The sequence below is a fragment of the Hippoglossus stenolepis genome, chromosome 3, assembly GCF_022539355.2.
Source record: "Hippoglossus stenolepis isolate QCI-W04-F060 chromosome 3, HSTE1.2, whole genome shotgun sequence".
In the NCBI taxonomy this organism is placed as follows: Eukaryota; Metazoa; Chordata; class Actinopteri; order Pleuronectiformes; family Pleuronectidae; genus Hippoglossus; species Hippoglossus stenolepis.
The window spans coordinates 18,767,973-18,894,453 of NC_061485.1; the positions used below are offsets into that span (position 1 = coordinate 18,767,973).

The 126,481-nt window shown below is 40.4% G+C and overlaps 7 protein-coding genes and 2 non-coding genes across 16 annotated transcripts; 4 read left to right on the plus strand and 5 right to left on the minus strand.

Annotated features, from left to right (window-relative positions):
- Nucleotides 1-7,014: 7,014 nt before the first annotated feature.
- Nucleotides 7,015-44,895, minus strand: camk1b (calcium/calmodulin-dependent protein kinase Ib). Of its 2 annotated transcripts, XM_035152275.2 has the most exons (13): nucleotides 44,731-44,871; nucleotides 42,929-42,941; nucleotides 37,292-37,405; nucleotides 18,323-18,454; nucleotides 13,902-13,976; nucleotides 12,442-12,580; nucleotides 12,193-12,319; nucleotides 11,557-11,632; nucleotides 11,289-11,401; nucleotides 10,783-10,861; nucleotides 10,537-10,624; nucleotides 10,303-10,399; nucleotides 7,015-10,152 (listed from the first exon to the last, which is right to left on the minus strand). In XM_035152275.2, the coding sequence occupies exons 2-13, from the start codon at nucleotides 42,937-42,939 to the stop codon at nucleotides 10,055-10,057; spliced, it is 1,149 nt and encodes a 382-aa protein (XP_035008166.1). In that variant the 5' UTR covers nucleotides 42,940-42,941; nucleotides 44,731-44,871; the 3' UTR covers nucleotides 7,015-10,054. The 2 variants fall into 2 exon arrangements, with proteins under 2 accessions (XP_035008166.1, XP_035008167.1); XM_035152276.2 differs by lacking the exon at nucleotides 42,929-42,941 and having other exon boundaries at nucleotides 44,731-44,895.
- Nucleotides 44,896-46,701: 1,806 nt separating this feature from the next.
- On the plus strand, nucleotides 46,702-54,275 carry nek4 (NIMA-related kinase 4). 3 transcript variants are annotated; one of them, XM_035152575.2, is made up of 16 exons: nucleotides 46,702-47,043; nucleotides 48,044-48,310; nucleotides 48,398-48,595; nucleotides 48,679-48,786; nucleotides 48,933-49,087; nucleotides 49,274-49,418; nucleotides 49,823-50,476; nucleotides 50,553-50,603; nucleotides 50,718-50,804; nucleotides 50,996-51,160; nucleotides 51,954-52,020; nucleotides 52,265-52,380; nucleotides 52,547-52,638; nucleotides 52,724-52,941; nucleotides 53,012-53,139; nucleotides 53,624-54,275. In XM_035152575.2, exons 1-16 carry the CDS (start codon nucleotides 46,954-46,956, stop codon nucleotides 53,720-53,722), a joined length of 2,640 nt encoding a protein of 879 aa, XP_035008466.1. In that variant the 5' UTR covers nucleotides 46,702-46,953; the 3' UTR covers nucleotides 53,723-54,275. The 3 variants fall into 3 exon arrangements, with proteins under 3 accessions (XP_035008466.1, XP_035008465.1, XP_035008468.1); XM_035152574.2 differs by having other exon boundaries at nucleotides 46,704-47,043; nucleotides 53,012-53,148; XM_035152577.2 differs by having other exon boundaries at nucleotides 46,704-47,043; nucleotides 50,996-51,121; nucleotides 53,012-53,148.
- A 1,035-nt stretch (nucleotides 54,276-55,310) lies between these two features.
- spcs1 (signal peptidase complex subunit 1) lies at nucleotides 55,311-56,815 on the minus strand. The gene is made up of 4 exons (XM_035152580.2): nucleotides 56,660-56,815; nucleotides 56,145-56,204; nucleotides 55,972-56,058; nucleotides 55,311-55,581 (listed from the first exon to the last, which is right to left on the minus strand). Exons 1-4 carry the CDS (start codon nucleotides 56,693-56,695, stop codon nucleotides 55,456-55,458), a joined length of 309 nt encoding a protein of 102 aa, XP_035008471.1. The 5' UTR covers nucleotides 56,696-56,815; the 3' UTR covers nucleotides 55,311-55,455.
- Nucleotides 56,816-56,873: 58 nt separating this feature from the next.
- glt8d1 (glycosyltransferase 8 domain containing 1) lies at nucleotides 56,874-62,794 on the plus strand. 2 transcript variants are annotated; one of them, XM_035152578.2, is made up of 9 exons: nucleotides 56,874-56,957; nucleotides 57,223-57,474; nucleotides 59,674-59,772; nucleotides 59,918-60,128; nucleotides 60,214-60,425; nucleotides 60,959-61,071; nucleotides 61,155-61,321; nucleotides 61,436-61,548; nucleotides 61,754-62,794. In XM_035152578.2, exons 2-9 carry the CDS (start codon nucleotides 57,459-57,461, stop codon nucleotides 61,936-61,938), a joined length of 1,116 nt encoding a protein of 371 aa, XP_035008469.1. In that variant the 5' UTR covers nucleotides 56,874-56,957; nucleotides 57,223-57,458; the 3' UTR covers nucleotides 61,939-62,794. The 2 variants fall into 2 exon arrangements, with proteins under 2 accessions (XP_035008469.1, XP_035008470.1); XM_035152579.2 differs by lacking the exon at nucleotides 56,874-56,957 and having other exon boundaries at nucleotides 57,134-57,474.
- Nucleotides 62,795-63,618: 824 nt separating this feature from the next.
- Nucleotides 63,619-68,516, minus strand: gnl3 (guanine nucleotide binding protein-like 3 (nucleolar)). Its single transcript, XM_035152368.2, has 15 exons — nucleotides 68,385-68,516; nucleotides 68,151-68,209; nucleotides 67,863-68,003; nucleotides 67,655-67,771; nucleotides 67,503-67,574; nucleotides 67,274-67,409; nucleotides 67,023-67,126; nucleotides 66,373-66,523; nucleotides 66,051-66,138; nucleotides 65,764-65,941; nucleotides 65,512-65,654; nucleotides 65,163-65,299; nucleotides 64,417-64,556; nucleotides 64,130-64,199; nucleotides 63,619-64,045 (listed from the first exon to the last, which is right to left on the minus strand). Exons 1-15 carry the CDS (start codon nucleotides 68,395-68,397, stop codon nucleotides 63,963-63,965), a joined length of 1,632 nt encoding a protein of 543 aa, XP_035008259.1. The 5' UTR covers nucleotides 68,398-68,516; the 3' UTR covers nucleotides 63,619-63,962.
- Nucleotides 65,379-65,453, minus strand: LOC118105539. Its single transcript, XR_004695136.1, has one exon. It is a non-coding gene; the product is annotated as a small nucleolar RNA SNORD19 (small nucleolar RNA).
- LOC118105541 lies at nucleotides 66,646-66,729 on the minus strand. Its single transcript, XR_004695138.1, has one exon. It is a non-coding gene; the product is annotated as a small nucleolar RNA SNORA47 (small nucleolar RNA).
- Nucleotides 68,517-70,355: 1,839 nt separating the features above from the next.
- On the plus strand, nucleotides 70,356-74,611 carry LOC118105004 (zinc finger protein with KRAB and SCAN domains 1-like). Of its 2 annotated transcripts, XM_035152370.2 has the most exons (3): nucleotides 70,504-70,637; nucleotides 71,453-71,534; nucleotides 72,155-74,611. In XM_035152370.2, exon 3 carries the CDS (start codon nucleotides 72,166-72,168, stop codon nucleotides 73,072-73,074), a length of 909 nt encoding a protein of 302 aa, XP_035008261.1. In that variant the 5' UTR covers nucleotides 70,504-70,637; nucleotides 71,453-71,534; nucleotides 72,155-72,165; the 3' UTR covers nucleotides 73,075-74,611. The 2 variants fall into 2 exon arrangements, with proteins under 2 accessions (XP_035008260.1, XP_035008261.1); XM_035152369.2 differs by lacking the exon at nucleotides 71,453-71,534 and having other exon boundaries at nucleotides 70,356-70,637.
- Nucleotides 74,612-97,504: 22,893 nt separating this feature from the next.
- LOC118105472 (adenosine receptor A1-like) lies at nucleotides 97,505-106,166 on the plus strand. Of its 3 annotated transcripts, none has more exons than XM_035153307.2 (3): nucleotides 97,536-98,363; nucleotides 103,527-103,821; nucleotides 103,958-106,166. In XM_035153307.2, the coding sequence occupies exons 1-3, from the start codon at nucleotides 98,023-98,025 to the stop codon at nucleotides 104,339-104,341; spliced, it is 1,020 nt and encodes a 339-aa protein (XP_035009198.1). In that variant the 5' UTR covers nucleotides 97,536-98,022; the 3' UTR covers nucleotides 104,342-106,166. The 3 variants fall into 3 exon arrangements, with proteins under 3 accessions (XP_035009200.1, XP_035009198.1, XP_035009199.1); XM_035153308.2 differs by lacking the exon at nucleotides 97,536-98,363 and adding an exon at nucleotides 98,408-100,679; XM_035153309.1 differs by lacking the exon at nucleotides 103,958-106,166 and having other exon boundaries at nucleotides 97,505-98,375; nucleotides 103,527-103,655.
- The last annotated feature ends 20,315 nt before the right edge of the window (nucleotides 106,167-126,481 follow it).

The following is a 126,481-nucleotide window of genomic DNA, read 5'->3' on the forward strand; positions in this document are numbered from 1 at the left end:
TCTTGCCACACTGCCGTCTCTGTGAAGGGCAGATATCGGCAAACCCCTAAGAGAATTAGAACAGCTGACAGAAAAGGGTCAAACTCCCTGATGATGTAATTGTGTGTGCAAAGGCCAATTAGAAAAGTCCAAAACCAACCAATGAGGTAACTCACTCATTCACTCACTCACTCACTCGTGCCACTTATATAATATATAATTCTAATGAATTATATACACAGTTTGAAGAGTTTCTAGAGGTCGAACACCTTCAAATTTGTCAACAACTATTAAAGCCAACCCTTAAGTTCTACCTTACCTTAGCATTTGTAAGTCAGGTTTGCTGGAGGCTGTCTCAGTATGGTCAGAGGCAGGGTACATCCCAAGATTATCACAGAGCTGATGTGTATATACACACAACCATTCACACTTACAGACAATTAACTCATAAATTAGCCTAAATCACTTTGTATAGCGCCAGGAAAGCAGAGAATCCATGAGGTATGAACTTGAAACCTTCTTACTGGGAGGCAACAGTACTAATCACTGCACCATTACGCCACCACTCCAGATGTTTTGTATAGTGTAATGGATATATATGCAGCTGTAGACTATTGTGTGATCCATGTGAAACTAAATTAACATTTTCATAGCATTTCCATTTGTGAAATGCCAAAAATAAATACTGAATTGATCACATAAAATGGGATTAATGTACAAATACTGCTCAAAAAATGAAGGGAACACTTAAATCACCAACAGATCTTGACGAACGAATTATTCAAGTTGAAAAGCTTTACTGATTACTGTAATACAGACTGACTACATTCTATAATTTGTTGAGAACAAAATGGTGTAACAACGGTCAATGGAAACCAGAATCATCAATCAATTGAGGGCTGGATTCAAAATCATACCGAAAGTCAAAGAAAAAAACTGAAATCACAGGGTGATCCAACTTGCGGGACTTTTATCACAGCAACTCATAATGTGACTCAGTAGTGTGTATGGCCCCCACGTGCCTGTATGCACAGCCGACAACATCTGGGCATGCAGCTGATGAGTTGGCGGATGGTGTCCTGGTGGATCTCCTCCTAGACCTGGATCAGGGCATCAGTGAGCTCCTGCGCAGTCTGGGGGGGGTACTTGGCGGCGTCGGATGCATCAATACATAATGTCCCATAGGTGCTCAATTGGATTTAGGTCAGGGGAACGAGAGGGCCAGTCGATGGCATCAATGCCTTCATCAACAAGGAACTGCCTCCACACTCTGGCCACATGAGGCCGGGCATTGTCCTGCAGCAGGAGGAACCCAGGGCCCACTGCACCAGCATAAGGTCGGACAGTCTTTCTGAGGATTGCATCCCGGTACAGCAGTCAAGGTACCGTTGGCTATGACATGGAGGTCTGTGCAACCCTCCAAGGATATGCCTCCCCAGACCATCACTGACCTACCGCCAAACCTGTCAAGCTGTGTGATGTTGTAGGCAGCATAACGCTCACCACAGCTTCTCCAGACTCTTTCATACCTGTCACATGTTCTTAGTGTCAACCTGCTTTCATCTGTAAAGAGAATGGGGCGCCAGTGGCTAACAATTCTGGCGTTCTCTGGCGAATGCCAATGGAGCTGCACGTTGCTGGACTGTGAGCACAGTTCGAGGACGCCGGGCCCTCATGCCACCCTCATGGAGTCTGTTTCGGACAGCTTGGTCAGAAACATGCACACGTGTAGCCTGCTGGAGGTCATTTGTAGGGCTCTGGCAGTGCTCCTCCTGTTCCTCCTCATACAAAGGAGCAGACACCGGTCCTGCTGCAGGGTTGACTTCTACTACCCAGTCCAGCTCTCCTTGTGTAATGGCCAGTCTCCTGGTATCTTCTCCAATGCTCTAGACACTGTGCTGGGAGACACAGCAAACCTTCTTGCGACCGCACGTATGGATGAGCCATCCTGTAGGAGCCGGACTACCTGTGCAACCTGATTGGGCTGTAGGTACAGCCTCATGCTACCAGTAGTGACAAGGACACTAGCAGAACACAAATCTATAGAATAATCAGCGAGGAAGGATAAGGAGAGAGCAGCTGTCTGTGGCCACCACATGGAAAACCATTTCCTTTTTGTGGGTTGTCTAGATTTTGCTTCTCCATTGCACCTGTTGTCACTTTAATTTGCACCAAATCAGGTTAATCTCTATAATTTATGCTTCCCAAAATGAGAGATTGATTTCCCTGAAATTTAACTGACTTGGTGTTTTACTGTGACGATTAAGTGTTCCCTTCATTTTTTTGAGCAGTAGAAACAGCAATGACTCATTTGTTGCATGTACAGGACTAAGCAGAAAAATGCTTTGAGCGATATTTGTTGGAATGAAAAGGTGTTTTGAAATTGATATTGGTTAAGTTCCATTCGACATGAGTCACTGGGCAAGTTAGAGCAGATTTAATTTGAAGTTTTCTCCATCAACAGCACATCCCTGCACCTCAGTACAATTTTGTATATTAAGCCAGAGCATGCTATGCAGTATGGAGCATATTGGATGTGTTATGAATGCAGGTAAATTGGCTATAAAAAGGCTGTTACCTGATCTTAAGAGAATTCAAGGGCTTTTATTGTGACTAAGCTGCTACAACTCCAAGTTGAGAGAACCATCTGGGTTCATTTCAGGCTTTTATGTAAACAAGACCCGAAATCAGCGAAAGCATGAAAGGAAGAATACTGACTGGTGAGCGTGTCATGGAGCATGAAAGAATGAAACTGATTTACAGGACGTCATTCACAGAGACACACACATTTCTGTTGGCAACTTCGACCCCCAGACTGACCCCAGAATTCCTCTCTGTGTCCTGCAAAAGCAGTTAAATCCCATTATAGACGTTCAAGGTGTGAAAAAACACACTGTCCTGCCTCGTTTCATGTTTTCCTCCTCACAGTGTGTTTTCCCTCCCAGCTGTCGTCGGGGTTAATGTCAAGCACAGGCCTGTATTCCCACAGCAAGTAACATGGATGTCAAGTCCCTGGTGATGTTCGATCCTAATTGCAGGCTGAAATTACCCAAAAGTGGAAAAATAGTGGGTCTCGTCTCTGTGCCAGATACCCCATCCCCCCCCTTTTTTTTCATCCTACTCTTCATCCTATTTATTATTACCAATTGTGGTTGGCACAGTCATGCAGGACTTTGAGGGTCTGCAACATTTCGTAAAATGCAGTGCTTTGGCTTCAGTTTACTCTGTGCTGAGCATTCAGTGCACACGCTGAGATCTCTGAACAGTTTTTCTTTGGTTTAAGACCCAGCCATTGAATCTATGTTTAAAAAACACTTTCACATCTCCTCTCCGACTAACCTCTAGCTGAAATGAGTCATTCACGGTGAGTGAACGTCACTCATCTCCAGGGTACAAAGAGGGGGGTGATCTCACTGTAAAGTTTCAGTTTCCTACCCGCCGCAGTGCTCCAGCACCTCAAGGACTTTGACTTTCTCAAACTCAATCAACCTGGTTGAACTCCTCAAACAATGTGAGACCAAGAGGCCGCGGAGAAGTGGGACTGGAAAATCCTCGTGAATTAATGGTTTCTGTCTGTTTTCCTGTGCTTTGGTCCAAAGAAAATATTTGGCCAAGATGCCCTGAGCTATCTGACGCTGCACAACTAAGATACAAGGAAAAATCTCAGTCGTTAGCTGCAGAGGCGAATATGAGTGTGTGTTTATTTTGTATTATGTCTATAAATCCACTCTTAATCTGTCCATACAACTGTTTGTTACTCAAGCTCCAAGGCTGCATGTCTTGTCTAAAGAGGGAGAGGGAGAGAGAGAGGGAGAGAGAGAGAGAGAGAGAGAGAGAGAGAGAGAGAGAGAGAGAGAGAGAGAGAGAGAGAGAGAGAGAGAGAGAGAGTTTGTTAAAAAGAAACTCATAGTCTTTACACATAATTTAAACCTTGTGCAAAATGCAGCTGCAGCATATACATGTCATGTGGCATCATGAGATGCTGGTTGGGATTAAATGCTGAACATCCTCCTGAATATAAACAAGATATCTGACTAGACATAGCATGTCATTGAATTTGTTGGAACCTCAACCAGAGAGGTTATGTTTCCATCTTTAGATCTGTTTGATTTTGGTGGCGATGCTGCGTATTTAAATACTGATGTAATTCCTTCGAACCATTTACATCATAAAGAACATTTGGCTCATTATTCTGAGCTCTGAAGTGTAAAAGCTATTTTTTTCCTTTACCAAACTGCACATAACAAAGACATTGCTTTGTTTTTACATTCCACATTTACTGTGCACCATTTAACATCAAATGCCACAGTTATTTAAAGCATTGTGCAATTTTTAACATTTCCCACTGAAACATTAAGTTATTGGAGATAGGGTTGACATGTCACAGATCTGACATAATTATCACTTTTACAGCAGTATAGGTACAACAGAACATTGATATTTTTTCTATGATTCACTGACCTTGTAGTAATCCTAATTGATTCAGGCTTTAAGTAATAATTAGGAAAATTATTTTCTAAATGGCCACTTTTCTCCTATTTTCGAAAGTTTCCCTTTGCTAAATGTCCTCACTGACCCGTCTACAATATTTACCACATATTTACGTCTTGTGTGTTTGACAGGTCATGATGAAGGAAAAGAGTGACAAGCTCAAACAACTTGTAGAAACTATCTTTAAATGGACATGTTGAAGGACGATGTGGACATAATGGGCACGTAAACCTCCTGCGAGCACTGACAGATATTAGCCCAATAATATCCCTGCTGACGGACAGGAAGGCAGCGTGTGTGTGTGTGTCTGTGTGTGTCTGTGTGTGTGTCTGTCTGTGTGTGTATGTGTGTGTGTGTGTGTCTGTGTGCTTGGTATGCACACAACAAGTTTCACTTCTGCACCGTGTACTCCTTTTCGGACAGAAAATGAAATGCTAAACGATGTTGATTCATGTTACTGAATATTTAACTTGTTATGTTAAAATTTTGTAAAACGCCTTCGAAATAAACTAAACTAAAAAAAGTCTAAAAACTAAAACGGAAAAAACAGATACAATAGGTCACCTTGGATCTGTGGGTTAGCAGGACAGAAACTAATTGAGACCAAGACTACTTTTGGTTCTTGATCCACAAATTTGGTCCACACTTAACTCATGTTATTGGGCGGAGTGACGTGAAATTCTATACATACACTCATGATCCCAAGAGCTTGACTCCATCTTTCCCCTTGAGCCGCTGTGAGATTGAAATGTGCGGTTTCGAGTGAAATGGCTCAACAACTGTTGGATGTGTTGCCACGATATTGTTACACAAATTTGAAAACTGTCTCCGCACCAGAAGACTGAAAGCAGCTGTTGTTTGCGTTCACAGCAGTTGTGCTACAGATGATTTGTTCCTCCCTCATGTGACAAATCTGTGCAGACTTCATCATCAGCAATTTGCTTTCAGTGCCGATAAAAGTTTGACATTAGTGACACCGCTCAGATAAATCAACTTGCAAGCAGTGGAGTTGAGTCAGCCATAGCAGTGGTTCACATTCCATTCAAGCATGGGCAGCAGCACCCCAGACTCACACAGAGAGGAAGATGTGGACGAGGCACGATCTTCATCAGCTGCTTTTGTTTAGTGGAGAAACTAAACCCATTCATACCGATATTCAAAATGCAGACCCACTCTCCTCCTGCCCCATCCTCAGTTTAGTCGTACTGTTCCACTCGATGCTAAGTTTCACCCTTGGCCCTGTTTCAATTAGTTTTTTTCCCCTCTTCCACGTCTAAACGCTGCCTGCATCTTACAGCACTCTCCACCTTTTGATTCATGCAATTTCTCTCCCATTATTTTGAATCAGTCCCATGTTTCTGGTTTGACCGCATCGTTTTTTACTCAGTCCGCTGTCTCCTGAATGAGGTCGACCGCCAGACTGCTGCTCGCGCTCCCTCTCGCCGCTCTCTTCCAATGCAGCCAGACCACAAGCCTCAATTACCCAGCATTCCTCCGAGAGGACCAGAGAGGCCTCAAGTAGCAGAGTATGAAATTAACATTCATGACAAACCTCGTAAGCCACAAAGATATTTCATGAGATCAACACTCGCAGAATTTCAGCATTGAGAAACGTATCAGTGCAAATGTTTTACGATAATTGTAGTAAGAATTAGAGAAGAACTGTTATGAGATAAAGATATAAGAGTGACTCCATTCTGGTGAGACCAGAATGTAACCAGAACATTTATTTCACCATGTTCAGGAAGGTTCCATTTCCTGTTTTTCCAATGTGTTCATGTGCTTTGAAGTCAGGATATGGAACAAACATGGATGCCGTAAAAAAAAAGTTTCTTGTATTTTTATGATTAGAGCTAATAGACAACACCATGACACCTTTTCCCAATATCTATGCAGTTTATTGACAACAAGTTCATATTAAAAGCTCCTATTTTGATTATGGAAATCGGTTTATAAATGATGACGTCAGCAACTCTTTGATGACTTTCCGAGTATTGGATGCACAACAAGTCTGCAGTTACAACAAAACAGCTAAAACCAAACGGCCAATTCATTTAAAGTTGGACGGAGAAAAGCACTTTGACTGATGCTAAACTGTTTTGCCTCTCGGTGTTTCCTGTCTTCGAAATAGCCAGAAATGTGACGGAAATCTTAAAAAGAAGAAAAACAGCCTTCTTAACTAGTCCCTACTGATTTAACAAGCCTATCTGAGCTAAGTAGCCGCATTTTACTGCGGTTTAGCCTCCTATTAAACTCTCCATTTAAATTTATTGAAGTGCAAGTTAAGTTATATTCATTTACAGGTTGTTTCCTTGAGTTTGTTTCTAAACAGCTTTGTTTTGTGTTGTAAAATAATATATATAAAAAACATGTTAGGGAATAAAGATATAAAAAATCAATAACATCATCCTAGCTATCAGTTGTTTCACTGTTTCTGTTTGGGCATAAGGCATTTGTTCAATATTTCTTTCATCATGTATTGCATAATATGTACACATTATTAAGTACATGACGTAAATGGAAGGTAAGGACTCTGGTCGGTTCCATGATGCATAGACAGGGATTTTATTGTATGTCTCACTTACAAATATGATCCAAGCACAAATCACTGGCTTTCACACTGAGCAATATTCACTTTTCAAAAACCCCTGATGCATTGCATTGGTGTATACAGGAGGTACTGTAGCCCCAAACAGCATTTATTTCAAAGGCAACATATTTATGGTAGAAATACTCATTTATACAACAAATCTCACCAGACACTGGTAATTCTATGAGCGATTAAAGGAGAAGCCTTCACACAAAGAATCTCTTTGCTCTCTCTGCAAAACCCATGAACACAATGCTGTAAAAATGATCACTTTTTAATGCAAAAGCTGTGGCGGTTGATCATAATATACCCTGTAGTTATCCAACTCTGAGGGCAAGGTTAGTGTAACTTCTCCTCAACTATAATTCTATTTCACCGCTGCTATTTCCATACCGAGGTGGTTGAGAGGTGAGGTCATGGGATATGGTTATATATTTCATAATCACTTGTTTCATCACACTGGAATGTAAAAACCTTTACTTTTCCGTTTCCTGGTTCTTCACCTCAGAATCGAATATCTTTAAATATCACTCTTCCTTTTACCTTGAAATAGTTTTGTCGGACATATTTCTAATCTGGTCTATGGGGGATATAGTGCATTCCTGTGTATATAGTAGGTAAAGACTTTCTGTTTTTATTGCAATAAATAAGTTTATCATCTCCAGAAGGTACGGGAGCTAAATGATAGTGCAGGAGACTCAGCCAATGATCAGTGTTTGTGGCAACAAATCAAGTTGTCTTCATTACTCATATTATATAATTAACCATATATATTATCAGTCTTTCAACATTCATAGGACTGTGGATGACAGATGCCCCTATGCAGGAGCTTTCCTGTGCTGGACTGGGTGTCTCATCGTCACAGTTAGGACGTACAAACAGTTCACACTGACGACCACTCTTTTGACTATATGCTTTACAGTTTGTAGTCACCAGTCAAATACACTACAACGCCGACCTGATGCTGAATAAAGCTGGAAAGTACTTTTTGAAGCAGCAACACTGAGAATTACTTTGTCATGTTGGAATAATATTACCACTTGTGCTGCTCTACTCATCTGCAGGATGTTTTGAAGACAATCTGACAAACATGTCTCCTGTTGCCATCACCTTCAGCATCTCACGGCCACTGTAACATCATCACAAGGAGCACTATTCATTATTAATCATGGGATTTACGAAATTTCAAGCTACATCATGCAAATATACCCAGAACACACCAATGCTTTAAATCCATCAATGTATAAAAACAAACGGTTATCCTTACAAAGTTTAGGATGGAGTGATCAGATGATGGAGGGTCCTCATGCAGGATGTCTGTAAAAGGCCCAGAGGACTACAACAAATGTGCATAAAGCTCCTCTGCATTTGTTACTCCATGCCTTTCTGCACTACAACAATTCAAAGCATAGGATTCTTTATAAAAACCAATACAATAACCCACACTGCGCCACCTTTAAGAAGAGTGAATGAAAAAAAAAAGAATGCTCTCTGTATTCACCATTGTAAAGACGGAGTGGTTCAATCAGATGCATATTAACATTTTTTTCATAATCCTGAAAGCAGATGCATATCAAATTTTGGCTGCTTTTCTTTTTTGGGATTCCCACAATCCCACAGTCAGACTAGTTTTGAGGATAAGGAGGATCACTAAGCTCACTATTCAGGTTTGTTTGTTTTTTGCAAAAACTGTATTTAGATACATGAACACATTTTGTTTCTAAATAAATGCTGCTCTCGGTAAAGCTCACGAGCCTTGAAAACATAATTTCAAATGCTTTTTTGTCTTTATTTGAATGTTATTTAAATTTAAAGTAGATGCTGTGAAAACAATATGTGGTTGATTGTAATGACAACCGGCACTGTACGTGCACGGGCCTCCTGTCTGAGATTACAGTACATAACTTTGAGACAAAAAAAGCATATAAACTGCATTTTAAAGCTGAATATGTGACACATACAAAATCTGAAGTTACAGAAAAATGCCTGTTCTGCAAGAACTCTGCAGAAAAAGACAACACTTTTCAGAAGCTACCTGGAAATTAACCCATTGTACTATATATTAATCCTAAAGGCACCTTAGACAAAGGTATATATCCCTGTGCTGGAGTGTTCGAAGAGGTTCGAGGTTAAAAATGTCAGAAATTGGGGGAAACTTTGAAAAAAGCACAACCACTGCGTGGGAACACCATATCACCAGAAGAAAGGCTACATAGTAGATGGATGGAGTTTTCATTGCATAAACTATGATGTCACTGATTGTCTAAAAGCGTGACTTGAAGACATACTGTAGTTCTGTATACTAAACCCAGTTTAATTTCAGTATACTACAACATCTGCCCTTATCAACCCTTGATAAACTCTGCACACAACACTCCATCACTTGCATTTTACTGCTGTGCTGCATTTCTGCAATAGATAACAAAACATGCATGTGGGGAATCTATGTCTCTAATCATGCAGATGCTGTTTCTGGATTTACACTACAAAGTCTAACAGCTAGAGGTTAAAAAGACAACACAAAAATATATAACAATATATAACAAGGAACAATAAAACAAACAAAGAGACAGGTTGAATAAAAAAAAAAGATGAGTAAAAACCGTGTCCAACAAGCTCTGTCCTGCTGCAGCAAAAACATGTCACCTGACAAGCTGGTTGAGGAGGAGCTTCTTCACCTCCTCAGCTTTGTCTCCCCATCTCAACTCATCCCAAACTATCAGCCCAGTCTGTAAAAACGATTCACTGTGGTGCTTCATCATCATCATTGTCATCAAGTCTCCCTCCTCCTCCTCCTCCTCCTCCTTTTCTTTCACCTTCTATGTCTTCCTTCACAGGCTGGACAGGCTTGCTCCCCCTGCAGGCGACAGGTTGGAATGACACTGTATTCCTAACCAGATAATGGGGCAGATGGTGCCTCTGGTTCCACCGTGGGGGTTAAAATTGGAAAGTCAGTGGGACTGATTAGATAGGTGAGCAGAGCAGGGGCAGGGATCACACCCTGCTGGTCGAGTGGCAGCGGTATGTGCAGTTGGACAGGGGGTCGGCACCACCGTCGACGTTCGGGGAGCAGCCTCCCTCACAGCAAGCCCCTGAGAGAGAGAGAGAGAGAAAGAGACCAGGCACGTTATCAGTGCTGCTGACACTGCACATGACACCGCTATATTTACCACTCTCACAACTACGTGTGGGTGAGATAAGCAAAACAATGCAGAGGACGGAAAGTGAGACATGGCGGATACCTTCTTCCGCTGGTAGGGTGGGGTTGGGTCCCTCGTGACTGGTGCCTAGCTGGAGACGCCGCATGTGACGAACCACCGCTGTGGCATTGAACGCTTGCTGCAGAGGAAAGGCCGCACAAACAACCGAACATTAATTACAGTAGAATCTCATCGTAATTACGAATGGGATCTTCACAAAGCAGTATATACTTCAACAACAAATTGTGTCAACAATAAACCGGAGGTCTGACTCACCTTCCACTTGCTTTTAGCAAAGTTCTTTTTGATCTGAGCACTGACGGACTCGTGGATGTTCTTATCCAGAGCAGTGTCTCCAGCAATCCTGACAAAGAGAGGAAACAATGAGTGTCATGAGTGTAGTACAGTACAATACACAGGGCACTAGATTTGTTAAATGGGAAAATCCCCAAAGTTAAGGAGTGATGATTTTAATAAGAGCTCTTTGTAATGTGAATGTGTGATTGAGTACAGGAGCAGTACCAAGGGTGCTGCAGCGCCTGGTCACAAGTGTTACGTGTGCCCGGGTCTTTCTGCATCAGGTGGACTATAAAGTCTTTAGCTGTAATGAAGGACAAAGGTTATAACACTCATGAGTCAGCGGCTGCTCAGATCTGGTACAGTCTATTTATCTATGAAGGAGTTACAATGTGACATCAGTCAAAGAATGGATACAGTTTATTAATTTAAAAATAATTCAGTGTCTAACTGCTGAAAAATAAGACAAAACATATATTGAGTTAATTCCCATATGCCTCCATTAACTGTATCTTTTGTCCTAAAATCTGGACGGATCCTCGTCCAGAGCAATGACACAAGGATCGAGTCACAGATGATCAATTTCAGATAGCATCATTCTTCTGATTAGCTTAATAAGAGAGTTACACATATAAATAAAGAGCTCAGTAACAATAAGAGTCATCCAAAAAAAAGAGTAATAAAGAGAGTTACATTATTAACTAAACACCTATGGAAAACTGGATTGATACCTGAGTCAGAGATGTCGTCCCAGTAAGGAGAATCAAACTCGTACTCTGCCTTCAGGATCTGCTCAAACAGTTTGGCATCATTCTCATCGTAGAAGGGAGGGTAACCACACAACCTGAGACACAGGACACAGGACAGGTGTCATGTTTCATATTACACATTAAGGTTAAGCATCTTGATTGATTGGGAACATAAATAAAGATTTTAGAACTATTCAAATCTTGTGTCAGTGCAGAATTGTTCAGGTCTGTGTCTTAAATGTGTACTCACAGAATATAGGCTATGACACCAATAGACCAGCAGTCCACTGCTTTACTGTAGGGTTTCTGAGCCAACACTTCAGGGGCTGAGAGAACAAAGACAAGGTAATGCGGTTAAGATAAAATAAAAACCAATATGCACGATTTTCCATATGTGCATCTAGACCGTACCTATTTAAATCAACTACTACCAGCTACAGAAGTCCACAGAAACCAAAACCAACATCCATGTATCCTCTAGAACAAAATTAGCCATAACTAACTTGTTGAATCTGTTGAATGTCTATGAGATACTGAATTACCTTATGTACATAACAATATTTCAGTTTTGCCGTTCACCCATTCACACATACAGTGAATCTATCTGCAGCACTTTATCACACACTGTTGGCAGGGGCAATCTGGGGTGCAGAGCCTGGCCCAAGAACACTTTGGCACGCAAAGTGAAGGAGCCGGGGATGGAACCACCAACTCTCTGATTAGAGGACAGCTCGCTCTATGTCCTGCCCCGGGCCACCAGAGTGAAAACCAGGAATCCTAACCGCTATATCAACAAAACCCATGATCAACAAATTCGTGCTTCTATCTAATACTGCATGGAACACGGGTTGATTGTTTACAAACGGATTGTTTTGATTTTCGTTACCGACGTATCCAGGTGTTCCACAGGCAGTCGACATCACACTGCCAGATCCCTCAATTTTAGACAGACCAAAGTCACTGATCATGATTTTAGAGTCTTCATCCATGCTGTAGTACAACAGGTTCTCCGGCTGCAAATACAACATCTGAGTTTACTTTCAGCAAATACTATAGTATAGTAAAAAAAATTACAGATACTAAAAAAACATTTCTGTTTGGGTGTAAAAATATATATCTCTGACTCCTGACTGACCTTGAGGTCCCGGTGCACAATTCCCATATCGTGGAGATATTTGACTGCATCCAAAATCTGCTGAATGAGTTTGCTGGCATCTTTCTCTGTGTAAAAGCCCTTCTCTATGATGCGATCGAAGAGTTCCCCGCCAGACACCCTGCACAGAGAGGGAGACATCTGTGTATCAATGTGAAGGACCAAACACAGATTTGAAGATGTATTTAAGGAGGCCAGAGAGGAGATATTAACTCAAAACTTTTCCCGAATGGCAGGATAAACTGCAGGAGTAATAAACTAATGTATTAAGAAAGTGGAAGAAGGAATGAAACCACAGACAACCAGACACACATTGTGATCAAGCTTGAAGCCACTAGAGGGAGCCTTCGCTCTGCGCATCTACTAAACTAAAAGGGTGTGTTTCCTCTAATCTCACACTCACACACACACACACACACACACACACACACACACACACACACACACACACACACACACACACACACACACACACACACCTCTTCACCTTAGAGTTTAATGATTTACATTATGGGGACTAATGAAAAAAACATTTATAGAAGACAGATGGACAGTTACAGAGAAAAGGAAAGGATAAAAGCAAAAGAAAGAAGAAGAAGAGGGAAGGTGAGGAATCTTGCAGAGTAACTGAGTATCACTGAACATTTAGGTGTTTTCAAAAAGTGACTGAACCTCTGTCACGGCTCAGTCAGGACAAAAATATCCTTTACGTCACCTCGACCACATATTTTCTATTCCCTCATGACGCAGCGTTGTTCCCCTCATTAGTTTTACATCTCACTGAAACGTGTTTTTGAATTTATGATGTTGACATAAAACTGAAGAGGCACCGGGTGTTTAATGAAACCTTAAATAAGGGAAGTATTGCAAGGTCACACAAATGCTTTTATGACAGAACACATTTTATTGAAAGGGTCTGAACAGTCATTAAAAATAAACACAAATATAAAAGAAGAGAATTTCCCCACTAATCCTTCTCTCTCATGAATGCACACCCCTTCCGCTTTTATTTCTCTGATTTCCCACTAACTGTGATTCATTTGTGAATGATTGATGTTGTCAGGAGCCTCTGGGTGAATAATGCTGCTGATCCTGATCTCTTCTTTCTCTCATGCTCTCTCTCTGACATTTCAGGAGCTGAGGTGGGTGGGAGGCTGTCAGGCTGCAGGTGTGAGGGCAAACTCCCCACTGGTGTTCATGAGTAGGCATAGTACACGGTTTGCGTGTGTGTGTGTGTGTGTGTGTGTGTGTGTGTGTGTGTGTGTGTGTGTGTGTGTGTGTGTGTGTGTGTGTGTGTGTGTGTGTGTGTGTGTGTGTGTGTGTGTGTGTTTGTGTTCATGCACACGCTAGTGAGCTACAGAGTGCAATTAATGGCGTGTGACATGCAGTGTGTGGGAGATGAAACACACATCACACAAACCCTCACATATGTGAATACTCACAGTTGCATGACAAGGTAGAGGTGAGATTTACTCTCGAATATTTCCTCCAGAGACACGATGTTGGCGTGCTTAATCCTGCGAGGAGGGGGAGAAGAGGAAGACAATGAGTTGTTCATTTTATTCTTCTTCTAATGTTTTACATTTTGACTTGTCATTTCCATTATACAAAGTAGATACATGGTTGTGCATGCACCCACCATGCAGCTTCCTCCACCAGTCACGTGTACTGTTTAAAGGCTGTAGGCGAGGCTACACTGTGTGGTGGCATGCAGCTCCCTAATTGGCTGAACTCTGTGAGCTGCTGCCCCCCTGAGACCCGTGGGTGCATTGACAGGGGTGAGAAGGTGACTCCCCAGATTTAGATCGGAACTCCACAGGCTGCCTTTAACTCTTAAGACTTTTTTACTCTTTTATGATTTCCTCTTTTTGCCCTCATCATGCACGCCGCGTTGCGGTGTGTTTAATTTACCCCACGATGCATGTGACAGTTGCTGAGCTGCAAGGCAACAAAAAGCCACGTGTCTGAGCCGTACCTCAGGTACAGTATGTGTCGGACTCAGCTCATGCTGGATTACAGCAATGAGTCTGATCCAGATTGTAACAATGCACGGACACCTTCATTCATCTGCTTAGAGATGGACCCAGTGGAGGATGAATGATGGATTAAACCTGCCCAGTGAGCAGACGCATGTGAAACCAGCTCGAGCGTGCACTTTTCACACACAATGAGATAAGGTCAGATGCATGATGCAGCCGAGTCGCTGTGTTTGATATGGATTTCTGAGCATATGTGTTTGTGTGGGTGATGACCACAGAGATGGTGGACAGTGGCCGTAGTGATTGTCAGAGAGCGGAAATGTCTGTTGAGGGCTGGTGAGTCATTTGCTAACCTCTGTCAGCACCCATGAGTCTGACAAGGCATCAGAGCCCAGATGTCAGCAAATTAGAGAACAGCAGTGTCGACCCTGTAACATCTGTAACTGACACGTGGGTGAAACCAGCAAATCTACTGATTCTTAAATCTATAGTCTGTTGAGGTTCTCACATAATGACACACACATTAAATTAACCTTTTGGATAAGCCTGGCTTTGTCTCAGATATTATATTTTTTTAACCAGCCTTTAGGTCAACTAGCATCACTCTTATTTTCCTTTGTTTGCACCTTTGAAAATTTGTATTTTTAAGATTTATCATGCACAATTTTGTTATCCCCAGATCAGTTAGTGGGCTTTATGAATGAACGAATGAATGCATCATACCCTGGGATCTTAAACCTCCTGTGGAGGGAGAAGTGTTTTCTAAAATCTGGTTTCTGTAAAATGTTTCTTCAAACAAAAGAGATCATGCACATTTCAGGAGATATAACCATAAACGTCCAAGAGAAATCTCCATTTAAAAAACTCAACCTCCATAACCATATTAGAATGATGATTTACATTACATGTTGTTTAAGTTCAGCTTCATTCAGGTAGTAGTACTATTACTTACTGCTTGTACAGAATGACATAATGTTACCATTCTAAGGATAGTGAGTAAGAAGTTCCACAACTTCCTTCCTTAGAAGACTTTAGACGACTTTTTAACAACTGAGTCAATAACTTGACGAGAAACGTGTGGTGAGAAAAACCAAAATTCTAAATGAGATAAGAAATGAAAGGGTTACTGGTTTTAAGGTAGTTATATGAATAGTTATACCTTTTCAATCCTGATTAACTGTAAGTACCTTGGTTAATTGGTTGATAGTTAAAAAGTTAGCAAGTCAAATAATATAATAAACAAATAATATAATATCCAGTAAAAATCTGGTGTATATTATTCAACTTACATTTAAGCACACTTTAACATACCCTGATAATTGTGATAATTTTGGTCACAATAATTATGATACAAACCTTTCCCAGTTTCATCTTTACTGAGATAGAACAACTTGACATTTTTCAGGTTCTCAAAGGCTAGTCCTCTAATTGGACATGGCTACACATGACTACAGCAGAGTGAGCTTAGTCACTGGATTTGCACATCAGCGTTTGAGTAAATGTTTGGTCTAGATTCATTGGAGGAAGACGAGCAGCCAGCGCATCAACGTGATGATCTCACTTGGCTATTTGTGCTTTATCAAACCACCACTAGGCTGGGCAGCCATCTGACAGTAATCAGAACAGTCAGGAGACTGAGGATCATCTGGCTTTCCATCTGTCCCAACACAAACGGAACCATCAGGTACTATATTTCAATCTTCTTATAGAGTTTGAATAAAAGAACATGCAATTTGGAAACATCAAATAAACACAAGTCGATGTACAGTGACACACACAAGTCATTTAAAATAACATGAAGATGACAAGTTCTTGCCTCACAGGATGGAACAGTGTAATGTAACTAGAATGACAGGGCATTTACCTCCACCAATGCCCAACAGCCCCTCATGAAACCACATTTAAACTCATTAGATTCAGATTTTATTTGGATCCTCACCAAATTCCACACACTCATAAATATCAGTCACCTAAACATATCAGATTTTTTTTCCATCAAGAATCATGAAGAATCATGAGTCTGTACGAACTTCACACAGATGAAGAGGGGGCCACGTTTTTCAGGCCAACTTTTCCTCAGTTTTACTCCATTCGTCAAAACGGTATCCAAACTGCAAACTAACCCCCCCCTTCATTCCACCACGCTCACCTCAGGAGGGATCATAGCTGTATATTGGCTTGAGTTGTGTGTGTGTCTCCTGTAACCCAGGCAACAAGAGCTCTAAAAATAACTTTGGACCCAATGTAGATCAGCCCTTTTCACTGTGGCCTGTAATTCCACCACATCTAAAGAGAAATAAGTTCGAATTGCTCCACAATCACCAGCTGTGTTATCCTCACTTGCCTTTGTCTTAATATAATAAACATTAAATGCCTTGTGCAGGTGGAGAGAGAGAGAGGGTGTGCAGTAGTTCTTATCAGTGTGATATGACTGCATATTATAGAAACAAGGGCTAAAGGTGCAAACCTTCAGGTTTTAGGTCAGATTATACAACACCATGATCTCAGAAAGAGAATATAAGTGTATAAGAGAGCTCCTTTTCCACAGGTCAAAAAACCCACTTAACATCTGGCTTTTTTCTGCAATGAGAATAATCAACATTCACTCCCAGGTCACATGACTCTGCAGTAGACAGACAGTGTGCGAATGCGCACATTTATTCTTCTTCTTTATTTTGGAGTGTTTGTGTACTTATTGTTTTTAGAACAAAATGCAATTTTCTTTCATCGTACTGTGCAAAATGCAACTCTGGCAAGACAGCGAGGTGATAGCACATCTCACTTTCTAAGATGGGGCGGGGGGTTTAACCCCTTCACTGGCAATGGTCAAGGAGTAAATCGCCTTTTAATTGCAGGTTACCTGTGTTTAAAACACTTGAATATACCCGTTCATTTTGGTATAAAAGACCAAGGCCAGTTCTCCCACATTTTGCCGCCTATAGTTTCTACGGGAACAATACAGCTATAATAATGATAATTAAAAACATCAGTTTTGTGTCTTTGTCTCAAGGCTGTTAGTCAGGAAACAAACTATTTCTTCAAAAGAAAGTAGTTCCAGTGAAAACTATTCACCGTGACTTCTGAAGATTTTCCAGATTAACCAGGACAGAGGAAAATAAAACCAGCACGGACGAGACACTGGCAGCGGCGTCCTGGCTCTTAAACTCTACCAAGTCCTTAATGCTGGAGTATAAAGATCGAAACATGCAAATTTTACAGAGTTCAGGTGACAAGTTAGATAAAGTTCAATATGATGCATATTACATGTATCAAAATAGATTGTGTTACAACAGTCATATACGACATGTATCATATCCAGTAATGTGATACAACATACTTGATGCAGTAACAGCGATACAGTGATGAAAAATTTACCATCTTGAACCTTGTAGATAGTATTTCAGATGCAGGCTAATGCTGAACATTGTTATTGTTATTACCTCTGCCAAGGAAGGTTATGTTTTCACCCGCATTTGCTTTGTCAGCAGGAGTACGAAAAAAGTACCTGAACAGATTTCCATGTAACTTGATGGAAGGATGGGACATGGGCCAAGCAAGAACTCATGACATTTTGGTGAAGATCCAGACAATGGAGCAGATAGAGGAATGTTTAATCACTCTCTTCAACATGTTTGGACATTTTCACACATTTTCCAGGGAATGAGAAATGGATCTTGGTGAAAATATTTAGGGGATTTTTATCTATGAGTGTGTGAAATTTGATGTGAATCCAAATAAAAAAGTGGATCAAGTCGAGTTAAATGTGGGACTGTTGGGCCTTGGCAGAGATTTGCTCTCTACTGAGTACCATTCTAGTTTTACATGTTACCATCATGTTACATTACAAAGAAATACAGCGTCATTTGTTTCTGAAGTCCACTTACTTGTGCAGGACGGCTATCTCGTTCTCAATGCTGTTTTCCTTGCCCTCTAACGCCTTCTTAGGGATGCACTTGATAGCCACCAACCTCTGAGTCCTCTTCTCCTCGGCCAGGACCACCTCAGAGAACGCTCCCCTGAGACACAAACACACGGGTCAGCCTCTTGTCATTTATCACTGCGTGTGTGTAGCCACAGCTTTTCATGTGCATGTGTGACATAGAGAAAAAATAACTCCTGCTTTCATGATATCTTGGCTACGTACATGTAAGTGCTGGAAGAATTTTGGTCTTTTGATGCCAGATAATGTTTATTTTTAACTTCAGCCTCCACCTGAAGTCTTTTGAGTTGCTGCTGCTGCTTTTGGAGAAGCTACAACGTGGTGGAACGATTTGGAAACACAGATATGATGTTTATCTGAGGGACAAATTTTGATGCTAGCCAAAGAGTGATTTAAATTTAAATTTAAAAGTCTCAACCATGCATCAATCAACTGTATGACCACAGTTGACATTCTGGCATGGTAATGTAGTAAAAGGTATTTTTTTCTGTGTCACGTTAGCTTTCAACATGATTATGGAGTTAAGGTTAGTGATGATAATACTGCAACACCTTAAGCTTACAATAAGTGATGTTTCATAAATGTGTCCGAGTGTGTGTCTAGGACAGTAGTTTATATATGAATGTATGTGTATGAATGTACAAATTGTAGGTTCAGACATTTATCACAACTCCTATTAACATAACAGAGCAACTCCATGCTTTAGTCCTTTTTTGCACATTGGTGGGGTTGAAGTGATATTATCTTTTCATCGGCCAGGTAGAGGAGGAGGAGGTGGAGCAGGTCGTCCACTAACCATAAGGTTGATAGCTGTGCCGACAGTGTGTGAGTGATGTGTAATAGAGACACATAGATGCACTGTATGAATGTGTGGAGGAATGGCAACACTGTACTGTTAAGAACTTTGACTTGTCATCAAGACTAGAAAAGCTCTATATAAATAAACAGCATTTACCATTTATCTAAAGACACTTAAGACATTTAAATGTTATTTAAAATGTATATTTAACCATATAGCACTGTCGTCAAATGTGTACCGATACCACAGCTACTGGATCTGATGGCCTCTGGCATAAACCACTAAACTTCTTTCTGTTTTCTCTGCATGTGTCTCCCTACCAAATAAATAATTCAAGAAAAGTACAACAGCAGAACTCAAAGTAGTTGAATCATTTTTCCTGCGAACAATTCAACAGAGGCAGACACTTCTAAGCTTCTGGTGTTTTAGCCATTTGTCAAGAGATTTTTGACTCAGAGCCAAAGCTGTACAAAGACTAGAATCATAGATTTTAAAATCAATATTATGTTAGTGATTAATAATACAACAGCAGTGACAGACTGTATGGAAAGTAACGAACATCCGTAAGACGGAACACTGTTTGTTGAAGGTAAAGCAGAATAAGCATTGATGTGATGGTAATACAAGATTCTCAGGTGCACTATACGTGTGCACGTCCCTGGAGGATTACACAAAAAACACACACACACACACACACACACACACACACACACACACACACACACACACACACACACAATTTATATTGTTATTCTTATACCATATGGTTGACAATATTTTGCTGTTACAATAAACAAGAGGGAGAGCTCTATTCTTACTCTATTCTCATACATACACCTTTGGTAATAGACCCTTGAGGCGTACACAGCAAACAGAGTGAAGAACCACTCAACTGTGTGTATATATATATAGATAAAGATATATATAGAGAGAGATGTTCCAGTAATTAGAACCAATGTATAATGTGTATCAAACAAACAACACTCAAAGCTGCGTTCACGTCATCACAGATGGATTTTGATGGAAGAAGATTCCCATGAATTGCAAGCTTTCAAGTCACCAGTTCACTCAAGATGAAAAAAATACTGAGAAGTAGTAGTGGTATATTTGTTTGCTTTTCAGACACTTTGATATTATTAAGCGCTAAACTGTTTTAATTGCACCTAAGACGTTGGAGTAAAAGCTATTTACAAGTTAGACATTTGTAAATAAAATAACTGAGATACAACATTACTTGTGCTCTTTCTGGATCAAGCAAGTGGTCTGGAAAAGCAGGAAGTATTATTCTTCAGTCTGAACTTGTACTCAGGGAGTTCTCTGTAAACCCCTCAGGGCAGAGATAAAATGCGGCCCTACAGGAAACAAACCGAAACTTAAATTCCTTCATTCCTCCCACTTTCCGGCTATTGAATGCTGAGTCGTCACAGAAATGTAAGACACTTCTTTATTATCATGCAGACATGTTAAACTTGCTGATGTCTGATGTTGATGTTTGGATGCTGCTACTAGTTTGTGTTCTTAATTCTGTATTTTTGAGTTTCATTTATATGAATGGGCAAGGCAGTGGAAAGGATTTGTCCTCCTGGGATTAACAAAGTTGTCTGAATTTGAATCTGAATCAATGCAACATCACACTTAAGTAAGTTTCCAACATAGATGGATAAAGTTTACAGAACTAAGTCTGAGGCAGTGAACATAAGATAAGTAACAAACTGCAATGTGCAATAAACTAATAAAACAAATGCTACTACAACTGCCTGATAATTGTGCAATAAATATGATCAACATATCAGAAAATGTTCACAAGTTCATCAAAATAAAGTTACCACTTCATACTATAATCTTTGTTTTTCAGATGTACTACACTGGATTGATAGACAACACGCTCATATACTGAAATCAGATTAAAGCTACAGTAACTTTTCTATATTTTTTTGTTGAACTGTGGCTGTTTTAGTTGAACAGCCACAGCCTGGGGTGGGTGCTATAGGAGATTCTAAGTAGAACAACAGTTGAATAAATGCACTTTCTCAGGTTCTGCATCCTTCGCAGACTCTACCTCAATGCACGGTGAACAAATGCATGTTTATTTTGGAACAGGCCTTTATCTAATCAGTATACGTGACAAGACAGTCAGTATGTTGGCAGAGACAGACTGAGGTAAGTGTAAACATGTTGACGGGCAACAGCTGACAGTTTGTACAGTTTCTCTGCAGCGAGCGGACACAGAGGAACCACAACCATGACTGCAGAGTCATTATAATTATAACAAGGAAGGACTACAGATGTTAGTGGAGACTGATGGTCTAGGAGGTGTGATGATTACAAACCACAGTAAGATCCTGTCACCTGCAGCTCTGTTCTGTTTGTTATTCCTCCCTTCATTATTTAAAACTAACCTGACCATGTCAAACAGTCAAACATATGTCAAATAGTCAAACATATGTCCATGTCTAGTTGATTAGATTTGTTTTATTTAAGAATTGCACTAATGAATTTCCACTAATCTGCTAAATAACTAAGTTAGAAAACGTTTATGATTGCATTGGCAGGCACACAGCTCTACAACACCTAAAAGTGACGTTTTACAGTTAACTGTAAAATACGGCTGATCTCTAAAAACAACACATCACAGCATTATAACTAAACTCCAAACCACTGTGATCCAGGTGGGAGTTAAAAACGCACTTTAATCTGAACACAAAGCTTTTTCTCTGCAGTCTCCAGCAAAGACACAACTGACTTATCTGCTGAAGACATCGGTGACATCGGTGTGAAGACACTTGCTACCAATCAGGACCGCTCCTTGAGTGACACGTAACTCACGTAACCACGGCTCAACACAGTTTGCCAATAGCAGACCAAACCGAAATACATCAAACATGTTGTCTTGTTTTTTTCTGATTGCCGACAATCCTGTAACACATTTTTATCAAATCATTGTGGGTGTCTCAAAATGTTGTGTTACTGTATCAGTTTGTATTCTATCCTTCAGTGCAGCCGGTTTTGTTTAAAATATACAGAATAAGGACCTATTGTCTTTACAAATGTCTCATGATCAGCTACACAGGAATCCTACAAGTCAACATTGATCAGCTCAATCCAGATGTGAAAGGTGTCATAGAACGGTACTTAGAATGGTGCTGATAAAGACAAAATTGGAAATTACGTCTAACTTTGAAGTATTCCAAAAGCATATTTAATCTCTGATTCCATAACGCACTTCATCCAAAGTGACCTACATTCTGCTTCTTTTGTCGTTAACCTCAAAGCTTAGGGAACACTGATCAAACTCGCAATTATCCTGGGAGTGAGGCCTTGTGGTCACATTTCAACAAGAAAGAAAAACTGCCACAGAAAGACCATTAGTTATGGCAGGAATCCAGCGGTGTGGAGGAGGGTGTCAGTGCTGCAAATTCCTCTGTCGCATCTGGGGGATTTAGTTGACATTCTCCATGCACCCAGTGACAGACCAAGGGGCTCTGGGGAAGTGTCAACAGTGGTTCACACAAACCCTGAGAAAATCTGAGAACACTAATGTGTCTTCGATTATGCATAGTCTGCTTATCTGTTCGGGATTTTGTGCGCGGACCAGTTACTGTCGCATTAACAAAAAAAGAGGTTATGACATGCTGTGTTTGCAGCTTGTTTTTAGCCATGTCTGCAAACTTAGCGGGAGTAAAGAACTTGTAGAAACATCAGTGTCTACCTAAAATGACAGAAACCATCTTTGACAAAAATGTATTCAATTTTTTAATGTGGTCCTTATCTCATACACTAACATGTAGGAGGCAGGATTTAGCAACCAACCACCAGGGGGCAATGAAAATGCTCTGGCTTCACTTTTGGTTGAGCTGTCATGTCCATCTTTATATAAAGTCTATGGTCAGAGCAGACCAAATAACACAGTTGTAAGATCTCTGAGTGTATCAAATTTAAAGGGTACATTTTATTGCTGCCATTTATAGAAATACAAATATTTTTAAATTATTAATATAAAGCTTGCTTCAAACCAGACAAATGTCACAAATTGTTGACAATGCAAAACTGGTTTGCTTAGTTCTTCTGTCAATGAATTTTACAATAACAAGTCACTGTTTATCCAAGTGAGATATTGTGAGATTAGAAAGATACTAAAAAGCTGAAAGGAGGCAGAGGAGAATAAAGCAAATTGTTCATGTTTGATAGAAATGCTGACACACTGCAGGGAGAAACAGTCCTGATGAACATGATTAAACCCTGTCCTCTGTCTCCTATTGACAGCAAAGGCTCACTCATCCATTTTCCTGTCCTGTAGAAAAGAATAATACTTATATCGTGAGTTATGCAAGAGGCATTAAGAAGATGGATGTTACAATAAACTTAGTGCTGCAAACTGCTCAATATGTCTTGTCCAAATGGCTTAGTCAAAAGGAAAATCTCTAGTAGAAAGCAAGGGCAAAACATACCTTAAGTCAATGTTCTGCCTGTCACTGACACAGCACAGGCTCAGAATATGAAGAGTATGATTGTGATAACTATTTGATGGATGCAGAGTCATGTGGTTAGTTGGCTGATAGCTTAATGACAGAAATGGTTTCGGTTGGATTCTTAGGTAAACAACTGTGTTTACTGAGCAGTTCCTGTTCCTAACAGGACGTTCTTGTCACCAGTGGTGGGGCCATGTCCAGGAAGAGGATACAAACACACAGACACACACACACACACTACTGCACAGTTATTAGCAACTTAACACAATAGAGACACGCTCACTGCTACTATCCAAACAGTAGGGCGTGTTCAGAGAAGAGACACTGTGCAAATACTTTACACAAGTGTTTAAACACGGAGCAGCAACAAAATTTAAATGTGGGGAGCCTCTAGCAGAGTAAATATTTACATGAAATTGTAGACAGCATGAACTTTATTACCCAACATTGTGCCTTTGTGTATAAAATCTGTATTCAGACCTTTCAGACCAGTTTCTGTCTCTGAACATACAGACTTTCAGACTTTGTGTTGCTTAGTTTCTGTCGCTACAAACAACCTTTTGGGCTGTGAGTGAGTTCGGAACTGCTCTCACCACTCAAATTTGTGCAAACAGCTTCTGAAGCATCAGGCGAGCATTTACAGGCAGTGTTGTCAACTTAGCGCCTTTGTCACTCAACATTTCAGGCCCCTTTACTAACTCATTTAAAAAGCACTTAGAGACCAATCCAGCAACGTTTTAAACAAACCTGAGCTTCTTTCTGTGGAGGAGAGTCATCAGTCTTTCCCCTGAGCAAGGACAGTCTTTCCTTCTGCAGGCAAACCTCTTCACGCGTTAAATTCACTTAACCTCATGGCAGATAACGTAGACTTGAATGAGTTCTAACTTTCTCTCTGAACGAGAAAATACATTTTGCTTGTAAAAACATCCAAGATTATAGTGCCATCATCTTTAATTTATGCATTTATGTAATTGTAAAGTTGCTGCTGTAGTCTTGATGGGTTGCGTGTCCGTCGCTATTTCGCACTCGCTCTGTTGTCTCACGCGAAATAGAAAGAAATGCAAATGAGAACAGCTTTATATGGAGCGTGGCTATGTTAAAAACAAATAAACCAGCTGACACCAGGCAAAATGTGAATATGACCCAATAATGTCAGTTCTTAACTGCTCTTACAAAACAGTTTTCAACTACATCCTCGATTTCACACAGACCACACTCCTGCCAAATACTAGATTGTGGTCTGGTCTTAATTTTTAGATGTTTATCCCACAATGTTTCACATGGTGCATCCAAGGAAATGAAAACCAAGGAATAAGGATTTCACATGTCATCATGCATATTTTTGTGCTAACCCCAGAGGCACATAAAACCAAGATAAAAGAGCTTAACAGACAATCATAAAATAATGACATGCACAGAGTTAAAACCAGGCCACCTAATGAGTTCCAATGACTTTTATTTCTTATAACAGCCTCATTAAGAAACGCTATTAATGGGAGTTCGGTCTCAGTCCCCACTCTTAACGTCTGCTCTCACCATCTGCTGTGTTACATAGGTGCCTGTGCCAATGCAAATATGTACAGTACATATGCCGTGTTTAGGTATGTACCCATTTTTTAAAAAGAAGCAAGGAAACATGCCTCATATATTGTGGTCTTTCCAGAATTGAAACCTCCCTTCACTTTGTATTTTGTGTTCCTATAAATCCCACATTTCTCAAGCTACAACCAACCGCGCCATCTGTCCTGCTGGGAAATTGGTCAAGAAGTTATGTAAACAGATGACAAAATGGTAACTGTGGAAAGGGCAGAGAGACATAGGGAAGCACCATCTGGTCCAATAAGAGCTGAGAGACGCCCAACTGGGATACTGGCCCTGAAACATAAAAGACCATCTTTGCCCAGTGGGCCCTCCAAACATAAAGAGCTGCGCAACCAAATCCTTTCCATTATCCGAGATCAGCTTTGTATAAGTAAGCAAGATACTGGTTTTATTAAGAAATAGAATTGTAAGAGAATGAGATCTTAAGTAAAAGACCTTAAAGCTGCTTATCAATATTTTTATGTTTAAAATAGATGAAATGGCCATGTGTAAAATGACAGAGGTTTCTATGTGAACACAGAGATATTCATCAACCTAACTCAACCATTATCCTCAGAAGCTGACTGTTTTTGTCTTTCAGTCTAGTCACTGCTTCGATTCACTCTCTCGGCTCTTATCAGCAGTTTCCAGAAGCCGCAAGCTTCTTGTTTTCTACCAACAAGACTCACTGTATGCTACCTGCCCCGCAAAGTGACATACAGACAGTTAGCTACTGTCTGGTGAATATAGTGGAATATTTAGTAGCCAAAAATGATTTCGAAACAAAAACAGAGCAAAACAAAAAGTGAGATTTAGACTAAGATTTGTCAGGAGGCCAGAGGCAAGACTTCAAATGAATGCTAATGTCCCCCCACCCACCCCCCCTGTCTGTTGAATATGTAAAACAGCGAATGTTTACTGACACGTTTGCTACATCAGTTGATATCTCAATGTTGTTTAAAGTCTGTTGCATCGCCCCAAGTGCCAAAAGAAAATCCAGCAAAGCAGGTTTAAGGAAACACTTACGAAAAACACTTATTTTAAAGCATTTACATAGTTTGATTCTAAATATAACTCCTGTCATTTTGTGGTACAGTAAAATGAAAGCAAGAGATATTCTTTAATATGATTTAATTTGTTTATGATAATACAATATGTAATTGCGGTATGTGGCCTACTGAACTGGTTCAGGATGAATACATGTATAATGACATTTTAAAAATCACAACCGTAATAAAAAAAGGATTTATTTAATTTACTGATAACAAATATCATCTCCTGATACCATCATGTTTCGTTCACTTTCATCTTAATAATTGTTGAATATGAGTGTTGCCATGGTGCTGGTGTATTTGACTCACTGCCAGTGACTTTTGGTTGGAGACCTCAGTGAACTCCACACTTGGCTCACCAAGAGGAAATTGCGTAACCATATCTAGACAGCTGAACAGCTGCACTAAGAACAAAATAGGGGATGCATTAGCAGATATAAAGTGATTTAATTATTTTTACAAAAAACACAAATATTACCCTTAAAAATGGCAGCTATGATCAGTTCTAAAGAGAATATGGAAAAGTAGACGGTGAATGTGGCAAGTTTACATCTGGACATCTGGTGTGTGAGATACTGTGAGCACATTTTCACATTTTATACTGTGATTTCGGTTAGTGTGAGACGCCGGTTTTCATTATAACGATGTTTACCAGTCTGATTTCTACCAGCAGCAGGCAGCTGTTGTCACTATGCAGCTAAAGAACAGTGATAGAGGAAGTACTCACACATTTTATTGAGTAAAAGTACAAATATACATATTTTCTTAAATAAAAAGTACCATATTAACTTTTCTACTTGTGTAAAAGTAAGCAAGTACTTGCTTATGAATATACTTAAAGTGGACCAGTTCCCCTCTCGTTATAGATTACTTTAAAGAATGCAGAAACCAATGCGAACATGTAATGCAGTGGAGTAGAAAGCACAGATATTTGCTGATATAGTGGGGTAAAAGTAAAAAGTACCTGAAAATAAATCAGATACATGAAGAATTTACTTAAGTACAGTAATTAAGTAAATGTACTTCATTACCTCCCACTACTGCAACTGAAGTATAAATATCAAGCATAACAAAAATGTTGTGCTCAGGGATTGGTGGAGACATTTGACTTGAATTTGTCAGCAGACACAACAAATGGAAGGAGAATGTTGCTCCTTGGTAAATGTTCAGTAAATTGTCTGCTAACGAAGATTAGCTAATAAAACTTCAAGCACTGTATTCTAAGAAAATAATAAATCCAACTTTCCTCAGTTTTGAATCTAGTTGAAAAAAGTCCCTATCAAATTGTGTATTGGTGTGATTAAGCTGCAAAGTGAAGAGGATGCTTCCCTGAGGATCTCTGTGAGTGGAGATTAAAAAAACAAAACAGGGAATGTCTTTTCCAGACAGTTAGCTGATATGTGGAAACCTTTTCCAGTACGGGATATGGATGATAAGGGATTATGACAATGGATAAAGACTGTGGGAAGATGGACATGATAAGCCTGCAAGTTGACTTAAAAATTTTAGGGGAGGGGTATATTGCTGTGTGCAGATGGAGTTGCATAAGTGGGCCAGACAGTGGGCATATATACGTGTGTGTGTGTGTGTGTGTGTGAGTGTGTGTATTCCAGGAACTGCAGGCTATGCCATGCTGAGCTGAGCTGTGCTGAGAATTAGGTCAGGGCAGAGCTGAAGGGCTGAGGGTACCGTAAGCAGGGGTGGATTTTCAGGATTGGGTCAGACTTGGTAACGGTTCCAACTTGTCATTTTTCCAAAGAATGGTTTAACTCTGTCGACCGCTGCAGCCTCAGAGTGTATAATGTGTAGTCATTCTCAGAATCTGTCAGCGGTTCTCTTGATTGTTATTTCTGGAACGTGTCTTATTATGGTTATGAGTATAAGAATGTTTGTGCACTGAATCAAAAAGAAGAGGAGGAAGAGAAAGAGTAGCCTGTCACAAGTCTTAGTCATAACCTGTATGGTCTTATCTGTGTCTGGGACAGAATTACGAGGGCAGACACAGTAACATGTTGTCCTGTGCTTTGAGCTCCCGCACAGGAGTGTGTGCCTCCTCCGCTCTAATGTAGGGAGGTATTATCTCTCTCTCTCTCTCCCTCTCATCCAACAGCTCAGTCACAATAAAACCTTAAAGGTTCAGTGTGTAGAATTTAGTGAGATCGAGAGGTGAAGTTTCATGTTGCAGCTGAACACCCCTCACCTCACCCCCCCACCCCTTCCAAACATGAAGGAGAACCTGGGGTAGACTTCAGTTGTCATAAAAACTCAAAAGTGTTTAGTTCGTCCTGTTTGGGCTACTGTAAAAAACATGGCGGCCTCCTTAGAGAGGACCCGCTCACGATGTAAGTATAAAGTATTTAAATATAAAGGGCCAATTCTCAGGTAAAGAAAACAACAATCTGTACAATTTGATTACACACTAGTGAAAACATCACTAGGATTATTGTATATTCAATTTCTGCCAGTAGATCCCTTTCACCTAAATCTTACACACTGGACCTTTAAGACAACGAAAAAAATTAAGAAAAGTAAAACAAGGAAAAAGTATTTATTTTTAGATTTCTAGACAGGCCGTTGCCATTCGAGGGAGGATGAAGACAACTGAGACTGTGATAAGACATGTCACTAATACAACTGTATAAATATGACAGTGTTAAATGATAGATAAAGAGGGAGAGTTAAGGAAGAGACAGATGAAAAATAGATGAAGTGGGACAGCTCTCATGCTGAGAGACTCATCTGCTCCAGAAAGGTGGCTGTTTCCTTTTGTTTGAACTATATTCATCATCATTTTGAATTCATTTGATTCTGGTTCACCCAGACAAGCACTGAATAATGAAGAAGAAATAAAAATACCACCCAGAAAAGCATTGAATTCCTTAGTGGCTACACCTCAACTACATTTTTGAATCGCGTGCTGAAATGAAAGCATGTTGACAGCGGGACGCTCACTATCTGGGAAGCAGGAAGCAAAGCAACCAAGCATTCAGAGGTATAGTGCAGAGTAATGTGGTTTTCTTATTGGTATGGGATAAAGATGTTGCTTAAAACATAACATATCATGCAAATCCATCCATCCATTATCTATATTCCATGATCCTCTATCCTGTAATGGTCATGGGGGGGACAGAAGCCAATCCCAGCTGACATTGGGCAGAAGGCATTTTAAACCCTATATCACAGGGTTGATAGAGAAAAACAACCATTCACACATATTATGAGTCTCTTTACTTCATCAACCTAACCCCAACCTGCATGTCTTCAGACTGTGGGAGGAGACCTGAGTACCCAGAGAACATCCATGTGAACATGGGAACAACATGCACACTCTAACAGAAAAGCTGTGTTGCCCCATATATCATGCATTTATTGTGCTTGTATGTTTTGGGATGATTTGGGATGTTGGTCCACAACAAATGCAGGAGTAATAAAACACCAGGTTCATATAGTGTACAACCTTCAGCACATTCCTAAATACTTCTTTCACTTGATGTGACACTCAGAAACTTGCAACTAAAAATCAAAAATTTTGGAAACTCTGGCAGGAGAAACATTACTTCTACTTTGAGATGAAGGATAATTTGTGCTGATCCCCTCCAGTGACTCCAGACATTTGTAGATGGTGGTTTTAATGAAGTGAAATGTAAAATGAGAAAAGGTCAGATCATCCCCAAGCTGCTGCACTGAATTACAATTTTCCTTTAAATGCCTGATTATTGTAGATGACTCACAGCAAACGCTGCTCCGTCTTGTGCCTCCGTTTACTGACTGTAACATCGGACTGTTTTCATGCATTTCACGTATTCCCAACACATACAATTCATTAACACACTACTGAGACATGTATAAATGAACTGTGTGTTTTGTTTGTTGAATAGCTGCAACATATAGAGAAGTCAGACAGGATTATAAAGCCCTGATAGTAAAAGTTTGTCCTGATGTAGCCTGATATGAGAGTTTGCTTTAACCGATTCGACCACAAAAAAACAGAGAGTTTACTAAATTCGGAAACAGGCCAATTTTTGTGGTTAAAACACTTTCAATGATGCAGTATCTTTGGTCAGAGGATCTGTATTTGAGCAAGTTCCACTAATTGTACACACACATCTTTGTAATTAAGATAATACAGTTCATACAGTATATAACACCTTCGACAAACTGTCACAGCAACGGGACATTTTATAACATCTTTCAGTGCAGTCTATAAATAACTGTTTATGTCATCATTGTAATTCAATGCATTTGACACTAAGGCAGACACAGCATCACACAACCTATATATAGTGTTCCCTATAGTCTTGTGCACACTGACAGACACGCACGCACGCACGCACACAAACACACACACACGCACACACACACACACACACACCAGTGAGAGTTATCGAACCTTCCACTCAGAAACAGAGAGCCCTCAGACAAAGTGGCGAATCAGTGTTAAATCCTTTATAATGTAGCCGAGAGGCACGGGCGTGAGGGAACAAGTGGAGCAAAAGGTTCCTCTTCTGACGACCAGATTGTGCTCCAGCCCAGACGACCATTTCCGTGTCATAAACAAACAAAAAAACCTTGCTGGATTCTCGCACGCAAGATTTGAACCATCAGCGAGGAAACACCTATACTCAAACACAGCTTGTCTAATGAAAATATCAAGGTCTAAAACCATTTCTATTTCATTTCTTTCCTGAATAGAGGCAATGAATTTTGAATATAGGCATGAGGATGATAAGCTCACTCGTGATGTCTGAGAAAGTTTAGAATGAGAGATGTTCAGTGTGTGCGAGCAAAAATAACACAGAGATTCATTCAGAGAGACGGGGAGAGAGATGACAGACAACAATCAGTTACAAATTTACTATACCAAAAACATATCTTTTTTATTTGCTCTTTCATTTGGTCCGTCTCTCCCTCAATCACACACATGCACGTACGCACACACTATTCTCCCCAAATCAATAGCTGGTCATACGAGAGTGCTTGGGCTACCAGGGTCAACATAAGTTACAGAGACAGGCAGGGGACAATCCATCAGCCCTAATGATTTTAAATGATTCCGCACTCTTTCCCATGTTGTCCCGTCCCCAATGGGTTTTAAAATGCATTCTGGGTTAAAACTGTAGAGAGTTTCCCACTTTACTGCTCGCGGCATGAGAACATGTGCAGCCATTTAAAAGTCCGGAAAGGCAACATGGCCCATGTCATGGGTCGAGAAATCTTGACGTCTGCTACTAAGTGTGGGAACAGTGAAAGGAAAACTCAAGAGCTGTTTACAGACCTGATGTAAAAAAATCGATACAGCTGTGACAAAGTAATGAGGGCAAAGGGATTGAAAAGGGATTTGCAAATAAGCAGTATACATTAATCTCATTTATTAGAAAACATTTCCAAATTAAACGATTAGACGATTTACATTCTTTTGAATCACTCTTAAAATATATTTTTTATAAATGCGCTACCATTTTTATACAATGGCATTCTTGTAACCCCCCATTTTATCAGATTCGTTTAATTATTTTCGATTAGTAATTTTTTATTTCTCACTTATATGTGGCTTATTTTGATATATTATTGATTGACATTATTTTGTAGTCGCTTTTATCATTTCATCTTGTCTTGTTAGAAAAGTGTTATATAAATTAGTTTTTATATTATAATCATTACATTAATATTAAAGGACAGACATTCTATGTATCCACAGTGGCTACATTGATCACAGACCTGTGAGCTGGTTGTTCACAGATGGAAACACAGCATGAATTTGTGCAGTGGATATGGGACAGAGTGGACACTAATAACTGTTTGTGGTGACATATAACAGAGCTACAGCATTTACACAGGAAATATCAGTTTTCCGATCATGTGACCAGTGGCGCTACAACCAGCCATGATGACACACTAAACATCATACACTGGAGAGAGCATGGTAAATCAATATTTGAAAAAAAGCCAAGGAAAGTTCAGAGAAGCCGTATGAAAATTAAAGTAGTTATAGAATAGGTTCATTTCGATCCTTTCTTTAAAGTTGATGAGAAAAAGCTGGTTTCGCTGTTGCAGATAAAAGTCACATAACTATTTTATCGAGACCAACAATTTCACTGGAAGAGTAGATTAAGTTTGACAGTACAGACTGTGTTATATCTGCTACAGTGTAGCTGGTGCACAACACACTGCTTCACACACACACACACACACACACACACACACACACACACACACACACACACACACACACACACACACACACACACACACACACACACACACACACACACACACACACACACACAAATGATCTGCTCGTATACATAGTGAAAATGTTTCTTCTGCAGAGAAGCTTTCTCACTTACTACCTGGCTTTATAATAGCAAATCTGCAAAGGTGCAAATACACCTGGTTTTCTAAGGGAATGGGAGTTGTATTGCATGTCATGTGCAAAACACACCCAGGGTAAATGTACAAATCTATAGCGTGTAGTGCAGAACAAAAACAAATTTCAAGTAGATAAGGACACACCCTAAACGCACCATGTCCTTTAGATCATGTGCTTAGGTTCGTAAAATAAACCCACTTGTCTTATTTACAATAGCCCAGAGGAGGATCAGTGGTTCAGTCTTAAAGTTGTGTGTCCTCGGTTGTGTACCCGTACGGTAGGAAAGCTTTAATTTGAGCTGAAAATCAAAGGGCGGCAGGACAGACCGGGATGTCTGTTCCACAGTGAACACAGCATGAAGCCAGGAAACAGAGCAGGTGACAGGGATGGGGAGCCAGAATGGAGCTGGATTTCTGGCTGTAGGGACGTGGTTTTGACAGAGATGGGTTGGACGGAGACAGAAACAAACACAGAGAGAAAAAGAGAGGTGTGGGGGCGGATAGACAGATTAACGTAAGTAAGAGAAATGAGGAAAGAAGGACGGCAAGAGAGGATTTGAGTTGATTGCAGTGAAAGTGCTGTCGCCTGTTTGTGCATTATTAATCCCCATCTGGTTTAATTACAAAGACATGTGGCAGCAGCTGGAGATTCACCGTACAAACCCGGACATGTCAGTGGTATGCAAGTTAAAATGCCAACATCTATGATGGACAGTATAGATGGACATCTATACTGGAGACATTTGAAAGAAGTAATGAAACGTGAGAAGTAATTGTTACAGATGGTGTATTTTTCACATGGTAATATGCACTGACAATATTGTCATTGCATATTATTGTAGAAAAAAATACAAATCTTATAGCATACTTTAGTACGTGATGAGTCATAAGAATGTGAGTATGCTGTTTTTTTTAATGTGCATTAATCTTAATTAAACATAACATAAATACCCTATGGGTTATTCATACCTGAATTTGTTGTGTTATTTCAGGACAGGAGTTTTATGGAGTTCTATGTTTAAGACAAAATTAAAATTGTCCTTATGAGATGATTTGTAGCAGTTATAGTCCTTCATGGTCTGTGAGGGAGGTCTGACACATGAACGCATATCTAGAGAAACATGTGTCCGTTTCTTTTTACAGTATTTTCCTGTAAAAGAGAGCAAGTTTATCTCTTGCACAATTTACCCGATGCTGGATTATTAATAGCAAATCAAAAACTTTGTTTCCATAGTGACTGTTTGAGTCCATTATGGAAAGTGTCTCCTGTTGTTACCAAGACAACAATCCAGCAATGGCAAAAAGGAATGAGGCACACAGCTGAGTGATGCGGTGAGCTGGTGATCTCTCTATAAACAAGCTCTGCACCGAGGTGGAGAACAGGAGGAATGATAGTTTTCATGTGTGCACTTATCAGATCAATTTGATGTGATATTCCTATTCCACGTTTTGTCATTGTGCACATAGGAAGCTAGAAACATTTAAGGGATCAGATTTGAATTTGGAAATATTTTTTTCATTTTTAAAAAAAATATATAGCATGATCGCTGTCCATTTGTTTATCTATTACTTTTACTATAATGATGTTTGTCTGTGTTAGGTTTCCCTTCAATCTAAAATAATCATGCACTTTTGAACAAGGCTCCTGTAATTTTTCCACAGATTATTTGGCCTCTGCAGCTCTTTCTTGAGAGGGATTAAGCCTTTATAAAAAATCTTAACAGTAAAGAAATGGTCATTAAAAGATGGTAAGTGGCCATACATCTGTGTCATCTGTGTCTAAGAGGCTACCGGTTTTACAACCTCACAAAACAAGCATGGGTTTAATCTTGGATTCTGTTATTGTTCACAAAGCTTAATCCTACACCAACCAGGATGTGGGTGTGTGTAAAAGGTGCTTGGTGTCAGACACCTTTGATAAACATCCTGCCTAATAGCCCTCTTCATCCATGATTTAGGATCAATAAACCAAAGAGTAGTGGGATTAAAAGTGACATTTGAATGTGCGTTGTGTTCGTAGAGAACAAACTAGGATCCAAATTGCTTCTGCCAGCCATGGTAAAACTGGGCCGACGTTTCCCTTTGGGATAGAACCATTTGGACATGAGGACCAAGTTAACCCCAGCAGGAAGTCACGAGGACAGACATGTATTGGTGGTGGAATGTGCTCTATTGTTGTTAGTGCCAAATTAGTCTTGGATTTAGACAAGTGAACTGTATAGCTCCGAGAATGGTTTTCCTACTCACTTGCACACAGCATAAACTGCCATATACAGTGTGTCAGGCTTGGGAGATGTAAGGAATGAGTTAAGGTGATATCTTGCATTCCAAAAACTAAGCATGACCATTTTGAGACATAGCTACTATTGACCTAACCCCCTATCTTAAAATGTATTGATTTACATTATGGAGACTTGCTTTTTGTCCCCATCGTGAGACAGAGTAAACAGATTTAGAAAGAGCAACAACTAAGGAGACACAACAGAAAGACACAGAAGTCAGGGCAAAATACCTCAGCAGCATTCAGCAATAACATTCTCCTCAGAAATACTGCTGATGTGGGAGTTAACCTGCTAAATGTCCTGCATGAGGCAAACACTGTCTTACATGGTCTCACACGGGTTATTCATTTTCCTTTTATGACTCATTCCATGTTGAAACCCTTTAATCAAAATGGAAAAACTCAACAACTCAACAAGTGAACCCAAGTAGAAAATCATGAAGAAAGTATTAATCTGTGGCTCTAATGTAGAAGAGAAGAGCATCTGAAAACCTAAACAGGAGCGTTTTGATCAGCACTTGTCCGAGCATACACCCAAGATTGGAAACAACTAAAGATGAACCCAAATGCGTCATTATATTGAACTACCACCTCATACGAGCCCATTAATCGAAAAACACGAATGCAAAAGCCACAACCCAGTTAAAAAGCCACAGAACGGAAAGAGGTCAACAGAGCTGTCCTATGTGAAAACCCAGTCAAGCCTTTTGCAGTTGTGTGAAACAACATACCAAACCACATTCTCAATATTTTATGGCGAAAATTCAACTCGTGCTCACAATAACAAAGCAGCCATTCCCCCCCACTTACCAGCACCACTCAGGGATTAGAATCATAAAACTTCACATTGATAACTATCACAGTGACACTGCTCTTTTGATCTGCTTCATATTGTTGATTTCTTAGGTCTAATAAAATGTGTCATTGCCCTTTAAAGATCCTGTGATACTGGTTTATGAAATGTTGTCCTTAATAATAACGTAGTAGAGTCTAATATAATCACTGCAGCAGCCCAGCAATAACTCTTCTTTATCTACTGTTTCATGTTCAGTTTTGGTTGATGCTGTGTCAGAGGTGTTGACTCGACTCTGTGGTAAATTTATGAGGTTGTATATTTAGGCGTGCTGCTTCACTGTGAACCGCATTTCCTTAAGAGGAATTTTGAAAGTTCAAACAAAAAGTGGAGCATTACAAGCTTCATGAAGATATACTGCAGTGCTATTTTACTACTGGAAATTTACTACAGAGCTATAATATTTAATTGCATTAGGCTGCACAAACTGAACACTACTAAATAATCCTGTTAACTTGATTCTAAAAAAAATTTGTTTGAGGATTAGGGCCGAGCGTAAGAAAAAAATAACCAGAGGAATTTTTACAGTCAGATTGTAAAATTAAAGTTAAACTACTAATGTTACTGTGTATGACTTCCTTTACAAAATGTATTGTGTAAATGAATGAATGAAATTGTTTCAGTTTTAGTAACAAGAATATTCTTTCTTTTTAGCAAATAAACACAGGGTCTTTGAAGAGATTGTGCCACAAGCAAATCACACAAACTTGGAGGGATGGAACTCTGGCAGCTGGATTTCATCATGGACCAGGAGTGGGCTTTATTCACAACCACTTTATTTTGGAAATGCAAAACAAATCTTCCTCTGATTTTGTTTGATTTTGCATTTTAACTTTGTTCTCAAAATACAAAATGAAAGAAAAACATCTTCATCTTCCCATTTTTCTTGTGCCTGGCCCTGACACTCTGACAAATGTCATAAGATCTGTTATGATGTTCCAGACACATCCCTGCAGACAACTCCTGTACTCAAAAGCATTGTGCTAGATAAACGTAGAATGTAAAAGGAAAGTTTACCAGTATTGAAAAGACCATCTAAATGGGTTTAATGATTGTTTTAATGTGCTGATAATAAGAATAATGATTCTTTGAGTTTCAACTAAAGCACAAAACTAGCTGTGACCTTATAGCCGACCAGTTCTTCCATGAAGAATTGGTCTGAGAAAAACAAACAGAGTCAGGGGTAGCCCAGCTTAAATAAACTTCCAACACATTTAAAAAAATAACCTTGTCAGGAGTAAATATGCACAGTATCAAATTCATGGCCAGTCAACTACCGGCCATAACCATCCACACGAATACTTTCATAATGATTTGATAAATTCTATTCACTGGGATCAGAAACAAAAACAAGATAATATTTAAGAAATATGCACGATATACATTATCAAATATCTAAAAACCACACACCCATTATTTAAACCACGGTGATGTTTCCCAGAGTGTGAAAACGCTGTAATGTGAAGCAGAAACACAGGAGATTTTTGCCACTGGCAGTGACACACTTACGTTCCCAGGATCTCTTTGAAGTCATAGTTCTCCTTCACATCTGTGGTCTTCTTTTTCCACGCATGGCATTCGTCACCCAGCGGCATCTTCTTGTTGTTACGGTCAGATACAATACTGGTGAGGAAGAAGAGGATAAGGAGGAGGTGCTCATTAATACCAACACATTAATAAAACCGCCCCCTACCTGCAGTAAATAAAATCCAGCAAATATAGCACTCACTTTTTGTTTAATTGAGATTTATTTGTAAATGACACCGCTGGATTCCTTGGCGTTAGTCACTTGTGTTGACATAGCAATAGTACGTAATATGTGATGCCAGCTGCAGTGCAAAAAACATCCACATAACCCTTCATTGTAAAACAAGGCAGGTTTATTTGTGAAGCAAATCTTTCACATACATAGGCAAATGAAAGTACTTTGGACTTAACCATGTGTAATAAATGCAAATAGTGTTGTATTGTGACTATTTATACATGTGTGGCTCAGCTACGGTTTGCATCAGCCTTGTGAGTATAAATTTGAGCTGGAGCGGCACCTCCTGCAGTCAGCTACAGTTTATAAAACTGCTGGAATAAATGTTCGGCCCAATCAAATCTCATGATGAAAAGAATTATATCTATTTAATTTGATTCTATTTCACACTTTCAGGAAAGGAATCATCCCAAACTGTTACTACATCAGCATTTGGATTGCAACAATCTGTTTCACAATCAGTTGCATGTCCCTCAAAGGACCCAAGATTGTGGTAAACCCTGCTTCCTCTTAAATAATATTTTGCCATACAACCACGTTGTGGTTACTTGAACACGACAGACGTTTCTTTACTTAGACTCGTAATGAAGTTATGTCCTGAAGTCTTGATCAAATATCTTTATAGTCAACAAGAGAATGTCAGGGAGGATAAAAGTCATGGTCAACATCTGATTATTTTAGGTTAATAAGTAAACTACTCTTCTGTCACACCACTGTCCAGGTATGAGTTCAGTGTCTGAGCTGCATAAAGCAAAGGGCTAAGGGTCCAGATAACATAACTCAGGATCATAAATTCCTAAGAACAGCAGATAAGTGTTGTTCTGTCATGTTTGCTGCACAAATGGCGTAGATGACTCAACGGTTCAGACGAGCTTCTACACTGTTGAAAATAACCTAAACAAAGCTCCTCACCTCCAGCAAGGAGCATTTTGTTAACTTACACTGAGGAGGTTATGTTGCCATTGCTGTTTGTCTGTTGGCAAGATTACACAATTTTCAACTACTAATGAAATTCTTGTGTGCTAATATTCGGTTAATAATTATTTAGATTCCAAAGATTTTGTGAATGTATTGAAAATCTTATAATGGTGATCTTTATTCAGTTAATACACGATAGCAAATAGAGCCAAGAGCCATTGAAATATTTGTGTGTGTCTATATGTTCAAATCTTTAGGTTTGTTCCATTTAACTATATCAGACTATATCAGATATTTTTGCCTGCTGCATTTTATGTAAGCACTTTGAAGAAAAAAGTACAAGTACATGGTAATAAATGTATCTGATCTCAATACATATACAATGTGGTGATAAAGTGGCCAATCAGCCATGGTGGAGTTCACTCTCTCTGAGTGCCCTTCTAGTTTCATCTGTGTCTGGTTGTTGATGTATTTGTTGGCAGGATTGAGTAAAACTTTTTGATGAGATTGATGGGACCTAGGAAGATTTTATAAAAATTTGGTGCCGATCCGGATTAAGGAGCAGAACCAGGAATTTGTCTCTCTTTCTTTTTATGGCAAATAAACAATTCAGGTTAACAGCTCACGTTTTCTTTGTATATTTCTACTATAGGAATTAGACAATAATGTGTAGGATTGTTGGGCCCATGGTGGAGGTACTGCACTGAGTGTCATTCTAGCTATGACATGTCCGTTTATCTGTTTATAACTAACCCTAACCCTAACCCACAACCCTAACACCTTGTTAGTTTGTAACTTCCCTGAGCTTCTATAATGCTTGAGTTTAAGCAAGGTGCGAGAGCTTCATCATCAAATATGTACAGGAATCAGGTATAAATACATTGCTGTGTTTAACCCAATGTTAATTCTTTGGTTGCTTCCCATTCTCACATTTTTGTCTCAGTTGCTCATATCTCTAAGTAACATCAGATGTTTGTCCTCAACATGCTCTGAGGAGTGGGAGTGATCACAGAGGACCCTGCTGTCACAGCTATCATCATCTAAACCCAGAAAGTGCCTATAACTCAAGACCTCAGAGACTAAAATAGCCCTGTTCATATCAGCATGCCTCACTCCTCCTCTGTTCCTGCTGCTTGCCTGGCAACTTCACAGTCTGTCTATGAGATGATGTAACACATTGTTCTGGATGGCACAAGTGCTGTTGTGTTAAAGACAAAATAATCGCACAAGTTAATCAGTTAATCTTCTCCCAGTTAGTTCACAGTCTGCTCGTTTGGATGCTGAGCTGTGTATATGAGAGGCATCAAGTGATAGACAGGGGTTGGCTCAACACTGCAGTTATCTCCCAGTAAATGTTAATAGGACAAATAGGACATGGCCTCTTGTAGCTGCTTTGAGGCATATACACTCACACGCACAAACACATACACACACACATGCACACACGGTGGCTGCCTTCACTAATGTCAGGAGTCGGGCTTCATAAGTGTCGTCATGGAAACCCAAAGGAGCTGCTATGGTATCTGAGTCTAAATTGCTTCAGTTTCTAATGGCAGGTGGCAGCTAAGGTGGGTATCATTTTGGTCACTTCGATGGCTGGCTGCAGTATTTTATGTTTGGTTAGAAAAGGTTGTCACAAAAGGATTTTCAGATGGGATTATAGAGCACATCACACACAAGAACAGGTGAAAAAAATCATCTACACTTCCAGATGACCATGGAGGCAGTGCTATCTGATTTTAAATTGATTAATTGATTGTTTTGTCCATTTTGTCTTTGGCTTATCCCAAATTACGGTAAAATATGCACATGACCACACACAAGTAAACACATATAACATATAAAATACACAATAGAGTAACAACAGGTAGCAGCAAACGTGTTAACAAATCATACTAAATAACAAGTAGTTCCCTGATGCCGTCATTCAGTGTTCAATGTCAGTGTGGAATAGGGCAGTGGTTTGCAAAGGGGGTCCATGGACACCCGGGATATTTTGTTTTTGACGTGGTATAGAGTAGAAGTGTGAAAATGATTTCAAGGGACATACATGAGAGGGTCTCCGGAATATTTTCTATCTTTAGTGGGTTTTGGCTGAGAAGAAATTATAGGGAAGTATAGGGAATAAAAGTCCTCTGGTATATTCTCTGTCTGCAAACAGGAGCAGCTCAGACTCTACATGTATGGGTGTGAAGTATGTGGAGTTATAACTTATGTGTTCAACCTTCCTCTGTACAGAACCTTCAAATATACTGTGAAATTGTTTTTGTGACTTGCCATCACCTTGCCTGTAAAATTAACAATTTGGGAGATCTTGTTTTAGCTCTTAACACTCAAGCTGTTGTGTTGGATGAGAGGAGCAGCTTTCAACAAGGCTGCTTTGAGCTATTTCAAGTACAGTATGTGTTGACTTGTGCCGAAGCTCTTCTATCCTTCCTGGATAAAAACAGTTGCTGGTTCGCTCCCTGAAATACGCTCTACTGCGATCTCATTAAAAGTTCGGCTCTGATCTGTGTGTGGGTACATAAAACGTTCTCATGTGCCAGGTCCATCCACAGACAGTGTGTTTTGTTAAGTACTTCGAGCTTTGTGCAATCAGAGGAACAACTTTGTGTGTATCTGATTTAAATGTACTGAACCGTGGAAACAAAAAGCACCCGGAACAATGTTAGGCACACCGTTCAAATTTAAATGCTTATCTAGTCCAGTACATCATCTCCTCTGCTGTGTTTTGCCATTTAAAGCACCTAACGTACAAGGAAGTAATTCTTTGTGCTGAGGGGAAGCAGAAAGAGGAAGTCCAGTCAAATGAGTGAAAAGCTTTGCTGATAAATCGGCCGTCCGGTGGCCTCTGCTCCTCCTGGAGTCTAATAACTACTGTAGGGGACAAACAAACAATACACAGTCGACTGTAACTCTATTCCCCAGTACATCTTCAACTTGACACCAGTCTCTCTCTGTGGAAATTGAGGATCCATTACCCGGCATGATTTTTTTTCCCTCCAATGTTTTCACTGAAAAATGATCTGGAGTACGAGTCATTGTGACAGCAGCAGTGGCTGCAAAAAAACAAAAGACAAAAAACAGGTTCTGTGATTTTTAAATGTTGAAGCATTTCTGGGATTCTTTAGTCTCTCTTGTGAGGGGACATTAACCAATCGATGAGATTACAGATTACACAGATGTGTCATAATATTTATTCAAACTATGAATGATTAATCAGTAAGTATTGGTGGAGGGGTGTGGTATGGGTCAGGAAAGAACTCATTCAATGTTGGGGTGGATCTGATTTCAGGGGCCGGATCCAGGATTGTTTTTCACTTTCTTTGACATGGTGAGATGGGCTGTTTTTCAACATTTGACTTGATTTCTCTTGATGAAAAAAACTGAGATGTTTAGGGGACTGATATTTATGTGTGTTTGCAATTTGGTGAAGATCCAAATAAAAATCCGGATTGAGTGGTGAATTTAAATGTGGTTTCGAGGGGAATGTTAGAGCTCGTTTGTTTGATAATTCACAGGATTATGCAAAAACTACTGGACTCATTACCACGGAATTTGGTTGAAGGAAACAAGCCATTCAGTTTTGATGCAGATCCAGATTAGGTGGCAAGTTTGGGAATTTCTTCACTTCTTCACAACAGATGTATCTACAAGGATAAATGAAGCTTATTTCCACTGTTTGACATGAATTATTTCAGCAGGATGTTACGGTTCTCGTGTTTAAAAAAGAAGCAACTTTGAGGTCAGACACAACTGCCACAGCACAGGTTTTGAGGAAACTTGGGCTGGAGTAAACACATCTGACATACTGCTTGTTTGTAGCATCTCACCTTGCTCGTATGGAGATTCATGGAGATTCATGTTAATTCATGCACTGAGAACGGGTGATAACGAACGTCAACGTAATTTAAAATGCATCAACCTCTGCTTGTTCATTTGAGAAAACTACAGGTAACTGCTGTACAAACATGTTATTCTCTGTCATAACAATTCAATGGCGCACACATCTGGATGTGGTTTATAAAGGGCAACTTCATATCACATTTGAAACAACACAATTCGAGCTACTGGAGCTTTCAGGACCTTGTCGAAGTCAAGCAAGGAAGTCAAACCAGCAAATGCTATAAACAGCAGTATAGGGGTTGAAGTTTAAAACACATAGGAGCAGATAGGGGTCGAGTTTGAAAAATGTGAGAAAGTATAGAGGAGAGACACATGCAGGTATCGGATGAGCATGTAGGAGGCCAAAAAAAAAACAGCCCCTCCATGTCCACTCATGACATGACCGTTGCCCGGCAGGTAAGGACAAGCTGCTAAAATTCAAGAAGCAACAGGACTGATAAGGTTGGAGATCAGGGGGAGAAGGGGGTGCACGATACCATGAACCACATTCCCGGTACTATGAGACATGCAGCATTCACCCTTGTTTAAGGTAAATACACAGAGAGAGTCGCTGTACTCACTGGTTTCCCATCCCTGTGATGTGCAGTGGACAGAAGAAACACACACACACACATACAAACACACCACCACAGTTAAATGTGACAAAATGGTGTGTAGCTGAGTGTGAAATTTAGTGCAAAGGCGTTAAAAAACATTTGGCAACAGGAAACACACAGAGACAAACAGACAGACTTCTGCTTCTGCTGAAAAGAAATATTTCATTAAAACCGGGGGTTCTCAGTAATCGGTAAGTAGAGATGATGTGAACCAGGTTGAATTGCACAACAAATTCCACATCTTTAACACACCGAATAGAAATGACTCATCAAACAATTGAACAGACAAAGATCAAAGGGCTGTAGCGTGTTATTAAAAGCCCGAACACACACAGTGAAGTGCAAAGCCCGTTTGTGAGTCACAGTTCACTTACATATTAAACCAACATGGACAATTATAAGTATGAGAAACGGTCCAACTAATTTGCATCAATGTTTCCTCAACTGATCCCATGATGGTGCCTGTGTGCACCCAGCGGCTGAGAGAGAGAGAGATTTACTAACAGGCTGTCTGATTGGGCCGCTGCTGCCGGTGACGCACAGCAAATCTCCTCTCAAAGTGAGCCTATTAATTGATCAGCCGAGTGATCCTCACAAGATCCCATGTAGTGTGTGTGTGTGTGTGTGTGTGTGTGTGTGTGTGTGTGAGAGAGAGAGAGAGAGAGATTTGAGAGGGAAGTGGCTAGAGCAAGAGAAATGAGAAACTAAAAATACTTAAGGCACTTGCGGTGGTTGAAAGCAGTGGAAAATTACATCATTTCGAGTTGACTGAGAAAACCTTCCCACCATTTCTGCTCTAAAGAATAACAACACTATAAAACCACCAGGGCTTTCACCAAGACATATAATAGAGATATGTAAAAATGATCTCTTTTAAATCTCTCTTAAATGCACATGTTTACAGGTGTGCTTGAGGTGTGAATTCACCTTTAATTTACTTTGAATCTGGCTCTGATCTGTTTTAATCATTTTATGTTTTTCTTCATTTTGTTTTTACTCTCTTTCTCATCTTGGACATTTGTATCCTCATGTTGGTGCTCCAGTGTTGTCTAATTGCTTTTTAATTGTTTTCTCATTTCCTCAGCTTTAACAAACTGTGTTTTGAAAAGTGCTATATAAATAACGTTTATTATTCATTATTGAGCTGTCACATTGGAGAAAAAACTAGAAAAATGTATTATTGCAAAGTAGTCCAATAGTTGCTAAAGTTTGACCAAATAATTTGCGTTATAACCCAGTCATAGAAGATAAAAAAATAAAAAAGGATGCAAAGCGACATACTGTGCCTCCTGTCATGTGACAACATTCCAAACAGCTCTGTATACATTAGGACTTGGAGTCTGCTGAGGCTCCGTTGTGTGCGATGTGAATTGTGAGTCTTTTGTGCAGTCATTGTGATTCCCTGGAAACAAAAATCAGCTTGGCACCGTTTGCATAATTTTGTGCAATAATAATGGAGGGTTTGGGGGTTTCAGGTTAGAACAACGGCCCCTTAAATGTCTGTGCACGTCCCTGACGCGAAGTATATATAGTAAGTGATGTCAGTATCACTCTCACTGAGCTGCTTCCTGTGTGAAATAAAGTGCAGCTGCAGAACACGACGAACGTTTAGTTTGAAAGTGACAGAAAGGTTTCTCCGTTTAACTCTAAACGACGGAACCCTGACGCGCCTGTGAACTGTCACTCCCTGTGATACCTGCTGCTGAAAGAGACTGTCAAACCACGGAAACCAGCGAACATCCCCGAGTGTGTGTCATGACACCTACCTGAAGAGAAGCAGAGAGCTGTCGGCGAGCTCCAGAGTCTAGTGTCGCTCCGCGTGTGTCTGTGAGCGTGTGTCTGTGAGTGAGTGAGTGTGTGTATGAGTGTGTGTGTGCAGCTCCTCTCCTCTCACACATGACTCTCCTCTGCAGCCTCACCACCAGCAGCCTGCGCTCCTCCCGACGTCACCGCAGCGCGGGGCCAATCAGCGCCCGAGCTGTGGCGCCCAGGTAAACGGCTCTGCCACGCCATTGGTCGCCGCCCCCCTCCCGCGTGACTCCCCGCGTGCTGCACTTGCAGATTGATGGAAGTTCTCTGAGGTGCGTGTCACTCCCCCTCTGGTGAGAACAGGCGCACCACCCGGGTAACAACCAGCAGCTGGGACTGGAGCTACGATCACATAACAGTTTATAATGGCTTTAGATTGTTATTGTTATATGACTCTTCCATTGACAGAAGAAAAGCTTGACGACAGATTTCTATAACTTCTATGACAAACTTTGTTTTGATTTTAACAAACTAATTTAAGTCCTAATTTCTACAAACATTATAACAGGTACTCCTTTAACAAACACTTTAAAGGGATGGTTCACCCAAAAATGAAAATGTACTCATTATATACTCACCACTATGCAGAGCATGGAGTATGGGCATGCAAAGAGAACAGAACAAGCACATAAATGGTCTTTAATGAAATAAATTCAGATCATTGTATAAAGTCAAGGTAAAGAAGAATCACGGAAAAGGTTTCAGGGGTAAACAGTGCTTCAGTCAAATCCAATGCAATTGAAGTAACTGGGGATAGATTCTTCAAACGTAAAAAATAAATAAAACAGAAAACAAACCATTTACTTCAATTGTATTGGATTTACCCCTTCAACTCATAAAAATGGTTTGTGGACTCAAACACTTCACCCACTCCTCCCATAGTGGTGAGTAAGTAATGAGTGGATTTTCATTTTTGGGTGAACTATCCCTTTAAGAAACACTTTAAGGCCCATATGTATTCATTTATAGTTTTTAACCTTTCCCGTGCTTCTTCTTTACTTGAATTTATACAATTATTTGAATTTATTTCATGAATTCCATTTATGTTCTTGTTTTGTTCTCTCTCTTCTCTGCCCATTAAATCTGTGTTGGTCATCGTTGTGCGTGTGTTGTAACTTGTGTATATTGTGTATATTTAAAGTGCACTGTGTGTATATCATTTTTGAACAGAGTAAAAACAGTATAATCAAAGCCCATGAGGCTCAAATTACTGCCAACACGACTTCTCCAAAGGTGAGAGCTTTTCAGCGATTAGTTACACTAGTTCGTTTGTGTAGCGTCAGCTTGTGGTGGTTTAGTGCGCCATCTAGTGGATTATGTGACGCCTAACACATTTCAAATATCCACCAGTTCAGATGCAACCACTAGACTGGGTACTTACTTAAATCGTTAAATAATTTGGCATTATATAGGCAGGCAGGTACGCAAAGATGTATTTCCCTGTTGTCACTTTTACATTTGTAAATACAAATGTAGTGCATTTCTAAAGAATTCAGTTCTGTTTTCAGAAAGTGATAAACCTAGCCTACAAGATTGATTGACTTAGTTTCAACTTTAGGCTTTAGTCAATGAAGTGAACTTCATTCAGACCATACAACACAAGAAGTGCACAGCAGAACGAAATTGTGTTTCTCCCAGCTCCATGTGCACATATAAAAAGTAACAAGTAACTTGACACAACAAAAATAGACACAATAGACAAGAGCTAAAGACAAACTAACCCATAACAATTTAAAATATGCACGTCACCCCACAGATCATAACCAGTTCTGCGAGTCCAACCAGTAGCTTGATGATTAACCACAGAAGAGTTCTTGTCTTTAAATGTATCACAGTTGCCCCTGTGTTGAAGCAGCTGCAGTGTGAGGGTGTGGACGCTGGGTGGTGCTGTGCTGTAACCGCTGCGGTGTTTTGGCCCAGACGGACCCTCTCGCCACCATCGTCGGCAGTAAGCGGACAGTTGCCTAGTGACGAAAAACTCCAGACGGCTGCTGGCTTCCTGCGTTTTCAAAAAATCTCGTCGCTGCCACTCAGCTTGCGCCAAGTTTCCCCAAACACATCTATCTGTTTGTTTGGTATTCACAGCGGGACCATGGTGCGGGGCAACACGTAGATCCCACCTCGGAGGGTCGTGTTGCGTGTTCAGCGTCTCGGGCCGCGTCATGAGGAGTTCCTGATGAATGATGAATAACTATATCTTCATCAGGGTCGTGGGGAAGGGCAGCTATGGAGAGGTGCACCTGGTGAAACACAGGTCCGACCGAAAGCAGGTGAGAAACGACGAGAGCGTGCGGAGCTAAATCACAGAAGTGAACATATGTCGTGTTGTTCACAAAGGCTTGTGTCGTCCTGCACATGTTAGAATGTACCCGACGCTACTAACAGCTAGCCTAAAGTTAGCCAAACTAAAACCTCACAGGTTTGTTTACGCTGTTTGACATGATGTTTTGCATAATAATGTATAGACATAATGTAACAAAATCACAGTTAGTTAAGTCAATATATGTTAACACTACCACTACTGTTACTACTACTACTGCTACTACTACCACTACTACTACTTATAATGATAATATATTGTATTTATGTAGCGCTTTTAACAGTACTCAAAGACACTAATTAAAACAGAGAAGCACACATAAGCTAATGAGCTAGTAATTGAAATATAAAATGCACATCATAAGCATACATGGAATAAGAAAAACATCATAATCACACAGTCAAATATACAAAAACAATAACACGTTCTTAGAAAAAATACACATCATAATCACAAATAAACATATAAAAAACACTTAATCGCACATTAACATATAAAATACCCATATCACACATTAAAAGCACTTCTTGATGGATGGGTTTTGAGCAGTTTTTGTTTACTGCAGGGCAGCAACTCTTTGACAGTAAACAAAAGCTGTTTCTTGTAGGGTTGGAGGAACTATGATTTCCCAGTAACCCTGAAACTGTAGCTGCAAAATGATTAATACTGATCGATACATTGACTGGTGTTCTGTCGTAAATGAAAAACGAAGACACGCTAACGTCAGCGTCTCATGGCTTTAGAAATGTGCTCATTCATGTGTGCATAACTAACACTGACAGGATTTTCAAATCCCAGATCTCTAACGGTCAATATAATGAGTTCAGTTCATTGCCATCTGGTTGTAGACCTTTGTCCATCTTTCTTGCGAATTTGTCATGTTCATACGCATACAGTAGGTTAATACAGACTGCAAGTTACAGTAAATATGTCCTTTCCTTCTGTTTCAGTATGTTATTAAGAAGCTGAATCTAACCACCTCCTCCAAGCGGGAGCGGCGTGCTGCAGAGCAAGAGGCGCAGCTTCTGTCCCAGCTGCGACATCCAAACATTGTGACCTACAGGGAGTCGTGGGAAGGAGACGACTGTCAGCTCTACATTGCGATGGGTTTCTGTGAAGGTGGTGACCTCTATCACCGACTTAAACAGCAGAAGGGGGAGCTGCTCCCCGAGAAGCAGGTGGTGGAGTGGTTCGTCCAGATAGCGATGGCACTCCAGGTACAGTATATTGTCATAATGACAGTGAGGTCCATGTTAGGTTAATATACACAAGTTCAAAATGTTTAAAGTCACTTTGCTTGACAGTACCTGCACGAGAGGAACATTCTCCACAGAGACCTCAAAACACAGAACATCTTCTTGACAAAGACCAACATCATCAAAGTCGGGGACCTTGGCATTGCACGAGTATTGGAGAACCAGAATGACATGGCCAGCACGCTCATAGGGACGCCATACTACATGAGCCCTGAGCTCTTCTCCAATAAACCCTATAACCACAAGGTATTTGGTTCATCTCCTCTTAATTTGTATACTTTATTTCTCAGTAAGAACTTCTTCACACTGGATGTTTTTTTTGTCTCTAGTCAGATGTGTGGGCCCTGGGCTGCTGTGTGTATGAAATGTCCACACTTAAACATGCCTTCAATGCCAAGGACATGAACTCACTGGTTTATCGCATAGTAGAAGGAAAGGTGGGTTTCTTCTTTTGTATTTTTTAAATAAAGTATGCAATGATGAAGACAGTATGTGGTGTTTTTGAACCCTCATTATCTAGAAATGATACAGAAAAGTACATTGACAATAATACATAACAATTTCCCTCTGGTTTTCTCATCAGCTGCCACAGATGCCCAGTAGATATGACCCCCAGCTGGGAGATTTGATCAAGAGCATGCTGTGTAAGAGACCTGAAGATCGGCCTGATGTCAAACTTATCCTCCGCCAGCCCTACATCAAAAGACAAATTGCCATGTTCCTTGAGGCCACCAAAGAGTAGGTGATTTCTATAAAGTTAACCATTTTGTACCAAACCTTTACTTAATGGTCATTTTTACTTACTCTTTTCATCTTCTCATTTTCTTTGGAATCGTTGTCCACTCATAGTCATCTCTATCCACCATATTTATTGGGTCTAGCATTACAAAACAGATTGAGTTGTTTTATTTCTTTCCACACCAGGAAAACTGCCATGTCAAGAAAGAAAGCTGTCAGCAGCCCTGGTGTTTGCAGAAACAACAGTGAATCGTCTGTGGTATCATCTCAGCCGAAATCTAAGAGACAGCCTCGGAGTCCTCAGCCGGATCCTCTTGTCAATGTGAAACGGGTGCGTGACTCAACAATAGCGAGGCTGAGCTCTTAAATTTGAACTTCTTAAATGTTTGACATCATCACTAATATTATTTTATAATGTGTCTTTTCTTAGTCATTCAAAATTAGAAATATGTATTCACTCACTGAAATATATAGTGTTCTTTTCTTTGTTATCTATGAATGAATATTAAGCCAATAGCAATATACCGTATACATATTTGTTGTTGTACTCAACAATGACTTAAGTATTTAAGTAAGTAAGTTCCATTCATGTGTATTCATTCTCAATGTAGTAAGATGTCAGAAACAGCCTTGTGGATTGCAATGATCACTAAACAGCTGAAGTTGTTTACTTCAAGCCAAGCAGGGAATCGTCAGTGTTTTATTATGGTCTCTGTTGTTACTCTGCATCCACAGAAAGAAGAGAAATCACAGCAGTCTGAACTTTATAATGGCGTCACCGACTCGACTCCAGGCCAAATAACTCCCCAATCCAAACCTCCTTCACCTGATGCATCTCTGGCAACTATCAGCAACATCAATATTGATTTCCAAGGGCAGGAGGATGAGGACCAGTCGAACAGGCAGGTGCACAGGCCCCAGTCGGCAGGTGATGAACATGTGACTCGCAGCGTGCACAAAGACAGCAAGAGAAGAGGGAAACCCGATCCTTCTCCCCCTGTCTCCCCCGTTAAGCTCCCTCTGAAGTCTGTATCAGGTGTTGTCAGCAGGGGAGGAGACGAGAGACGGGCACCCAACGGATTGTTAGACATTCAGCCACGGGCCACGCCAAAGCCCGGGGATACATTTTCTGTTTTGGGGGAGAAGCAGATGTCAGATGTGGATGATAAGGATGATACCATGGAGTTACTTCAAGAGGCTCACATGCAGAAGCCAAAGCTAGAAGTCGAGAAAGAGGCTGCTCCTTCTATCACTGAGAGCAGATCTGCGCACAGATCTAAAACAGAAACTGTCGGAGTGGGTGTGGAAGTGAATATGGACAATAAAGGTGATACCATTAATCTTCTCAAGGGGGATCCAACTCAACACCTACATGCCTCAGACACCCAAGTAAGTGCTGATAACAACTGAGCTTTATTTTTGCTGTTATCATGAGTCTTAATTAATTTCTTTTTATTTCACGTAGGAAAACTTAGAATCTACTGAAAAGCTGTTAGAGCCGTTCACTCCAACACTGGTAAGAATTCTATTTCTTGCACTGTCTTGCTGACTGTGTATAAATGCAACAACAAAGTTGTGGGGAGATTTCTTTCAACGTTGGAGGGAAAAAAGATGATTTGTGTTTATTTAGGAGCCTGAGATTGAGCAAACTCCCTTACCAGTGAAAAAGCCAGGACCGATCAAGGACACGAGAGGGACACATGGGGATCAGGACAAGGTAAAGTTCAGTACAGGAGTTAATATTATAACTAATTATATTGGCTGAAATTATTATTTTTACATATTATTGTGATTATTTAACAACACAAATGAGAAAACCTCTTTTATTTTCCTGATTTATTTTCATCGATTTGTGTACTAGATTTATGTAGATAAATTCAGTAGTTAATTAGTAATCTTGTTTTTTAGTCCAAGGTGGCTGCTTCTAGACCTTTACCTCCACCTCCTGTTGAGAGCAGAGCTGTGGAGGAGAGGAAGAGGAGCAAGAGGAGCACAGAGGGCAAGAAACCTGACGTGGCTGCGACGTCCACACCAGTGAGTTCCTTTAAGAAGGGATTGTTACCACTGCCACAGGTGAGGGTAGTGCTCCTCCCCTTACAAATAAATACTGCTTAAAATGTATCCATGGCTGAATAACCATTCTAAGACACTTAAATTAGCAAACTTTATCAACATTCCTGAAATCTTAAACAACGAAATAGCTCTCTGCAGTTTTCTCTGGAAGCTTAAAAGAGCAAGAGAACTAGCAGCGACTGGTGTGTGCTGCCTCTTTGAGAGCATCCTGACCAGCTGCGTCATTGTGTGGTTTGGGGGCTGAACTGCCTTGAAACGTAATACCCTGCAGCGCATGTTGAACATGGCTGGGAATGTCACTGCTACCTCATTCCCCTCCCTCCTGGACATTTACTGCACCTGCTTATCCTGCAAAACAACCAGCAATGGTTGATTCCACCCCTTCCTCTTCAGTCTCCTGCCACCTGTAACTGTAACTCACCCATTCCATCCACTATTTTGTCTATTATCATTAGAGTTTTGTTCTTGATCGGTGCTTTGTTATTGTTTCACCTCACATTTTTTCAATGTGGTATTTTCAGCCTTTTTTCTGTTTTTTTTAACCTCTTTTACCTTTTTTTTAAACCCTGTTTTGTTTTGTACATGTATGTGTCTGCACTGGGGTCTGGGACAAGCAGAATTTCAATCTTCTGTCCTGTACATAAGACAGATTCAAGTTTACTTTTAGAATTTATTTTTTATCCAATTAAAAGATTTTATCACATTACAAGAAACCCCCCTTAAAATAAGTTCCTCCCAGAAGTCAACAGATGTAGCTTATGAGTTGAATAACATGAACTGGATATTATTTCAGGATCGTCCTTTGTCCGCCAGAGAGAGAAGGAGACTGAGACAGTCCCATGAATGTTCCATTCAACCAGGTACTAACTGTCTTTTCCCAACTGATGCCAGAACCTTTAACAAAAAAAACTAGGTTACAGGAAAAAAAGCAATGAATGAAAATTTAGTGGCTTACATACATATGTTTACCCTTAATCACACTAAGAATAAGGATGAATGTGCAGATTTTAAAGGAAATATTCACATTTTTTTATCTCAGCTCCATAAAAACAAAGAGATTAGTTATTAAATTTCTTCCCCGGTTACTTTAATGCTTGTTCCCAGGTGTTGATCCTGTAAGAAGAGCTTCTTATGATGTCACCTCTACTAAGGCTGAGCGCTACAATGCCCCAGTCACCAGTAGATCTGTGTCAGACACTATGCCTGGGACCATCAGTAAGGTACTGACACCACCAGCACTGTCACATTTAACTGTGCTTCATACAGCCATGAAACAAAACTGTAATTTCTGAACGTTAACCAAATACGAATGCACCTCATGAGGCTGGTCTGTTACTATGTCACAGGGAACTTAATCATAAGTGTGTCGTCCATGCTTCATTACAGCAAGATAAGTTGCAGGAGCAAAGGTCAGATGATGATGAATGCAGCTCATCCACGAGTTCCACAGAGCGTTCGGAGGGAGACTGCAGGGAGAGGTGAGTCAATAACATCAATTACAACTCACCTCAACTCAATTAAAGTCACCTGATGTGTAATCCATGATGTGTGGATCATCTACAGGAAGACTGAGTCCAGCGACATGCAGGATTTAGTCCTTATGATGACACAAACATTGAGAATGGATGTCGGAGATGGTGTGAGCGAGGTGGACAAAAGCAGATTTGGTTCTACTACACTGCCAGAATTTAAACTGAACAGGCGGTATCGGGACACCCTGATGCTTCATGGGAAGGCTCGAGAGGAAGCAGAGAACTTGTCAGTCGGTGAAATACGAATGGGTAAGACACTCTAATCAAACTCATTTGTCATCAGTCAGTCTGTGAGCCACTAACTTCCTTGTGTTTGCAGAGGGCTCCCCATCTGGCCCAGCCAAGATAAGGAGAGCCATAGAACAACTGAGGACAGATGTGGTGAAGGGCCTGGGGGTCAAGCTGCTGGACAAAGTGCTGGAAATCATAGAGGAGGAGGATGACGCCGTACGAGAAGTAAAAACACTTCATACCAGATCACATACAGTGTGACTGTGCTACAGCTTGAAACATCCAGTACTATTATTAAGTGGTCAGGAGGAGTTACTATTAATAGGAGCTGGGGCAGTGTGTTTGTTGGTTTGTTAAGTACATTAGAAGCCATTAAGATAGAGGCCAGGTGTACAAGTTACACACACATAAAGTATGCCTCACAGATTTTTTTATTATTAATTTGTTAAGAAAGTGGATGAACATATTATTATTTTATAGTCTGTAAGTTAAGTTAGACTGACTCCTTAGTTCATGATAAGTTAAGATCAACTTGTATAATATTCCCTGCTCATCATAGACTTGCTTGACCGTGCAGTGTTAATACATTTTTCTGTAAAGAGCAAAACTCAGTTTACCTAAAACTGAAGCACTTACTTCTCATGTAATCTGTTTCCCAAGTAACGTCAGTTGGTTCTTCCTTCCTTTATTTGTACTGCAGCTTTGCCTTCGTGACCAGATGGGGGACGAGAAATACCAAGCGTACGCTGTGATGGTGAGGCAGCTGAAATTCTTTGAGGACATTGCCTTCAAGTTTTAAAGAATATAGGAGCACAGAGGCTATGGGAACAAAGACCTTTGCATTTTGACCATTCTTACATAGCATTGAAAGTTGTTCTCAACTGTAAATAGATCAACAACATTCTCAAAGATGAATTAAGTTCCTACCAAACGATCTTGGTTTTGTGGCATAAAGCCACTTCCCTCCTTCTGCTAGCATCTAACATGACAGCAGGTTTAATCATGAGATTGCAACCTTAGCAATTAGTCATATGAAATGGCATGTCAAATTAATTGTATATATTTTTTTAACTCCAGTATAAACACACACTTTGAATCCTGCATTCTTCAGGATGCCTATGCAAAGATTTTGGTCAAGTTCTAACACTTTGATTCTCCACTTGCTGTGGTTGGATACTCACTTGTTTATTTATAATGCAAACCAGAATTTTGATATTGTTTCACCTACACTGCATCTTTGAAGACATGAGATCTCACTTCTGCTTCTCTATTGTATTTTCTTACACACAAGAAACTGTAATGTAGATGTTTTGTAGATATTAATGTTTAAATAAATTCCTACAAATCTTAAATATTGTTTTGTCAACACCAGCATTTCTGTGACAGAAAATACATTTCCAATGCAAATAACACAGTGAAAGACAATATTAAGTCCTGTTGAATAAAAATATAAATACCAGACTGATATAGGGCAATCAGTTGCATCATTATTACAATACATGTCCTGTATGCACTGATCATTCAAACTTTTTTATAGAATGCATTGAAGGAAAAGAGGCTCGGTGGAATTTAGGAATGGTGTCTTCACATAGTTTGTCCAGCAGAGCTCGCTCTGACTCCTTGTTTACAATAACCTCAGCACATAAAGCAGAGAACACGTCACAGCTGAGCTAACTAGATTGTGTAATACATTACTGAAAAGCTAAGAAGGAACAACATCAACGTTTTCCCTCTTTCAATATTACATGTACTGGGTCAAGAAAGTGAACTCTCAGAAATGACCTGGTTTTCAGTGTTAATTAAAGTATAGATAAACAGAGTGATTAAGCTGATAGAACATGAACAGGTTTATCATGTTTTAATTGAACTAACTCATGCACAGTGCTGGTGCCAAATGTTTTAAAACTGGTGGAACCTCCTTTGGCAGCAACAACCTCAAACGTTTTGAGGTTTTCCAGAAGCTGTGGATCAGATGTGCACAACGTTCAAGAGGAAGTTCGGACCATTCTTCAAACAGACCAGCTCAGCCATATTCTTAGTTAATCTGGAGTGAACAGATCTGAGCTCAGTCCACAGCATCTCTTCCAGATTGAAGTCTGGACTCTGACTGGACCATTCTTTGTTTCAAATAATTCTGTAGTAGCTTTACGTCAGTCTTTAGGGTCATTGTCCTGTTGCAGAACCCAACTGCTACTGAGCTTCAGCTAGTGGAGAAACACTGACATTATACTGGGCTTTTTAAAATTTTGTACCTCCACTGGACGTGTGTGTTTATACAAATATATGAAAAATGTTGGTCAATATCAATGTCGGATTTTTTACTCTCTAAAATCCAGTCTCTGTAAGATTCTACTAAATACAAATGAAAACATTGCATTTATAAAATATTGACTGTATCAGATGTTTATTATTTGGACACAAGGATTTCATGACTGACTAATAAACACTGTAACAAAGTTTTCATCCTAAATGCGTCAAATCATATCCATTATAAAAAGATGTATTAACAACTGGGCCCTGGACAGTTTTGTGCTACTTGTGCTTCTTCTTCTTGAGGCTTTCCTGAGGTTTCTGGCTGGACTCCCCGCAGATCTCTGGTAATGCTGGCTGCCAGGACAGAGGATTCTGTCTGTACATGGGCCACGGAGGCAGGGTCAACTGCAGTCAAGGACAGATACAGAAAAATAAATTATATAATGTTGCCTGTTGGTCTTGACAGAAACATTTTGTTATCTTATCATTTTAGGCTTAAAACACATCAATGTCCTCACAAATTATTATTTCTTGTAAGTTTAAATACAGATTTTTGCTCCTGAGTGAAGGTTGAGGTTTTTAACTGTTCTTTATGGGCAGAGAAAGAAAAACTTCATAAACAAATCTGAAGTACAATAATTAAATGTTATTTAATAATAGCATATCAATGTACATTTAATCGTATTATTAAATATAATAAGATTACTATTGCTAATAATGAAAATTATATTACGATAATTATTGCTATTATTGTTTTATTACCCAGACCTACAACAACATAAAGCAACAACTTACCACACAGGACACAGCAAAGCCGCCTAAGACAATGTACACTGTCCAGCCAAACTGTTCAATGATCAGACCGTACACGAAGCCAATCACCTGGGGAGAAGGAACAAAGGATAACAGTTAACTCTCTAAGACTATTCTATTCCAGCAGCTGGTTAGCATGGGTCACGGTTAGTTACCGCTGAGATGAGTATGATTCCTTGGAAAATCTGTTCAGCCAACTTCTGGCCTTTGTAATCCTGCAACACAACAAGAAAACAAACACATGGCAGCAAGTCAGTACAGTCAACATGGTGGGTCAGTTTGAGCAAATGGTTAGCTGTTGACATTTAATGGGTTTATTTAAATAGCTACACTAACCTCAGCTGCCCAGTAAATAACAACTGGGTGATATTCACCCATAATATCGAGGTTGCACTACAAGTACCGTTATGTTTACTGAAGAACTTCCGGTGTTTCACGCTAAATATCACCCAACAGCTAACAGCCAGTTCAACTGTGTGTTTAATACGTGACTTAGCTGAGTTAGAAGACTGCGCTGGCTGGTTTCTGATGATGAAACATAACTTGATCTAACATCTGTTCCCAGTGTAACCACAGCATCCACCAGCTAACGTTAGCTCGACGGAGAAGCATGGATGAAACACGGCTAGCATAACGCCGCTCCACGGCACATGAGCCACTGAGATCTTACCATGTGCGAGGGGATGGACTTGAATATAGACAACATCTTCGCACTTAGAGTGAAGAAGATAGATGTGAGGAGACTTCGGTCCGAGCGCCTGCAAAATGATGCACTTCAACTTCCGGTCTCAGAAAAGAGACGTCACGTTATGAAGGACCCATCCGGGTACTCGCAGGGGTTATAAATTGCGTTAGCTGCGCAGGCGCACAGATCTATAACGTACCAGGATGAGGCTGAAGTGCTGCGCTTTGTTGAGAAAATGTATTTGTTGTCAGTGAAAAGCTAAGTCCGCTTAAATAACTTGCCTGTAAGTATGTTTAGCACTTATATTTCAAGAATACAGTATTATTACTCTGTGCTGCGTTATGAATATATATTAATCACCAAATGCAACTCGTAATATATTTTTCAGGCTTAAAACAGCAAACTATGGCGATTTTTAAAATCAGGCAAACGCCAGGGCAGCTATGACTCCGTGCAGCCGTGCTGGAGGATGAACTTATTGATGTTGAGTTGGCACTTTGGCTTCAGCGTAATTTACTTTTAGCCGCCGGGTTTGGTTTTTTTCATAGAGCTGACTCCAACTGCGCTGCGGACGTTTCGGACCTAAGCGTCCGAACACACATCTAGCGTCACCTCTCGTGCGGGGAGCGTGTGGTTGTTGTGCTGCTGCTGCTGGAGCCACACAGCGGTGCAGCTGCAGCAGCCTGGGTTCACCTCAGTCCTCAGAGGGAGCTCGTCCCGTCAGGCTGCGATCCCGAAGCACCTCCACAGCTTCATCAGAGGAGCTGGAGACACGGCGGTCGTCATGACGCTGAGGAGAGGTGAGTCTGTGGATCTGCATCCCTGAGACATGTCTATACTGTTGGTGAGACAGTGTGGACTAATCACGGTTCTTTGATCATATAATACTAGAAAACTAACATTGCTTTTCAGGAAACAGATGTTCAGTCTCGGGTTTTGTTGCTCTGTTGTTATTAAAGGGATAGTTCACCCTAAAATGGAAAATTCAGTCATTATCTACCCAGCTCTATGCCGATGGAGGGGGGGGAGTGTTTGTGTCCACAAAACACTCAAACACTGGAGTTTCAGGGGTAAACAGCGTTGCAGCCAATACAAATGAAGTAACTGGTGACCACTTCTTCAAACGTAAAAAAAACAACAACAAAAAAAACACTAGGGCTACGTTGTATCACTAACGGGCCCGAGCACAGGCATTTTCAAGCCTGTTGCGGTTAGTGGAGAGAGCAATCAATGACCAAGCGCACGTCTCCGCGTTACATGCGTTTTGCGCACTGTGGCAAGGACAAACGCTTCACTTCCTGCGTCCGTCACGTGTTGTCAATCCTTGCCTGCTAATTGCTCATTACGATCCACGCTATCAATTGCACATCACACTGTGAACATTTTATGCAAATCGAATGATAGTTGTAATGAAAGTAACTAAAAAGTAACTAAAAGTACAAAAGTAACTAAAAAGTAACTAAAAGTACAAAAGTAACTAAAAGTACAAAAGTAACTTAAAAGTACAAAAGTAACTAAAAGTACAAAAGTAACTTAAAAGTACAAAAGTAACTAAAAAGTACAAAAGTAACTAAAAGTACAAAATTAACGAAAAGTACGAAAGTAACAAAAAGTAACAAAGTAACGAAAAGTAACGTAAAGTAGCGTAACGTAGGTGGCGCTATGACCCTGAACTAATATTAATATATGGAGCTGTTCAGGTCAGGATTGTGATCATAGGCCAGTAGTTCGGAGCCGGTTGGATAATGCAGAGTGGATTTACAAAGTACTTCCTGTTTCATGGCGAATCAGTAGGTGGCGCTATGACACTGAGGAAATATTGACACATAGAGCTGTTCAGGCTTGGTCTCTGATCATGAGACAGCAGTTTGGCGGTGATAGGACAATGCACACTGGAGTTATGACAACATCGTCTCCTTTGGCGAAGGATGAACCTTCGCCGCACCTCAATGTTTACACGGTTTGAGGAAATGTCACAATTCTGACCATGGTCCAATGACTTGACTGAGCTCTTTTGAGCTGTATATTGTAAAGCAGCCAGGAGCAGTTCATCAAAGTAAAAACATGTCACTTCCTGTAGCCAGCAGGTGGCGCTGTGATTTTAAGTCATGATTTCTGTGTAGATGTCATCAGGCCGGGACTTTTGTCTTACATGTCTAGTTTGGACTCGATTCGACCAAATATGTCCGAGATACAGAACCTCGTGTTTTGATGGCGTGTAATCAAACTATGACGCCACGCCACGGTCACACCGTGTGACGAAAAATCGATCTTTGAGGTAGTTTTCATCTCCATCTTGTTGTGATGACACTCATCTCCATATGAAGTTGATCTGATGAAAGCCCTGGGACAAGTACAAGACAAAGTAAAAATGTGGAAAATGGCCAATGTGGCCACTAAAGTCAAAATGGCGGGCTTCCTGTTGCTTTTTTCCAATTGCACCTCTGACCTTTTTTGTTTGTCTGGTCATGATACACCTGGGCTACGATTTTTGTGAAGATCGGTGAAAGCTAACTGAGGGGCTTTTCCTTAGATGGCGCTGTTGAGCCATTTTTCCACGCCCATTTCAACTTACTCCAGAATACAATTACTTTTTGGGGTTTTGAATTCCCTGCAAACTTTGGTAACAATTTGAGCATGTCTAGGCCCTGAAAAAGCCCCAAAAGGGAAATACAAATCCTTCGAAATACAATAGGGCCTCCCACCGTCGGTGCTCGGGCCCTAATAAAATGCCTCCAGACTGCTCCTGAGGTGTCATCCAAGTGTCCACAAGCCCCGACATGTTTTTGGCCTAAATGTCTGCTGTGATCCACGCATGGACACGGCTCCAGAGGAGGATATCAGAGGACATTTACCCCTGAAACTCCTAAAGTGTCTTGTGGACTCAAACCACCCCCACCCCCCACCCTCCATCGGCAAAGTAGTGAGCAGATAATGAGTGAATTTCAATTTTGGGGTGAACTATCCCTTTAAAATAAATTGTTCGACTTGTGTTTCAGTAAACGCAGTCGTCCTGTTGCTGCTGGCTGTGGCCTTCCTGATCATAGTCCAACGAAATCTCCTCAACCTCAGCGACTTTCTACACAAGGAAAACCCAGGTATGTTTATCTCACTACTGTGTGCCAGCTGCTCTGTACCCCCCATCCCCCTCCCTCCTAGAATATCTACTTTATTGCTATTGTGTGTATTCTGTGCTTTCCCATGAAGCTACTTTCTCATAAAAACTACGTCTGCGCCCCCCAGATGCAGGGGCCATTCTTCCCTTCGAGGCCGAGCTGTCTCCGGCCCTTAAGCTGGAGTCGGCGAGGACAGGAGAGGAGATTCCTGTCCTCATCACTGCTGCCGAGGAGAGACTCGGTGCCGTGGTTGCTGCCATGAACAGTGTTAACCAGAACAGTAAAGCCAACGTTGTCTTCACCATTGTGACCTTGAATGACACAGTGGAACACCTAAAGTAAGACGGTGTCATGCATTCATATTATTCTACTTCCTTGAGGAGGTCAGATTTGTCTGACACATTCAATGTTTGTTACCAACAGAGCGTGGCTAAGTGATACCAAGCTGAAAAACATCAACTACAAGATAGTTGTTTTCAAACCTGAGCTTCTCAGTGGGAAGATATCTAAAGATCCTCAGACACAGGAGGCTGCAAAACTGGTCAGACCGTTGACTTTTGCCAGGTTTTACCTGCCTGTGTTCCTACCTGAGGCAGAGAAAGCCATTTATTTGGATGATGACATCATTGCACAAGGTAAGACTCCGTATGGAGGAAGAGAATAAACAAGGAAATAAAACTAATGAGTATTTTTCAGCTTCTTGTTGTTCACTATTTTCACTCATTAACTCTCAAAATTCTCAATGGTACGACTGGAGCCCGACCGATTTGAGCCTTTCACAGACACTTTGGTTTCTGTGTTTAAGTTTGCAAATATGAAAACTTTTGTTTTACAGAATAAACGATGCAGTTCTATGTAAAAAACTATTTATTTTCTTAATTCATATTGTATATATTTGGTTGTATTTGTGAAGCTCTGTATAATGATGTTATGTTTAAATATCACCATAAAATATCAAGCCTCAATTACTTTTCTTTGTTTGAGTGGTTTGATAACGACATCTTAGGAATCTTTCGGCCGATATATATCAGTAGCAGTAGAAAATTTTTACGTCCTAATATCAGCATCAGCCTCCAAAAATCCATATTATTTGGACTCTAATAGAATAACAGAAATGTTTTCTGGATCAGAGTTAATGAATGGATCGTGTCTCTTCTTTGGATCTCAGGGAACATTCAAGAGCTTTATGAAACCAACCTCAAATCAGGACATGCAGCTGCCTTCTCAGACGACTGTGATTCAGCTTCTGCTAAGGGGATTGTGCGAGGGGCTGGAAACCAGGTAGGCACGTCTCGCATGAACTGAATATTTTCTGTTATTTAAAGTGAGTATGGTGAAACTTGATAATGAGTCTTTTTCAACAGAACAACTATATGGGTTTCCTGGACTTCAAGAAAGCGTCAATAAAGAAGCTGGGCATGAGGGCCAACACATGCTCCTTCAACCCGGGGGTCATCATCGCCAACCTGACTGAGTGGAAGAACCAGAACATCACCCAGCGACTGGAGCACTGGATGGAGCTGAACACACAGTAAGTTACTCCCAGTGGTGAAATGGAGGTTGGATGGGAGAAGGGGTGAGGTGGAAAAAATTCTTTAAGTTTTGGTTTGACTGTAATTCAACACACATTTGTTTGTTTCTGCAGGGAGGATCTGTACGGTGAAACAATGGCAGAGAGCATCATTACTCCTCCTCTCCTCATTGTTTTCTACAAACGTCACTCCAACATTGACCCCATGTGGCACGTCAGGCACCTCGGTGAGTTCTGGTCAACAAGAGCCAGCAGACCACAGGCAGTAGATCAAATTGATTTCACATGTGGACAACCCTAATCAGTTACTGTTTCTTTGAGGGGTCTGTGGGACACCTCCACACATACATGTCACGGCCTTTGACACATAATATTATGGAGGGTATGGCATGAATGTAAATGATCATAATATGGCTGAACTTTGTTTTGCAGGTAATACAGGTGCTGGGAACCGCTACTCCCCACAGTTTGTAAAAGCTGCCAAACTCCTCCACTGGAACGGACACTATAAGCCCTGGGGCAGAACATCCTCTTTTTCTGATGTGTGGGACAAGTGGTTTATTCCAGACCCCACGGGCAAATTTCATCCTGTGCGACGACACGAGGGGGACAGCTAGACTGAAAAAATGGGACCAGCCATGTCAGCTCAGACCACGCATTGTGATACCTCAGGAAATACGTAAGGCCTTGTCACTAGCCAACCCTCCGTTTGAATTCTGCCAGACCATCCTCTGAACATGTTAACCTGTGTACCCACTTTTTTGCCTATACCAAGCTCACCTTATCGCTTCCCTTGAAATAGCTTTGACTCTCATTTCTCTAAATATTTTGATTAACTTTTAAAACCTGAGAGATTTGCTGAAGAGGCACACGCTGTGTTTCAGGGTTTCACCCGTAGCAACTTTAGGCTGTTGCACCTCACCACTGTGACATGACTACAAATAAATATCCAGCAGTAATAAATCTGCGACAACACTTCAAGATCTCTTTGTACAACATTGCTCGTTTTAATCTCAGTAAGTATGTTTACCTGCAGCAGCTGGATGGTGAACTAACTTTATTTGAATACTAAATGCATTTTTACCTCAGATCTAATTGCGCAGCAATGTTTATTATACCTACTTCAAAAATGTTCTCTGCCGTTTTCAAATGTCAGTCTGAAAATGGCATCATACTAATCTTGCTAATGCCTCACATAGTTAAACTCAGCTCAAAACTTCCTGTGGAAAAGTCATGAATTTTATTTCTATCAAAAGCACATATCAGCGCCTTGTTTTAACACTTAGTTTATAACTTTATATGCAGCTGACTAAGCAAACTGCACCTCAGCAGAAATGGAAGAACAATGTTTGCATACTATTCCTATGCTTGATCAATTATCAGGATTTTTTTTTATATATGCTGAAAAGCATTTACCTTGCTGGTGTAAATACTTTTGTAAAGTGCGGAAAATAAAACATACATTTTTAAGCACTTTCTGTCTTGTGATTTTCATTCCCAAGCACCTGTTTTAAACCAGTGTATTTCAAAATTACGTGTGGGCCAGCTTCCTATAAAAGCACCTTGAAGTGAGATGATATATCCCCCCCCACAGCACCTGCAAAACCCAGAGCAGATCCTTTGGTGCCAATGTTTGGTCAGTTACCTGCATGTGGTTGTGACCAACTCCTGACTGAGGTGGGAGTGTGGAGGAAGGTGATCGGGTCAGACAGGAAATAAATATTTTGGAAAAATAGAGGGGGAAGATTTTTTAAAAAGCCACTAAAGTTGATATTAATTTGCCTCTGATCAGTTTTGTTTAGTGTATTGAGTAGTATTATGTTTGAGTAGTGAGTGATCCTGTAATTCAGGGCCACAGATCGAATCCCTTCATATCCACATCCATGAACAGAACGCCATGTGGCATCTTTTTATGAAAAGTTCTGATTTAAGTACCTGCTCTCAATAGGCACAAGTCAAACCTAATGTCACAAATAAAAACATTTAATGAAACCCAAAATTAGAACATGGCAGTTTCTTATTGACTTGAAATTATGAAGTTCTACAAACAAAACAAGATATCCTTTGGCTCAGAAGGTGGAGGGGCGTCCTCTGAACAGTGTCGGTGGTTCAGCACATCCAGTCTGTATACTGAAGTGCCCTTGGGCAAAACACTGATCCTTATGTTCCCCACAGATGTCCCTGTATGAATGCTGTGTGATGAGATGCGCTGTATGAAAGTGTGAATGTGACTTGCACTGTAAAGCACTCTGGTTAATTGAATAGAAATATTAGCAAAAAAAAAAACATTGTAACTGTTTCGGGGGGAAAAGGGCTTTATAGAGGATTTATTACATTTATAGTAAGTCAGCTATTTACACGATTCTGTATTGACAAGATACTGCTAATTACCCCATGACATTGTAAAAGGAGAAGTCAGTGATTAATACATAGGCACCAATCATTGCATCTCCTGGACAGCAGATAAACCCCAGACAAACAATTCAATGCTATCAAATGAAAACTGTTGTCTAGAATAAAGGTCAGTTCTCGTATGGTAAACTTCCACTGTCCTCCAGGTTTCAGCAGTTGGGGGAGGCCACGAGTCCAGGTCTACATCCTCAGACCATGAGTTATCTTAGAAGCAGTGAAAAGGTGAAGCTCATTTATAGTCCATGTTGAAGTCATAGGCGTCATTTACTGAAGCTTTGATGTCGATGGGAAACCGCACTTTGAGGGGGTTTTCTGCAAAGAGAGGGCAATGAGTAAAAACATGAACAACTGTGTGCAGGGTTTAGTAAAAAATGTTTTTTTAAAAACTGAATTTACTTATGAGTGACGTCGCCGGTGGTTTCTCCAACCCTTCTGTTTTATTTGGCTCCTCAGGCGTTTGTTCAGGCTAAAAGAGAAGATGTCTCAATTTAAATACCAACAATCCTCAAGATACACAGAATTGGAAAAAGAAAAGTCCAGCCAGCAGGATCAGAGTTGGATTAGAAGTCTTCACACACAAATCAGACTTGCGTATTTGTCCTCATTTCCATGCTTGACCAGGCTTATAGCCTTTATTATGAAGAGTTCTCCAAAACAAACACTAATATGACATCTATAGTTACCTCATCATTCTGCATTGCTTCACTCTCTGTGGTTGTAGCATGAGGTTTTACCTCGCTGACTTCACTGATGCTCAGCAGACCTGCAGTCGGCCCTTTAGTCGTGAAGCCTATACTGCTGGCCTGGTTTGGACATTTCACACCTGCAAGAGAAAAAAATATTTTCAGTTTCATTCACATTAGTGACTAAATTATTTTATACACTGCACTGACAAGTCTTGAGTCATAAAGCTCAGTGGTGGCCCCTAGAGGTCATATTACTCTTTACAACAATGTTTGGAATTCTGAATTGTGGGTTCTCATCATTTTGGACCACTATCATTAAAATATTTATATATTTACACGCGTCTTATTCTCAAAGAGGGACAAATATCTTAAATCACAGCCAATACACTTTCTTTTTCTCCAGAGTAATAGCTAATTCTGTTTAGGTGCTGCACCAAAGTCTTATAATGGAAGTAAAACCTGCATCAGTGATGCTGTACAAAACAAAGAGGCTTATAAGAGGCTATAAAGTTCTCCTACAGTGTCTAGAAAACCTCACACTTGTTTAAGCGTATTAGTCAATTTAGTTACTTAATATGACAAGATGAAATGTGCCTTAAAAGGAAAGAGCAGTAGTTTGTGATCAACACCACAACCTGTAGCATAAAGATCATTCATCCATCATCTCTACTTCCAAACCTCTGACAGCCTAAATAAAACTGGAACCAATATCGGTTTGAATAATTAAAATCACATGTCCGCACCGTGCAGACATTCTTTGTTTCCCGTTTCCAGTTTGGTCAGGTCCCAGCCGTTCTTCATCTCAGCGACCACAGCGTCAGACAGGTACGCAGGGAGGCTCTTGCACTCTGTTGCCTTACAGTGGTAACTCATCTTCGCTCTGAGGAACAACAAACGTTTTACAATTACATGTAGCTCTCCAGACTCGTATTATGTTTATGTATTATTATTTTTCAAGGCACCGTGTTTGGATCAGAGTTGGATTAGAAGTCTTCATAATGAAATCCAGAATTGCGTTTTTGTCCTCATTTCCACATTGATGCACTGCAGAAGGCAAACTTTCAAAATCTATTTAGGTCAAAACAAACTCACCCTGTCCAATCAGCAAGGAAAGCCGCAGCTGCTTGCTCTGTGTTAGCGACTCCACCTTTCTGTAGATAACCACGCCTTTTGGCAAACATGGTCAAGAACTCCAGAGAGTTTCTGAAGTCTGGCAGAGTGTACTGAAGCATGATCTGTGAGAGCATAGACAATAGATTACTTTAAATACCATTATCATTGGAATTTTGAACAGAACAACCAGATCTTATGCAAAACATCTGTCGTGATGGAAACACTCCCTACCTGTGACTTGTCACACTGTTTGAGCAGAGTCCTGACGGCCTCCAACACAGTCTCCTGGCCCTCCTCCACCTGCAGGCTCCTGAGCGCCATAGAAGCTGCTGGGTTGGATGGCGATGCCACGACTCCGGGGCTGTCTATTAGCTTCACATTCTTTGTGATGTGCACCTCCTGCATGGATCTGCAGAGTTGGAGTTAACATGTGATTATTAAACTGTAAAAGGATTATGTGTGAAACAGGAAATGCTAAAGTTGCGATTAGAGCTCGTCTTTTTATGCCCGTCACTCACTTTGTGATTCCCCTCTTGACTCCAGAGTTACAGGCCAGGATCCCCTTCATACTGTTGATCAGACTACTCTTCCCCACATTAGGAAAACCTGAGGGTAAAAAAACCCAAAACATTCAGATATGTACTTTGAACAGAGTCAAAGAAACCAGAATGAATAGTTTGACTGTCTCAGAGGTGCATTAGACAGAAAAGGAGTCATAGTGTTCTCATATATAATATCATTGACAATCTAAATCCACAGGTGATAGAAGTTAATGTCAAAGAAAGTCACTTTGTCAAAAGGAGGAAAATGTAGTTTAAGACTCTGGAAAATTGTGCTTACCGACTACACCCACTTTGAGTGAAACTTCATCCTTTGTGTTAGTAGCGTAAGTTGAGAGCAGCTCAGCGAGGCCGCTGCTTCCATAACAGGCTGCTGCTCTGGATCTGTCGAGGACTTCGTTTGAGGCCACAATCCTGCTCTTCTTGGCTTGCTTATGAAGACAGAACCAGATGACAGATTAGTGGAAGTACCGTTGACAAATAAACACTGGATTTATGAAAAAATATTTTTTGTTCACAAACACACATGTCAGCTTTGTTTGGACAAAACTGGTAAATGTGGATTGTAAATTACTCTTGGAGGCTATAACCAGTTATAGCAGCACAGCAGAAGCTGCTCAACCTTCTCAGTCCTCCTTATTTAACTGACAGACAGCATTCATTACATCCATTATTTATGAGTTATCAAGTAAATTTACATCTCACTCATTTGCAAAAAATAATTAATAAATAATTTGAACTCTGACTTTAGTATATATATATTAGAAAATATGGATGGGGGATGAACATGTATTGATTAAATAAGAATTTAGGATACTTTTGCTAAAATCTTCTGATGAAATGGTTTGTGAATGCATTCAGACCTGAGCAACCAATTCAGTAAAGCATTTCACATGTTTTGATAACATATTTGTAAAGTGAACCTCCTACCACTGTTTTGTCCTGAATCTGTGTTGATGCTTTAAACAACACAACTGGAAACTCCTTTTGTAAACACTGTATCCACCTCTCCACATTCTCCTTTGGTACCAGGTCTACAATACAGAAAACCCAACAAGAAATACACGAGTTAAAAGTACAGTCCATCTAGTTTCAATAAAGATTCACAACAGGCCACAAGCCTGCTAATCAAGTGTGTATTTAACTATAACTTGACATGGCACCATCTTATGTCCATTTACCTATTTTGTTTAAAAGCAGGAGTAGTTTCTTGTTGCCGTCCCTCTGCAGCACCGCCTCCTCCAGCTGGGGACACCTGCACCCCAGAGGATCACGGGCATCAAGGACTTGAATCACTACATCAGATGCATCAATCACCTGAAGAGATGGAGGTCAGATTAAGCAATGATAGACGAGTTACTACAGAGACCTCGAGCAGTAAAATCACTGACCAGGACTTGGAGGTCTTACCTTATTTAATTCACTACAAAGGAACTGTTTTGAATTCCTGTCTGGGCCAGCCTGTAAATTCTTCCCATTCTCCTGTGTAAACAAAATAACCAATTTAAGTTGGTCAACATTAAAATATGGTTTAACAGATGTCTGCGGCCTTGTCCTTTTACCTTCCGAGCCTTCTTGGCGTTGGGTTCAGTTTCTTTAATTGCAGACTTTTCCTTCTTCTTCCTCTTGGCTCGCTCCTCTATTACTGTTTGTCTCTTTTTCTCCTTGTCTTCTTCAATCTATAAGATATGAAATCATTCTTAAAAAGGGAACATTCGGAATGCGACACAGTGATCTTGTCATGTGAAACCACTTTATGGTTGTACCAACCTGTAGCCTCCGCTGCTCTGCCTCCCTGAGCACCTCCTCTTTGAAGGGAGCACTGCTGGGCACGCCTGGGTCCTTCTTCACTCGTTTGCTCACTCCTTTCTTCTTCGCCTCTTTTCTGAGCTTCTTGAGGTGCTCGCGGACCTAAATGTAAAAAAAAAGGCATGTTACTTGTGCGCATTACAATAAACGGCGAACAGAAACTAGAAGCAATAAAAACACGTTTCACACAAAAATCCATCAAGTTGTAAACCTTTATGGAAAATTGATGATTTAAATATAATCACGTACCTTCTTCTGTATTTTGTAACGTTTGGAACATGAGATACGTTTGCTCGCTTTCTTTAACTCTGGAGACACAACGAGAAAACACACGGTAAATCAAAAGCTGGCTAAATCCGACCGAACAGAGCAGTTAGCACTTAGGTTATAATATAGATTGATAAAGCGAACAATACATCCTCAATATTTATTATCAAAACGTTTAAATAGCAATGTAAGGCCTATTTTAGCGTGCTCACTTACTTGGGCGCTTCATGGTGCTGCTGAGGAACTGCCAATGTGACTGAAACGCTCTTGCACGTGGAGGGGCGCACTATTGTGACGTATTGTCACTTCCGCTTCTGCAGGCGTGCTGCTGATGCTGCGCCACCTGCTGGACCGGAGTGTTTAATGTAACTATGGCTGGTGATGGTGCTGGTATGGCTGTTATTTTATTTATATATAATGACAGTAAAAAAACAACAACAACAAAAACCCTGCATAATATTTTTAATTAACTTGACATTAAATCAAGTCATCCAAGTTTAACTGGTGGTGAAAACACACATTGTGAGTTGAACTTTCGTTTAAAAATAAGTCTAAGGCATCTTTGACTGACTTGTATAGAATTATGTAAATATTACAATATATAGCCTTAGAAATATCATTTTACACTTTAATATACATAATCTGTAAGTATCTGCTATTGTATAGATACATATATTCATAAAATGAAAATCGGAATGATTTTAGCTGATCAAATTTCCTATATGATGCTTTTATATTGTTATTATTATATATTGATGACTCCACACCAAACTGGATATGAAACTGTCATCCAGGACCAAATCTCTCTTGAACTCTTGTACTGGGATGTTACCACAAGTTCAGGAGATCAGTTTTGTACTGCAGTTCTTGCTTCTCCACACCCCCCCAGCCACCCCCTGTTTGAACTGCTGCCATCTGGACATTGACATCCACCACCAAGAGACAAAATATCCAAGAGCTGTGACCTCCATCACAGCAAAGACTGGTGAACACCCCTCCAGAGACTGAGGAGTAGCCATAACAAACACAGGTCAAGGACTGTTACTAACACGCATGCAAAACAACCCACACACACTTCACCCTCAGGGACTGCAACTGCAAAATTGTCAATATGATCTTTGAATCTTGAATCTTCTTAATTTAATTAAGATCTTTTTTTATTTAATGTGTTTTCTATCAAATATGTTTGTTTTGCACCAAACACCAAAGCAAATTCATCGTATGTTGAAAACCTGAAAACCTTTTTCTGATTTCAGGACATATAAGATAAAATATGTTACCACTTCATGACTTTATGACTGCAACGTTTAGCATGTGTGTCAGTGTGAGAGCCGCAGGTCTCATGTTATACATATTATATATAATACTACATTATATAAGGTCAGCTATGTGTTATCTGTATATAATATTACACTATATTCTGTCATCTATGTGTGAGCTATATATAATATTACACTATATTCTGTCATCTATGTGGGATCTATATATAAAACTACACTATATTCTGTCATCTATGTGGGATCTATATATAAAACTACACTATATTCTGTCATCTATGTGGGATCTATATATAAAACTACACTATATTCTGTCAGTTATGTGTGATCTATATATAATATTATACCATTTTCTGAGAGCTATGTGTGATCTATAAATAAAACTACACTATATGCAGCTATTGTGATCTACAAATAAACTACACTATATTCTGACAGTACTATGTGTGATCTATATATAATATTACACTATATTCTGACAGCTATGTGTGATCTATATATAATTACACTATATTCTGACAGCTATGTGTGATCTATATATAAAACTACACTATATTCTGAGCTATGTGTGATCTATATATAATATTACACTATATTCTGAGAGCTATGTCTGATCTATATAATATTACACTATATTCTGAGAGCTATGTGTGATCTATATATAATATTACACTATATTCTGACAGCTATGTGTGATCTATATATAAAATTACACTATATTCTGAGAGCTATGTCTGATCTATATAATGTTACACTATATTATGTCAGCTATGTGTGATCTATATATTAGGGTTATATATATATACTAGATTGTCTGACCTTTCCACATTAACCGAAGTGAACATCGAGGGAGGGCGGATGGACGGATGGAGGAGGGAGGGGGGGTGTAAGTCAAGAACGAAGAAGAAGAAGAAGAAGAAGAAGAGAAAAGTCCGGGTCACGTGACTGGGTCGAGCATCTTTTTTTTGGTCCATCTTGGATACCAGCAGGAGCCCGGTGCATCCCAAGAAAATGACCAAGCTGCAGTTTTTGAACGTCTTCCTGACTGAGCGCCTCATGCTAGCTGCGCAGGAGATCTACAAGTCAGTGGAGGACACGATCCTGGAGTACCAGGAGGAGATAGCGATCCGGGAGCGGGAGAACGACCATCTGAGGCGCAGGCTGCGGGACGCTGGGATTGAAATATGGCCAGGTTAGCCCCGCTCGAAGCTAGAGGTGCTGGCTCGTGCTCAGCCAGAGTCTGTGAGGTGGTGGAACTCGAGTGGCTGCGCACGGGGCACACGCAACCACAAATAGTCCCACACATACCGTCGGCCCACTCCCCAAAAAAGAGTTCACTTTAGCCGCTAGCGAGCTAGTTAGCCGCTGTTGTTGTGGTGCGGCTAGCGCGTTAGCAACCTTTGTTCGTTAGCCTGTGAGCTAGGTTAGCCCACTCGCTAACAACCAGAGTTAGCAGCCAGCTTCACCTGACTTTCCTCGTGTGCGTGGACGGAGTGGTTGTTTCCACATCGCAGTTAGTTTGACAGTGACGCGTGCTGGTGATCACTGAGCAGCGTGGAGGCGCCATCTCCTTGTGTTTGTCGTTTACTCTCAGTTGAAAACACCCCCCCACGTCCGAAGCTGCTCCCAAAGAGTGGCACAGGCTGCCATTAGTTGTTGTGATTGTAAACAATACTTTTCCCTTCTAACTTAGCTGTGTCAAAATCAAAGTGTTGTAAGTTCATGTAATGCGACACTTAAGGGTCCAAGCGGGTGGATATTTGATGTAGACATGACATTCAGTACTGTTGACTATCAAATAGTTGCTGAGGGTTTCTCCAACTGTTTACAGAGGGACAGTAGCGTTTAGAAATTGCCACACGTCTATGAAATGTGCCTTTTACGCACAGTGGGTGTGATGAGTGTGATGAGTGTATCTCTGCTTTTCAGTTTCCTGGTGGCAGCACGTGAGAGTTTAGACATGTTGTGTTTCACCACAGCTGTGATTCTTCTATTATGTTCTGATAGTGAGTCCAGTGCTTTGCTCCATTGATAAAGAGGGGTTTTACAGAAGGATGCTTCATAGGACTGGGCGATAAGGTGATATAAGGTTATTATGATGAATTTTCTTTGTCCAAATATCCATAATTATCATGATACTTGTTACGTTTTTATTTCTTTTAAGTTTAAAGAGAGATTTTTGCTCCTGAGTGAAGGTTGTGGTTTTAAACTCAGTAAAAACATTTTACTCATCTGAGGTAGAAAATTTAAACCAATTATGAGTTGTACCGCCATTACAGTATATCAAGCATTACAACAATGCATACTGAGCTTTGGGTACAGTATACATTACTATCTGCTTTTGTTGAAAATTATATTGCTATTGTTAAATACCCAGCCCTAATACTGCACTTGCTTTGGAGGCTTTACTTTAGATTTACAGTTTCTTAACTTGTGCCTAACTACGATTAAGTTGACGTCAAAGTCCATTTTGATAAGTAAATAGTCCTGTTTTTTTCAAACCATGAAATTCTGTGAAGTGCAAGGGGCTTGTGGCATATGTAGATCAAGTAGAGTTGAGTGGACACATTTTTGTTGGTAAAAATTTGGAGGGGTGCTGGATCAGTTAAATATCACAGAAGTTTGAACAGAGAGGATCAGAACACCTAAAAGCTTCAAACAACCCAATGATACTGTAGAGTTAACATTTTCCTTCTGTTGTTTTCTAAGATCGTCCATCCATGGCGCTGCTGGAGGAAGAGGATGGTGAGCATCCACGACGCGAGTGGAGTCCCAGCATGGGGCACGAGGAGCGTATTCCAATTCAGATCAAGGATAAAAGAGATCTCCGGGCCAACCCAGGAGAGGAGCAGCTTCGGGGGCACGGCTCTTGCAGCACACCGGAGAACATGTTCACTCCTCCACGTGTTGGAAATGAATATCCCCAGGAAGGCCCCCACACATCCAACCTCCCTCAGAGTCAGGGTGTGGAGAACAGAGAGCGGGATCCCGGCTCCCGGGGCCCCTCCAGGCATGTGAAGGCGGAGAGCGGAGGAGGCCACAGAGGCTCGACTTCCTCCAACAGCGGTGCCCAGCCTCTGGCACCGGTCAACCCAAACTGCTCAAATGAGAACAACATTGATATTATTGGCGTGGACAATGGAGGACAGATGGTTGGTGCTAAGGGAGCTGGAACTGGAGCTAGCAGAGCACCGGCCTCTCACATGCGCAACCAAGCAGCCAATGCTGTGGAATGCCCCAATCAGAAATCCCCACTACAAGCACACATGTCATCTTTCTGCTGCAAGGTTTGCGGTGAGGCATTTAGTCACGTTGGCCACTTGCACGTGCACGTACAAGTGCACACACGGGAAAAACCATACCGCTGTGGTGTATGTGGGAAATGCTGCAGCTCGTCTGGTCGACTCCAGGAGCACCAGCGGAGCCACACAGGAGAAAAACCATTCCGGTGCCAGATCTGTGGGAAGGGCTTCACGCAGATGGCTCACCTGAAGGTCCACATGAGGATCCATACCGGGGAGAAGCCATACAGCTGCCCCGTGTGCGGCAAGTGCTTCAGCCGCTCTGACAAAATCAAAAGGCATCTCCAGACCCATAGCCGCGAGGGAACATATTTCTCAGGGCAATGATGCAAGTGTGTTATTGGAAAAACCCAGTTTGTGAATCATATTGATGTGGGAAACTTTTCTACAAAAAAGCTAAAATCTCTGCCACCGAAGCTTTTTTTTTTCTTCCTTGTGTCCAAGAACTAGGGATTCTGCAACTCTTGGAGAAAGATTGTTTTTTTAATCTATCCTAATACTTCTCCACGCCATAGTTCCTCAGTAGACTTTGTATTAGCCAGTTTAGTACGCCATTTACTTAATTTTGTACGTGTCTCAGAGTATTAAATCTCCAAGACACATTTCAAGTTATTAGCTAGCCTTTTGAATAACCTAGCCTTTCCTTAGTCTTCTAATTAGCATGATGAAGTCTTCCACACATGCCTTGAAACTGAGATGCATTAAGAAATGCAACAATGTCCAGCACAGTTATCAACCAGTCACTTCATCGCTACAAAGTTTCAAATCTGCAGACTAGACATTTACCGCATAAACATTATTTTAGGACCTAAAATTAAGAGTTAAGGTTTATATGAGAAATCATCTCCAGTTTCTAACTTAACTAGAGGATTGGCAGGTAAAGCCTGTGTGTTATCTGGATTAGTCTAACACTGCCAATAGGAGGTTGTTTTTAATGTAGCAATTTTAACAAACAAAAAAGATCGTGAAACGCCCCCCCCTTAGACTTTGGACTTGTTTACAAGGAGTCTGATCTCGCACTTGTCTCCGTCGTTACGTTTGTTTCTTTTTCTTCTCGGTGCTGTGACATTGTTGCAGAGCTGAACACTGCCATCTCACATCGTCAGTGCTTCATGTTGTCCACTGAAACGAGGACAAATCTCTTGTGAGACTGCTCCACTATTTTGTGAAATAATGTGACATTTTGTAAAATACCACTAGTGTCAGTCTACCAAACACTTAGGAATATTGTGGTGTCTTTTTTATTTTTGAAATGACATGAACTATGGCATCTATCCGAGACGATGCAGACATTCACTCTACAGTAGGGCCATACAGTATTAGCTGAACATATCTGTTGTTTTTCAGGGGTCTCAGATTTGTCCTCCGCTGTGGTTGATTTGATGATGGAATTGGGTACTTCCTCTGCCCATCACGGATTGACCCCCAAACAGTAGACCCTACAGTTACCTTTCTCCTCTCAGGACTAAAGCTGCATTCATGACACAAGGGCATTCCAAATATACTAACCTCTGACTAAATACTGCTATCACACAAGTCAGAAACTCAGGGTTTGGGAGTTTGTTTCCCATTGAATTAGTCCCTGCTTATAATAAAGATGAGCAAAACAAAATGAAACCTTCAGACTGTGTCAGATCTCAGTTGTTGCTCAGGATGCCAAATCCTGGCCAAGTTCTCCATCCGTGTGTGATGAATGCAGCATGAGACGACTACAGCATGTCCTCACAGCTGACCAGCAACCCTTCACGTCTTCTCTCGGACACCAGTTCTTCCCCATGCACACACACTCACACACTCCACTCGACAGTGTTGTATCATTGCATATTAAATGTTATTTTTTAATAAAGTAGTCATTGAGTATCAATTCTTATTGCCTTGTATTTTGTGTGTGTGTGAACAAAGCCAACTTTAAAAGTCTACAATGAACTGGATCTGATGAAACTTGAGTGCGATCTGCAGTTATAGACAGTAGAGATTTACTTTTTTCCCCCATTATCTATTCATCAGAAAGTTCGTTAGAGATTAATACAAATAGAGTATTAAAGTGTATTGCATTTACTTGATTAAAGTGTTTTCTGTTTTTCGGAGAAAGTTTTCATGAGAAAGATTAACGATAATGATAATTGAATCTGATTCAAAATCCCAAGAGCAGCTCTTATTTAGCTGACTCAGAGCACTGAAGAAAACATGACCCGCCTGTGTACTTGTGTAATATAGATGGTATTTAAATTTTTTGGGCTCATCACAGGAGCCTCAGGATTTTAGGATTTGTCAGACAAGGATTTTGGGCTATATCGTTAATTAAGAAAAACATCTGAATTTTTTACTGAAGGGAATTCAATACACTTCTGTTTTTCTTTCTTATAAGCAACAGATCTTTTTCATATACGACCTGATTGATATTATGGGGAAAAGACAACTTGAAATGTTACAGTGGTGTGCAACATGGGTGTAAACATAATTGTGCATGTCTCTTGTCACACTGTCATGGTTTTACTGGGACTACTGTTCATGTTTTCATTTTCCTGACAAGTTGCACAATTTTCTCAATTACCGCAATTGAGTCCCACTGCTTCCTCAAAAATCACACAAATATTCAATCTACAGTCAAGTCCTCAAACACATCATGTGCTTAAAGCTTGGAAGTATTTTTACAATCAAAATTATTGGTGCATTGCCAGAGTCCACTCTGTGTTGCTCTGTAGTAACATATATACAACACTTGGTGGTGTTCTTTCCACATAAATAAGTTTAATGAGTTGTCGCCTGTCAACAAGCGAGTACAAATGAAGGGAGGTGTGATATAAAACTTAACATTCTGATGCCTCAAAACTAAAATTGAATTCCATCTGGAGATTTTTTAATCCATGTAACTGCTACAACATGAATGGCTATACATTTAAACCTCAACAAAAAGCAGAGAAATTGTTGGTAAATAAAATAACTTAAAATGCTACTTTGCAGCAACGCATTATTTCCATATTTGGTTATAAGCTGGCTACATCAGGAAGAGTCGGACCGTCTGAAAACCTAAAAAAAAATAGTTTAGAACGGCTGCGATATGTTTCCAATGACATGTTTCCATCTGCCTCTCAAGATGTGAAGGACTACTCAGTCATTCCTGTGAACCTTATCACAATCATAAAAGTTTATTCTGTTTTAGTGTTGACAATAAAGTTACATCTGCCAGCAGACATGAATAATGAGAACAAAGTTATCAAATCAATTGGCCCTTCTGTCACTGGGATTTGCAGTGACGTGTCAGGATATGGTGGATGCACAGGTGTAATGAAGCCAGGAGACTGCGGGAGACGTGCAGCGGATATATTTCGAATATTTTGTTTTCTCTATTCAAATAAACAGAAGTTATTGTGGTAACCTTCCACTTTTATGCAGATCATTTCAGTTGCTGATAGACGACCCAGTGAAAGACTCTGCTCTCCCAGGGTGATCATTAGCCTGCTGTGCAATCAGTCGGTTGTTTGAGCATCAGTGTTGATTGTTCTGTCTTGACACCTTTTATTTCCTTATTGAAGAAATGTCACTTATTATATGACTTTTACCTCACAGTAAAGAAAATGGCCCTGTGTCTGTCGTCTTTTGAAAAGCCCCCCCCCAAAAAAAATCATACTCCTTTCAAAATTGTATCCTTTAATTTTGATTCAGCTGTGATACAGTGTTAAGCACTGTCGCCTCACAGCAAGAAGGTTTTGCGGTTTGAATCCCAGCTTGCCCAGAGTCTTTCTGTGTGGAGTTTGCATGTTCTCCTTGTGTCTGTGTGGGTTTTCTCTGGGTACTCCGGCTTCCTCCCACCATCCAAAGACATGCAGACCGGGGTTGGATTAATTCAACACTCTAAATTGAAACTACGTGTGAATAAATACATCTAAATATTGGTCCTGCAATATGGTGGCGACCTGTCCTGGGTGTTTACTCCCTCATGCCCCGCTGGGATTGGCTCCAGCCTGCTACCCTCAAAGGATTAGCTGTATAGATAAGAGATGGATGTATATTTAACTCTGGATAATTTGAGGTTGATTTGCATGTGGAGATAAGTAAATGTGAGGGCGTTATATATTCACTTTTACCTGCCATTGACATATCAGTACCAGTATCATTGTGAGTCTCACTGAGGACAGTTTTCATCCGGGCTGCTTCTTGATGGAAAGTGCTTCCAATAGAAACTGATTACAACAATTTCATTTGGCTTTTCCACATCACCAGTCCCTGCAGTCTGATAACTTTTTATGTGATTTCTCCGGAGGCGAAATGAATAAGGGTATTTCAAAAAGCCGTTATGTCTCAAATTCTATTTGTTGCTTTGCCCAGACTTTAACGAGGAAATTAATAATAAAAATCAACATTCAATGGAGAACAGCACCAGAAATAACGAGAAATAAAATGTTACTGCCCTGCAGCTACTGTGGTTCTCTACTACAGCTGCATTGCATTCCGTAAAAAAGGGCCAGTTTAGACTGACAAGGACATTTATTCCAAAGCGACTCTAAGAACACACAGTGGTTTCATAATGTGCCATGGATGAGACATTTTGATCGATCATCATGTTCTTAATATCTAACAATAGCAGAGAGCATCTATATTTCATGAGCGAGGGAGGTTTTCAGTGTCTGACAGCTGCGGGTTGATTAAGTGAACAAGGAGATAAGATTTGGAGATCGGTCTCTGGTTTTAGCATTCAGAAAAGATGGCAGCTCATAAACCAGGAGTCTGGCACAAATATTAAGTTTCATAAATTTGCTAAGGGGCAGTGGTGCGTGGTGACCTTTACACAAGACAAGCTGCGAATTCAATTAATTTTTTTAATCATATATCAGTTCGGTGGCAACTGTTACTTATACTGAAATGAAGCTGGCTCTCAAAATCCCCCCTCTACCACATATTGACAGACACCCTAGTTTTACTAATTAAACATGTTCAGGGACAAATACATATCTTGACATGTGGATTGATGAAGAGTTATTTCCTTGTGAAAATTAAAATCGATCCTGTGGTACATGTGGGAAGACCTGATGTCTCTGTAGATGCTTTCATTACCCAGCTATCTCTGGGAGGATGCATACACACACATTCACCAGTCAGCTGAAATAATAATGATTCCTTTTTTCATATCCTGCAGCTTTTGGCTGAACACTCCTTCACACATCGATCTGTTCTTCACATCTGTATGATCCCAGTTTTAACTGAAGATACAACACTTCTTCGGGAGGACTGCAGTTAATGTGAGATGGAGCTGAAGTGATTTGAAGGCCAGTGACAAAGATCCTCCATGAGTAATCCCTCCTCAGTCGACTCAGTGGTGCGCCGTCACGACAAGTAATGACTCGGCTGTTAAAGCTAAAAACAGACATCAATTAGAACGATATAAGTGGAAGCAATGTCTCTCCTCATATATAAGAAGACATTAAATGATATTGCATTCTTATAATTTACTGTTCTCTTGTGGCTGTAGGAGGCTTTTGTGTCCGGAAGCTAGGTTGGCTACCAGTCTATACTCCAGTGGCAGATTTAGATGTGGTGACTGGGCAGCCTCCGGCTTTTGATCAGGCTTTAGATATATTTTGTGCGTTTTTCTTGTTCGAAGTGCAATAGTTACTTTGTAAATGTATTGATCTAAAAGTGTGGTATAGGTTATGTGCAATTTACTTTATTTTCTTGTTTTTTATTTGCAATATATGTTATAGTTTTATTTTATTGTTTGTTGGTTGGTTTGAAGTAAGTTTGCAGAAAAACAAGTGAAAGGATTTCCAGAAACTTGGTGGAAGGATGGGACATGGGCCAAGTAAGAATCCATTAAGTTTTGATGTGTATCTGGATAAAGACCCAGATCTAGGAATTTCATGAGGGGACTGTTGGGCCTTGGTGGAGGTGTACACTCTACTGTCTTTCAAGTTTTTGGTCATTCACAGGACATTAAGTGAACACACAACAGTTACAAGAATACACATTCAAATGTTGTTTTCTTTTTTGGGCAAATGTAGGGAAATTACCACCCCCCCCTGTCCTTCACAGTAACACTGGGCACAGTCACACATGTCACACAGTCGCAAATGAGAAGCAAATATTGTGTGTCAAAGTTGACCAAAGATGACGCTCCACAGAAAGCCATGCTGCATTTTGCCACGCCACCTCGCTCACACAGAGATAAGGCGACAAAAATAGACTGTTCACGTGACTGATACAGTATCACTTTACATATTGTCTCAGTTGAACTGCAACTGAACACAGTGGAGATTTAAAATCTTGGTGGCAATGTTTCACTCATTGATTTTGAGCAAAGTCTCTTGCACTGTTAAAGACTCGGTTAAGAGTTGTCGCTTTACACTACTACGATTTGCCATGTGGACTAATTACTGTATATAATCTTTTGGAAAATCCATAATCCAGCATTACAGGAAATGAATTTGTCCATAATAGGATTAATGACCTAATTTGCAAATATCCCAGTACAGCACCCTCTTCACTTTTGTTTCTTCCTCTTATTGCCAGGTTCAGGAAAGAGGTGGGGGTAAGGTCTGTAGAAACTGAGACGATCAAAAGTCTCGCAGAGGTGAAAGAATGAAAGCGTAATGAAATAGTAATGAAATATGAAAGAAAAATGAAAAGTCATAAAATATGGGTGCAGGAATTCAAGAATGCAGCAGCATGCATCTTCACCAGCACCTCCTGGATCCCATGTATCCCATGTATTGATGCATTTCAAACAAATACTTAAAGTCAAATAATCATAACAAAATATTTTCTATGCACAGCCACAAAAGTTAAGATTGATTTCCAAATCTGAGTCTGGGCTTCATCTTTTCATTCTCCTCATCTTATCCACATTCATCTATACTCCTTTCCCCACATCTTACTGGTGATATGGCTAAATACTCGTTTGGCAAGGAGATTAAGGAGGCCAAACGACAGTATTCAAAGAAGCTGGAACAACAATTTGCAGCCAACGACTCCTCGTCAGTCTGGAAAGGCCTTCGGGTGATCACCGGCTGCAAAACCAAATCCCCCCACTCTGTGGAAGACCTTCAACTTGCAAACGACCTGAATGAGTTCTACTGCAGATTCGACAGACAATGGACCAGTTCTAACCCTACCCCACATTCTGAACCCCCCACAGCTATCACACCTCTTCTTCCCAGCCTGGACAAAGACACCCCCCACAAAATGGTCCCAGACTGCCCTCCTCCCATCACACCTCTCTCCATTCAGGAGAGAGATGTCAACAAACTACTGAAGAGACTGAACCCCCGCAAGGCAGCTGGACCAGACGCTGTCTCCCCCTCCACACTCAGGTACTGTGCGGACCAGCTGTCTCCAGTGTTCACGGACATCTTCAACACATCACTGGCTGAATGCGTGGTACCTGCCTGCCTCAAAACATCCACCATCATCCCGTTCCCAAAAGCAGAGGATCACAGACCTTAATGACTACAGACCAGTCGCCCTGACCTCTGTAGTAATGAAGACCTTTGAGCACCTCGTGCTGACCCACCTCAAGGCCATAACCAACCACCTCCTCGACCCACTGCAGTTTGCCTACAGAGCCAATAGGTCTGTAGATGACGCAGTCAACATGGGACTCCACTTCATCCTCCAGCACCTTGACTCCCCTGGCACCTACGCCAGGATCCTGTTTGTGGACTTCAGCTCCGCATTCAACACTATCGCCCCAGCTCTTCTCCGAGACAAGTTGACACAGCTGAGCGTGCCTGAGCCCACCTGCAGGTGGATCACTGACTTCCTGACAGACAGGAAGCAGCGCGTGAGGCTGGGCAAGCTTGTCTCTGAGCCCCGGACCATCAGCACTGGAGCCCCACAAGGTTGTGTACTCTCCCCTCTACTCTTCTCCCTCTACACCAACAACTGCATCTCCAGCCACCCCTCTGTCAAACTCCTGAAGTTTGCAGACGACACAACCCTAATTGGATTAATCTCCAATGGGGACGAGGCCGCCTACAGAGAGGAAGTTGACAGCCTGGCTTCCTGGTGCAGCCAGAACTTCCTGGAGCTGAAGCTTCGAAAACTGTAGAGATGATAGCAGACTTCAGGAGGAGCCCAGCCCAAACCGCCCCCCTCACCATGTGCGACTCCCCAGTTAAAACAGTGGAGTCTTTCAGATTCCTGGGGACTATAATTGCACAGGACCTGAGGTGGGCTGAGAACATCACCACCATCACCAAGAAGGCCCAGCAGAGGATGTTCTTCCTGCGGCAACTGAAGAAATTCAACATGCCGCAGAAAGTGATGGTCGAGTTCTACACGGCCATCATTGAGTCCATCCTCACTGCATCAATCACCATCTGGTTCGCTGCCTCCACTGCCAAGGACAAGGGCAGACTGCAGCGGATCATTCGGTCAGCTGAGAAGGTCATCGGCTGTGACCTGCCGGCTCTCCTACACCTGTTCCACTCCAGGACCAGTAAGAGAGCAGGCAAGATCATTGCTGATCCTTCCCATCCCGGCCACCACCTATTCCAGAGACTCCCATCTGGAAAAAGGTTCCGGGCCATCAAGACCAAAACCTCGCGCCACCTGAACAGTTTTTTCTCCATGGCAGTGGGGCTCACAAACAAGCCCCCCCCCCCCGCACATAATTTATAACTTATATATTGTTGGCACTATCCGGAACCAATCACTGCACCTTAGCACCTATTGTTTTTTCTGTATATATTGTTGTTTTATGTCCGATTTGTTGTTATGTCCAAAGGCACCAACCACACCAAGGCAATTTCCTGTATATGTAAATATACTTGGCAATAAAAAGAATTCTGATTCTGATTCTGATTCTGATATCCTTCTCATTTACTCTCTCTCTTCCTCTCCACACCACCTCTCCTCTGTTTCTCCCACCCTCTCCCTTCCCCCGTCACGTCATCCTCCTCTCTAACTCTCTCTCTCTCTCTCGCAGTCTAGCCGTCTCTTTAGCCTGTCATCGCATTTCCCAGTGGTCTTTCTGAAATTGACGTTTGCCTGGACTAGACATTGGACATGTACTGTCTGAGAGCATACTTCTCCAGGATTACAAGCCCATTCATATTGCTGGTCCCTCTACCCAGGCTAGATATATGTGTCTTTCCACCCTCTGGCAGTGATCGCCTCTGAGTGGCAAAATAAATCACCCAGCTTCAGGGTTTTATGATGCTTTGACAGATGGCATATCAACAGGGAGTGATGAAAAATACGCATTAGATAACACATGTGGTTGGGGGGGATGGCAGGCTCCAATTATAACCACACATAAAAAATGTTAAACACTCCTGAAGCTTGACAGTTTTTTGTTAAAAAAAGGAAAGAAGCTAAACATCTGTAAGACACTTTGGTTATTTCATGTGTTAAACTTCATATTTCACATAGCAAACATACCAGGGAACCCTAGTGTAACTGACTGTTCAATAAACCCATACAAATGGACCCAGACTCAAGTGAAGCCCACCCGGAAGTGCCTGAAACCTGTTTACACTCAGACGACTAAGGGCACCACTGGTTCCAAAAAGAAGTATGGACGTCTATGGGAAAATTACTTCATCACTTGATTTAATGTCAGTGGAAATGTTCATACAGTTAATGGTCTCAATCTCTAGTTTTAAGTCCAGCGGGGGCGCTTCTCCAAAATCTAGGCTTCAAACCGGCAGTGGGTGACATCACGGCAGGCTGCCACCCCAGCTCTGAACAGCAGTTGTCTAATTGTAGCTCAAACACAACAACATGGTAGTTCCATCAAATCTCGGGTTTCTCCATCTGCTGAAATGTTGAATTGCTTCTTATGATGCTCTACTTAGACTCTTTAAAGCTACGGTTGTTAATTCCAGAAAGGCTATAGCAAGAGCAGGCTACACTTAGAAAGAAAGCAGCTGATACTTCCCACCCCTCCCATCTGCCCTCTCGTCAAAACCTACACCTGCAAAAAAACCTATATAAACGGCTGAAGACTCCAGTCCTGTGCAGTGAGAGCACGGGCAGGGTGCGCGCGCAGGCATTCGGGTTGGTTAGAGACAGACAGGTACGCCAGTGAATCATTTCATTCACTCTGAATGAAATGATTGGTCGTATTAATTACAGTGCAGAGAATTTCAACAAATAAAACAAGAAGTGTTTCAGAAAGAACCAAGCCTACCCGGAGAGAGATATAAACACATGGATTGTGCCCATGGGATTATGTGAATTTCATCAAAACAGCTAATGTAACTCAATGAAGTAATTTTTCCGATGACAAAGGTATATCTGGGGTTAATATAGACAGATACAGTAATTACAGTTATTTCATCTACTTTTGTGTTTACAGAGAAGGATAGGGCAGAAGAGAGGGTATGGGCTAAGAAAAGGGGGCGAAAGCAAATGAGAGGGTGAGGGAGTCTTGGTTCACTGGGCACTGGGTTGTGTGGGCCTCATTAGACGTGAAGCTTCATAAAAGAGGATACTCACTAACAACCCTGGTGCTTTGACCCCAGTGGGGCGACGAGGTTCAGAGAGGACAGGCTTGAATAAATAGGTTTTTTTCTGATGATTGAATTACCCTCAAAATCAATAAGATTAAAAGAGCAACCCCGTAGACAAACTGGCCAGGCTACAGGAAAGGGTTTGAAGACTTTAGGACACATAATAGAAGGAAGAAATTTATTGCACACCCTCCAGCATCCTGCCAAGAGCCAGGTTCTTAAAACGCCGTAAGAGGTGAATTATGATGAGAAAAAAATACAGCTTTAATGGTTTAAAGCCAGTAACAGATATCCACTCTCTACTTCAAGCCAATGCCATTACTTTTTCCAGCATCTTAAAACTTTAACATTGGAAATACAGGCTGTTGGAAACCTGACCTTTGAAATATGGGATCGTAAACTTAACAGTAAATTGTCCATTCCAAGATTCAGTCTTGTTAACCCTTGTGTGGTGTTGGGGTCTGTAGGACCCGTTTTCAACGTTTACTAAAATAAAAATGATGCCATTAATCATTTTTTCAACCTCAGACTCATTGGCCATGGCTCATTTTCTGTGAAGAACATAAGAAGGAACATATTTTCAATGACTGCACACTACACACCCTCCTGCACATTTATATTACAAATGTGGCTTTGGGTCGTCTGGAGCTGAGGTCAATAAAAGTGTGGAAATTGTAGGTTCACTCTGTCCTCCTCCTATCTGGGCCTGCTGTTAGTGTGTGAGTGAGTGTGTGTGTGTGTGCATGCGTGTGTGACTCTGGTCTGTCTGTACTTGCTATTCCCGCACATGGTTTCAACGTGGTTGCAACATTGCTACATTTCAACCACCCATACCAACTCTGCTCTCTCATTCCCGAACATTTTACCTTCCGTCTGACGGGAACCATTCTGTATTTTCTCACACACTATCTCAGCTGCAAATTGGGGCGGGATTAAACAAATAAATAGCTTTGCCTGTTTGGCCCCTTATCACAAGCAGCATGTTTTTCAGAGAGAGGTGTAACGAAATGGACCAAACCAGGTAGTAACAAAAAGAAACGCTGCGAAGATGTACAGGAAGACCAGTATACATGCATCAAGTGCAAGAAATACACATGCAACACACATATAGTAAAACTCTGCCCCTCATGTGTTGTATAGTCTGGCATGAACAGCCTATGTGTGTGGGGCTGATGTGATGTGCAGACTGACATGAGTGTGTTCAGTTCTAATTAAGTTTCAAGTAAATCAAGTAATAAATGAGTAATAATTCATTCAAAGTAATGAATATTATTATTATAGTTATTATTGATAATAATAATAATAATAATAATAATAATAATAATAAATACAGCTTGTTACGTCTTATTAGAGTACAACTGTTTTCATTTAATGTATAATTAATGACATTATTTCTAGTTGTGTGTAATTTTATACAAAATCAAGCTTGTTACATCTGATTGCCACCCTGCAAAATAAAGTAAACCCACGTTGTTATAGTGTGCACAGTGCACATAAGCTTCTCTGTCCACAGGGAACCTGTGACTCTGTTGGTGTTTTGACTCGAGATAAATGGATCAAAATATCCACGTTCACTCCAGATATGTGTGGAGGTCACTGTAACAGTGCAGTCTGGGGAGAGAGACACTGTTGTGTTCCAGCTCGGCTGTGTGCCGCATCACAATGAGCTTCAGCTCTCAGTCTGTCTGAGTCGATTGCTGAGCCAGATTAAAAGAAATGGAATGGAAAGGTCAAATAACGGTGTGCAGGAGAGAGGAAAAGGTACATTGGGAGTGATTGGGAACTCTGAGTAGAAGAAGAGAAGAGAATGAGAAGGAAGCAGTTAGTTTGTTTGCCCTCTATCTGACTTTTATTCATGTATTGATCGTTTCTCCCTCTACATGTTTTGGGGTTGTTATTCTTTTCTGAGAGATTAAAAATCGATAGATGACATGACAGCTCCCCTACAGTGAAGCTAAATCATCTTGATTGCCCCCACTGGCTGCAGTAAAGAGCATAAACCCTGCCTCCTCCATGTTGGTGGGTGGGATATACATTTTTTCCGTGACTCGCGATTAATCGATCGTGTGTATCAATGAGACATCGGGGATAAAGACATTTATGAATAGTGGGAGGAAATGGAGATGCGTCGTCCATCTTTATATAAAGACTATGGATAAAAACAAGGCAAATAGCACACTGAGGAAGGAAGGAAGACAGTCTCTATTTTCTGTTTGCATTCATAAAGTCTGTGCTCACAAATGAATTTCTTTCTAAATCCTTTCCTAAAATTAATTGACCTGTCTCCTTTCTTGTCAACAATAATATCTGGATTAATATCCTCAATCAAATCTTGTTTGGGTTCACTCTTCCAACACACACCAGCTCTGTCAGGGTCTTAATTTGTGGGGATGCTGCAGGAGACAGACACACGTACAGGACAGCAACTGTTTCAGTGAACAGCCATAACAAAGGCTCCAGACTATCCACTGACAGCAGAGATTTGTGTTGGGGTAGAGTCTGCCAGACGCTTGCAATTCACAATTAATCTCATAACAGAGTTACGAAACACGGTGATAAGTCAGCATATTGATGGTTTTGCACACCTATACTGTTTTCTCAGCATTAGGCAAAAATTATTCTGTTTCTGTTTGGATTTCACGGAATAGTTAAACTTTTAGGAAAATGTCTGATTCAGCTGTAGAAACACATTTATCTTGGCCAAAGCAAAGCCACAAACCTGTGGTTTTGTCCAGAAATAAGAAAAACTCATTCAAAATAAATTTATAACATTGCAAATAACCAACTGGTGGACTTAACCTTACTGAACAGTTTGCTGTTAGATTCATTCCATATAGATAAGGAATAGAATGAAAAGGAAACTGCTCATACCTCTACCAAGGAGGTTATGTTTTCACCCCTCTCTGTTTGTTGGTTGGTTCAAATGTTTGTTTGTTTCTAAGTAAGATTACACAATAATAAGTTATTAAGCATTTCCACGAAAATAAAATGTGCTATGGGTAAGGGGAGGGCATACTAAAGTTTGATGTGGATCCAAATCAGGAGCAGATCCAATATTATTTTTGTCACTTTACACTCAACATTGTGTGATTTTTTACATTTTTATCATTTTACCAGGGAATAATTCATGGATCTTGAAGTGTGTGAAATTTGGTGCAGCTTGATTGAATGAAAGGAAACTGGAAATTACAGACGCAAGACGAACAGAGGTGAACCCTGCATGACGTCAGGACTTTGACTTGACTTGAGAGTGGTATTGATCTTCTCCTCTACCGGTTGTCAGTGAAGTGAACAAGCATATTTCCTGAAATGTCAGACTTGTCTTTTTAGATTCAGAAAATACACAGCAACACACACACACAAAGCCGGTATATCGGTTCTCCTTCTGATGACTCATTTTCAAATGTTTCAACAGTAGCTTAAAAGTCACTTTAATCTAACTTTTTTCATAATGCAACCCTTTCTCTGTGTTCCTCCCTAAATGAAAATGTCATGGAATCAAGATAAAAAGGAGAAGTCATAGGGAGTGAAGAAAAGACTGACCGCACTTTAACCAACTTGGAGACATGGAACAGAAGCGCAGTGACTCAAATGAGGTTTCCTGTCCAGAACGGATTTCTTCAGTTAATACAATTGCAACATTTAACTATTACTTACTTATAGGAAGTAAACGAAATATATAAATTCGAATAGATAAAAAACATGACTTAAATGTTGAAATAATAAACAAAATGACAAGAATATACAAGAAGAGAAATAATGTTTCCTGGTTGCGTTTGACCTCTTCTATATATCCATTGGTCAGAGAAAATTCACAATGGGGAGGATGTAATGAAATAAAAGTATTTTGTTATGATGATGACATTGTGGAAAAAAATCGATATGCTCCATTCCCGTCTGGACTGAAAGAAATAGATATTTATGGATGTGGCACTGAGACAATCATGTGAGGTTCTCCGTACGTCTTGGATCGTGCCACAAAAATAAAACTCGGCTCTCCTATGTTTCTACATTTCTTCCTTGAAACAACTACAATGTTGTGTCGCTTTAAATGGTGCTGCAGCAAGGACAGCATTTTGTTCTTCTCTTTCGTAAATGATGCTCCAGTGTGTATACTAAAGGAGATAAGATAACGAGAAGTGAAACTCCTTCCCTTAGCATTCCGAGAAACAGCTCTTAAAACCTTCTGGGTCATTTTACTCAGTTCAGACTCTTCCTAATGAAAAAACACACATTTCACCTGCATGTGAATGTGTATGACAACTTGATTTTTGACGACTTACTTTACTTCAAACACTGAATTTTACACAGAGGATTAATATTTGTGGTGTTTTTGTTGCTGAATGTGTGTTTTCCTTTTAAACAGTCTGATTGTCTGTGAAACAGAGGGTAGAGAAATTAATCAAAGCTCCAACCACTACACAGCTTGGATAAGAATAATCAAAGTTAATGATATGCATGTTTAACCAAGAGGGGAGTTCCTTCCTGTAACATGCTTTATAGGGGAATTCAAAGTTAAAGCATTTTTTTGGCGAGTGCCTGATTTATTTATATTCTGGTAGCCCTCTGTACATTCAGCTAAAAGATGGTATGCATTGAATGACCTTGTGAGGTGTGATTGAGTAGAGACATCACAGTGCAGAGCAGAATGTCATCTGTGCCATCACCTGATTTGCATACATTTCTGATTAAAATGGAAGTCAGTGATACTGCAACAGAGAAACGGATATTTGTCTCTGATAGTGGGACACGGGGATGACGGATGGAGATAACACACGGGAGACCATAGAAGGGAAAAGAGGAGAGGCAGACGTTCATACACAGGAGGTTTGTCTGCAGGCAGGAAGCAGGCAAAAAAACCCCACATCCACATTGAGTAACAGTGACAATCTGGCAGAGAACAAAGGAAGTAATGGATCTATATAAGGTGTTTACTGGTGGGAATGATCAGGAACAGTAAGGGAACCAGATCAAATGGAAATGTCAATGATAATGTCAATAGTACTAGAATAGTAAATCTTAGAAGATTCTAGCCAGCCATTGTTTGTATTATATTGTGAGTATCTGTTGTTTCTGTCTGACCATAGATTCAATCTGCCAAGATGCAGGAACAACCCATTTAAAACGTCTATTATCCCTGTTTAAATGTCGCACTGTGGCGTATTCGAATTGTTGATGTATTTATTGCTACTATGGGGCTCCTGCTATAGCTGCACAATTATTTGCCCCGAAGGGAAAATGAAAATAAGTTGAACCCTGAAATCAGGACACGAAACCAGAAGTAACTAGTGTGGCACGCAGTAGAGTGCACGCCCACGTCAAGGCCCAACAGTCTCCTTTAATTAAATCAAGCTGCACCGAGTTTTACAAGTCTTCTAAATAGGCTGGGTTTTTCGGGGGAAATTTATGGATTCTTTCTTTGCTCATGTCTCATACTTCCACAAAGTTTCATGGAAGTCTGTTAAGTATTTTTTGATCAATCCTGCAAACACACCAACATACGGACAGGGGTGAAAAACATAACCTACTGGATGTGTCACACTGGCGGGACATTACAGGGAATTGGAAGCTGATATGTTTATTTTTTGTCGTAGCTTTTTGTTGCCCTCTTGAGACCCCGTCTTGAAATAAGCATCCTTGAACCGTTCTTCAATCAGAGAATTGAATCAGCTCGTTAATGTTTTGTCACAGTGATCTCATATTGACTCAGCATGGTGATAGTGCCCGTTGTCTCATTCTATACACCAAGGGTTCCTCACGAATAGACACTGCAGGAGGAGAAAGCTCGCAGCAGGATTTCACACAAACACTGGAGGCAATAAGTCGGAGCAGCAGCAGCAGCAGGGCTATAAAAGTGCACCACTGGGAGGGAGCGCTTTTGTGATTTAGGCTCAGGGAGAAGAAAATAGCCATGAAACAGCAACATGATATGAGACCACTTGGCTTCTCACCTCTTCTGGTTACACAGTGATACAGACTTGGCATTTAAGGAATCTTTGACTTCCTCTTTTAAGTAGCTGACTTGCTTGTTTGTACTGTTGTTCCAGGGAAGAACAGTCTGCTTGGCGTTTCAAATGCCTCAACTTCAACACATTTGTGATATTATCTTCAACACAAACTTCTCACAATCTGATCCTTGCGACCTTCGTCCTTTTCATTTGAACCTCCACACTTCAGTCGATCTAACCCAGACGTTTTTTTCGACCGAAAAATCTATCAGAACATAATCCTGTTTACAACTTCCCACTTATCCTCAGCATCCTATTACTGTGAGCAAACTAATTTCTTCGGGGACTTATCAGAATGAAAGATTCACAGTGCCAATGTAAACCAAAGCCTCATAGCTCACTGTGGGTGAAAGAGAATGAAAACCTTCCAAAGAATGCAAAATTATAAACTGCTTAACAGGAAGAAGATATTTAAAGTGTGTTCTCATACCATATTTATAGCTTTGATAGTATGAGAACATATTATTTTGAAATAACTGTTGAGATCCCAGGGTTGCTTTGGCTTCACTGGTCAGTCACAGAATAGTTAATTTCCCACAGTACTGATGAACTGGTGTCTATAAGTTTTAAAGCTTTTTCATTTATCCAGGCACGCAATCAGCAGGGGTGGCGTGCTGGTGTGGGGGTGGTTAGCACTGTAGTCACGCTGCAAGGCGGTTCCCGGTTCGAATCCTGGTTTCGGCCGGAGTCCTTCTGTGTGGAGGAGGTAGATTTATCCTCTATCTCTGTATTGACCATGATTGAGAGAGTTGTGTTTTTTTTCTGTATGTTGGCCAGCTGTGACCTTTAAAGGATAAGCAGCATTGATAATGGATGGATGGATGCAAGCAGCTAATGAAGCTAGAAGCACAGAAACCTATAGGATCTGGGTATCTGGAAATGTAAGGCAAAAAAATTCAGACCATCCAGACATTTGAAAATGTATAAAACTAAATGCTGTTTGCTTATTTTAAAGATATATGTTACAATTGTTAAATAAAATAGGAAATCAAACAACGACTGGACCTATTCGATCCTTTTTGTTGACTGGTACCCTCACATTATCCAAATTGTTTCCAACAATGCATGGTTAAACCCAGAGAAATCCACAGTTTTATTCAAAGTAACTGGATTTTTCATGTGAGTCGCCTTTTATTTGCGTCATATCTTATATATCATATCTGCTTTACCTGTGATTTTGCTTGTCGCTGCTATAACTTCCTGGCCAAATGGCCGTATGATGAAGGAAAAACCAACTGCTAGCCAGTGGGCCAGTTTGGGCCAATTGTTTTGATTCAGAGTCAGCCTCGTGGCCAAAGTTACATATTGTATGTTTCAGTGAATACGAATGAATATGAAAAGCTTGAAACCCAAAGCTAAATGGTGAAACAAGCTGATTATAATAAACATTTTACTCTAAACTCGGGATCTGGAACAAACCACATATTTGCTACAAATACAAAAGAGAAAGGGTTCTGAAATGTGTCTTTACAAAGCCCAGCAGGGCAGGGAGATTGGTCTGAGCCATGTTCCCTTCCCAATGATGATATGGCCACTTTTATGGTTTATACTCTCCTGTAGTGTAGAGAGAGATGCTGGGCAAATCATGGGTTTATCATACTAACATCCACAGTAATAGCTTTTGTCATTTATGAGCCTTCAGATATATTGCACATTTGTGGGGTAGAGAATAAAGTTAGCAGGTTAAGCTGTCTGTGTTGCACCATACTGACTCTCCACATTAAAAGCACACTATATGCAACCTTGTGAGCCGTCGGCATTTTGAAAAGCTCACAATTCTTCCGTGCTCTGCATGACCAAAACATTTTGTCAAAGACATTGCTTACTCTCGGGCAATTCATTAAAAAAACACAAAACACAGTGTTGTTCTTACAAGGAACTGAAATGACGTAGGCCTGGTGCACACTAGAGAATTTTTAACTCTTAACAGATTTTAAAAAGGTCAGAAACCATGACAGGTTTTATGGGGAAATTACACACTAGACGATTTGGCCACACACTTGGCACTTGTAGGAATCGATTTCACAGTGGCCATTCCAGAGACTTGGGATCTCTTTTTCTCATTCTTCTGTGTTCTAATGGTGGTTGGCAAACATCTGTTAGGTGCATTACCCCCACTCTCTGAATTGGAGTGTGGAAAACTTGTGAAGCGTGAAGAAAAACATGGAGGATCGACGATCGTCAGCTTGCTTCACTTGTGAAGGGGAATTGGAAACTTATTGTTGTTTTTAGTCGCAGCCATATGCCCAACATCCGGTTGGTAGCGCTTCCCGGTCAGCTCACTCTCATTGGCTAATGCAAGTTTCTGTCAAAGCTAATTTACGTATATATCAAACATGTTTGGTCGAGATCGGTAATCTGTAGCATTAAGATTATTTTGTAGACCCCTCACACTTCCAGATTATTTGTGCAGATAATCTGCTCGGACTGGCTTCCAGAATGGAATGCCCCTGCGATTGTTGGAAGGGGCAAATCGGGTCAAAAAACAGTGTGGACAAAAATGAACCCCACACCATGAAAATGCAACGTGTTTAATTTTGTCGCAGTTTGACTTTTTATTTGTTATTTTTGATTACTTGGGAACTGGCTCACATATAATGATGTACCTATTTGTCAAACTGAGTGCATAAACTGTTTTGAGAAGTTGCATAACTATAAAGAAAGAAAATATCTATGACTACACAAATAAGTTGTATTGATTGATGTTGTATTAGTTTTACAACTTATCTTTATATTTACAACCTGCATTTACATTTTCTACTTTGAAAATGCTTAGTTGAGCATCTTTGTGGTTTTTCTGGCAAGAAATAATTTTTCATATCGAGTTTGATTTATTTATTTGTGTATTTTGGGTTCAATATGTTGCTATACTATGTCAAAGTGAAAAACTATTTCACTTTGAATATATATATATATGTATATATGTATGATCAATAAAATAAAGTAAATTGTATAACATCAATTGATTAAAGTGTTATAATTAATAAAAGAGAAAAAAAAGTTGAAATAGCCAAATTGAATCAAATAATTTCTAACTCAATCGATGAAGCTGAATTTAGCAATTTAGCATCTAATGTCAACTTCCTTATGTGCCCTGTGTTATCATGTTAGCAAGATACAATCACACTGGTGTCAGACATTTCTTTTCACCCCAGCACTTCCCATACGTTCTAGTCCCATGAACACTCCTATCACCTAAACAGCAGCAGACATACCTCAGGATTATCAAACCTCTCCACAAACTTTCACGCATCACTGGCTCTTCTGCTCTGTTTCTATTACTTAGCACGCACCTTTCATTCCAACGCTTCACGTCTTTATGTTCACAAATAAATAATCAATTCACTTGATTGGGTTTTTCTACATATTTGTAAACCATAAGAGGACAAACAGCATCCACCTTAAATAATCTAGCACAAGTTTGCTTTTCCCCGACACTGACATTTTCAATCTTGTCTCCATCTCCACTCTAATCCATCTTGATGCAACAATACCTGCTCTTTCACTCCTCTCCTTTAATATTGAATGGTGTTTGCTCTAGGCACCATGTGCACTTGCCACAGCCAAGGTCACACAGTGGTACTTGACAAATTTCTTAGCGAGATTCCAACTCGGTTAAGTGCGACTTCTCAGTCAGAGTGAGAGAGTAAAAAAAAAGGTAAATTTCTTTCTATTTGTGTCACGCAGTGTTCCTGGAGCACTTGAACAAGATTAAGTGAGCATTTAGTGTGTCTATTTAAGTTGATTAATGTTTTGCGAATGCACATCTGCTCTGAGTTTATCAGTTTCTGCCTTAAAATGGAAGTTTTCTTAAGAAGAGGTTAGTACATGTCACTATTTGTCATTAATATGCTGATCCAGTCACTGATGGTAATATTATAAAGGTTACGACTTCGAGAACACTATTTGTACGTGCTGGTATAAGTTAATAATGTTTTGGTAGACTTGGTATTTTCTCACAACTGTTTGCCAAAAAAGACACTTTCAACAGAACTCCAATCCAAGGCATTTAAAAAATGTGTCCCTCTGGAATACCCACAACTTCGATTAATGCAATAGTTTTGCAATAAGTTGCAACAAGCAGCTGCGATAAATTAGTTAGAATTCCAGTAATAGACAACAAGTTATATACAATGAAGATTAATGTAAGATTAAGATATACTCAGTGGCTGAAAGTTATTAAAAGAATAAAGTCACAATTTCCCGAGTTGAACCCATGATCGCTCAGTTCACTCCTTATGGATCCAAAGATCTTAAAGCAATGTTATTGCAAAACTATGAAACCCCTTTGAATATCCCACAGATGTTCCTGTCCTGATACTTATAATAGTGTGTTGCTTTTGAGTATGTTCCACATTCCTCATCTCAGGCAGGCTGATCTTCTGATATTCCCCTCTAGCACATAGCTTCAAATTATGACTTGATTCTCATAATATCACGACTCTATTCTTCAAATGTAGGATTTTTCTCCTGTAAGTGTCCCTAATACTCTTAAAAGTGAGCCCACTCAAGTCTACACGTGGGAGCTGGGTCCCGGGAGATTCAGGATTTATTGCAAGCCGGGGACAGCAGTCTGTTTGAAGGCTACACGATGACCATGTTAGGATTTGCATTTACTGTCGGATTCAAATTGCAGAAACAGAGAGCAAAGGCCTGGAGCAGATAAAACACTGATTTAATTAACAATACAGAGAACGTGTCATACAAGGCCATTAATAGCAAATAGAATTTCAAAACCTGCAGTGTTCAAACAGGATTCAGTTGGGAAAAGGATCTAGTGCAACATAACATGATGATAATAATATATGTATTGTTGTGGATTTGTAATCAGCTATAATGAGAAGGTCACTTCTGAGCAGGAACACAAAACAAAGATAACAGGAGGGTGTGAATGGAGTTTCTTTGTTTCGTTCTTGTTCCCTTATCGTCTCCTTGTGCTTTCTGCAACCGTTTGTGCCTGGCCGTGCACAGATCAGCACTCCATCACTGGAAGGATGCTGACAGTTGGCCGAGCACTCAGTCAGGGGTGGTCCGGATTGAGGTGTAAAATAAGAGGTAACACCTTTTTTTTTAAGAATTGCAGAATTGTCTTTGCACATTTCTTTTTTTTTTTTACTGAAAATGAATGACAGAATGGATTGGTAATACTGAGGAGATGTTGATCTGTTCATGACTGACTATAGTCAGATTATCTCTGTGGACCCACTGGTCAGCCTCTGGGTGTTTATTGATTAAAGTAATATCCAAAATGTGGTCGTACCTCCGTAGTTTTCTACAATTAAAATAAACAAACAATTCAACATATTGATTAATTGTTGCAATCTGCTGCCGGAAATTTGCACATATTGCACATCTCAGTTTTAGCTCGTATTGTGTTGCGCCCTGTAGGTCAGCAAACAAAGCACTTGTGATAGGAGGCTGGTCCCAGCAGTAAAGTGACCGAACAATCCCCTCGATTCAGAGCCGGAGAGGGCTGGTGAGGAGCTGCACGTTCTCTCCCTAAATTTTCATGCTTCAACAGCCACCACACAATTCCAACACAATGGGTCTCACTGCGAGAGGGGGGACGCATTCAGCGAGCCCAAGGTTCATTTCTTGGAAAGACACATGGTGTTGTTTGGATGTGGAGTGCACTGATGTATACAGTATTAAACAGATCTGTAAATAAAACTATAGACTGAGTCAGACCAGTTCTCGTTACAGCCAGGTGTATCAATAATGCATACAAATAAATAAATATAAATAAATACAAATACATGTTCATATGGATATGTTGAGATGATGCACAAGATTCATATCTTGGCAGAACAATGGCCTCCTAAATCCTCAGCGTTCCTCTGCATTACTGATTTGAACTTCTAACTGAGTTGAGTGTTTATTATTTTCATTTTGTACGATTATGGACAATAGTGCATCAGTAACTGTTTGAGTGCAACATGTGAACTGGCTGTTAATGAGAAACAATGCTGTATTAAAGATATAAAGGGATGTAATTTGATGAGACTAACAGAGAGAGAGAGAGAGAGAGAGAGAGAGAGAGAGAGAGAGAGAGAGAGAGAGATGCAAGAGGTAATAATCTGGCCTCACCAGTCTCAATGATTATGAACCTCCTGTGTCTCCATACTCACATTAGGCTGATATTAGCTTTCAGTCCAGTGCCATTTCCATGCAGAGGGGTGTTATATTATCGTGGATCCAACATACTGTGGAATAAATAAATAAATATCCCTGTCAACAAGTAATTAGTGCAACGCTGCTCATCTCCTGGGAGAGTGATACTGTGCAAAAGAAGGTGATTGCTCAAAATATAATAACTAATTCCAAATACACGGCATTGTGACTGTCTGTGCCTCTGACACATCGGATTCAAACTCACACTCCACTACACAGCACTGGCATCATGAGAAAGAACTAACCCCGAAGAAAATAGCATGAACACACTGTTTTTGACACATGTACAAAAAGGCATGATTCCTTTGTCGCTGGAATTTATTTTTTGATCTTCCTCCAATGACTCTGCTGTTAAAAGGAAAATGTGTGTGTCACAGAGTATGAGAGTTTTCATGTGTTTCTATTTCTGCTATATTATTATGATGATCATGAATCTATATGAATCATATCATCTATCATAAGTAAATCTACTCTGTTTCAAACACACACACACACTTTCTGCATTGATGGTGATAGAGGCACATGTAAAGCCAAACATAGAGATATTCAGACTTTGCTTCCACTTAATGAGACTCAGTAAATGTTGAGTCATAGCTATTGAAACCACTGATACAGACAGCCCAAGTAAATAAGGGAGAGCCAGAGCCTTCATTATACCAGGAAGGAAACACTTTTTAAATGTTGCATTAGCCTAATTTTTCAATGATTCAGATTTAAGTGGCCAAAAATATGTGCAAACCGATAAACTGAGAATGGAACAGAATAATTGTCCATCAACGTCCCACCGCATGAAGTCCTTCAAGCTCATTCAGTGATGATAGTTTATAGTGTTAATTTACATTAATGTCTAATAATTACACATGGGGCAAGTCAAGTTTATTTGTATAGCATTTCATTTCAACAGGTGATTCAAAGTGCCGTACATAAGTTATACAAGGCATCATGAGAAAATGTGGAAGCAACATTAAAGAAATGTGTAGTTGGGATAGTGGTTGTTGTAGTTGGGGGAGAGAGTTTTTTTTCATTTTAATTTTTAATTTATTTTTTCTTTTCAAGTGAATGCAATACGCTTCCGTAGAATTGAGTGATTATTCGATTTAAAACAAATTTTAGTGTCAGTTTGTCAAAGGCAGCAACTTAGTGAAACTTCAGCCTTGTAGAGTATTGTCTTGTCTCTCAGTCGTAGCATGCTGGTCAATCTATCAATTGATTTTCCAATTTGAAATCCATTTTAATGCTTTTATATCAAATAAGATATGTGAGAGTTATTCCAAATCAGCTTCACCCTAAATGAATTATAGCATTGACTTGACTGACATACAACTGTACACACAAAAAGGAGCTGCAGCAAAAAAAAAAGGGTTGTTAAACACGAAAGTAATCAAATTAAAAAGCATTGTTGACCACATGAATAAAAGCAAGACCTGTCTATCTCATAGAGCGTATGGCCTATATCCACCGTACATCAGCTCTAAGGTCAATCACAAGTTACTTGTTGGGCATCCAGTTCTCTTACCACACCTGTGAACTATCAAAAAATATAAAAAGCACATATCCAAATGTAAATGTGGGCTTATGTGTGAATGTCTAAGTAATAAATGACAAGTATAGGGACTCCTACACAGAGAAAATAAAATAAAATGATAAAAAAGGAGAAAGTAAGTGGCTTCTATGCTGTGGACATGGAGGCAGTGGGCATGTGCAAAGTAAACTCCTGCTTTTATTCAGCTGTTTTTTTAAGTCTCATTTGTATCTGTGTGCATCTGTCCTGCTGTTTTCCACCGATACCAAAGCGGCTGTCCGCTCTTGTCTTCTTGTTGCCCTCCAACACAAAGCAGGTGGCCATTTGTCTTCATCCAGCTTCCTCTCTGTGCACCCTCTCAAGAGTGGTATAGTTATACTTGGCGCTTACCCATTCATGGGAAATATCACATATCAGACTACTCTTTATATAAAGCACCTTTTGAGCCTTGTGTAAATACAGTGAATGTGTATTTCTATCACATACAAGTACTCATGAAAATAACGGATGTTCTCCACCTCATGACTGCAGTGAGTGCAGAGCGACAACGATGTGGTTTTAATAGTAATCTCATGGATATTACGCACGGTGTCTAAACTGGGATTCATTCACTAGACATACAAATTACGCAAAGGGAGATATAAACATGTCCATGTCCCGGACCAGTTACGCCCTCGCTGAAAAAGGCAATTAAGATGAGTGGACTTTTAGGAACATGTGGGATGTGTGTGTTGGCACTGTTTCTGTTTGTCTTCCTTGGACACATGTTCTGACATTGAAGCAAACAGCGGGTGATGGTGCGCTCTTTGGGGAGCGCTGTGACTCATTCAGTATTCCTGCTCCGTCCGTCCTGCCAGCAGCTCGGCTTCATTCTCGGAATCACCGCCTCGCAGCGTCTGGAGACCAACTTCTGCGTCGGGTGCGCACACAGCACCTCGTCCCGGACCAGATCCCACAATAATTCCGAGGAGCAGACCTCGTCTCTGTACTTTCGCGGGACATAAAACATGCGAAGCCTCGGTCAGGGGGTCTCAGCCGGCACCAAATTACAACAGGGAACTCCCTCGACGTTTTTCGCTTGTTCCTCCGTTGCGCGCACACTCATCCAGCACCGACCGCGACCATGACTTCGGCTCTGCCTCTCGCTAAAGCCATCTACATTGGGATGGAGGCGGTGATCGCGGTGTCCTCGGTCATCGGGAACGTGATGGTGGTGTGGGCCGTGCGCATTAACAGGTCTCTGAGGGACACCACGTTTTGTTTCATCGTCTCCCTGGCCTTGGCTGACATTGCGGTGGGCGCGCTGGTCATCCCCCTCGCCATCACCATCAGCATCGGACTGAAGACGCACTTCTACAGCTGCCTGCTGGTCGCCTGCACGGTGCTTGTCCTCACGCAAAGTTCAATCCTGGCGCTGCTGGCCATCGCCATCGACCGCTACCTGAGAGTGAAAATACCCATGAGGTAGGCCTAAAGGTGAATTCCTCTAGTTTTCAAATATCTTGTCTGAGTCACAGGAAGCCTTTGTGTCTGGACCGCTGCTCGGGGGCCAAGGACACGAGTCATCCATTCAACTACACGTCCATCCAGCAGTGAGGAGTGGAGAGGCACATGTTGGGTTAAAGGCTGTCTGGTCATTTGAATTGATTTACAGTCACATTAATGTTGGCGTTATAATCTGACATCTAAATCCGTGATAATCTGGAAACGACAGCAGATAAATCACTGTTGTTTAACACTGACACATGTCTTAGCCTGTACCCGATTTAACGATTTACACATAGAGGAAAAGCAAAAATCACTTTTTCATTAATCCATGAAGTCATTACTTATCTTTTCATTAAAAAGTGTCCATTTCTGGCACATAATTTCCCCTAAAACCAAACAAATATCCTAGCTGAAAAGATGCAGGAAGAGGACAACAAATCACATTAATTACATGTCATCTTTTTCATAAATAATACAAATAACATGTGTACCAGGTAACATATATATAAATGAATACATACATAAATAACATAAGCATAGATTATATTATTGTGATTTTTCCTTCAACTAAATATTTCCTTCCAAATATGTTATTTGAGATTTCATTTGCAGAGGAGCAAGCTAGATAGATAGATAGATAGATAGATAGATAGATAGATAGATAGATAGATTGATAGATTGAAACATGTGGGAGTCACACATGTTACTTGATCTTTCTGCCTTCTGGTCTCGATTGGTTAGAGGCAACAACATGGTGGGTAGTGAGATATACTGGTGTGGTAACAGATCTCACGAGCAGGAGATTTTAAAATTGTGAATCTGTTTTTGTGTGTTTATGACACCTCACGCATAATTTAACTTTAAAACTCAAGTTTCCACTTCAGGGTGGCTCATGTGACAATGAGCCTCCACAGTTTGGCAGAGAATGCATGACTGGTCAATGGGCTCATGGTGGATGGTTGATGGATTGCATAATTTTGTAAACTGGCAAATAACACGCACGCACACGCACACGCACACAAAAGCATGCACACTCACTAGACTCGGAAGAGAAGTAACACAGTGACGCTACACAGGAATCATTTAATATATATTATATGAACACACATGAGTATATATGAATAGATACATACAGGTTGTTACTTATCAGTGTACTGTGCTGTTTCTCAGCTCTTTTTAATCATACAGTGAATTTGTACAGCTACAGCACGAGGGAATCGACTGATTGTTTTTTTTAAATAAAATGTTCCTGTTTCCAAAACAGGATGAACAAGAGAACTCCATTTATCATTTTAAAAGGCTGCATTATATCTTTAATTAAATTGAATTCTCTCCAGGGTTGGCATTAGCAGCAGAACAAGTATGGGTTCTTCCAAAAAAAATACACAAGCACATTTTATAGCTTCATAAAATCTGAGAATGTTTTTTTCCACCTCACCAATAATCCATTTCCATCTGTACAACCTTCAGAAATGGTGTGCCCCCCCCCCCTAAACTACCCCTGAGACTCTGGAGGGACACAGCTTTTTATAGCAGAGGTGGTTTGGAAGCAGACTCTCATGATAAGAGTGGTCTGTGTGAGATTTAAAAATATCAGCGGCGAGCTCAGCTGGAGGGCAGGATTTGCAGTTGGGGCGCACAGGGATCAGAATTCCACAGTAAAGCGTAGATATAGACGGACAACGGTTAAGCAGAAAGCAATTTTTGTCAGATGAACAGCTGATCTGTATGCAGCTGTACAAACTCAGTGAGGAGAGTACAAACAGACTTATGAGAGGAGTGTGTGTGTGTGTGTGTGTGTGTGTGTGTGTGTGTGTGCACTTTACATGAGAGAGTGTGGGCGAGGCAAGAGCGGCTGACATTAATCAAAGTAGGAGAAAAAGAAGGAATATGAATGTTTGGATCTGGCACATATCTCAGCAGTGTTTGTTTGTTAACCAGCGAGCAGAAGTGATAAGAGCAGAGACAAAAATGTGCCTGACGTATGAAAGAGGGCGAGAGGAAGAACAAGCTCCTTTCGTCAGCTTTGAGTCAGCTCGCACTGTTTAGACAGGAGGTTTGAATTCACAACTCAGCAGTTCGTCAGCCCATCAACAATGATTACATCTCTGAGCTGCCTATTGTGTGGGAGATACGGGAGTTATGACATCCCATTGAAATTCCAAAGAATTGCCGACGGTTAGGCAACAACTTCAACTGTTTACTCTACAGAGAGGCAGAAATGTTTTGCCTTCATGTTTTGATTTTTCTAAGATACAAGCAGAAGAGATTTTCCAGAGGGGGATTTAACAGGTATAGTGCATTCGTCTGTTGCCAGGCTACACGGCCATTTTCAGACAGGAACTGCGAAAAAAAGTGCACACAATTGGGTCTGGACATTTTCTGAACTTTGCCTTTGACATAAGAAGAAAGCAGCAGAAGATTGTTCGGGTTAGACACATTCACAATAACAGCAAAATGTCCGGAGTGTTCAGGTGAGGGGGGGCGTCTGGGTTGAGGATGCAGGACATGGTGTATAAATTATGCTGCAGAAGATCACATGTCTTTGATTACAGCAAATCAACACAGAGTCGTCCCTTATTGCCAAAAGCTCTTGAACATTGTTGTCTGTCCAGGTTGGCATCTTTGTCAACTTCGTCTTTTTCATCTTGAGATATTTGTATTCTTGTTTGACTCGTTTTTCAGTCTTGAGTCCGTCATGGTTGATAATACTTTGCACATTCTGTGTCCGCTGTGAGTTGCGCACTCCTTCCAGTCGCAAATACATTCCCCCATAGTCTATACCAGTGGTCGCCAACCCGTCGATCGCGATCTACCGGTCGATCTCGCAGTCTTCACTGTCGATCCCCGAACTCTCTCGACTCGCTGTCTGTCGTCGCGCCGCAGATCAGCTGTGTGTCGGTTGTCTGTTCTTCACACGCGCTGTGTGTCTGCTACTGGCGGCGGAGCTGCAGGTTTATCTCCTGCATTTCCTTCAAGAACAAGTTGGTTCATGTAATAAACTAAATGTCAGGACTCTACGGTATGAAGATGCGCATCTTTCGGTCTGTCGATAACAATCAAAGCCCCGTTGGAACAAATGAGTGGATTCAGAAGGTGAAACGCTGGAGTGCTTTTACTTTGAAACGGGTTCGGGAAGTGATGTAAATACGTTTGTGTCATAGAGAGATTAACATTGTGGTTCACAGCAGAATAAACAGAGAAGATGATCTTTCAACTGATTTTTAATGTTTATCTGATGAATTTATGTCACAAACAAATGGTTGCAACACTTTCTGAATGCCTTTTCAAAATAAAAGCACTCGAGCGGTTCTGGTAATGGAATCCATTCCCTTGTTTAAAAAGGTTTTTTTATTGTGAAATATTTGCTGGAGCGGAAGATGCACGGCTTCATACTGTGTAGTAATGGTATTTATTTGATGACAAGGGACTTATTTCATACAAGGAAATAATCATATTTGTGGCCATATTCAAATCAAAGCCTATATTTAAAAACATTGTAATGCAGTGCAGAACATGTTGTGGAACTGAGAAGCTACATATTTTGCATTGTAAATATGAATTGATATAAATTTGAATATTGTGCATTGAATAGAAAAAATTGCACAACTGCCTTTCTTTGTGTATATTTATTTCTTGTACATTCAGCCTTTAACAGAAATTGCAAAAAATAATAAGTGTGACCCTCCTAAGTGGGTTTTTTGGAAGATATCAACAAAATCACGACTGTTTGCTGTCCTGGCTCCTAAATGGTGGAATGAGCTCCACATTGACATCAGGACAGAAAGTCTACACATCTTCCGCCACAAACTAAAAACACACCTCTTCCGACTATACCTTGAATAAAAGTTTAAACTAACAATTTAGTAGCACTTACATGGCTTTTACTTATAGCACTTTGTAGTTTTGCTTTTTTGAAGAAATTGTACTTTCTTGATTCTTGTTGTTCTGGGTTTGTTCCTCATGGTTGATGCACTTATTGTAAGTCGCTTTGGATAAAAGTGTCACCTAAATGAAATGTAATGTAATGGTAGATCTCGGCTTAAGTTTGGAATTAAAAAGTGATCTTGGGCTCGAAAAGGCTGGTGACCACTGGTCTATACAAAAATGAGAGTCTGCATCGTTCTGGTGTTCCACGCTATCGTACCTGATCCCACATTCCATTCCAGTAGGTATATTGTACCTGGAGCAGGCACAGGTCACAAATTTTGCCAGCATAAGGGTCCTTGCATTTACATTTAAGTTACTAGGACCATAGGGGACCCCAGCGAACCCTCAGCTGACTGGCGGGTGCAGAAACTATGAATTTGCCTTTAGAAACATGATAAACACGCCCACTTGCTCACAGTGAATTCTCCTCTTCTTCATGCCAGACCTCAGAAAAAACACCACAGCAACTTACTCTTCGGACATTTGCGTTGCCACATACAGCCGCTCTGGAAAATTTCAGGAGAATATCTGAAGGTTTGGTGCGTGTTTGAAAGCAGCAAGAGAGTCCAGAAAGAGGAACTGTTGTAACCAGAACATTTTGTGATATAAATCAGTCAAACACAACAAATTGCAACCTCAAAGCTGAATTGTATAACTTCTGAAAATAGAAATAGCATGTTCTTGCTTCAACAAAGCAAACATTTTCATTCGTAACTCTTAAATCTCCAGGAGTGTTGTTGACCTACCTTGGATAAGCATTGACTTATGGCTGCTGCTAAATCTTAGCAAACTTTAACAAAATGTTGCTGTAGGCTACAACTGCCATTTCTAGTTGACTTCATCACTCCTCCACACTTTTACTTCAGCTGTTGCTCAATGTTTCATCATTGTTACACGCTGCAACTGTGGATGCAGAAGTTACACAATCTTACTTTAAAAAGTTGAAACGACACTCCAAGACAGCCATGAAAAATATAATGTAATATGATGTGTGTGATTTCTCTCTACTTGTATTATTCATATTATTCATCCCATTTTGCCAGGGCCCTGAGGAAATACTGAATCTCTATGGGACTGTCTTGGTCAAATTAAGGATAAATAAAATAAATAACAATAATATGTAACATGGAGCAGATGATGGAGCTGATGGTAAAACAGAGAGATTTATTTGTTTCCCTTTTCACTTTATCTTCTCCCTTGTTGCCATAGCTACAAGCAGGTCGTGACCCCTCGGCGAGCAGGCACGGCCGTGTTGTTGTGTTGGCTGGTGTCCATCATAGTGGGCCTCATGCCTATGTTCGGCTGGAATAACCTGCAGCGTCTCCGTGACAACGGCTCCCTGATCAATGACGACCAGTTGGTGACCTGCAGGTTCGAGACGGTCATCAGCATGGACTACATGGTCTATTTCAACTTCTTCGGCTGGGTGCTGCCCCCTCTGCTGCTCATGCTGGCCATCTACGTAGAGATTTTCTACATGATCCACAAGCAGCTCAACAAGAAGGTGAGGACAAACCTGGTCACTCTCTTTGACATGAAACAATCGAAAGACAGTTTGCTATGAAAACAAACGTAAATTAAGTGATTAGACTAAAGTTAAATTCATAAGATGACGATCCTCCTGCTTTATCTCTCTGTAGGTGACCGCAAGCCACACAGACCCGAGACGTTACTTTGGCAAGGAGCTGAAGCTGGCTAAGTCTCTCGCCCTTGTTCTTTTCCTCTTCGCAGTCAGCTGGCTTCCCCTCCACATCCTCAACTGCATCACCCTCTTCTGTCCGACCTGCGGCGAGCAAGTGTTTCTCATTTACATCGCCATCATCCTCAGCCACGGCAACTCAGCCGTCAACCCCATCATTTATGCTTTCCGCATCAAGAAATTCCGCACAGCGTTCCGGAAAATCTGGAAACAGTACTTCCTTTGTCAGGATCCGGTCGGTCGGCTTCCTCAAAGAGGGAGCCAGAGAGGACAGAGTCATGGCAGGAGGCTGAGGCAGATTGATGATGACGATGACGATGTGTGATCTTCGCCAACTAATTGTGTTGCTGTGTAACTGTGAATTTTCACTCAAATGGTCACAGAATGGAAAGCACTCTGACTTTATGCTCACACTTGAGGGAATAGCAGTAAAAAAAAAAGGCTTTAATTGCATTGAGGGATGTCAGAGGGATTAAAAAGACGAGGGAGGATTTCCTCCATCCAACATGCTTCAAGAGGACAGGGACAAATCAGCATGGAGACAATCAACATTCTAAATCAGTACAATTTAGTAAGGACTGTTTCTCCACTGGCTGAATAAATGATGACAATGTCTTACGGGATATGGGGCTTCTCATGAGTTTCAACACAAACCTGTTGAACCTCAGTAAGTGTGTTGTATATCTGTAGCACATATGGTACGACAGCAGTGCATCCTGAACTGTTCATTAGTTCTGTACTAAAACTCTTTTCGCCTTTTTCATGGGATTCATCTCACATCGTTGAGCATCTTATGTTTGCTTCACATTTGCTACGTTCTGTGGCCTTAAGGAAAGAAAACAAAGATGAGAAGCTGGAGGGAAATTCAGCATTTTGCTAATAATTGTGGGCAAACACCAAGTTGGCACAACCTGCTGCGAGAGTCACCAGGATTCAGGATGTATGTTGGCTGCATCATGGATTAAATCATACGCACATCTATTAAGTGTCAGGTGTGTCGGAGAAAAGTAAGTCGACTTACTTAGATTTCATATTTGCAGAGATTTATTTGCAACGTTTACCAAACCTTCATCAGGCAAATGGTTTACAATGTGTAAAGGTGTAGCTATTGATTTCATGTTAGAGACTGTGATGTAGCTTATTGATGTTTGATATTTCCTAGTGTGTGAGAGAAATGTGATTGCCAGTCTTGGTCTCGTACCAAAACGTTGCAAAACAAATCTCTGTAAAAGACTCTGTAAAACCATTTTTCCTTAAAGTTACGCAGTTACTCATCAGACACATGTGGCCTGTGGTGCGTTGCCACATGTGAAGGTTTATTTGTATTTTTTGAAACACTGGATAGTTCCAGCTGAAACAAAAATGCTGTGGATGTGGACAATGGTACAGCATCCTATTGTAACTCTGTAGCTACACCAGTGCTGTTCAATAGAAGACTGTGAATCTAAAGGATGTCCCTGCATCCAATGAGGACCTGTTCACTACACATAAGTGTGACTTTTTCAAACCTCTTCTCTGGACTCTTTGTGATGAAGTTGGTTTAAAGGTGTAGCTTTCAGCAAATCCTCTCTGTCATTTTCCCTACAGGGCTGATAATGACACAGGACTGCTGACACTGACAATGTGCACTGTATGTAACTAATGTATGTGTAAATAGTAATGGGACATTTTATACATCTGTGTAAAATTCACCTCACTGAGCAAACAGCTGATTCAATGTCCTCTTACAGCTGTTGGTTGAGTGAGCACACCGGGGAATCCAGCCTCCGAGCACCGCATTTCATTTTTTTTATGACAATGACAAACAGGGAGCAGAACACGCCATCACGCAAATCAGGCCTGTGGTGAGGCCTGATTTGAATTCATTCTGCTGAAAGTGCATCAGCAGCTTCATGCCTGAGTAAGTGTCGGGGGTTAGGAGGGTGAAGGATTCCAGGGGGTGAGGGTGAACATTATTATGAGACTGAAACTGTCTAATGAGGCCTCTGAATGTGACCTTATTGATCTCTCTCGTGTGTTTTTTTTTTAAAACAGTAAAACGTTCAAGTGAAATCCATTTCAATGGAATCCTTGCGATTAGATGATCAGATATGGATGGTGCGACGCTACTGAATGTGCTAATGTAGTATTAAAAAGTTTGTTAACCCAGAGAGCTTTATTTCCTTGTGCTGAAAAACGTTTTCATCAAATAAAATGTGCAATGGGGAAGTTAACACAGAAGCTCTTCACCATGAGGCTCAGCCCCCATCTCTTTTGTATGGACACTTGAATGTCTGTGATTCCACTGCCCCTTTGGAGGTTGGCTGCACAAAAAAAAGAAGATTACTATGGCTCAGCACCAACTACAGTGGACAGCACCAAAAAGCATCTTCATGTAAAATGTAGTGAGCAATTTTGTTTTACTCTAACTACTGTTCTCTTTCTTTATTAGTAATAAATATACGATATTCTAAGTTGATTAATCAAATATATGCGTAGATGTGTTTAGATCAGATGGACATGAGTGGATATGAGCTTTGGGAGTCATCTGAGATATATATAGTTCTAGATAAGAAGATCTGGGTAGTTTTGAGACGTGTCTATGTGCCTGAGGTCCACACTGGGATGCAGAAGTCTCCATGAACTGAAGGATGATGGGGTGTCCAAACAAGATTTCTGTGCAGAAGCAGAGGAAGGATTTCAATTCAGTTGTGAACGAAACTTTGCAACTGCCTGCCTTTCCTGGACTTGGCTCTCTTGTATCGTGTTTTCGCGGCTATACATAATGTGCATTTGCTGTAGACGCGGTCACACAGAACACTGGAGGCTTCCTCTTCTTCCAGCATCTATACATCTGTGTTCTTCATATCTGGGTTAGTAAAGGATGCCAGGAGATCAGGAAGGCAATTACCTGTTCACACTATGACAATGACCCATGGATTTGATCCCTCCTGAGGCAAAGCAACATCCACTTCAGAAGGATCACTTCTGAGTGGTGCGCCAACACTTACTGCAGCATCAGTGGGGAATGAAGAGTTGAGCTGCATCTGGGCCTCAGGAAAAATAACATCTGTCACACCGGCATCTTGGTTTTCTTCTCCTTACCTAATCCTGTTATCATTTTCAGGGTTCCTGAAGTTGGTTCTTCTCCAAATTTCTCTTCCTTCCTTTACTTTCCTCTTCCCTGTTCATCTTCTTTATCTCTGATTTGGTCACTAAGCATCTGCGGAAATGAAATGTTTTCTTCCAAAAGTATCTCATTCCTGTATTAAAGATAAGTAAATAGTTATGATCTCTGGTTCTGATGCCTGAACTTGGTTAAAATCCATTTGTGGAGGTTGTGACTTGGCAAGTATCAGTAGAGTTGTCCTTGTCTTCAGCATGTCCCTTGGTGTAAGGGTAAACTCTCAGTATTTTTACTTTGTTCTTCTCATACAGGTCCACCACTGTGCAGTCTTGGTCAATTTAATTTTGTAAAAAGGCACGAATGCCATGAACGTGATCCTCTAGCTTTGGATACATTGAAAAACAAGCAAAATATACAGGAAATCTAAGAAATATCCTTTTAAATTAGACATGATAATAAAGAATAAAATGTCTGTTTTGAGTTCATGAGGATGTCTCCATCTTCTGGTAGATTGTAGGTATGAGCATGTAGCCATGGCTTTTACATTTTTTATCTTTTAAGCATTATAAATTAAAATCAGTCTAATGATGAGTTAAATGAAGTGCTAAATTTACTCTACCATTCACCCATTCACAAACACAACAATACAGTGTGTCTATTTGCAGCACTTTCTGTATCACACAAGGGGCATGTAGATTGGGTTCAAACCCCCGACCTTCTGGTTAGTGGAAGTCCCACTCTACCTCCTGAGCCACAGCCTCCCATATATATGACAAAAGGGTAACAAGTGCAGTACATTCTAAAAGAGCATTTCAGTATTTTGGGTAGAAATGGTCGACCTCATGATTTTCTAATTTATTTGTGATTTTTTCTTTAATTCAACCGTCGAGCAGAAATTGCAGCACAGCCTCCTCCCCTCTCCATTTCCAATAGTTTAAAGGCTGAACATCTGCAACATGTAAAGCAATATACAGGTTTAACTCGCAGTGACAATGTCAGTCAGACTTTCCGTATCCTGGTACACCTGATGAGTTAAAAGCCTTTAGCTCAGAGAGTGGATGGCTCGCCTCGGAGAGTGGTGGGGAAGGCACCCTCCCCATCTGCCACCGCTGTGGTAAGTGCCCCACTAATTGCATTTTTACTGCACCATATAATCATGCCATTGGGATTTCAGTGTCCCATATTTTTCAACTTAGTGAAAAGATAAGTGCTCAAGTTTCCAAGCGACAGGTCAGTTATCAGCAGGAAACAACAGATCTCATGGATTCACTCAAACTGCAGCATGGAGGAGTGTTACTGTAAACTGGGAGTGGATATCTGCTCAAAGAAGCTTTGTTATACTTCAAATCGGATGTACTGAAGTCATAGATTTGTTCGAGTGGTCAGAGCACGGAGGCAAATTCTTATAGTTTCAGAGTGAAATGAAGAAGGTATTCAGTGTGTGTCAAGACTGACAGCAAGAATTTCACATATTAATGTGCATCCTCGATGTTCCTCCTTTCCCACATTGGTGAAAATCTACAGTCATATGCCTTCACATCACCGTATGAACTGTGTGATTATCCCAAAAGAGAAAAAGAGACGATGAAGAACAGGTTTGTTTCCTGTTCTGCGACAGCGACTCTGAACTTTGGCTACAAGCAATATCAAATATTCAAGTTTTACACAAAGAAGAGATGATGAAGTGTGGATGGACACGCCTGAAACAGACAAATAACTGTTTGCTCAACTCTCCTTATAACTTACACAGTTTATTAAAAATCAGGACCTCCAATCACAATATTTGCAGACCTTGCATTGTCAGAAACATGATTTAGTCATGATTTCTTTTCGGTACAGCTATATGCCGCTAAAAGGGCGTGGAGGAGTTTCAGTCTTTGTTGACAGCTTCCTAAAACTTAACTAAAACAGAAGTTAAATCAGCCTTGCTTTTATTTTCCATCTGATAAGTATCCTCCTTTAACACTGACCTTAACAAATGTGAGTCTAATTGATCCTCTGACATCATGCCTCTCATTAAAAAAAATAAAAATAAGAAAAAACAACTAGGATAATCAATACATCTGCAAAACTGATTGACAATATATTTACAAATTATTTTCAGCATTTAATCAACTCTGTATTTTTGTTTTGACTAACATTTATTATGTTGATTTATAATTGTTTATATTAAGACCATCCACATTAAAAAAATCTGATGTGAGGATTGTCATAAGTGCACTAAGAAAAATGCAGACTCAAAGCCAGAATAGAGGAGGTCTCAGAAGGTATTCAATCATCATGATGCTGAATTGGCTTTTCTCATGAATATAATCATGGTGGTATTTGACAAATGCTCAATACTCCACCTGTTCAAATTAATTAAGTCTATGTAAGGATCCCTCCAGGTCTCCTTTTATAAAAAAAACCCCACAACAGTAATTTTATAAGATTTCACATAAAAATAAGCCCACTGATTCAAGAAGCAAATTAAGAGCTCTAACCTATTTTTAAATGGTTCCAGATTAATAAAATCGTTCTCAATATAGAAAATACTTATATTTGGCAAGTTTCAAAGGGTAAGAAACTTGCCAACACCACATAACATTGGACCTGGGTTTGTTTTTCACCAGCTTTTCACACTGGTGTCTATAATGAATGTATTATATGCTGCTGGTTACTGCCCAGATGTGAAATAACACGTGGCTTAACAGAAACCTTAAAGCAAAATCACCTTATTGGCAAAAGCAGAGTTACAAAATATTTCAGATCTGTGTAAGTAAGTGTGAAAGAAAGTACTGCAAATACAATGTGTGTAATGTAACACACAATCAACCATTTTTCTGCCACTGTAGAATATAGAAATATCCTGTATAATGACACAACACATGTATAGCAATATCAAATGTACTTAAAGTAATTTTCTTTTTAATATAAATGTATTTCTGAGGTTTTCAAAATGAGATTATGAGAGGCTGGTATAAGTTTCATGAAAAGACCATGTTAAGTTTAAGTCAAGATATGTCAGCCATATTAAGGTTATTGGTTTTCCACAAACACACTGTTTATGTGTACACATTATTTGACTATATGAATTACCTAAATATCCAATGAAAGAAGCATCTCCCCAAATCAAGATGTGCTTTCCACTGACAGAAAAACAAAACCCATTTGACAGGCATTTCTCATTTCTCCCACTGCTGACCCAAGTTCTTCTAAATGAGTCTGGTCTGTAATGACTGGTTGTACATCAGCACCCACTGAGCACTGGGACAGCATCATATTGACAATTAACAGAGTTAATTACAAGTAAAGTTATTTAATTCCAAATTGTTGTACGCTATTGGCTTTCTTTTACTGATACATTAAAATGCAAATAGGATTTTAATGTTGCACTTGGTTGAGCTGGTTCAATTTACTATGTAACAGTGCATCATGTTTGATATGCTCATTACAGTGGATCATTTAAAACAGGCACTGTCGTCTGAGCTGTCGGAGTAAAAGTATTAAATAGGATGATATTTAAATATTCAGGTTAAGTACAAGTATCTTAGAATTGCACTTGTACCATTGAGCGGAGCTACACATTACATATTACCGATGATATGACGTCCCCTGTATCAGCTTGATACAGGGGAGTCTAGATTGATAAAAACACAAATAAATCAGTTTCACTTTAATGTTTTAATAGTTATGATCTCCATGTGCTTTAATTTTGAGAGCCCATTGAAATTGTGTTTGGATAATGCTAAATAAATCATACATATAATAACAATATTGTAAACATTTATAAAATACCACACATAAAATTACTTTTCTGATACACAAATGATTTTCACATTTTTATTGAAATCATTACAAAAAGTGAAAAACACACGGCAGCCTATAAAACAATCCGGCTGTGTAAATGATTTGGTGTCTTCACAGTGCACCAGCATCAAAGGCTAAAACTTGTAGTTAAGATATCAAAGTTTATGAAGGTACCAAATATAGTTCCACTTCAGTGGGGAACAAACACCTAAAAACAGTGACACGTGTACATCTGGGATTGAATTTGTACATTTTAAATGCACACATTGTGAAAAAAGATGGAAAGGTAGAAGCTGAATTTAACTTGGTGATTGATCAAGTTAAGATTAAGACTTTAATTAATTATATTTAAGACCTACATCAAGTACGACATATATGAAGGGAAATTTGAGTCCCCGAGTTATTTACACCTCCCCCATAATTGAGGCAGATGAAGTAGGTTCATAGAGAATAAGCCTGGAAACACTTCAGGCAGAGAGAGTAGGCCTCCATCGTCTTTCCCACAGCCGAGCTGAGCACAATCGATTTGGACTGGAATGTTTGTCCTGTTACCATTTCCACGTTTTATTACGTGTGCTGATATCTGTATAGTCCGGCACACTGAGACGTAATAAACTATGTATGGTAGCAAGACATTACTCTTGAGAATAAGTATTTTTAAAGGGGAGGTAGTGTCAAATGAACGATAACATCATTACAACCTACATAGTGCATCATATTGTAACGTATTTAAGACTTTTTACAGCCTAAAATTCAGATTATTTAATGCAATTTAGACTTTTTAAAACCCTGTGGAAATCATGCGTTTAGTTGATAAAAAAATAAAGAAAATCAGGATTTGATAGCTTAAGATATAAGTTCACCCGTATTCTTTTGGACAAAATTTTAGTTCTTTTCACAGCTTGACTGAGGCCCCAAAATGTCCTATTCTACACACAGTTTACATACATATGGACAGGAAAGTGGTGGTTTTTACTGCTGTAACTGTGGAAAATACAATACGTTACAACATTGCTGGCGGTGTGTATTGTACATGACAAGGCAAGAGAAAACAGACGCATCAACAAGAATGATTCATTTAAATGGACATTAAATGAACGTTTCCTTTAATGACAAATGCCCAAGCCCAATAGAATAACCCACATAAATCAAATTGAAAAAAATCAATCTCAGCACCAATAACCCAGAGTACTCAGGAGACAACTCTTAAGACTCTTAGGACAACGGAGAAATTACATAGTTGTGGTAGTAAATTAAATAGTGTCATGTTCTGATATTAGATGTTTCATATTATTTTAATAAAGACTTTAAATTACTTCAATAGGTGACTGATTGCTTTAGAATGATCTACAAGTTTTGAATCCCAATTATTTGTTAGCCAACGCAGTGAAAAGAGCAGGAGTCAGGAGGAAGTCAGCTCTTTGGCCTGTGACGTTCATTTGCATCAATAAAACATGGGATTAACCCCCGATTCCCTGTGTCAATGTTTTCTCAAGTCTAATGAAGGAGCTAAGTGTAATGTAATGATCAGACTTCTGCCAGAGAGAGAACCCCGGAGACACGGGTGTATCATGATGTCACCTGGTGAAATAAGGTTGTTCAAGGAGATGTGCTTCACCAACAAGAGGGTGACTTGGTCATTCAGACTGAAACGCCAGATACTTTATCCTGAAAACACACACACACACACACACGAGCAAAATTACAAACTGCCATGAGACTCCCCAGTCACTTAGAATTAAAATGGACATATGAGTGAAGTGTGAACACATAACTACAATGGGATTGTGGTGCATATTACAGATGTTTGTCAACACAAAAGTTTTGTATTGCAATATGATTAGAGCCCGAACAACGCATCCTTTGGCTGACGATACCGGCTGATCTGAGACTTGCACAGACATAATTGGTATCAACCTCTACATGTGCCGATATGTAAACTTTTATTTGAATGTATATTTATATTTTAAAGTAAAAAACATTGTTCAATTTTGTAATTCAAGTATGTATTTGGTTGTGCTTGTGTTTTTCTGTGGATTTATGGTTGCTTGTAATAAGGTTTATAGATGAACTGTCAAACATCAAGAATCAATTATAATTCTTTGTCATAACAGTTTAACAACATGTCAGGAATCATTGCCAATTTTTTTAAATTATATTCATTGGTTATTATTTATCTGATATTTTTTACTCCCCAATATCAGTATCGGCCCTGAAAAAAACATATCGGTGCGGCTCTAGATATAATGGTTGGCTTCACTGTATTGTATTATATGTAGTAAATGGCTGCAGTATTGAAGCAGGACACATGCACACACACGTTCACATTGTTAAGTAGCACTTTCTAAAAGGAGTAAAACTGCATTCAGACCAAAGTAAGCCTGATCTGTGAGGACGTGTTGTTTCATGTACTGGTGACTCCCTAAACCATGATTCAGCAAATCCACTTATATATATCCACTAATATATCCAGGAGTAAGGCTTATCAGACACTTCTTCTTTATTTACAACTTCAAAGGTCAGAGCTGTTTCATTTCATAGGAATGCAACAGGCAGTTCAGAAGAATAAAGAAACACTCACCCATCCACCTTGCTGATCCACCCATGGACCAACACGCCGGCTGAGGAATGCCGCCATGGCACTCTTGACTTTGTTTAATAGCTCTGGGCAGGACTTCTTCACGTAGAGCCCCAAGGCCACGGAGGCCCCGATGAGCTGCATCTCTGGAGCCAAGTCAGACCTCTGGGCGGCCTGAGTCTGGCACAAGGCCTCCACGCCGTGGCTAAACGCTGCTTCTGTGGCCTGGGGAGGCCCGAGACAAGAATCAAGACACTACTGAGCAGGAAATCAAAAATACAGCCAGTAGATCAACACTGTAGACATGTAGGTAAAGGTCCTGATGGCATCTAGAATCAAACTCTATTCCCCTATGGATAATGAGATATTCTAACTGTTATAATTACTATTGCTCTTATAAAGAAGAGAAGAGAAAAGTTTTACTTATTGTTACAGAAAAGTCAAAGAAGTTAACTTCTCCAACGAAAGTGTTTTTTGACAAGTTAATTTTCTTATCAGTTATTTGATGATATAAAAACTGGGTAAAACGTCATGATTGACAGCTGAGACTGACACATGATTGGTCGAGCACGTGTTGAACGCCACGATCCCTACTGTGCAGTCTCAGGCTCCAGATGGAGATGACAGCGTTCGTATCTGCAATATTTTGGCTTCATTTCTGGATAACCTGAGGTGAAGCCGGGACGCGTCCTCCATCTTTATGTACAGTCTATGCTGCAGATTAATTAATTTATTGAGAAACAGCCTGTATTAATCACGTATGTTTACAGAGTGCAAAATGAGAATAAAATATTTTCCCATTTAGTTTTGGTGGTTAGTTTAAGAGTTTTTGCATTACTTTTATTTAGCATCATTTGTGTGTGTGTGTGTGTGTGTGTGTGTGTGTGTGTGTGTGTGTGTGTGTGTGTGTGTGTGTGTGTGTGTCTGTGTCTGTGTGTGTGTGTACCTCATGTGCTGCTGCTTTCTTCAGGTTATTGAGTGCAGCTTTAAACGTTATTTCATCATTCATGAAATCACCCACTTCTCTCAGTTTACCAGCTATCAGAACTGGGTCAAAACTATCTGAAACAAACAAACAAACAAACAAACAAACAAACATTAAAACAACAACCCTGCTCACACTTTAAGATTGTCTGCCAGGAGCCAGACTCTCGGCTGAAGACTAAGCGGGACAGAGCGTTTGAAATAAAAGCCCAGACGCTCTGGAACACCCTGCCAGAGGAGATACAGCAGGCTGAGTCAGTAGCTTCCTTTGAATCAAAGCCTTACAGCATTCGCCAATTTGACCTATTTCTAGTGTTTATTAGTGTAATAGGAACTCACGTTTAAATTTCTGTCCCACGTTTGGTGTTTTAAATCTATTAAATCTATTATAACTGAGTTTGAAGTTGTTTAATGATATTTTTGTATGTATTTGTATTTGTCAAGCACGTTTTAACTGTGTTTTGAGAGGTACTATATAATAAGATTTAAATTATTATTATTATGAAAAAAAAAAAGATGCAACTGATGAGAAGCTTACATCTTCACAAGTCAGTTAGTCAGCAGGTTTTGTTGTGTGTGTTTTTGCAGCTGTTCGCCACTGGCTGAACCCCAGACAATAACAGGACCTTGAAATGAATGGTTTCTTCCCACTGAGCTGCTCGTGATTACGATTTTTGCGATGTGACGTGAACAGGGAAACAGCTGAGATGAAGGTTTTGCAGAAACAAAATTAATAGTGGATATAAACTGTGTGATAAGGAAACACCACACCCGGTGACTCACATACCTGCAGCGTGTGAGTGCTCATGTCTGTTGAACTCCTGAAGGGTTTTTTGGACTCAAACACTTCACCCCTCCTTCGGCATAGTGGTGAGTAGATAAGGAGTGCATTTTTCATTTTTCAGTGAACTATCCCTTTAAGACTTGGTGTTGGGGTTAGAATTACGTTTAGATTAGGTTTAGGCTAGGGTTAGGTATTCAGTTGTGATGGTTAGGGTTAGGGTTAGGGGCTGGGCTGAGTGTCCTCACAACTATAGAGAGACGTGCATGCATGTGTGTGCGTGTGTGCATTATCTAACATCAGCGACACTACGAGCTCTTTCTTATTATGTTAACTGCAAGTCATCTCTTAGTAAGACTTCTTCCTGTATTGGTTACATTGCATCAATCATCAAACACGCACGCACGCACGCACACACACACACACACGCACACACTACATTAACATTGGAAACACAGGAATCAAACTAACCTGGACCGTCAGTCTCCAGACATTCTTCCATTGATCGACTTTCCGAATCCTCCTCGTCCTCTAACAGACATTTAATAATTTCACTGGTCTGCCACTGGAACGTGTACATGTCCGTTGGAGCCATCTTTTCTCTTTTCTCACTGGAACCGGGCGGTGAACGGGGAGAAGGCGCAGCCGCAGCAAGAAGGGGCGGGTACCTGCCTTTTTTTCCTTCCAGACCTTTATTGAACACTGAATCGTTTACAAACACGTGTCCTTCTGGTATCACATGACAAGTGTAATGATACATTGTCAAAATGAAACATAGTGAATGATTAAAAATAACAAATAATAATATGAAAATATAATAACTTTATAAATAATAAACGTTAGAAAATAATAAAGTGATAAATCCTAAAACCAATGTTCAAATGAATAATACCAATGTTAAATTAAATAAAACCATCATTTAGTGTAAAATGTGATAAGAAATATACACAGGCTAACAAAGAGGAAGGCAATCAATAGAATTTCTCTGAAAACTTATTTTACCACACACTAGTCATATGAGTGCATTTTTAATTGTTTTGGGATCGATTAGACTCAGAATGTATCTTTAAATTCATTCTAAAAGATTCAACAGATGTGTGAGACCTTGACCAACTGGCTTCATGGATTTGGAATTAAAGTTAATGCACAATTCTAGATTCAGTGAGAAGCACATTTAGGTCAATACAGGTTTACTGTAAGTTCTATAGCTCTGAGTGAAGATCAGGAGCTTTAGCTTCATAGGGAGGCTTGGCAATTGGGAAGCATTGCACAGCCTATACCTTTGTATAGGTTCCTTCTGTTGGTTAAATGTGTATTAAGATGCTGCAACATGGCAACATTAATTCACAGTGTGGGTGACAGCCACAGAAAATCAATAAACTGTATCAGATGCTACTGACTCATATGTTTGTGTTGCTCGCACCAGGCAACATTCATCATTTTCTGAAAGCACGGCTAAGATACAGAAAAACACTTCTACTAACACTTCAGACTTCTATCATTTGTTGCATTACATTTTATCTCCAGAAGGTGGCGACATTTACCCGCTAATGACCACTGTGCTGCCCCACCCTAACACACACACACACACACACACACACACACACACACACACACACACACACACACACACACACACACACACACACACACACACACACACACACACACACACACACACACACACACACACACACACACACACACACAAGGACGTGTGAAGCCTTCAGCCTGGTGAGCAAGGAATTTCAGGACAATTCTGTGCTCCATGCAGAGCTTGGTACACACTTACTCTTTAATGCCTAAATCTGCCATGTGAACTATTTTATTTTGTATGTATTGTAACCTATATTTATAATATTTTACTTAAATTAAAATATAAAAATATTTACACCATTTTTGAAATCTTTAAAGAAATGTATAATTTTTAAAGAAATTTAACTTTTTGATTTTATTGTTATAGAGGATTTTTGTCAGTGCGTGTCTGTAACTTGTTTTTGTTTCGTCTTTATGCCCCCCCCCAATCGCCTCCGGGATCAATGAAGTTTTATTGTTTTGTATTGTTGCATACGTACATGATGTAAATGCACTGACCTGCATTGCAAGCCAAAAGAGAACCCCCCCGCCAAAAATATATTCAATGTTTATACTATCAGATGATTGAAACCTCACAATCTGATCTTCATTTTATTAAAACACATTATCCAGAACTTACATCCAAGAGCTCTTCTCTGTTCTCGAAAAAGAGCTGCTGACTGAAAAACGTTTTGTGGCAGCTGCCTTGCTTATGAGGACTGGCACCGGGGATGAAAACAATAAAAGAGCTCGTGTTTCATCTGCAAGTTGAATTCTGGGATGTCAGGAAATGAGATGAAAATTGGGTCGCCCATGCAATTACATCTGTTCTAGAGAGAATAAAGAATTGATTAGGAATCATGCCCCAGTGAAATCAGCAGGGATGTCTCAGTCACTTGTGGGCTGTCTGACACATCACACAACACTGGTCTCTCTGCAAGCTACAGAGCAAATAATCTGCCAAACTGATTTAGTTTTCCGATTCCCAAAGCATGTGGATGTGGTAGAGTAGATGACGAGAAGACGCGAATGAACAATGTTTTAAAGGTTCACTGTGTAGAATCTAGTGGTGAAGTTGCATGTTGCAGCTGAACACCCCTCACCTCACCCTCCCCTTCCAAACGTGAAGGAGAACCTGTGGTAGACTTCAGTTGTCATAAAAACCCAAAGGTGTTTAGTTTGTCCAGTTTGGGCTACTGTAAAAATATATTGATCTTATATTTGTGATCTGTGATTGGCAGTGATGGGCAGTCCACTGAGGGAGACTTGTGGTCGGAAGGCAAAAAACCAGGTCTGAAATGAAAGAAGAGTGATGAAACAGAGGAGGTAAAAGATGACTTAAATAAATCATTGATCCAAATAATATTGACGACTATAAGTGTAACACAGAGGCAATGTTAGCATAGACTGTATATAAAGATGGACGACATGACTGCTCCCCAAAGGTGAAGCAAAAGCTTTTCAATCGCCACCTGGTGGTTGGCTGCAGTATACATAAATACCACCTCATCCGTATTAGGAGATGGGACATGGGCCAAACTAAAAAGTTAAACGACAAATAATTTTTTCTCATTGGTGGTTTCTCTCATTTTGGCTAGTTCTTATCACATTGATGTATGTCCAAGTCTTAATTTCCCCCTTAGGTTTGGTTTTAATTAGTTATTTGAAGCTATAAAAACCAAGAGAAATGTTATGATTAACAGCTGAGACTGACTCATGACCGGTCGAGCATGTGTTTCGACGGGACCTCACTACCCCGGCTCCATCCTCCTGATCACTACTGCGCTGACTCTGGTTCCAAATGCACAAGATGGCAGCGTTGGTATCCAGGATATTTCTGGATAGTGGGAGGAAGTGGAGACACGTCGTCCATCTTTATATACAGTCTATGATCAGAACTAATGCAAAAGACAAACAAGGACAGAGAGATGTCTTGTTTATCAGCACTTCATGGAGTATAATGTAAAATGGGAGTGCCTCTGCTGTGTGGTAACGACGGGGGGGGGGCCTGACTCTGTGTGTCTGTCACCATGAAATGAGGCTGCGGATGTTTTTGCAGCGGCATCACCAGCTTTACTTTGTTTTCTTGGAACGTGATTGTAGGACCAAAGGGAGTCATTTCTGCAGCTTCCGAATCAGTACAGATGAGAAGGAGAGGAGAAACAGAGGCTTTCGATTCGTTTCAGCTTAGCTGGGATCTTCTCTTTTGGCTCCAAGTAATGAAATACCTGATCAATAGCTGCAGGTGTTGTTTCTTTTTCATTAGCTTTCCAGTGTTGATGTTTTTTCGCCTCTAATGCTGCCACTACAGTCCCAGCATGTCACCCTCAATTATTTCTCCTTATTACCCTGTGCACCGCATGAGCAGGGTGTTGTTTTCTGTCTATGTGTGTGTGTGTGTGTGTGTGTGTGTGTGTGTGTGTGTGTGTGTGTGTGTGTGTGTGTGTACAAAATAATGTAACATCACAGGGAAAGTTGGTGGGAATATCACCTGGTTGGGTCCAGATGATTACCTTTTGGAGCTGAGCGGTCAAGGGTCAAAGGTCAAGTTCAACATCAATATATCAAAATATATCACCCTGTCACTCTCCTGTCACATGATGCAGCTGCATTATTGGTCTAAGAACGACGTATCTGCAGTGTTTTGACGAGTCGGAGTGTTTCGGTTCTCGCCAAAGGTTTTTATCCTCTGAGAAAACCAGTGCTTCTCATTGGCAAGGTGTTTGCTGTAGTCTCTGTGAGCTTAGTGTCCACAGGAATATGAGGCAGGGGAGGAAACCGCCTGTTGGTTGTGATGTCTTGATTTGCTGCTGCAGTGTGTGCAGTGCTGCAGCTGTGTTTGGTATTGAAAGACCTTCAAGTGACTCTTCATCGGGAAGTTTCCCTGCTGTTAATTAACAGAGAAATATAAATATTCACGTTTGATTTCTGTGAGTGTTAATGGGCTGAACTGATTTCCCCCTCAGGCTGGCGCTTTTGTTTTAGGGGAATTTCTGTTCGCTCGGTAAAAACTCTGGTTTCTGGTCAAAGTTAATGTTTCATATTGAATTTAGAGATATGAACTATTGTCTTTAACACACTGTTTACATAATTATTATCCTCACATGGAGGTTTTCATCTGTGTTTGTCTGTCGGTTAAGTTTTTCAACATTTTTGTTAATTTCTCAGAGAATAATTCATGGATCTTGATGAAAATGATGAAAATGGCACATTTAAGGGACTGGTATTTATAAATGTGTGAAATATTTTGCAAATCCAAATAAAAACCTGGATCTGGTGAATTTAAATGTGGTTTCATAAGGGGACTGTTGGGCCTGTGCAGACGAATATACTTTACTGAGAGACATTCTCGTTTCTTTATTATTTTGTCTATATTGGAAACTCAACATAACCTCTGTGGGAATTTGGACTTCCTCTACACACATTATATTCAGCTGTGTTATTAACATCATTAGCAGATTAATGTTAACTGGGTGCTCCTTTTTCCAGCTATATACCATTTCATAAGAAGTGATAGTCTCCTCCAGGCCTTGTCTTATTGCTGAGCATGACATTTCTTGCATTTTTGTGTTTTGTATAATTGAAATCTTCTGCATATCTGACACATATTAGCCTGCTGAGGATACTGGGTGTTTTACCAGGTTTAGATTGATCAAGTTCATTACATGCTGCACAACAGTCGGAGGTGCCTTGTTGGGAAATAATACACCATGCATGGCTCAGGTTTTCATTCTTTTTGCTAATAACTGTTGTTGAACTCTGTATCTAATCTTGTTTATTTCTGACACCGCCCCATCTCTGCTGTGCTGAGATTTGTGTTTGTGTGATCCTGCTGCCAAGTTATACTACTGGTACCTCAGATGGATGTGTCACTGGTTAAAGGAGATTGAGCTATTTTGTTTTTAACGTTGTATTCTGTGTTTAAACCAGATGGATTTTTTCCCTGATGGTGTTCATGTGCTGGAAATGTTTCCTACGTAAATACTGTTCTGTAAAGTACATTATTTAACACCTCAACATGGCGTAGTGTTGTGTTCGATGCAGCTGTGTGGGTGCGGCGCATTAATTAACAAGTACGGGCCGAACAATGACCGATTGTGTATTTTGGTTTGTTGATTCTCTGGAGGAAACAGACGTGGAACTCTAAGTCAGTTAATTAATTCTCAATGATTAGACTCCCACTTCTGTCTGCTCCTTGTTTGCTGCCGCTCTTACTAACTATCCTCTTTTCATCACGCTCTCTCTGGTTCGTATACACCCCAGTGTAGACCTCCAGTTAATTAGACAGGAAGTTTTGAGGAATTTTAGACAGTTAGGCTGCTGTGTGACTTATTCTTTGTATCATTGTATCTCTGGCATGCAGTTGTGTATGTGTAAACTTATTTTTTGGGCTTCATTGGTCCAGGTGAATATCTACAGACTCTCTGACCTCATGGTGTCACCTCACATGTAATATGTTGTTTATGATATTTAGTCCCACATGGAGTTACTAGCTGCCCTTTTTCTTTGGATGCCGGTGCCCTTTTCAAATGGCAGATCAAAACATTTTTCCTTATCTTTTCGTTGTGTCTGTCATTTCGCTGCAAAATAGAAACATCTTCAGTGATACCAGTTCATAAACCTTTTCTTTTACTCAATATTGAAAAGGTAAATCTTTCTCATCGTGAGATCACTTTTACTCAACAAACAACATGAGAGAAAAACTTAATATAATATGATTCAAAACGATTATTTATATCTTCCACCACTATGAGTATAGTATGACATATAACTCCAAAGGTCACCAGTTAAATCAGAAACCAGCTCGCTGGTAGCTCTGGATGGTCGAACACATTTTGCTTTGCTGTGGAGCTCCCTAATTTAATGTGATATCAAAACTTCTGCAGAATTCAACTCCACTACCGGCTCGGCTGTGGGTCTACCTGATATCTTCTCCATGTAGGTCATGCTTCAAAGGTTGCACATCCTTATACGAGGTGTTTAAGTCACCTCAGCTGACATTCTGACTGTGCGGGGAGCGGCTGCATGAAACCCCTGAACTCCTGCTCCTCATATCATGCAGAAAGGAGCCTGACCTCGAGCGGTTTGGTTTTGCAGTTTCTTTTTATCGCTAACCGGGGGCTGTTACTACATGGACAAATCTTTTTTTACTCTCATAGTCAGAGCAACAGAAGCATGGAGAGTGACATTCTGGAGTTGCACTGAATACTGTTATTCACCCATCTCTATACAACAGAAAACCCTGTCAGGGCCTGTGCTTCCCAATTATCCTCGTTTGGTTCCTCATACAGTGAGCTTAAGGACTAAAACTTCACGCCACAAGAACTGACTGCTGCCGCCCTCATCAACAAGGTCCGGGAAACAATCATTCCACTGCATTCATATCCTCACCGGTGACTGTAAACCTTGAACTTTCCGTGGCCAATAACGGTTGCACTGTAAATAAGTCAAATTGTAAATATAATTTACATCACACATATTGTTTTTCTATTGTTTATAATATTTGTGTACTGTTTCCTGTTTTCATATATTTGTCTTGCACAGACACACGACCATAAACCTTGATTTTTATTCTGATTTGTCCAAAAAGTTGAAACCTTGAGATTTCATTAGACCCTCATGAAGGCCAGGGAGGGATCAATACACTGGTCAGGTCCAAACAAAGAACACTGCAGACAGGATCAAATAAATGTAAGAGCGAATCTTGAGTCTGTGATGGACATGCAACAACACAGACAAGGTCACAAATGACTGGGAGTGACTGTCATCTAAGATGGAACCTCCATCTATCCATCCATTTTCCAAACCTCTCTGGGGGGCTGAATGTCTCTGAGGACATTGAACGAGGACCAACAGGATTGTTAAAGTCAAGCACAAGATAGACAGACTAGAGACACTGGAGTGAAGGGGAGGAGGAAGACGCTTCACTGTGACAGGAATGACATGTGATAAAGGTCCCAGGGCAGATATGAATCCATACTTAAAAAGTGCCTTGGGACAGACCGGGGCACCAAACAAGTCGCTCTTAGCAACAAACTTTCAGCGCACTTTGTGCTAATGAAAGCTCAAGTGTTGAAAAAAGATTATCGTAGGGATTTAATACTTTCTGTGAACATACTTGATCAGAATATTACTTTAGTCAGAGTTGGCTGCTGTCTTATTATTGTTAAAACATGTTGTATGTATGACTGAATGTGTTAAAAGTGTCTGGGATCATAATGAGAACCAGGGATTTGAATATCTCCAGGTACACACAGATAGGAAGAATATCATCTGCTCTTGGCCAGAATAGAAGAAGAGTAAAACTGAGAGCATTGTTGCCTTGATGCTGGCTCATACACACAACACAATGACTATTTATTCCTCTATACCAACAATTGTTACACATTTACATGTTCTGCAGAGACTGTCCTTGTGCACACTTGTGTTACTGTTCAGTGACTTCTAGCTGCCATATAAATTATAACAGGGGTAAATGAGGAAAGTCAGGTATGAAGAGCCACAAAGTCTGCGTGAGGAGGGCCCGGGTGCATGGATTGATATAAAAGAATCCACCTGACACAGAAGACTGCTGTAGGTTTACTGTTTCATGACCATTCCACAACCCCAAGCATGTGTTTATTATTATTGTGACCCTGATAACCAAGGTCCTATAATGTGACCCATCTCACTAAACCTTGAGTCTAAATAAATCATGACTGTTCCATAAGATGATGAGAAAGGCATCAGGGTCGGATGCTGTGAAGCTGGGCAACAGGCAAGGGCAGGAGCTCGGGGGGGCTGACTCTTTGTGTTGCAATCTTGTTAATAAATGTGACCACTTGTTAATTGTTATAACCATGATAAGGAAGGTCTGGTATGCCGGTCATTCAGGTTAGAGGATGGTTTTCAGCATGAGCTACACCACCTCTGGTTATAACAAAAGATATGAAAATGTACTGTTCCTCTTTTGTAAGGGTGAAATAGCCTCAATTTTTAATACTTATAATATTAGGAACTTAAAGCATAAATTACCGTACGCCACAGCAAAACAGTGCGGTTTCAGTCCCTCTAGGTATTCCAGGCATTCGGCATTCACAATAATATGAGGTCGTCTCGACATTTGACCACTGAAATCTTATCAGTTCATCTTTGGGTCCAAGAGACAACTGGTCAAATGTAAAGAATTTCTCTAAAGGCAGACTTGAGGTATCACTACCATGCCTTTGACCTTTGACTGCCCAAATCGAATCAGTTAATCTGCGAGTCCAAGGTAACATTTAAAAGGATTCTGTCGAGGCTAAATCAGAATCAAATCAGTTCCTCATCGAGTCCAAGTGAACGTTTGTACCAAATTTCAAGAGATTCCCTCAAGGCGTTCTTAAAACATAATGTTCACAAGGATGGGACTGACGTACTGATGGACAGCCTGACCACACAATGCCGGTGGCCCCTGTGCAGGCATAAAAACAGCAGCTGTTGGAAAGTAACATTAGTTGTCAGGATGATGCAGGAATGTTATGGCTGACAAAGTCTCAAATTGATCAGTGAAAGCATTGAAGTTGAACTTGAATCAATAGCACAGAGTTGATAAATGATGACATTAAGTGTGTTTTAGTGGAATCAAAACCAAGAGCCTGACGGAAACCATTGAAAATACACTTATTACACAGGTTATCAATAAAACGGCTGGTTTAAATGCTCAGGGTTTGACCTCCGTCTCTGACATGAAAGATGTCTGCCCAGCTGAACAATCATCGAGATTAGTTTACAACCCAAACAAAAAGTTTTTATTGACTTTTTGGCTGAGACATTTGCAGTGTGGCATTTGAGCGGGTTGACGTTCGTACTGATGTGAGAGTTTTGGCTGCTGAGAGTGTGTGTTTAGGCCTCGGTTAAAATGCTCAGGGCTTAATGGAGATGAACATCTGGGATATTAGGCCCTCATTCCACGACTCCTCTTACTGCCAAATCATAAAACTGCTTTTTGGGCAGTTGTCAGATAATTGTTAACACTCCAGCTGCTTCTGTCATCGTCATCTCGTGTGAGAGAAACCCAGGAAGCCCGAGTGAATCGACCACAGAACTACTGCGGAGAGATTTAACCGGCTAATCTGCTGTCTTGTGCCAAACCACAAGTGTTGCTTAATGCACAAACACACACTGAGGACAATAAGTGGGAGTGGATGTCCTGAAATAGATGCATGAAACTGTTCGAGGTGTTAATTTCTGTGGAGCCCTCGAGTGGTCTGAGAGGAGGCTGTGGGGAGGACTCTGACTTTGGAGGGGCCTTGATAACAAATTTGGGTTGAGACATTCTTGTCGTTCTTGATGACGTAAATACTTAATCCTGTTGGATTTTACTTTTTGGAGCTTTTCTGTTCGTCAGACTGAAAACAAAGAATCTTTATCCAAGTCCTTTATTAGTCAGACCCCATATTAACATACATGCTGATTAAATAGGTATCACATACTGAATAATACCGAGGAACTAAATTTGGTTCGGCATATTCTTTCACAAGCAACATGAAAACACTTAGGGTGCTAATTCAAAGCTATTAAATTCATAAACTGAAATCACTGAACTGATAAATTAAGTTTAAATGAGAAAACACGAAACCTGAAATAGATGTTACACAATCCACCAACGAGAGGATGTATCACTTTGTTGTGTAATGTTGCAATAAAAAGTGAGGTTGTGCATGTCTCCAGAGATTAGAGATGTGTAATGTACCCTGTAATTTGGGAAATTAGGTTATTTGCCTTCTTGTTGAGATTAATATAAGGTTTTTATCACTCTATTCACCTTCCAGCTCTTCTAAAGCTCAAATGTTCTCATTTTAAGAAAGCAAACAAATGTATTACTCAAAAAGTAAAACTACTCTTTGCAGTTCTGTGACAATCATCTGTCCCTATAGTGTGGTTATAGTTTCAAACTAGTCTGACTCACGAATGTAGATCTTTGGGTATAAGGCTGCCAATGCATCTCATACATCGTTCTCCTCCTCTTCAGCTCCCGCTATGTTGCCATTTTCAAAATCCTCTAAACACACAAATGTATTGTCCAGCAGGTGTGGCATTCACACTGGAATGATAAATGACAGTTATAACCTTTCATGCTCAGTATTTTCAGTCTGAATTATTCGCTCACTGGGAAGGAAATGCTAAAGTGAGTTGTCAGGTAGAAAAAAAACTGCACCCGGAAACTTTTGGAAATTTTTCTTTTCCCCCACTACTGCCTTGTTATTTCTTCTTGACCCAGATACTAAATATACTCCAGAAATCTCTGGAGTGCGTTGAGGTGTGTCCCTTTCAGACTGTAAAATATACTTGAACAGTGGCTGTTAAAGGGATAGTTCACCCAAAAATTTAAATTCACTCATTATCTACTCCCCACTAGGGTTGGGTGAAGTGTTTGAGTTCACAAAACACTTCTTTTCACTGAACTATCCCTTTAAGAACCACACTTTTCAGATATTTCTTCTTCTTTTTTTAAAAAGTTGATGAGATGAGTGTGTGGTACATTGTTAATTTTAATAAGGGTAGCAAACACTGCCTGCTGTTGAGAGCAGCAGTGCTCTGCTGCAGATAGAGGCTACTGTCAGTTTGGGGTTTGTTTCAGTTTTATGACAGCTGTCACCAATGCCACCCCCACTATAGTCTGAGAGAAGAC

Coding starts and splice junctions, on each gene's coding strand:
- glt8d1 (XM_035152578.2), top strand. Junction 60,129..60,213: donor GACACAGTGGAACACCTAAA/GTAAGACGGTGT, acceptor TGTTACCAACAG/AGCGTGGCTAAGTGATACCA. Junction 60,426..60,958: donor TGATGACATCATTGCACAAG/GTAAGACTCCGT, acceptor TTTGGATCTCAG/GGAACATTCAAGAGCTTTAT.
- camk1b (XM_035152275.2), bottom strand. Junction 11,633..12,192: donor TGGAACACCTGGATACGTCG/GTAACGAAAATC, acceptor TTGTTCTCTCAG/CCCCTGAAGTGTTGGCTCAG. Junction 10,400..10,536: donor TTGCTAAAAGCAAGTGGAAG/GTGAGTCAGACC, acceptor TTTCCTCTGCAG/CAAGCGTTCAATGCCACAGC.
- gnl3 (XM_035152368.2), bottom strand. Junction 68,004..68,150: donor GTTACAAAATACAGAAGAAG/GTACGTGATTAT, acceptor TTTTACATTTAG/GTCCGCGAGCACCTCAAGAA. Junction 67,772..67,862: donor CAGAGCAGCGGAGGCTACAG/GTTGGTACAACC, acceptor CATATCTTATAG/ATTGAAGAAGACAAGGAGAA.
- LOC118105472 (XM_035153307.2), top strand. CDS start 98,023: ATGACTTCGGCTCTGCCTCTCGCTAAAGCCATCTACATTGGGATGGAG. Junction 98,364..103,526: donor AGAGTGAAAATACCCATGAG/GTAGGCCTAAAG, acceptor TTGTTGCCATAG/CTACAAGCAGGTCGTGACCC. Junction 103,822..103,957: donor ACAAGCAGCTCAACAAGAAG/GTGAGGACAAAC, acceptor ATCTCTCTGTAG/GTGACCGCAAGCCACACAGA.
- spcs1 (XM_035152580.2), bottom strand. CDS start 56,695: ATGTTGTCTATATTCAAGTCCATCCCCTCGCACATG. Junction 56,205..56,659: donor AGTCCATCCCCTCGCACATG/GTAAGATCTCAG, acceptor GTTGTGTTGCAG/GATTACAAAGGCCAGAAGTT. Junction 56,059..56,144: donor GAATCATACTCATCTCAGCG/GTAACTAACCGT, acceptor CCTTCTCCCCAG/GTGATTGGCTTCGTGTACGG.
- LOC118105004 (XM_035152369.2), top strand. CDS start 70,457: ATGACCAAGCTGCAGTTTTTGAACGTCTTCCTGACTGAGCGCCTCATG. Junction 70,638..72,154: donor TGGGATTGAAATATGGCCAG/GTTAGCCCCGCT, acceptor TTGTTTTCTAAG/ATCGTCCATCCATGGCGCTG.
- nek4 (XM_035152574.2), top strand. CDS start 46,954: ATGATGAATAACTATATCTTCATCAGGGTCGTGGGGAAGGGCAGCTAT. Junction 52,021..52,264: donor TGAATGTTCCATTCAACCAG/GTACTAACTGTC, acceptor GCTTGTTCCCAG/GTGTTGATCCTGTAAGAAGA. Junction 52,639..52,723: donor GAGGGAGACTGCAGGGAGAG/GTGAGTCAATAA, acceptor GATCATCTACAG/GAAGACTGAGTCCAGCGACA.